Genomic DNA, 117,400 nt, shown 5'->3' with positions numbered 1-117,400 from the left:
TATTGTTTTTAAAATAATAATTTTGAAATATTTATTAGGAAGAAATAAATATTCATTAAAAAGAGAAACTTTTATTAAATAGACATAAATCTTTATTGAAAGGACAACAATCTTTATTTAAATGAAATATATCTACATTGACAATTTTTTTTAATAAATACATATGTATTTTAATAAAGAATCAAGTTTTATTTTCATTCTTCTGGATTCCATAAGTAGATCCTGAAAATTGACTATGACAATGAGGATTTAAGAAGAAAAATTAAATATTAGAATCAATAATTTGATGTTAGAGTACTACGAGTAAATACAAAGTACCTTACTTTCTAACTCCTAACCTCTAACTTGACTTTGTCTCTGACTGACAATATTAGAGATTGAATGTTAGATTTGTAGTGATCCGACTCAAAACCAATTGACAATAAGTAGAAATGGCCAAGAGAATAGTATTGGTCTTCTCAATAATTGATGAATAAAAATGAGTAGTAGTTCGAGACTTTGGAGAAAAATTTACATTTTTCACACAAAAACGTATTTCGTAACTGTGATTTTTGAGAAAAATTACATTTTAAAACAAAAGAGAAAGAATCCTTTGACGCTGAAGACTAAAGTCTAAAGAGATAGAGTAGCTAAAGACTGAAGTCTCTCCAGTCTGTCGATATAAGAGCAACTCTAATCTTGGAGGGGCTTACGCCAATAACCATTTTTTCTTTAATATAATTAAATCAAATGGCTCTATTTCAAAAATTAACTCCAACTTTCAAAGCGCTTAGCTAGGTTTAAAAATTGTGCATGTGCCAAACACGTGTGAGGTACTTTGTGCTGTGCGAAAAACGTGTGTGATCTTGTGCATGTGCGAAAGACGTATCTAAACTATTTTCGAAATAATTTTTTTTTTCAAACTTTGAATTTCCCAGTTTTTCTACCCAAAAGATTTTCATATATTACATTTAACAAATTTTCTCTGTTTTTCCCTCTTTGCTGCCTCGACTAGTAGAAAGCATCTAAATTCTGTATCGTTTTTACGCCTTTATGCTCTAATTAAAGAATATTAATAATTGAATACTTTTGATAAAGTAATTACAACTACTTGATTGAAAATTTTAATTTATTTAAGTACGATTAAACAACAATGATTACAACTGACTAAAGATAACTATAAGGATTTTTTAGGTCTCGTGGAAGATCAATCATATAAGCATTTCTAGCTGCTTTTAGCATCGGTGCACCTTATTTACCGAGAGTTCTAGAATCAATCATCATTAAGCTCACTCCATATTGATCTCTAGTATAATGCATTTTGTGGTTCTGGTATTCTTGTAATGGTTGTAGGTTTTCTTGTTGAACCCGTAGAGATTCCTGTTGTAAGCGTGCATTTGCCTATTATAAACCCACAACTTCATCCATCGCAATTGCTCCCTGATGCACCCGAAAGGTTGCAAACCCCAAGCGAATGTGTCAAGTAATACCCGGTAAAACCTTTTACGGGGATCAAAAGGTAACTCGGATAGCGCAAGGTCTTCTCCACCTATTCAGATGACACTATCTAACTTAGAGTACTAAAACGGAAACAAACGAAGTAAAGAATGAATTTTTATAATCGGAAGAAATTAATGAAAACAAACACAAGAGAATAAATGAAATCGGGAGAGTTCGAGAGGAGTCGGGTGAGAGTCAAAGAACGAGAGTCGGGAGACAAATAAGTGAGAGAAGTGTCGAAATCCGGGAATCCGTTATGATAAACCTGCGCCTATATGCGGTCTAATCTAATGTTTCGAAGTACAATCGAAGTTTGACTCTTAAGATAGATGTCTCTAAGCTCTACGTATATCCGGAGATCATACGTAGTCAAACAAAGGTCCTAATTGGTTAAACCCGAGTCGTCGAGGGAGTTGTCTAATCGCCTAACTATGTGAAGTGCATGACAAGAAAAATGAAATTTTGACTTAGACTACGACCGATATCGAATAGTTCGCTTCATCTATTAATTATGGGAGGTGCATGACCTAACACATGAAAATACGATTGAAATGATAATCGAAATAAATGAACAACGATTCATAATCAAAACATTAAACATAACACACATAATCACAAAATTTCATCCCATAATAGACACGCTAGAGTTAGCTAAACATACCGAACAAGTAATTAATGACAAGAAAATGATTTGAGAATCCCCCTTTTTCAATGAGGTGAAGCCTAAGATCGTTGGAAACTGTGAGTCTTTAAGGTGCAGCTGCTTTCCCCTTAACGAAATTCTGAATTCCCTTTAGAAGTACATAATAGGTATCCCCGAGTAAAAATCAAAGTTCCCCATCGCAATCAGCATCATCTTCTCCATTTATCACCAACCAACATTAAAGCTTACTCAAGCTTTCTCTCTCTAGAAGTTTTTAGCTCAAACCAAAATCAAACAACATGGATAGCAAGGTCTTGATGTGGGGAATAAAAACCCTAATGGTTCTGGCCAAGAAAGTGGGCGGAAACTCTTGAAAAGTCCGACCAAGATAGGAAGAAGTTCGGCCAGAATCTTGACACTTTCGAGTCGGCGCGTCCTGTCCAGTTCATGTTCCCAACCGTCCTGAGCCTCCCTTGTAATTTGAGATCCGTCTAGTGCCATGAAACAACCTACCCGAGTTGTTTAAGAAGCTTGGAGATGTTGTCCATGGTCGTCCCGAGTTGTTGCTTCTTCAACCCGAGTTGGCCAAGCTTTCGCCGACCTTAGTGTTGGCCGACCTTAATGTTGGCCGACTTTAATGTTGGCCGACCTAGCTTGGTCGGCACCTCCTCTCTCTTTCTCTCTCTTCAAGCTCATCCTCTCTATTCCTCCAAGCTTTTAAAACCCTAGATCTTGATGAAGAAGATAACTCTCTCCAACTTCATATCTCTTTTTTCTCTTGTTTTTTTCTTTTAATCAAACCTTAGACATAAAGGTGGGTACCCATAAAATCTCTACTTGTCATTCTTATTTGGGCTCTTGGGTTTGGGCTTTGCTTCTCATCTAGAAACCAAGAGGGTGTCTTCATGTGTTTCTCTACATCTCTAATTCAAGAAAAGACCAAGATGCCCCTGGGTTTGGGCTTTGCTTCTCGTCCGAACTCTGTTTCGACTTCCTTTTTCATCGTCGGACTCATCATTGATTCCACTTGTCGTTTGATCCCTTTGATATATTTTTCTCTCGTTTTAGTCGCATGAAATGAAAGTGATAATTTGTTCTTTTTATTCCGACTGACGTGTCTAGCTCCATGTAAGCCACCTAACAAGAAAAACACATAAAGTATTATAAGTAATCCCCGAAACAGATTAATTAGTCTAAGTTAGGCGCTTCAAATGTGATATTTTCATGTCACATCACTCGCCGACGTGCTTCTTCGTCTCTCGCTTCCCAATATACATTAATTGGAGCTTTTGTAGAACCACTGACTTCTTTATCTTTAACAGTAGAGTTTGTAGAATGTTCTCTAACTCTTTCATTTGCTTTGCTTGTTTACGACCAATTGGTCTTCCCTCCGATGGATCTAAAGAGAGTAATTCTGTGTTCAGACTTGAACTAATATCTCTTTTCATGGATGTTGTCTCACGTGACATTTCAGACATCCACTTGTTGTCTGTCATCAAAATTTTGTAAACATGTTCGAATCTAAGGTTTTTCCTTTGTTGTGTTTTTTAAAAGCCTCAAGTGAAGGAAAGAAACAAAACTTATAAGTCTATATTATAAAGTAAAAAAAACGAGAAATAAAGGGATTAAAAGTTTGAATATTTACCCGATGGTAATCGTTTTCCCCACTTTTCTGTACTTTATTTAGTAGTCTCAAAATAAAAATAAAGCTTTGACATTCCGAGTTTATATCGCTGAAACGAGATTTACAACTTCTTAACGTATGCTCTCAGACCGCCTTTGCATTATATTCATCAGATATTTTTTTTCCAAATTTTTTTATTTTTTATTTATTCCGGTCACGCATCTTATGTGAATTTTCAAATAACAATGAACAAGTAAAACATCTTCTTCTTGTGAATAAGGCACCCATGAAGCTTTTTTGGTTGTAGTCGGGCCATAAGCATCATAAAAAGTTTCATCAAATGTTGAGGGAATGTGTGGTGATGTTTCCTCTGTATCAACATTCCCTAATTCAACAGTCGGATAATTAGGAGGCATCAATTTCATAAACCTTTCGTCAGACATTTGTTGTACATCTTGGGGATCCATTATATGAAGAAATAGATAGAATGAGAGTAAGAAAATTATATAAGAGATAGAAAGAAAATGAGAGAAAATAAGAGAGAAAATAAGAGAGAAAGTCGGAGTGTGAAAGTTAAGTATGGGTTGGTTTCGCTATTTATAGGGAACCAACCCATTTTGCACTGTTGGATGAGCCCCACCGGCGATCTAGATGATTTGGTCGTTGGGGCTCATCCAGCAGCCAGGAGTCATCCCCCACATAATCGTTGGGAGACCGACGATCTTGTGGGGACTCGGGCCCGACTCTAAAAAGGGCTTAGTTGTCAACGAGTAGAATCGACTAAGCTCCTCTTTGGGGCTCAGCCACTGCTCAGCCTCAAGAGGCCCGGTTGGAGTAAGGGGTTGAGGCCCAAAATTCGAATTTTGGCCCTCGACCCCTTAGGATCAGAGTTGCTCTAAGGTTGGGCAAAGTAACAGTTGATAATAACAAGTCCAACCATTGAGGGGCTTAGGCCCAAAATCCACATTTTCTATTTGGCTCTACCTCAAAATCAACTTCAACTTTGAAGGACTTAGGCTTAAAAATTGTGCATGTGTGAAACACGTGTATGGTATTTTGTGGTGTACAAATAACGTGTTTGATCTTGTGCATGTGCGAAACACGTGTGTGAACAAAATGAGAGAAATTGACAGAAAATAAGAGAGAAAATGAGTGTGGAGATAGGGAACCAACCCAAATTTGGACCGTTGGATGAACCCGTACAATCCAAATCTGGTAAATCTCCTCAAATCTTTCATCAAAATGCAACACTGAAAAAAATCCAAACAACAAATCAATCACACGAAAGGGAGTCCAAACAACAAATGTCCCATGTTAATAATGAACACTAAGAATGCCAATAATTCTTATGTTTGGATAATCTTAATATCCATCCATAGTTTTTTCAGAAGTGGTACGTGTAAAAATTCTTGACAAAATTTGTGACTTAATGACTCTTTTCATTAAAAGACAAAAATAGATCAAAGCTTTTCAAAATTTGACTTTGATCGTGATCGTTCAAATGGCATTTTGTCAAGAATTTTTTTCGTACATTTAGCATTTCCCTAGTTTTTTTTGTACCTGTGTGCTACTAGTTTCTTTAGCACATTCATCAATACCAATCCACCGACTTCCCACTTCCCTACTCCAATTATACCACCATTCTCGAAGAAATAATCCAATAATCCATACTCATAATCTCCTCAAATCCTTCATCAAAATAGTCAATAGTCTACTTGCACAAATCTCTACAAATCTCAAAATTTGTGTCATTTCCATCAACTCTATATCATCCCATCTAATAAGTTTGAGCAACCATACAACCCCTTGCTGATCACAAAATACTAACCCCTTGCTGATCACAAAATACTAACAGAGAAGTAGAAAGCCAAAACTTTAACCTGCTCGGAAGTCCGGAACCGACAGTTGAAACATCAGACGTTGACCTCTTGACCTTGATTTTGACCTTCAACTGCTCTCTGCCTTCTTCTCACTTGCTCAGGAGTTTCTCTCTGTTGACTCTTTATTAGAGTCCTCTTGACGTACAAAAATGATGAATAAAATCTCATTTCCTGACCCACACTCAACGGAAACTGACCCACAACCAAAACCACCGCCACCACCACCACCTCCACCACCGTCATCTAGTTTAATGTCACAGAACAGCGGTTTTCCGGTGGAGTCCATCCACCATTGTTTATTAGAAATTAATAGTATACCTGAAGAAAACTACTGTTGGGAAAACCCTAGGAGATTTTCCGGGTACGCTAAGAGACTAGAAGTAGTTATAAACCAAATATTAGTATCATCATCATCTCCTGAGAAATTCTCAGCTTCTGTGAAAACAGCATTGAAAGGGATTTCTGGTGATCTTATCAAATCTCTTGAGACATTGGCTGTTTATCGAAATAGGAGTAAAATTTATGTTTTGATTAATAGTGAAGCTTTGCGTTATTCGCTACAGCAACGAACCGTAGCGATTGGTGGTTGGCTTGCTTTGCTTGATTCTGGTATTAGTGATAATCTTGAACTTCATAAGAAAACTATTGATCTTTCTTTTGATATGAAGCAAGCTCAATTCTCTGTAAGTTCCTTCTCTCTCTCTTATGTTTTAATTTTCTAGGGTTTAATCTAACATGAAGTCCTTGTCTTGTAGGTGACAGAGTATGAAGAGAGAGTTTACTGCACTTTACAAAAAGAAGCAGATGGTAGACAAATCAGTAAAGCAGTTCAAAGTGCAATAATGATGGATTTAGCAAGAGCTTTAGGTATTGATCCTGAAAATCTTTGTGAATTACAAGAACAAATCAAATTATTGAGAAATGATATAGCTGGATCAAATTCAATAGCAGAGAGAAGGATTTTAGTATCTTTAGAAAGAATTTTTAATAGTTGGTCTGTTGATCCAATAATTGCTGCTCTTGATTTCGAAGATGATACACAAATTCAACCATTTAAGAACTTTCTATGTCCATTGACTAAAGAAGTAATGAAAGATCCTGTTGTTCTTGAATCTTCTCAGACGTATGAACGATCTGCAATTGAGTACTGGTTTGAACGATGTATTGAAGATGGTCGTGATCCTACTTGTCCTGTTACTGGACAAGTACTTCAATCATTAGAACAAAAGCCAAATATTGGTCTTGCTGGAGCAATTGAGGAATGGGTTGATAGAAATGTTGATATTCAGATCAAATCAGCTGTGGAATGCCTTAGTTTCGATAACCCTAGTAGGAATTTTCCGCTTCCGGTTGAAAATATTGAGAAGGTGTTTGATAGAATTTACAAGATCTCAGAGGAACATCCATCGAGCAGATACAAAATAAGGAACGAGGGTGTTGATGGGCTTGTTGTAAAGGTGCTGAAAAACTATTCGAAGAACATTAGGTCACAGTTACGAAGCAAAGCTCTTATGGTGTTGCTAAGCATATCCAAGAACGAAGAATGCAAGGTATGCATTTACATATGTCTTTCTACAAATGTTATCGCTTTTGATAATATAGCTATCGTGCATGTTAGAATTGCAAAAAGTCCCAAGTACTCGACCAGTCGGAGTGTAACGTTCGACTAGAGTCTGAAAACCAACTTCCATCCACCTACCCGTATTCAAAACAATGATAATACGTACATATGTAGTAACTTGGTGTTTTGATCTAGTCTATAAGTTGTCCTTTCTATGGGTTGAACCCCTAAACCTGGGTAGCTCGGATATCAAACTTTAAGAACCCAATCAGATTAGGAAGTGGAAGTATGCTCTTGGTGTTGATTGAGTTTAGTTATTTTTTGTAGGAAGGAATGCTTCAAGGCGGAATGACTAGATTAGCTATACATAGTCTTATTGGAAGTTCAGAAAAAGAGAGAGAATATGCTGTTAAGCTGCTGCTTGAGTTTTCTAGAGATGAAGCTCACTGCACAAGCATTGCTTCCGAAAAAGGAGCATTAGTTCTTCTCTCAAGCATGGCAGGAGATTTGGAACATCCTAATTTATCCAATCTTGCCGAAGAGGTCTTAAAGAAACTGGAAAAGGTTGATGCTAATGTTCATCATTTGGCTGCTGCAGGCAGATTTGAACCCCTACTTACTCGACTTCGTGAAGGTGCGTTTTAGTTATTGCTCATCATAATTCAAGTCTCATTTTATGCTAGCCACCAACTTTTTTATGAACTCTCTTCCCATTTGAACTTTGAAGCTATAAGTTTTAAAGCATTGTATACACAAGCTTCATCAGTGTTCCCCTAGGGTAAATTTTTGTTTTTCTTTGAGCAATATTTGGAGCAATCTACATGTGTGCCTGTATATTAAATGTCGGTCTTGCTTAATCAAGTTCCGAAATGATCATTAATTATTGATCCTATTACTCTGTCTGAAGTGCAGGTAGTGATGCTACCAGAATAGAGATGGCATCAATTGTTGGAAACATGACACTAACAAATAGCAGTAAAGAACAGATAGCTAGACAAGGCGCTAAAATACTAGTCGACATGTTAGCCAAGCCTGACGGAAGGACTCCAAGCTTAAAAGCATTGCATAACCTTTCTGCTTTAGATGATAATGCTACTATTCTTGTTGAGTCAGGCGTGCTACTTGCCCTAGCAGATCTTTTTTTTCAAGACGAAGACTGCCAACAATATTTGAAGGAGTTATCTGCATCAACAATAGCAAACATAGTTTCCAATCCTGGTCATTGGGAATTAGCCTGTGTTAACGAGGAAGGAGATACTATGCAGTCGGAATCTATTGTCAGTAGTCTTCTATATATTCTTTCTCACTCATCACCTACAGGTGAAATTGCAGTTCTACGGATCCTTCATGGAATTGCATCTTCTCCACAAGCAACAGGTTCGGCTCTTACCTAGTTTGTCATCTTCCCTTAGATAAATAAGAAACCTTGAATATGAAGTCTCAGTTTAATAGATATTTATACTAAATTGTTGAATTTGAGATGAACTTAGATTTTGAGTGCGAGCATTTTCTTTTGCAGAGTCAGTATCAACCCATATAGAGTCTAAATGTGGGGTAGTGATCATTCTACAATTTCTCAATCACTCGGAACTTGAACATAGAATTTATGCTTTTAGACTCGTGAGAATCCTTTCTGAAAGGTTGGGGCAAGTTCTAGCGGATGACCTTAGAGCCTCAAACGGCATTAGCTTACTAAAAGAGAAGCTATCTGATACCCAATTTACTGATGGAGAGAAATCTGATGCTGCCTGCATACTTTCGAATCTCCCACTAACTGAAGATGAGGTAAAAACGATCCTTGGAACCAATCTTATCAGATGGATCACTACCTTTTTAAAATCAAACGAGAGAACATCTCGACTAAGTTCAGCCATGGCAGAAGGTCTTCTTGGTCTACTACTGCATTTTCTTAAATTCCCTGATCCAACTATCCTTGCTGAAGTTCGAGAGCTTCATCTAATGAATGTTTTCAGGGATCAGCTATGTTTTTCCTCACAACCAAGATTGAAGCAAAGAGCAGCACTTGGATTGAAGTATTTATCCGAACTCGGGGGAATTCTAGTTGAATCTACAAAACCAGAACCTCAAACTCAGATTGGTTTCTTTTCTTCAATATTCTCTTGTGGGAAGTCTCCGAAAGTTCCATTAACTTGCCCAATTCACAGTTTTCAGTGTGAAGATGAAAGTCAATTCTGCTTATTACGAGGAAATTGCATCAAACCCTTACTCGATCTTCTCACAAATGAAGAAACCAGTGTTCAAATCGCTGCAGTTGAAGCACTAAAGACCCTTATTTATGATACTCCTACTTGTTCAAAGCGAGCTGCTGACGAACTTGAACTTCTAGGTGTAGTCGATGCAGTGTTTGACTTGTTTATACAAGTTCGAACAGGAGAACTTCAAGAAAAAACCATTTGGATAGTTGACAGAATACTAAGAGTGGAAAGCCATGCACAAAGAAACTCGTTAAATCAGACGTTGGTAAGAGCTTTAGTCGAAGCTTTTAAACATGGAAGTCCCAATACTAAGCGACATGCTCAAGATGCTCTTACCTGCTTAAAACAGATATCGGGTGTCAGTGGGAAGAACTCGAACCAATCTTTATTGCGAAGATAGGTTATTTATCTACCATTGATTCGCAGGTATGTCAATTTTGTATATTAATTCTAAGGTACTGTTTATATGTTCCTGTTATGTGAAAAATCCTTGTATTCGATTAACTTCCTCGTGTTATAGTTATTTGTATATAATGTACTATTAATACGATACATTCACTCTTATTCCTCTATGTAGTTGGTTTCTAATAAATATTTTAGGGTTAACTTGCTTCTCTTCTCAATTTCATATTATATTTCATTAACATTTCATACACATACTTTCATCTGCTACTATCTGTCGTTTAAATGGCATAAAAGTTTACTTGTTAAAAGTGAAAACAATTTAGGGTTAATTTCCATTTGGCCTCTACTTTGTGACCAACTTCTAGCGTGACCCCCTACTTTGTAGTTTCCAACGACTTTTCCTAAGCATGTCAGATTATATCTTTTCTAAATTACCCTTTTATATCTCTTCACATTTTATTTCTATCTTCTTATTTCTTCCTTCGGTTGTTTTCATGAGTATGTTGCAGCTACATTTGGGATTTAGTAGGTTGTAGTGGCTAAAATTTGTTCGACCCACTCCACCTAAACACCTACTGGTTGGTTACTCTCCAACGTAGAATCTGACCCGCTCGAAGTCTAACGGTTATGTAGTCCATGTGAATGTCCATCTAGACAAACAATAATCCATCGGAAGTAATAATGCTCCAACCACCTCTTGGTCGCCCTCAACCGAGCCTGCGAGTTATTGAGTCAACCTCAACTCTGAATATCTCGTCCCGTATCCCTTGACTAGGTCACTCGAAGACCCCACGTCGCATCAGATACCTTTAGGTCATCTCAGACTACGAGAAGTCTAAAGTCGAGGCGGCGCAATCGTAAGGTCAAGTTATATAGGCGACAGATCAAGGACTCAAATGAGTCTTATGGTTCGTGGTCACCTCGACCCCAAGTATTTCGGATCTTATGGACTCCACGAGTCTATCAATCGCCTATAAATAGAAGGGGACTCAGACTCAAAAGGGGGCATGGAATGTCAGCTAGAACTTGACGACACAAATATCTTCCCAACCACTCCACTGATCTTATCTCATCTCTCACACTTAGGGGTGTACTCAAGGTCGAGCATGTTACGGCTGCTCGAGTTTGGCTCGACTATTGCTTATGTTTGACTCGAAGATTAACGAGTATGAGCTTAACACAAAACCCAAAACCCAAAACCATGCTCGTTTATAGAAATGAGTCGAGCTTGATCATTCTTTAGTGTATTCCGAACTATTCGTGAACAACTCCTTTAACATACTATCTATAATAATGTAGTGCATAATTATGTATCTGTATTGAAACTTGTACATGAAATACCAACCATCGAAAGATTGTTAGAATACGAATCATCATGAATACCAACTACTATCAGTGATTAATAATTTTGTTAACAATTAATGATGCATATAAGGAAAAGGGTTGAAAGTAACGAGCTTAAAACAATGTGACCTCAAACTCTTTGAAACATATACAAGTCGAATTCAAGAAAGTGGATATTTACTCGACCGAGCTTGAGCTTAAGGAAACAATCAAAGACATTAGCCGAGCTTGAACATCTTACTATTTGCATCGGCTCCGTTCGAGTATACCCCTACTCGCACTTATTATCTTCTAGTCGATCATTCCAGACGACGATACTCTACCTTCAAGCTCCAACACTCTTGAAGCTCTGTTAGAATTTCTGATTGGGTCGGCCTCTCGACCTGCTCCAGGAAACTAACCTGACAAACTATCCCGTAGAGTCGAAGTTCCGACCACTCTACGAGTCGAGTGACCCTCTGGTAATACAACATGGTGATACCCTCAACATTCCATTTACTTGCTTTCTCTTTCTATTTTGTTGACTTGACTGTCTGAGCTTCCTTTGCCCGTACCATTCCGGTGTCTCCAAGAATTCATCGTTCAACTTGTTTTGTGTTTGTATACATGTCCAACCAGAAATTGGTCAGTCTAGAGGCCTTAAGCCCAAAATGTTAATAGCCTAATTGTGTAATTTTTGTGGTCCACATAAATCAACTACAATCCTATTATTTCAACAGAAAAACTACAATCCTATTAATAGAGGCTACTGGTTAGGATGATAGACTATAGGTAATTTTTTTTTTTTGTTGAAAGTATCAGTATATTAATTCGAAATCAGAATTCTATTACAATATAATTTACAAAGAAAATATGGAACCTGTTTCCAAACCTTCGATCTGTTTTTCTTTCTTGCCCATTTTGCGACTTTGTCCGCTGCCTGATTGAACTTTCTACATGTGTGTGAGAATTTCACTGTTTCTAATCTCTTTCGTATATCCTGGATTCTTTTGATGTGTATGAGCGATTGCCATTGAATGTCGTTTTTTCCTTTCTGCAAGTACTTGATGATATTTATGTTGTCACTTTCAATAATAATTTTTTTGTATTCATGAGATTCTGCCCATTGTATTCCTTTCAAGATGGCGATAGCTTCCCCTTCTTCTGCATTCCTACTCCTGGTGGTAGAAGCTATCGCTACAATCATCTTAGATTCATTATCATGTACTAGCATACTGATACCAGTGATGTTTTGGGTATTTGTAAAAGATGCATCTACATTTATTTTTATAAAATTAGTTTCAGGAGGATTCCATTTTCCGCTTTCCGTTTTGAGCTTTGTGTCGTTCTCAGCTGGGATTTGTGGGAATGAAGATATAATGTTGATCATTTTGTCAATGCCATTGATCTCGTGTTGAAAACAATGGTCACATCTAAATTTCCATATGTTCCACATAATAGTAGCGTAGTGAATATTGTTTGTTGTGTATGCATTCTGGTCGTTTGACTCCCAAGAGAAAACCCAATCTCTTGTTGAAGTAATATTTTCAGAGATAATATTGAAGTAGAACCAGATATTTTTTGCCAAAGGGCAGTGAAGTATGGCATGTTCTATTGTTTCTATCTCGTTGCAGTTAGGGCAAATGATAAATAAATAAAGTCAGTTATATTTATTTATTTTCCTTTTCCTCCAAGTAGTAAAAAGAAGTTCCTATTGGACTTGAATTTTTATCCAATTTTGAATGACAAAATAAGTAATAGTTAATAAACAGAATGGTAGAAAATGAAAATGACATATGTCTTCCTCCACCAAGAAAAGTACGTAAATGTTGTTCTATTAATGAGTAAAGCGTACGACCTGAAAAGATACAATGAATCGAGAATCATTTTTTAGTGTCAATGGCAATTACTAACGGTTTACGTGTTAAACACTGATAACTTAATTTTAAATGGGCACGACATATAATTGAAATTAAATTTGCCAAGGTACAGATGTATCGGAGGCTCCTATTAAGATGTAGTTTTTTGAAGTCGTGGTCAGTTCTTTTAGCATGATGGCTTATTGTTTGTTTTATCCTACTTTAAACTGTTGTCGAGGACTAACCTTGTAGCTTCAGCTTCTTTGTCACATGAAAAATCCATTTGTTTCGATATGAATGGCATAGTGTAAGTAAGGTGTAACAGTGAAGGACTCTAGCTTTTGAACAAAAGGAAACTTGGAGCACAGTTCAAGCAATAATAAATTCCTGGACTGACAATAAATCACTAGCTCCACTCTTGATATTGTCACCAGGTTGCTTGAGGAGAAATTTTTTGGTCTTTGTGATTGCTCTTCACTTTATTTTATTCAAATTGAGTTCACATTTTACGTGAGAGATTAAACTGAGTTATAATAAAATTAGTCCATTTTTATTGGGCACCGAAGAAAACGATTTAATCTCTATTAATAGTATTATATCAGATATAAATTTTTAAAATGGTGTGTCTAGATCTCAAGAACCACAAAGACAACCAACTCGATAACCAATCAAACTAATTAAATTAACAAAAACTGATGTGATACCATTCCAATGATCTAAACCCAAAGGATATTCTTCTCTGAGAAAAGTCCATGTTCTCTAACATGTAAAGATGTACACTCTTCCTTTATTTGTAGAGTTTTTGGAAAAAAAAGAAATCCATGATTAGTTTAGTTTGTTAGATCTCACAATATAATCTGAAATCTATGTAATATAGGGTCACCATCACCATCATTTTCTGTGGAGTACCTCCTCTTTGGACTATCAATTTCGGCCACCACTTTCGATCACTATTACCATCATTTTTTTCCCCTCTCTTAGATCTCTTTCTCTCTTTAACGCGATTGATAAGGGGAGATGAAGATTGTTGTTGGGGAGCTATCATGGTTGGGGAAGGTCTTTGGTAAAGGGACCTGTCTCTAGTGTATAGGACACGATTAGTAAAGGGACATTAGTCTTTTTAGTAAGTAGACATTTTTCTCAGAAAAACTAAAAAATCATCATATATTTACTTTCAAATGACTATATTGATAATACTTTAATATTTAAAATTAAAAAGATAAAATACTTTAATAGTCAAAATCTGTTTCTCTATCTAAAAACACGGAATAAATGATGAAATAAAATTTGACAGAAAAATTTCGGACAAAGGCCTTCCATAGCTAAAGTGAAGAGAAACGAGGAAAGCGGGTCACCTTGCCGAACACCTCTAGAAGGATAAAAAGTTTTACCTGGTCGACCATTGATGAGCACTGACATTGAAGAAGTAAAGATGCAAGTATAGATCATCTTAATCCAGTGTTCGTTGTAGCCTAGTTTTCTCATGATATCTGTAAGAAATTTTCATTCTATTCTATCGAATGCTTTGGACATGTCTAACTTAAGGCGAAAGTAACCAGCGGAACCTTTCATCTTCTTAAAAGAGTGGATAATTTCCTGTCCCATAATGTTGTTGTCTGTTATCTGTCTATCGGGAACGTAAGCTGCTTGAAAGGGAGAGATAATAGGGTTTAAGGTGTGTTTGAAAAGTTCAGCCAACAACTTGGTAATGATCTTGTAAGTGGTGTTCAGGACACTGACGGGCCGATAATCTGTCGGGGTTTAGGGGATAGGTGTTTTGTGGATCAGACAGATATGAGTATGGTTAATATCAAGAGCCAGGTAGGTTGTTTTGAAAAAATTTTGAACCAGATCATAAATGTCTGTGTTGACAGTCTCCCAGTTAGATTGGAAGAAAAAAGGAGGGTAGCCATCTGGGCCCGGGGCAACTTCTTTCTTGAGACTCTGAATAGCCCAATTGATTTCTTCCTTGTCTGGAATAGCTAGAAGGTCTCTATTCTGATTCTGCGTAATGATGGGAGTGAAAAGGTTGAGAGTATTCTGATCATCTCCAGGATTGATCGTAATACTGATATCAAGGAGATGTGAAGTGAAAGTATCTTGAATGTCTTTAATATCTTCGTGCCAAACACCATCTTTATCTTTGATAACACTGATTTTGTTGGTCCTGTTGCGTTGAATAGCCTGAGAGTGAAAGTATTTGGTATTTTTGTCGTCTAAGGTGATAAAGTTGTTTCTTGATTTCTCCTTCTATAAACTCTCTTGTTGGTTGTAGAGCTCTTCCAGGGCACGTGTGAGTTTATGTTCTTCCTCTTTAGATTTGCTATTTTGAAGGCTTTTTGTAATCTGATTGATGTTATTTTCTATGTTACCAAAGACATTTTTATTCCATTTAGATAGCTTCTTGCTAAGCTTTTTAAGGTCCTGTTGAATATTGTTAGGGTTCTAACATTGTTTTATGTGTTCTCAATTTTCAGCAATGAAGTTATAGCAGTCAGGGTGAGTCATCCACGTTCTGATAAACTTGGAAGGTTTAGGGGTAGTTTGACTAGGATCTTTGTTGTCAAGTAGAATAGGCAAATGGTCTGATCCGACTGCTTCTAGTTGAGTGACTCCATAAGATTGAAATTGGTGAAGCCATTGAAGGTTGGCCAATGCCCTATCCAGTCGTTCTTGTATCAGATTTTCTCCAAGTTGTTTATTACTCCAAGTGTAGGGATTACCTTGATAGCCTAAATCTAATAAACCTAATTTATTGATAATCTCCAAGATTTTAGGAATATTAGAGTTGGATCCGTTAGAGCCGCCACTCTTCTCTATGGGGTCGAGAATAGAGTTGAGATTCCCAATCATCACCCAAGGGTTCTCTCGGTCTTGATTCAGCTGACTGAGAGTCTTCCACGGCTTGAACTTGTTTTTGTGGTAGAGGAATCCATAGAAACTCGTAATCGTGATGGGAGAGAGCCAGCTGGCATTCTTCAATTCAGCTTGAATAATGTTGTTGTCCGAGTAAATAACTTGGAGGTTGAGGTGGTGCTTCCCGTAAATAGCGAGGCCTCCTACTTTGTTAAGAGGGTCTACAAAGTAACTAGAGTAGTTTTTGGAGATGGGAATGTATTTGTTCATATTGTAAGATTTATTTTTGGTTTCCGAAAGTGAAGATTTTTCTTTAAGCTCCAAAGAATCCACCCATTGGTATTATTGGGTAAATGGAGGAAATTATTATATGAATTATGTGAGATGGTTGGTAACATCACAACCCAACACCCATTTTATCGGGTCAGTCCAGTCGAGCCGTCTTCGGGTTTGGTAATTTATATACTTAAACACAATTGGGTGTCCATGAAAAGTTTCGGATTCTCCAATCACTCCTGCAGTCCTGCTGCCACTCCATAGAGAATGAGAATAACCGGACATCCGCTCAGAATCTTCCTTCTAAAAGAGCCTAACATCCATCAACCTTTTCCAAAAAAAAAACATCAATCAACCTGCTGCCCCTAGATACCAGATGGCATTATTCAATCTTCCTAAAAAGATTAAAAATGCCATTACATCTCTGCAGAGAGACTTCTGGTGGGGAACTAAGACAAATACTAGAACTCTTTATTTGAAAAATTGGAATTCCATATGTAAACCAAAAACTCTAGGAGGTCTGGGTTTCAGAAATATTAATCTAGATAACCAATCTCTAAGGAGCAAGCTTAATTGGGATATTAGGAACAACTCTGATTCTATATGGGTTACATTCATGGCTGACAAGTACCAGTTTCATCCGAATTCAGCTTTACATTCTCCTGCAAATGCTTCTCGGTTATGGAAAAACATTACCAAAAATCAGCTATTAGTGGATCAGCACATCTCCTGGGAAGTTGGAAATGGTCAACATATCAACATATGGGACAGTTCTTGGATTCCAGGAATTCCACCTTTAGGCAACTCAAACTCCAACAGAGAATTTATCTGGGTCTCCCAACTTATCACCTCCTCTTCAACTTGGAATCTTCCACTACTTCAACTTCTTTTCCAACCTGATATCATTGAAAGAATTTTATCTATTCCTATTTCTTCCAATCAGGATACTCTTAAATGGAATATCACTCAAGATGGTAAATTCTCAGTTTCTTCAATGTATAAGCACTTAGTTCACACCTACCCAACTCAGATACCTGCTAACATTTCAAATTGGAAGCAAATATGGGCACTTAGAGTTCATCCAAGAATCTTATTGTTTCTGTGGAAATTGGCTCATAATATACTTCCTGTTAATTTGATTCTTAATAGGTATATTAATAGCATCTCCACTTTATGTCCTCTTTGTAAGGAAGCTGAGGAATCAATTATACATCTTCTTCAAGATTGCAAAGTCACCAAAGAAGTTGTAAACCATTTCATGTCTTATCAACAACCTCAAACTATACCAACATCTTTTTAGGAATGGTTTAATCTCCACTCTGATAAGGATCCCAACATCAATTACAATAATTCTCTTACCCCTGTAGAAACCTTATCAACCATTATGTGGCACTTATGGAAACAAAGATGTGAGATAGTCTTTAAGGATAAGAGCCTTGATCTTCCAATCGTTTACTCCTTAATAGATAGTTTTATTTCTATCCAAACAATGAATCTTAAGACCTTCCTACCAAATCTACCTTCGGTTATCACAAAATGGTCACCTCCACCCCAAGGATACTTCAAAATCAATTATGATGCAGCCTGGGACAGGGCATCTTTACTTACTTATATTGCCATTTGTATTTCAGACTGCACAGGTAGACAGCTTGCCAAAGGAACAACCAAGCTCCTTAGCAGAACGGTAGATGAAGGGGAGAGTAAAGCATGCTATTTTGGAATAGACTGGGCAAGGCAGCACAACATAAATCGAGTCATTTTGGAAGGAGATTCGATGAACGTCTCCAACTTTTTGAATGGTCGCCAAAGCTCGATTCACTGGACTGCTAAGCATGTTTTGAAAAAAGTCAAGAGCATTGCTTCCTCTCTAGATCAAGTTTCTTTTCTGTTTGTTAATAGGCAGTTCAACAGCTTAGCTCATAACTTAGCTGTAAACTCTAGGAAGACAAAAAATTGTATCTTTAATTGTCTTTCTTCTTGTACTCTTTCTCACTGTAATATCTTAACCTTTGATCAATAGATATTACTTTGTCTCAAAAAAAAAAAACCTTAGAAGGCCCACAAGCATTCAGCAAAGGGGTTCATGTGTAGTGATGGGAATATTTATACAATTATAGTGCATCTAGTCATTTTCAAATATATACTAATATGAGTTCGAATTAAATAAGGAAGAAACATACAATCGATCGTGGGTCAAGGTGTATAAAATAATTAATTAAGCTTGCAGGCTCTTCTAAGAAATCTTTGTACCTTTGATATTTCCGTTTGCAAGTCTAAAATTCGGGATCACGTGAGACAAAATATTTATAAGTGTTTCTCAAATCATAAGTAGTTAAATGTGTAAATATATTGCTGTTATATATCACTCCCAACTATTTTCTTACTTTGGCCGAGAAAAAACTGGGTATTGGTGGAAAGTAACTGTTTTTAATCTATATGGTGAAGGAAGTGATTTCTTTATGGGAATCTCCTTTTCTTTAAAGGATGATCCTAATTATTTTTTCTTTGTTTTCGTACTTTGATCTTGTTGGAAGATTAGTTTGATTTGAGTTTTCTTTGATCACCTTTCGTCTCCTTCTTCATGTTCAGATTTTCTATTGCTTTCATGTTTCTTTTTCTAGGGGTATCAAATCTAAAGAAAAGTTTAAATCAGATTTGGGATTAAATCTCAAATATGAGTTTATTAAGAAAAAAAAAATTAGTAGTCGCTTTAATTAGTTACAATAAGTAGTTTTCTTCAAGTACTTTATTTGAAGACTTCGACAAGTTTGTCGATCAAACAATGTAATTTAGAAATTTCTTTTATGATGTGAAATGAATCTCCTTTATCACATATTATTTGATTATGTTGTCTTGGCTGGTTCATCTACAACTTCCAATTCAGAATTGGCTAGAACAATGATAAAGATAAAGAAAAAAGAGTTAATTCCTATTTGGCCCCCTACTTTGTGATCAGCTTCCTATTTGGCCCCTCTTTTTTCTGTAAATTCAAATATGGCCCCCTTTTGTTAACACCGTCAGTTAAGGTTAGTGGTTAACTCTTTTGTTTCCATTATTGCCCTTGTAATAAAAGAGATTTTGGAAATTCAGATTTTGCCCCCTTTTGATAAAGGGGCCAAAATAGAATTCAATCTAAAAACACTTAAGATACCTCATCCTTCCCTCTCTCTCATCCACATCATCGAAACCAGACACATCATCATCTTCTCCGATGAAGGTCGCCGGCCGGCCAATATTTCCGGCGACCTTCAAACTCAAAAAATAAAAAAAATTCTCTCTCTCTACTCTCTTCTTCTCTCCTTTCTTTTCTCTCTCTTCTTTCTTTTCTCTCTATCTATATTCTATTTCTATCTATCTCCGGCGAAGGGGGGTTCCCCTTCGCCGGAGGGTCTGGTTTTCCAGGGCTTCTCGGTCTGGTTTCCAGACCCCTCCGGCGAAGGGGAACTCCCCTTCGCCGGAGAAGATAGAAATAGAGAGAGAATATAGATAGAGAGAGAAGAAAGAGAGAGAGAGAGAGAAGAAAGAAGAGAGAGAAAATAAAGGAGAGAAGAAGAAGAGAATATAGAGAGAGAAATTTTTTTTTTTTTGAGTTTGAAGGTCGCCGGAAATATTGACCGGCCGGCGACCTTCATCGGAGAAGATGATAAGGTGTTTGGTTTTGATGATGTGGATGAGAGAGAGGGAAGGATGAGGTATCTTAAGTGTTTTTAGATTGAATTCTATTTTGGCCCCTTAATTTTGTCCAAAATGATTGATTTTTTTTTAGAATTGACCCATATCAAAAGGGGGCCAAATCTGAATTTCCAAATCTCTTTTATTACAAGGGCAATAATGGAAACAAAAGAGTTAACCACTAAAATTAACTGACGGTGTTAACAAAAGGGGGTCATATTTGAATTTACAGAAAAAAAGGGGGCTAAATAGGAAGCTGGTCACAAAGTAGGGGGCCAAATAGGAATTAACTCAAGAAAAAAACACCAAAAAGAAGATCGGACGACATTTTATTAAATCAAGAGGACAGCAACTTATTAGATCAAGAAGACAACACCTTATTTCAACAACCTCTGTTTGTTTTTTGTTTTTTTTGTTGAACTTTCAACAACCTCTGTTTGGTTCATTGTTCTTACATATATTTAAGTATAATGAAGTTTAAGATTTTTAAGGTCTTCTCATTTGTTATCTACAGGGTTTTCTCATTTTTTCTGTTGTAATGTTTTACTCATTTAAGCTTGATGTTGTAATTTATTTTTGCAAGTCTCGTATTGTAACTTACTTTTTGAGTCTCATGTTGTATTCAAAAGAGTCAAAACTCTCAAAATCATGTAAAATTTATTGGAATTAAATTCTACACATCAATGAAAGTTCTGGTTTAATTCAAAAAAAAGTTATATATCACGATTATTATGAATTCTCATCATATGGTTTTGTGACCTTTTAGATTTGTCTTAATAATGTAAAAAGCCAATAAGGGGTGGCATATTATGAAACAATAAACTTCTTTCTCTTTCAAGATTTATTTGCTAGATTTGTTACTTACTTTGCCAAGTATCTCTTTGTACTCATCAATTAGTATTGAATAATATGAATGTAAAAATATTCGTTTTTGGCTAAATTATTACTTCCTACATTTGTGTTATTACCGCACTAAAAAGTTCAAAAATTGTTTTGATATTAAAGAGGGGATAATTTAAAAACTCAAAATTTGGGATATAATAGGAAACAAGGCTCAATCTGAAATAATATTTGGAAAAATCCATTTCGTAAAAGTATTACTTTACTTTCGAGACGAAATTCGCGGTCGAATTCATCCCCGCTACAGTTCCCTCCTAAATTAATGTGAAAAACATTTTTGAAAATTTCTGAACAAATCTTCGTTTGCTATCAACAATTTTGTAATTAAATTTCAAAACAAGTTCGTTTTTGCTCAAAAGATGTTTTACAGTTTTTCTTTCGCATTTGACAACACGACTGCCACTATAATTTTTGGTAATTTTTTTATTTGTATTGCAAATAAATAAATGGTTTTCGCATTTTTTGTTTTGGTTTGGACAAAAAATTTAGACTAATACATTTTTTTTAATTGTTTTTTGCGAAAATTAAATTGCTATGCATATTATCCTTTGTATTTGAGAAATTCATAAATGGACCGATAATATTTTAGCTAATGCGTTATATATGTTGTGAACGAAATTATATATAATGTCAAGGCTTTATAACAAGTCAGGGCATATATATAATTCATAAATGGACCGATAATATTTTAGCTAATGCGTTATATATGTTGTGAACGAAATTATATATAATGTCAAGGCTTTATAACAAGTCAGGGCATATATATATATATATATATATATATATATATATATATATATATGTTGTCAACAGATTATAATGACAACACGTTGTCAACTGTTTCTAACAAGTCAGACCAATAGTTTGACAAACCCATTAAAAACAATTAGTAATATAATTATATATGTTGTCAACATTTTATAACAAATCAAGTAAAATAGAAGGATAAAATAAGAATTATGAAATAATATGACTGTTTTGTTAACAGCAGTTCAAAAAGTAGTTTTGTCGACAAAAAAATGGCATGGTGAGTTTTTTTTCGTATTTGGGTCCATTTGTTGTGTTTTTCATTGAAAGACTTTGATATGGTGAGTTTTTTTTCGTATTTGGGTCCATTTGTTGTGTTTTTCATTGAAAGACTTTGATATAAGCAATTCTCTTCGACAATAATCACAAACGTGTCTTCAACATATGGACTATCTCTTGCTCTCCAACCTGAATTTGTTTTATTAGCTAAAAAAAATCCAATTTTGAGTTGAACCTCTCTAACATACAAATTTCATCCTTACTTTATTTACATGTAAATGAAAATATATCCCTAACAATCTACTCCAACTCTTATTGAGAAAGTAATTTTCTTAAAGTTAACATAGAACGATTTTTTATTTGGATTCATTAATCCTCACCCATGACCCACTTAAGTACCTAACTACCTAAGAGCAACTCAAATGTTGGGGGGCTGGGGCTACCCAGCTCCCAAATTCAAATTTAGGAGCCCCAGCCCACGGAGTCCAACCCATGAGTCCTGGAGCTGGGCTCCCGGTGGGGCTGGGAACCCCATGCTCCCTGGCTCCCAAAATGGAAGCCCGGGCTGGGGGTCTCCCAACGGCCATATTTGGGGTGGATCCCCTAAAAAGGGGATCCACCCCACTTCTTTTTATTTTTTTAAAATTTTTTTTTAATTTTTCTTTTAAACTAATTTTTTTTTTCAAAAAATATAAATTGTTTTAAATTTGTTTTTCCAATCATTTCTCTAATTTTTATTTTTTTTCATCTTTCAAAATTCCTTCTGTCTCTCTAACATAATATTAAATTTCAATTTTATATTTGAAATTAATAATTTATAGTTGAAAATTGAAATTAAAAGTCCGCACACGTACATTACACATGTACATAATTTAGATTTGGGAGCCCCTGTTAGGAACCTGACGTTGGAATTGAAAAAAACCTCGGGGATCCTAAAAATCAAGGGCTCCCAAAATTGGACTTGCCCTAAGGTTAACTTGGTATTAGAGCAAGTCCAATAGGGAGCGGTCCCGGGCCCTTAACTCAAATTAAGGGCTCGGGACACCCCATCTTCCCCATTGGAGTGGAAATGGTCCCGGACGGAGTGCTGAGGAAAATAAGGGTCGGCCCCTAGCTCCCCAAGGGACAGTTAGGGCTCCCCAACGGTCACATTGGGGAGCAAATCCCACCGTTGGATCACATCCAACGGTGATCCAACAGTGGGATTATTTTTTTTTTGTATAAACAAAATAAAAATAACTCATCAATTTAAAAACTTAAAAATTCATTAAAAAACTTAAAAAAAACTTAAACTTAAAATAATCCAACACATTATTCAAAAACTTAAAAATTCATTAAAATTTAAGGGCCCGAGACCGCTTTCCTATTGGAGTTGATTTTGAGGGTCTGAACCCGGGCCCTTAAATTTGAATGAAAAGGTAAATTAAGGGCCATGGGACCGCTCTCCATTGGACTTGCTCTTATATTACATGAACTTTATATAGTATAAGTTGACAATAACTTGAACTGACGTCAATTCCCAAATAACAGGTGGACAAATGATAGATGGGTAGTAAGTTAAGCAACAAAATCAAGGAAGTACTATATCAAACGTAACAAGGAGATCTTCCCGATGTTGATTGGCCAATGAAAGAGCAGACGTTATTTGCCACGTAATCTTACGCCGTTAAAACTAACGAACTTGAAACGGCTATATAAACCTAGTGAGAAAAACAATGACAAACCCCAAAACCAATCTATATGTAATAGCTCAAACCTCTTTCTCTCTCTACCTCATTTCTTGTTCCTCCTCTCTCTCTCTCTCTCTTTTCTTGGATCTCATCACCAATGGCGAGTTGGTTATCACCACAATGTGGTCTCAGATCCATTCTCCGCCTTTTTCGTAGACCAAGAACCAGTTCCACCACCACCACCACCGCTGCCTCCGCCATTAACAAATCTAGATTTTTTACCAATAATGGTGAAGATTTGAAGGTTGTGGGGAAACATGAAGGAGAGAAAAATGAAGGGTTTGATGAGAAAGATGATGATGGGTTTAATCCAGGAGCACCTCCTCCATTTAGAATCGCTGAGATTCGAGCTGCCATTCCTAAACACTGTTGGATTAAGAATCCATGGAGGTCTCTGAGTTATGTTCTTAGAGATATTGTTATTGTTTTGGCCTTGGCTGCTTCTGCTGCTTATATTAACAACTGGGGTTTCTGGATTTTGTATTGGGCTGCTCAAGGAACCATGTTTTGGGCTCTCTTTGTTCTTGGTCATGACTGGTATATCTCTCTCTCTATATATATATTTTTTTGATTTTATGATTGAATTTTGGATACCCATTTTGTGGTTTTGCATGGAATTTTGAATACCCATTTTGTTGTTTTCATTTATTTTTTGTTGAAGTGGGCATGGAAGCTTTTCAGATAGCCAGATGCTAAACAGTGTTGTTGGGCATTTCCTTCATTCCTTCATTCTTGTTCCTTATAATGGATGGTATGAATCTGATAGATCTGAATCTGTTTAATCAAGAAATAAACTTTTAGAATAAGAGATAGTTACAATGAGATTTTTCAATAACAATATCAGATATATTATGTAGTTTGAGCTTTATGAAACACTCTGATTTGTGAAAATGTTGAATGTATAATGTTATAGGAGAATCAGCCACAGGACTCATCATCAGAATCATGGTCACGTCGAAAATGACGAATCGTGGCATCCGGTAAACTTTGATTTGTTTCATGGCTTCCTCTGTTTCAATTACATGACACAATGTTTTCATTTCTTAGTTATGTTCTTGAATTTTGGTTGGAACTCCTATTTTTGCAGTTAACTGAGAAGGTTTACAAGAACATGGATGATACCAGTCGAAGTCTCCGATTCACCGTGCCTTTCCCCTTGTTTGCCTATCCGATTTATCTGGTTAGATTTTGCTATAAGCTCATGATTGATTTCATCAAATTCTTCTTTCATATTCAATAATATATTGTTTGAGGTTGTTGTTGTACTAAGGTAATCTATGTTTTCCTTTTATAGTGGCGTAGAAGTCCCGGGAAGAAGGGTTCTCACTTCGACCCAAATAGCGACTTGTTTACACCTAATGAGAGGAACTCTGTGGTAATCTCCACACTTTGTTGGGTAACAATGGTTGCTTTGCTTATCGGATTCTCCATTATAATAGGTCCCATTCCAGTTCTCAAGCTATATGTTGCTCCATATTGGGTGGGTTCTTTAGTTCTTCATCCTTCATATTTTCGTCATCCCGTTTTATTATAATATCTGCGTCATGTAATATTTTTTTTCCTTGACTGCACTTCGAAATGCAGATCTTTGTGATGTGGTTAGATTGTGTTACTTACTTGCATCACCATGGCCATGAGCAAAAGCTTCCCTGGTACAGAGGAGAGGTAAGAGAGTCTCTTCCGAGTTTAGATGGTTTTGTGAAATATCATGAAACTACTGTCTTAGCTCTTTAGCTGCTATTTGTGATCTTAAATCAAGAAACTAATGATCCAAATTGTTGGTTTATAACAGGAATGGAGTTACTTAAGAGGAGGACTTACCACCGTTGATCGTGACTATGGATGGATTAACAACATTCATCATGATATCGGAACTCATGTGATCCATCATCTCTTCCCTCAGATCCCTCATTATCATTTAGTAGAAGCGGTAAGTGTCGAAATTTACTTTTAAAAGTAACGAATATCCGAAAATCTGAATGAATCGAGTGAATTTGTCGACACATTGTCATTGATTTCTTGTTACTCCAACAATGCAGACAAATGCAGCGAAGTCGGTGTTAGGAAAGTATTACAGGGAACCAAAGAAATCTGGCCCGTTCCCTGTTCATTTAGTTGGAAATCTAGTAAAGAGCATGAAGCAAGATCATTATGTCAGTGATACCGGGGAAGTTGTGTATTATCAGACCGATGATCAGATGAATGCTCTCCCCAAGAACAAGTCCGAGTGAAGCTCTGCGCGAGGTTGCCGATCTTGATATTTTGATTCTTATCATCACCACCACCACCTAAAAACATTCTTAAATAATTCAAACTTGTAATGGCCATGGAAATGGGGATCTCATTCTTACTCCATGACTTTACTAATTTCAGAAGTTTAAATTAAGAGAACAAAAAAAAGAAGGGTTCATAAAATAGTTAGAGCTATTATGTATTAATCAATGGTGGTAATGTGATTTTCAGCAGATAGTTTATTATTGGCATATTTCATCTTTCATACTAATATATACATATATCCTGAATCACTAACATCTCTATAACAAATGAAACACCATTCAGAAAGTCATGGCTATCCATCATCGTCACGTACGACGAAGAATTATATATGTATATGAAATAGAAAGATTTGACAAAGACAAGAAGAACAATGTGGGGTATGCACTTTTTTAGCCCCATCAAGCCTGTTTGATTTTTATTCCAATCATAGATCTACAAACCGAAAACAAGTCCTGGCCAAGGTAGTTTAAATGATTGTAAGGTTAGAAATAAGCAGTACTGAAACTGTTAAAGGTCTAGTAATGGTGGTCCAACCATGGTGGTCCAACAATGGTGGCCCAAATTGGCAGGAGGACAACCAAATGCTAATAATTGGGGTTGGGAGATGGACTATTCAATAACCTACATAGATCCGTATGATATTCGAGGATGATATCTATCTTAAATTACCATAGAAGGAACTCCTGTCTTTGTTTTTTTATTCATATTCAGATCCTGAGTTAAAAGTAGTCGGAAAAGAACCACACCTTCCACTCGTTTCAACATCAACAAGAACTTTATTCTGTCGCGTTATCGATTGTGAACCTGCAAAAGAAGCACCATAGCCATTTTTACTAAGCCCTACAACCATTAATTCCCAAAAGCATCCCAAGACCACATGATTTCTAGACCACATTATCATCTCGAAATACTACACAGACGTTGGTCTCTTCAACCTGCTAAATTACAATAGTTACAACAATATAATAATCTGGGTCGAAAAATTACTATGACCCAAATAACCGTACGGGTAAATTAGGTCGACTTGGGATTTTATGTGAACCACATAACCGACCTAATTATTACGTGCGTTATTTGGTGTGGTATTATGATTTCGTTTACTTGTTTCATTAGGTAATTTGCTTAAGCATTTATCTAATCATTAGGTAACAATGCACTTCCAGTTGGTTTCAAGATACTAAGTTTAGATGTTTCTTGTGATGAATGACCAAACTCTTGGTAATCTTTCGAGGACCATACCGATAAAATTCTTTGCTTAATCGTCTCGCTTAGTCTAAACTACATCACAAGTAACTCCTATAGAAACATCCATAACTCGCGTAATTCCAAACCTAAATCATTCTATGGGTTTTTTTTACTTTCTAGTGTCATTTGAGCTTAAAATTCATGAATAATAATTTCATTCAGAACTTTTATCAAACAGGTAGAGTATTACCTAAACCCAACTAACTTTGGTAGTAACTTTACAAGTTACAATGAATAAAACTGATTTTAAGACAAAGAGACTAGAGTTGTATAATTCAAGAAACTAGAGTTGTATAATCCAAGTAATCAAAACTAGCACAGAATACCAAAATCATAGAGTTTCAAGACAAAGAGAGTACTATTTTTAAATTGATTCATTAAAGTCTTAATCTACTAACACACAAGAATGAATTAATGACGAATTTAACAGATACCCAAATGTTAGACGATTGATGTGATACTGAAACTAACTCTGAAAAAAATTAAATTTAAGTAGGGAACAGGAATAAATGAACTTCTCCAAAAAAACTAGAAGACAATACTCCTAAAAGAGAAGTAATTTTATCAAAATAAAATAAAAATAGTACTCCCTCCGTCCCATTTTGTTTGGTTGTTATTCTTTTTATTGATGTCCCAAAATGTTTGATCACTTTCCTTTTATAACATTCATTCAAATATTAAAATGACGACACTTCCAAAACTACCCTTTAATTTCAATACCAATAAAAAGTTCTAATTGGTTCTCCACTTCTACCAATGTTATATTTAATGAAATACTCTAAATTAAATGAGGTTAGTTTAGGAAAGTGTTTCTTTTTTGTCAACAATAAATAAGGTCTCCTTAATAAGTTGGATTCCCCAAAATTACAAATAAATTGGGACTGAGGGAGTAGTACAGAAGGAATTTTATCAAAAAAAAATAGTAGTAGAGAAGGAATCTTGATTTAAATGAGTACGGAAGTAAATTTGGGATATTTCAAAAAATTCTTAATGACATTATTCGGTTAGTCCTACAGTTTTTGGGAAGAAAAAATGGGTTAAAGGTTAAAAAACAAGACCGTCGTAGTGCTAGTAGTCTAACCATCCTCCAAAATGTATCAAAATTCAAAAATGAATTTTTTTTTGAAAGAAAAAATAAATTATAAACCCACATCTAGTCCAAATGAAGATCCTAATGTACCAAATCCAAATCTCATCTCTAGTCAAAAACTTTTTTCTCTCATTCCAACTTTAACCCTCTATATATATAAAAGTCATTTATGCATTCAACATTTCTAACTGTTCATAACCTAATTTAGGTCGTACTGCCAACCATTCTTGGTTGAAGTGGTAAGAGGTAAGTCTTCCACCTTAATGTTTGGCGCGTGGGAATAGATTCCAGATCATTATTTGACTTGCGGGAATGGTGTGGGCCCGGGAATGTGATTCCCTCAAAAAGAAGTAATAGCAAACCCAGGGAGAGGTGGGTTTGTGATTCTCATTCCCCGAATCACATATATTAATATTTATTGACAAATATGTTCTTAACAAAACATTGAATTACCAATTTTACTTTTTTTGTAGGATTTGGTATTAATGAGTACTATTTATGTTTATAACAAAAGTTAATTTTAGATAAATTTATATTTAGGTTTACGAACAAAATTTAATTTAGATAAATTTTGTTAAGATATTTATTTATTATCTTTAAATTCTAACCCTTTGATGTATCGTGTTATTATTTCATATCTACGAATTTGAAAAAATAACACTGATTTTAATATATTACAAAGTTGATGTGTATATTTTATGCTAAAACAAAGTTGATGTGTAAGGGTAAAAGTGAACTTTTACAAATATTTACATTCTTATTCCTATACGAATCAAACACCTAATTAGGAATATGTCAGGAATCAAATTTTCATTCCTGGTCAAACCAAACATCAAACTACAGTTATCTGATTCTTAGGAATCACATTCCATTCCCGCGCGCCAAACATGACCTAATGGTCAAGAGTTAGAAGCGCGCTGATAATTCAAAAAAAAAAAGGCCAGCGCTTTGGGGAAAGCTAAATAGTTTCCGGGGTGTGAAATTTTAAAGGGAATATGTAGAATTTTAGAAATTTTCCGGGAAAATAAATTTTAAGGGGAAATAAAAAAAAACACTCCACCTCACCTCACTCTATCTCCACCTCACCTCATTCTCTCCACCTCACCTCTAATCGGAGAAGATAGAGGTGAGGTGGAGAGAGAGTGGGGTGAGGTGGAGAGAGAGTGAGGTGAGGTGGAGAGAGAGAGAGCTGAGGTGGAGAAGTATTTTGCTTTCCCCTAAACAAAATTGACCAATTTTTGACAAAGTCTTCACACCCCGGAAACTATTTAGCTTTCCCCAAAGCGCTGGCCAAAAAAAATTAGGTAGTACTTAAAATTACTATTTTTTACTGGGTGAATAAGCTTTCGAGTATATTTTGGTTACAAGTTCATCTGTCATTTTAGGTGACTTAAATCTATAAATTTAGTTTATTTTATATCCGACTCAAACGAATTAAAAATCAATCTTTATTATCCATTTAATAAAATAAACATTTTAAAATTATTACAGGTGAATTTGTTGTGCAAGTCAAATTTGAACTAAAAAAGATAAAGACCCAATTAATGAGAAATAATATACCCCATTCTAGGGGTGGGAAAAAGATCTGGAATACCGCTATCCGACCCGTTCGACCGAATAAAAAGTGTCCATGGATACCCGATGGTCATAACGGTCAGTGTCCGACCGGCCCGAAAGAATTGACGGACGGTCACGGTCAAAATTCTATGTCGAACGACCGCTAACCGACCGACCAATATAGACCGTCCAAATAACCTACATGTACGAGTGACCGAATAGGTTGACCGACTAAATTGTCCTCATTTTTAGAAGTTGACCGTTGAATTTTATAGACATATGAATATATGATGGTTGTTTGCTATAGTCAAATAATCCTCTAGAAGACCAAACATTAGTGCATGGCTTTATTATATCTTGTCAAATGATGATCAACTGTGTTTTTTTTTTTATATTTACTTTTGATTTCTTGGTTAAACATCTTTATTTGTAAGTAATTTTGTTTGTATTAATAAAAATAAAGTTCTGAATTTAAGTAAATTTTATTGGAAAGTCCGGACCGAGACCGTCCAGTGTCCGACTAGTGAAGATAGGGCATAAATAATTCTATTTTACATGTTGCAGTAATAAATATTCATAGATGCCAAACAAATTTTACCTTAGATGTGTATCTCCCTTCAGTAAAATATAGCGTACAACTGTTACGTCAGTCACATAATGCTCACTCAAATAAGATATTTATCATCAATAACCATGTATATAAAGGCACCGGGTCATCCGAAAATTTTATTGACTCGGGTTAATAGCCTTTGACTTGAGTTCTCTATAAGCACCGATTTTTAATGTGGCTTAGTTTTACACACAAATACTTTTGGGTGCTTCTAAAGGCACCGGGTCAAAAGGCTGTTAGCATCCGAAAATTTTATTGACTCGGGTTAATAGCCTTTGACTTGAGTTCTCTATAAGCACCGGTTTTTAATGTGGGTGACGTTCACCTTCGTCTGCTTCTTCCATCTTCCATCTTCCAAAACAAAAGGAATCCTAATTCATTTTTCTTCCAAAATAAAACCCTAGAAAAGCGTGCAAAAGGGAGTTAAATCTGTTGTGACATTTAATGCTAGACCATGATACGTTATCCTGCGTGAGACCTGTATCCCGATTGCAGCAAGCTTCCGATTCCCTGAAGATGGAATCAAGAAGACAAGTCAGAACCTTATCGATATTGGAAATAGTATTTAACAGAAGAGAATAAGGTGGTGGTGGTGGAAACAGTCAGCTTAAAATTTCAGTGCAACATTAGACATAGAGGCCTCTGCTGAATAATTATAGAGAGTGCTCTTTCCTGATGGCTACTTAGGTCTCTCATCACCTAACTAGCTTTTCGGTGGTTGTATATAAATCTCACCACCTGATGGTTACTTAGGTCTCTACTGAATAATTCATGGTGGAGAGTAACTAGATATATGGATCATCTTCGGGAATCGAGAGTATGATAATTGGACTGAATTAAATCTCATGATTATGTTATCGAAATTATGCAGCCCTTGAGAAGTTCTTAATAAGAAACGTCCAAGCATATGATAGTGAGGTACTTATCACCTTGAGAAAAGTTCAAGCATTGAGAATGAAAAACGATAAAGAAGCAAAGTGATATATAAGATCCCTTAGTAAATTCAAATACTCCTCTGAACTACCAGTACTCAATGTATAAACAGGATTATGGTGAAGTACAATTAAAGTATCCGAAGAATCGTTATTGACATGAATCAAGTATCCGAAGATTTGTGAGATTGTTCAAAGCTTAGAGAGAGAAAGTGTTGAATTCCCAATTCGGTTCAAATTTTGTGAGAGATGGACGGAGGAGTTAGAGTTAACTCCACTTTGACCGGTGCCTACATAGTTGGACGGTGCTAACAGAGAAAGGAGCAGTTGGGTCTGGTGCTAATAGAGATGGATGCTAACAGCCTTTCAACCTAGTGCCTTTAGAAGCACCCAATACTTTTTCCATCAAATTCCTAAATTTTAAACTAAAATTTGTACGAACATGACCATAATAGACAGGTCAAATTTACATTTTAACCTTTGTGCACACATTCACTTTTGTATTCTATTTGAAGTAAGTTTATATTTTTGTTATATAAACTCAGAGTCAGTACATCCTTATATGTCATGGGCACAATTTAATAAGTTCGATAACTATCATTTTTCAAAAATATCTTGTACTCTAAAATTACATAAAGACTTTTTTTTTTTTTTTGTTGAAAAGTTATATAGAGACTCTTAAAATCATTATATGGCACATGAAAACTTATTTATTTTAAAATCTACAAATTTAACAAACAGATTTGGCTACCATTGAAGAAATCGAACTCAACGTCTGAGCGAAATGGTGATGGACAAAACAATACACTTTAGAAAGGAATGCTCAAGTATACTCTATTGGAAACCTAGGGAAAATAAAACCTAAAAGAAGATTTGTTATGGGGGAGCGGCCCAATTATGTCACTAGTAGGTTAATAACTTTGGTGGGTCCCCCAATCAAAAAGCTCTTTCTTCTCTGGCTTGTGGGTCCATAGCTTTGTCGTGGTGCAGCAGATTAGATTAGATATAATGGGCGTATGGCGTAGCTGTGCCTGTACAGGATAAGGGGTTGATAAAATATCTTTAAGGTGCTAATAACAAAGTCCAAATACAAACAGACTTCTCTACTCATCTTTGTATAACCGTTTCTCTCCATCTTCTCAAACTGTAACCTGCCTCTTTTGTTTTTTTCCTTGCTAAAGATTTTTAATTTTGTTGAAATTCCTTTCTATTTGGAGGAAAAAGTTTTTTTTTTAATAAATTTCCTGAAAGATTTTTTGTTAGTATTTTTGCATCATCAAATGATTATCTTATACATTACAATGTAACTATGAATTTTAGAAGTTCTGAGTATGTATGTAATTGTCACAACTACTTGTAACTCAATTGTTTTAGTACTCATTTGAATATCCTAAAATGTGATATCACATGTACAAGAAGAAGTAAAAAACCAAAGCTTCTTTTAAATTTGTAGTAGAAAAATATTGACCCTATCGTGTTCTAACATTGTCGAAGACAAGCCAACCAAGTGGCTCATAATCTTGCAGATTTTGGTTTCAATATTAAATTATAAGAGGTGGATAAGGAATTTCCCAAATCCGTTTATTGTAATGATTTTTAGTTAGTCAAACTCAAACTTATAACTTTTGAAATTAATCACTATATTTAGGCAAAAACTTACTTTATCAAAGGTGGCCTTTAGTAGGATTGTAACCCAAATTTGAGTCATATATCTAAACCATTACAAGAGGTTTTTGTTTTTTTTGAGATATCATCATATTTGGGGAATGACTTTGTGTCTCGAACTCTTTAGCTAGAGAGTGAAAACCAACTTGGTTACTACTGAAATCAAAAGTTATTGACAGAGTGAAAGGTTGTTGACAGTACGAAAGGTTCGGTTGTTGGATAATTCAATCTGAGCAAATTCGTTCATGGTTTGGTTTGATTACCACACCAAACTATACGTCAACGGTTTGGTTTGGTTGGATAACTGAACCACAGAGTTACACTTCAACAAGAAATTTTGACTTTAAAACTTACTAAAATTTTACTTAGTAATCTGTTGAAAATTAAAGTGTTTTCCAACTTAATTCAAAATAACACAATGACTCATTCTTTCAATAAAAAAAATTACTCAATGACATAAACCATTAGGTCTATGTGTACCAAGTTAATCCGACAATTTATCAAAATTCTACTTTTGACAAATAATAAGAAGATAAACATAGAGTCAAATAAACAAAAAGAAATTCAAAACAAAGCTTCTTCACTCATCCACCCCTTTACTTCCTCGTACTAGCTCATAGCAACATCTTTTCACTTCTCCAAGCCATTTACTTCCTCCTACATGCATTAAGCTACAATATCACAAACATACAATGCGTTACATTGCAATTCAAATATGACAGAGTACAAACCAAAATAGAAATTCGAAAAATAAGGGAGAAGATTGCAATCCAGACACGACAAAGTAAAACCCAAAAAACAAATTCGGAAAACAAAGAGAAGATTGTGAAGTTGGCTCATTGAATCTCACATTAATTTCCTTCACTCGTCATCAAATCAAGATCAGCAATATTAAGTACATGCAACTTAATGTATGATTTCAACAATTCAGAGAATAATATAGCTTAAAGAAATACAAACACAAAAGAAAAATATAATCAACTTTCAAATGACACATTACCAGACTCAAAATCCTCAATTGCATCCATGAGAGCACCAATATAACAAGTCTGGTTAATAACGATAAGACTTTAACTACATAAATGGAGTAAAGATGAGTCTGATTTGAAGGTCTGATTTGAAGACTTATAACACTCAAAGATCGGCCAGACTTGGACGGGCTATTTACAAAATTTGAGTGTCCTTTGCCCGTCTGTGCTCGGCAAAACAACATGCATTTCGGTTCCGGACATACAGGCGTTGGGCAAACATAACCAAAACCCTAATAAGAGTGCCCATAACTAAACAAGAGCTATACCATTGTGAACACGCCTGATGTGGGACTAATTTGGCGTCATCCACCAACACTTCCCAAGGATGAAGCTCTCCACATGACTGCTGATACTCAAATTTATTGGCCATGCACATGGAGCGCTAGGACATAACCTATTGGTTTATATTGTCCCTCATACCTTATGATGAGGTTTGACTCCCACACATATATAATAATCACTCACAACATATGTATATACATTCATGCACATGTATACATACATACATAAACACGTAGTCATATATTTGTATAGTGGGGTGGTCAGGTGGACAATTAAACGGCCGGACACAGATGGTATGCCGGACAAAGCCTTATGTCCGTCCACTAATTTTAGCATGATCGGTCATATAGTGTATGTTTGGGGCATCGGCCATTCGGGCGCCCACCGCTTCAATCAGCCTGGGACAGTTGTGGGCAGATTCGGACTCACAATCTTTCTTCCCTCCCCTAACTGTGGTGGACTTGAGGAAGAGTCTTGGAGAAGAAAGAGAGATTTAAGAATTCAAGAACTATTGTTGAAGAAGAAAAAGAAGAAGAAGAAGAAGAAGAGTGGCATAGGGCAAGTGAGAGAAAGAACAAAGGGATGAAAGTGAGAAAGAAAGTTAGGGTTTGTTTTTTCTTTTTTCTTTATGATTTTGTGATATTTTTTTAATATGTGAAAATTCTGATGTGTTTTGATGTACTAACTTAAACATCGAATCTCTGTTATTCTTCGTGACCATCATATATATTTTTTTATATACAATATAAAACACTAGTTCGGTTATTGACAAAATAGATCCATAAACCGAATTAAGTTTTCCTTTTCTTACGTTTTCTTTTTTGATTTTGTGATATTTTTTTAATATGCAAAAATTCTGATGTGTTTTGAGAATGATGTAATAATTCTTGTAATACACGATGCTTGTAATTATGATGTAATAATTCTCATAATACATTATGCTTGTAATTATGATGTAATAATTCTTGAACTCTTTGTAAAAGACAAATTTATATAATGCTTACCTCATGCCCCATGGTCATGTTTCTGATTTACTCTTATAATCTCAAATTTTCAAGATTGTCATACTAAAAAGTACATTTCTTTATGCAATCATAGAATGTGACCGTCGGTATACTAAGAATGAGATAGGAAACAAATTATTGATAGCTTGAAACCCTAAATTTCCGTTCTCTTTTATGAGAGTTGATTCCTAACTGGTACAATAGGACTCTAAAATATAATTTTTGAGCTTTATAGCTCAAAAAACGGGGCCTAATATGACATTTAGTCCACTCTAATTCCATTAAGGGTTTGAAACCAAAATAATATTGTAAATAGATATCTAGTCCATTGGTATACATCTAGAGAGAAAACACAAATCCCTAGAATATATATTAATTCATAAAACCTAATATAACCTTCCTCATATATTATAACTGATTTACCAACAAAATCCTTGAATATCTTTTTTCATTTTTATCTCCCACATTTTCACTCCAATCACGTGTCTATTCAAAGTAATGTTGGCTTCATTATCTTCAGTAGCGGAAACAAATTTTTTTTCTCTCACTAAAACCGATTCAATTAATAAATCTCCATTAAACTCAGAAATCTTGTTTCATCTGAAATCTTGTTTCATCTTTCATTAGATTGTTGTGCAAACATTCATCCTTTATCAGGTTTGAAACTGTGAAATTCATTATAATCACCATTGTTAAGATCTAATATTGTTTCTCATGTTAAATTACCAAATTATGTTGCTCTATTATGGATCATATCAGATTTATGATCCAATTCTATAAGATCTGTTTACTAATGCATTAACTTCTAATGTATGGTGTTTATTTTCTCTCTCTAAAATTATCATGACTATTTAGATCTTGATGTTTATTCCTTATTCAACGATCCCTTCAAAATTGATATTTTATGTTTGCATTCAATGATAATATCATATTTCTTTATATTTATGTTTAATCTTCTGTGGTTTATGATATTTCTTCAGATCAGATTTATCCAACCGTACAACCTTGGAACCTGGTGATTATCCGTACAGTTTCTTATAACAGAATATACAATATAGGTAATGTACGTTACATTCTCATACTTTACAGTACATTACGCAAAATTTCTAGTAAGTTGTTATTATTACTGAAAGATATATATGTTTATTTATGATACAAATTATACGTACTTTATCAATGATATCAAAAACATTTTACCAAAAGTTCATACAATATGAAAAATTTATCCAACATTTCTCGTCATTTTTTTCCCCAGAACAGTTACCAAAAGTGCACATAAATTATGTATTATTTATTTACCATTACGCGTATTTTTCACACAAAACAGTGGCCTTGTTAAGCTTACCAAACTACTCAAAACCTTCAAATATTGTCAAAATTTGACAAACATTATACATAATTTACGGAACTGTACATGTAGTTTATAATACAATATATGATTTTTTTAATGTATGTGTATTTATGTGTACTTTTCACAAAACAATGGCCTTGTTAAGCTTACCAAACTACTCAAAACCTTCAAATATTGTCAAAATTTGACAAACATTATACATAATTTACGGACCTGTACATGTAGTTTATAATACAATACATGATTTTTTTTAATGTATGTGTATTTATGTGTTTAGATTTGATATAACAGATGAAATTTTAAACAGAATCATCAAATCAAAGTAAGTCAACGAAACTAAAACCTGATAGCTCGGATAAAATATGGTCGCGGCTTTGGGGAATAAAAAAATTTCTCAGGGGAATAAAGATTTAGTAAATAAATATTAACTTAACGACATATTTTTTCTTTAACCCAAAAATTGACTTGATCAAACATTGCTCCCTAATCTTCATCTTCTCCCTCTGTCTCACTCCTAAAGAAGATTTCCCAAATTCCTAGTATTTTTCTAGATACAACCCCAATCTCTGTCTCTCTTCTATTGCTCTCAACATCTTCCTAGTATTTTTCTAGATACAATCACAATCTTCAACAATTAAACAAACCAACTAATCAGGATTAAAACCTAAGATCTTCATTTTGTTAGGATCATCATTTTCCCAAATTCTCAATCATTTTCGGAAAGATGATAGGGCACTTACTAACTCAACATTATATAATCTAAAAACCCTAAAAGAACAAAATCAGAATAAGATGGGTTATTAGAATGCACCGTAATTTCAACTGGAACTTTGATATCAACCAGGTGCTGATAATAAAGATCAATAGAATCAATTTGAAGTCTCTTCAAACTAGCTTCACAAAAAGATCTAAGTACTTTGGGTCTCCATGGACATCTTTGCCTTGCCATCATGAAATCAAACACCAAAGGCTTTACCAATTAGGGTTTCATTAGTGAAAGGATCGTAAATGTTTGAGGTACCAAGGAAAGTGATGCCATTGTTAATAGCATAATGAATGAGGTTGATTTCTGGTTTGGGAGGATCATAGGAAGCTGACATACCCATACATCCAAGTCCTTGTGGTGATACTTCAAATCTTTGTGAACCAATTTCATTCTTCCTCCTACTGAACTTTCCATTGCTAACTTAAATTTGATTCCCTCTCTAATTTCTCTAGTTTGTGCTGTGAACCCTTCTGACTCTGTTCTTATATCATAAGTGATGGAAAAGATTAGGTGAAGTGAAAATTTTTCTTCAAACTGGCACTCAGGCGTATCCATAATTTTTGTAGAGAGATGGAGAGAGAGGGTAATAGTGAGTTAGAGAGAAAAGATAAGAGGTGACAATGGTGGTGGTGAAAAGTTGTGTTTGTGAACATGATAAAGAAGATGGAGATTATGAGCCAATGTTTGAACAAGTGAGATTTTAGACTAAAATAAAATATTCCCCCAAGAATGTGCAAAAAGACACGAATTCCCTAGAGAATTTATTCCCCGGAAATTATTCTTTATTCCCCAAAGCCGCGGCCTAAAATATTTACTGAAGTTGGTCAGTTGTTTCCTGGTGGTGCAAAAGCATTTGGATATGCTCTTCGACAATATAGTGTAATTGTTGTTTGTCCTGCTCAAGACTACAAATGGAGAGTACATGGATGAGCACCATTTTTGAACCAGAGAAGATTTCGTATGTTTTTTTTGTAACATAATGTAAACGATGTGTAATGTAAAAGAAATTATGTGTAATTTATTAAACAAGACCCACATACATTTGATAAAATACGGTGTATACATGACAAATGATGGTTTCCTCGTCTTAAATAACACATAATTTACGTATTTGTTTCATAATTTGTATTTGTTGTGTATTTATGTATGAATAAAAACGAAAACAAATGTTGCTTTAATGTTCCCAGAAAAATATACTATTTCCAAATGTGAAAGTTAAGTGAGAGAAAGTGATATATATATGTTTTGTATATTAACCCCCAAATCACGCTAAATTGATCCCAGAAAATATACTCTTTCCAAATCTGAAAGTTAAGTGAGAGAAAATTGATTTTAATCGGAAAAAAAATTTACATAGTAAGATAGAGAAAATTGATTTGGTTTCCAAATCTGTAAAGAAAAGAGAGAAAATTGATTTGGAAATATCCGTGGTGATGGCGTTTTGTTTTGGTTAGGATTTTGGTTTCTGATTGATTCGGATAATAGGAAAGAGAAAATATGATTTCCAAATCTGTTTAGAGGAGAGAGAAATTATGATTTGTTTCAATCCATTTTTTACTAATAAATTCCCCAAATCACGTCCAAATCTATCTTTCCAAAAAGCGCGAAATTTGAGCATGGGACATTGGCAGTACTGTGTTTAGAAAGTGAGGGTTTTTATGTCTATAATGTAAAAGGACTAAATATCAGTATTTTGGGAAGATTGGATCATAAACCTTTTTTTAACATTATTTTGGTCTACATACCCATGGACTCTCTAGAATATGCAGGAAGCCGAGAATAAGGAATGACGATACCTTCCTATTAAAATATTTATTCACTTAGAAACCATGGATAATAGATATAGTAGAGCCTCGGTGAATGCATTAGTGGCTCAAATTGTACCGTTATTTTAAATCATGAAGTTAAACAAAATACAACTCAGGGGCGTGTTTGGGGGTGTGCGGGCAGGGCGCCCGCACAGGGCCCCCCAAACACAAAGGGCCCACTTCTTATTTTTCATTGAAGCCTATTGTTATAATACCATAGATATCAGTTTTAAGCAAAGCAAGCAGCTAGCTTAGATGGTAAGTGAAGGGGCATTTCAAGCTGTTGATGTGGGTTGGACTCCCATAGCTCTCACTTTTATTTGTTTTCTTGGTTGGGATCTATAGACGCCCTTAGCTACTGTTTTTGGCACCGCTTCGGGTACAAAATTTCATGTATAATTGGGCGCCTTAAGCAACTATAAGGGAAATTCTATAATTTCTATTTTTCTTTTTTTGAGAAATCTACGTTAGTCATTACAAGCATTGATACATAATCAAGATAGAATAAATAAATTTTTTTGTTAACCGGTGATTGTGAATTCTTATACTAGATTTCCAATAAAAATTGAAATTTTAAAATGACTTTTTTTCTTACGACTACTTTCTTCAAAATACTATTGCATTCAGTTATGGTTTCATATACCGACTGACAAATTATCTTGTATTTGGTTATTTTTTTTATAATTTTTCTATTCCACGAAAGGGTCCAAATCCAAATTTTGCACAGGGCCCCTGATTCTCAGGCACGGATTACAACTAATGAAAGTATGTGGTCTAGAAGATGACACATCTTCTAAAGTGATTCTAAGTTCATTTCAGTGAACTTGACCAATTTGTTCATGGTTCACTTCATCGTTTCTTAGATCCTCTAAAAGAAGTGTCATAAGAGCATCTCTCTTCTCCTCTCTCTCTTCTTCACGAATAAATCTTTGTTCCTCTCTCTTTTTCAACCTAATCTCCATTACCAACCTCTTTCTCTCTAAAGCCTCCATTTCTCTTTGCCATTCCATCTCCTTCAATCTTCTCTCTTCTGTTCTTGCAATCATTACATCTTGCCAGTGTTTAACTCTGTCCATTTGTTGCTTCATGAAATCCTTCAAGATCTCCACCAACTTATTACCACCACTATTTTTACTAATACTATTTCTGTAGTACTTTTTATTACTCCTTTTCCTTTTACTACTCTTTTCATAGCCATTATAATTTTCTTTAAATTCTTCTTCCTCTTCTTCCAAGAAAAACAACTTCAATCTTTTGTTTTCAGATCCTTTATTATCAACTGCTTCATCTTTGGCTTCAAACACCCAAGATATTAACTTCATTCTTGTAGTCAAGATCAAATGGAGTTCTTCAAAGTACGGGAATTGTTGTTGTTGCAGCATGTTGATGTCCATAATCTCCATTGTCTTTGATTCCTAATCATTCAAGATGTCAAGAATCAAATCATGAAAATGAAACGACTCACAAGTACTAGGTAGTTTAGCTAGTGAGTAAAAGACATCAGTTGGAAAACAAATACACAAGGGCGTAATTGGAAAATAAAAATTAAGCTGACGGAAGTGTTAGATAGGGGGCCAAAATTGTAAGTTGGTCAAAATTGGGGGTGATTAGTACTATAGTATGTTAATGATTTGAAGGAAATGGATCTTGAGGACCTGTTTATATAGCATAATTAGGTTATTCCATTTGCATTTGCATTGATCTGTGGTAAGATTAAACCCTTTCTCTCTCATCTTGGCAGAGATGATTTCCCATAAGAGCTTGTAATTTTTGGTTTGCAAGAATGTTTGATCCAAGTCCCCTCTAATTCTTAATAACTCCTTTGTTTCTTCATGACTCCAATTATTACTTCTTGATGTACTTCTATTTGATGTTTCAATGATATCACTAAGGTAGTATTCTTGACTACTTTTGATACTCTCCATCCATTACTATTTTGGGAAGAAGAAAGAGGGATCTAGTTAGAGAAAGTGAGAGATCTATAGAGAAAGGAGAAGATAGGTTTATATAGTAATATGAATTTATTCATCAAAAAAAATATAGTGTTATGAATTAATAAATGAGTATAGGTGTGAAAAGTGAGTGGTCTATTCACACCAAGAAAAGATAGTACAATTGGAACTCACAATTGTATGATTGTGTAAACTTTCATTAAAGAAAAAATAATATTTAATCTGATTTTTGTGATCGATAAACATATTCGGGCCATATATAGGGCATCAACATCAAGCCAAGTATCATCGATGTACATGAATCTACCAGTCAAATGCGGGAATACACAAATGTTACTATTTAGTGTACTAATTTTGTAAGAATGATCTAATGAAACTTCCAAGGGCGACAACAATTCTGCATTCATCCCCCCTCTCTTTCCCTTTTTTTTTCTTTTCATTGAAAAGACCCCAATTCCCATCCCGATCGGAGTGATATTACATTAAAACTACGAGAGTGAAGACGCCTGTAAAGTCAATTTAATAAGGTTACGAATGACACAAAAATCATAGGTGCCTCACAAGAGAGGTTCTTGACGGTTGCCCACAAGTTCAACCCATAGAATTATGTCTCATGTGAGAGTTCTGTATATACATATCTCATCCAACTATTCAAAGTGTACGAAAGATTATTCGATGGTTATGTTATGATACAAGAAAAGATTGAATGGCCGAAGTCAAACTACCTCAGGAGTCAAATCACATCGATCGTCACCCTTTCTTGCAAGTATGGATGAAGTACTACACTAATAAAAATCCCCCAAGGATATACCTTCCTCTGACCTTTTTTTTTTTGTTTTGAAATTGTCAGTGTGCCACTAGGTAGGGTGGAAGATAAAACCTCTTACAACTCCAATCAAAGGTTATTGGTGCCTTCCTCTGACATTTGTTCCAAGGGACTTCAGAAGAAGTCTTCCCACAAAAATGTCTAGCCAATAACCCTGGCAATGTCTGAGCCCGATATACATTTTTGTGGGAAGACTATCGGGCTCCTTCTCGAGTCTTCAGAAGAAGTCTTCCCACAAAAGCTTAGGAAGTGATGTAGAACGCAGCGGAATTTAAGAATAAAATAAACTAATACGAAGAACGATAAAATAACGATTAAATAACTCTAAATAACTGTAAACTCGATTAAACTTGATTGGGTTTTCTCTTCAACATGAGAATAATGGACAAACTAGATATCCTTTTATAGGATTCTGGACTTTCCTAGATAGACTTGAATTAGACTTTCCTAAATAATTAAAATACTGCAACTTCCTAAATAACTAGACTCAAATCTGGACCTTTCCAATTATTGGAAATACTAAAATAACATAATTTCCTAAACCTAAATTCTCTAATAATCATACTAAAATTGGGACTTCCTAAAACTATTCTCCATGGCCGGTTGGCCCATGGCCCGGTTTGGTCATGGAAAAAGCCTCCACGCCGGGTGCCCCTGCATCAGCTTCCCCTTCTCCCACGAGGTTCGTCCCGAACCGTTTCGACGAAGAAAATAATGTGAGCCGCCCGTATACGCTGAATTCTGCCATGGCGATTCGTAATTCCCACTTCGAACGATTTTTACATTGAATCTGAAGGAGACAAATTTGGCAAAAAGCGCCAACTTCAATTCCAATCTCATATGCCACTGAATCAATTATAGTTTGAAGAGCTACACGTCGGTCTACTTCCAATAAATCAACATACGGAAAAGGGGGACGTTGGCGTTCATGTGCAGCTACATCCTTACCATATTCTCTAGGCTGAAGTATGAAATTAGGGATTGAAATAGTTCTGAACTTCTCACTTCCAACATCAAATGCAATTATACATGCACGTCGATCATTTGCACCCAAAAGAAGTGCTCTAGTGCTCCAATATATAGAACCACTAACATAAACCGAAGGACAGCCAGCAGCCACAAAATAAGGTGCCACTTCATTGATCCTTCTCCATCTATTGTCTTCTCTCCCGACTCTAGCGACTAAAACTGTCAACACCTCACAAACACTATATGATATACTCTTATCTAAAGTATAAAATTGATATAAACCAACCAACTTGTATTCACTGCAAGCAGGATCGTATCCAAATTGATCGTTTGATTGTGAGATGAGTAAATTGTTACTATATGTTTCTTTGTTTACTACCATTGGTTTAACCAGTGGTGATTCTTCTCGATTACTGATATCGTACAAACGAGGAGTACAGCCAAACCTTGACTCAATAAAACAAATCAGGCCATTAATGGAGTTTGTTATTATTTGAGGATAGAATGACATTGCTTTCCTTATGTTGTAAAATTGAATGGAGGCCGCTGTTGCTGCTCTTGTTTTTCCTTCTTTATAAAAATCTTCAAATAAGTCACATGTCAAGAAGATGTCCCCATCATATTCTGGTTTATAATTTTGATTTGGTAGTGTAGCGATTAAATAGGGATTAGGTTTACGTGATTTTGATCTGGAAAGGTGTAAATCAATGAAGTTTTCATCTTTTTGAATAATAGAGTTCCAACTTTTCCGGACAGATTTGAAACGAAGAAGGGATTTGACTGGTAATCTGGTTAGTATCTCATATACTATTGTATCTTCATGAACAATAACATCACTGCCACTACTGTTAATAGGAGAAAGATATGGAATAATAACAATACCTTCACTGTTCTTCTTCTTCTTGAATTTGTTGTTGTCGTCTTTGTTGTTGATAGTGGAAGAAACTGCATTCATCATCGTGTTGGGAGGTGCCATTCGTAAAGATGGAGCAGAATGATGGAAGAAAATTAGGGTTTCCTTCTTTATTGATGGAAAACGAGAAAGATTCACCATTGTTAATGGGATGGAAGATGAGGGTTCAATGTCGGACTGAAATTGTTTAACAGTTTGACGACCATCTTCTAGGTTTTGTGTTGGAGCTGACGTATTGGTTGTCGGTTGAAAAGTAGACAACGATGAGGTTTGTTCAGATATGGTTATATGAGGAAGTGTTTGGTCTCTAGTATCCTCGAGTTCAACGTGTGGACCTTCTTCATCTAGATAGTCATCTTCTGTTTCTTCATGTTCTTCTTCTTCTTCTTTAACTTCAACTTCTTCTTGAGCATCTTCTTTAACTTCTTCATACTTTTCTTTTTCTTTTTCCTGAGGAAAAGATATAATCGACGAGGAAGATGGTTGACGTATTGTTTTGACGTCGTTACAATTATGTAGTATCTTATCCAAATCGGACTTTAGGGATAGAACCTTCTCTGAAAAACACGGTTGTGGTGGAGGTGGTGAGTAGTAAAGAAAAGATGATTGTGTTGGTGTTGGCGGTGCCGAAGATGGTAGAGGCGGTGAACACGGTTGTGAATAATAAGAGTACGGAGTTGGTGTATAAGAAGAATATGGATGTGAAGTTCTATAAGACAATGGTGAGGGTGTTGACGGTGATGATGAATACGGTGGTGAATTCGGCGGTGGTGAATGATTAGAGTACGGAGGTGGTGTAGAAGAAGAATATGGATGTGAAGCTGTATAAGACAATGGTGGGGGTGGTGACGGTGATGATGAATACGGTTGTGGAGGAGTTTCTCGTTCGATTTCTCCCGGATTCCAATGATAATTGTATGAGTCGTTATTCGCATATAAACATGAAGAACATGAGCATTGATTCGTTATCTCTTGATGAGTATAATTTGATTGAATATAATCATCTTGACGAATATAATACGATTGATACTGACGTAACTGGTCTGGAAAAAAATTTCCAGAATCATTAGCCAAAAACTTTGGTGGCTCTGAATACCACATGATGTAGAACACAGCGGAATTTAAGAATAAAATAAACTAATACGAAGAACGATAAAATAACGATTAAATAACTCTAAATAACTGTAAACTCGATTAAACTTGATTGGGTTTTCTCTTCAACATGAGAATAATGGACAAACTAGATATCCTTTTATAGGATTCTGGACTTTCCTAGATAGACTTGAATTAGACTTTCCTAAATAATTAAAATACTGCAACTTCCTAAATAACTAGACTCAAATCTGGACCTTTCCAATTATTGGAAATACTAAAATAACATAATTTCCTAAACCTAAATTCTCTAATAATCATACTAAAATTGGGACTTCCTAAAACTATTCTCCATGGCCGGTTGGCCCATGGCCCGGTTTGGTCATGGAAAAAGCCTCCACGCCGGGTGCCCCTGCATCAGGAAGGGTCCCTTCTGAATAAGACCAACAAGCTCTTTCCTAGTAAAATGATGAATAATAGAATTCGTTGACGATACGTGTGGACCAAAATATTGGTCTTTGAAAGATCAGCAGAAAAGGTAAAGAGATCTATATGTATATACTACTATCAAATTCTTCAATTGGATGCTCTCAATCAAATCTGAATTAAAAAGCATATCAGTCTAAATTCTTTTCCTAAAAAATCCAGAAAAAAAAAAAGAAAAAATAAACAGATAACTTACATAGGGACGGGAATGGAGCTATAACAAACATTGTTCACATCAACAACCGCTTAATACCCGTCTTCTGCTCTGGTGTAAGTCTAGCAGGAAATTTAATGTTGAATTTGATCCTTAAGTTTCCTCGCTTTGTGGGGTCCTTTGGGATCGGCATTCCTTCCCCTTTAACGATTTCTTCATGACTCGGATTAACAACAGAATTGATTGGGATAGTCAGAGTTCGTCCATCCAAGGTCGTCAAGCTTACCGTGCAACCAGTCAGTGCTTCCACAAGAGATATCTTCTGGGTGGCAACGAGATCATTTCCGTCCCTTTTGAAGACACTGTGTGGTTTTTCGTCTATGATGAAGACTAGGTCTGACGGAATAACTCCTCGTTGTTCATTGCCCTTCTCTGGGAATGTGATCTTCGTTCCTTTCTTCCAGCCTGGTTTTATCTCTATTGTCAGTATTTCCTCGACTGTTGTGGGTCTCCTGTTAAAAAAAGAAAGAAACAAAGAAACAAGTAGTTCTTCCTGGTGAGACAATTTAGACGTATTAGTAATTGTGACGTAGACGATTCTAGAGCAACAAGCATAGACTTCCAAAAAATTGACCTCATTATTTATCTACAAACATTTGAATTTTTTGTTCTTCTGCCATCGATAATTAAGAAAATAAGCATAAAACAGCCTTCTATAAAACAATTAGTTGAGAATATTACTCTGAATTGAACAATACAACCTTTGAAATTCATAGAATCGTCACATATACCTATAAAAAGATTGAAGCATCCTCAAGTACCAGAGTGCCACAAGGCTCTCAATCTATGTTTCAACAAATTCATGTAATCTAGAGCTCGTTTAAAAAAATTTCCAAGTCATATATACCTATAGAAAGATTGAAGGATATACTCAATTACCTGACTGCCACAAGGCTCTCAGTCTATGTTTCAACAAAATCATGTAATCTAGAGCTCATTCACACAAAAAAAAAATGGAAGCACATAAATTGGTTACCGCAGCCAAAAATTATGCAGGAAGATTATGCCAAAAATTATGCAGGAAGAATACGATCTTATGCAAGGTGAGCGTCTCGTGCAGAAATATCAACCCAAGAAACATTATGATGGAACATAATTCAGACTACAAATTGAGTGAGATAAAAGGATGGAGGAACAAGAGAGCAATGACTGGAGCCTTCTTGAGAGCCTACCGTTACGTGACAGAAGGAGCTGTACGGGCTCATTAGCAAACATGTCAATCCATGCAAAATAGTTAGTAAATTAAAAGGGTAACACAATAGTTTTTGGAGAGGGGAGTTTCAATTTTAGTAGATCTCATTGGTTTCCTAGGTTAATTAAGTTTCAACTTTTTCTAACTATAATCTAAGTTCCTTCTATATACCCAAGGGACATGCTAGGCAGACCCACATGACAAGCAACAAATCATGCTATGCAAGATTCACGGGTCGCGAGTCATCATTAAGATGAAGTCCTTGATTTCAAATTAGAGAAGTGAGCTGTGAAGAAAGATACATAAAATCAGCTCTGGCATAAATTTGATTAACCAAAAATGTTCTATTCAAGATTCGCGGGTTCGCGAGTCATCATTAAGATGAAGTCATTGATTTCATATTGGAGGAGTGAGCTGTGAAGAAAGATACATAAAATCAGCTCTGACATAAATTTGATCTACCAAAAAGGTTCTACTCCTACAAGAACCAGGAACAAAGTTCAATGAGGTTCCATTCCTCGTATCTCCCACAAAAGGGTACAAATGTACCTAAGAGGAACACTTCTCCAAATGGGACTAATTAGCTGCAATTCATTACCTTCTGTAGCTATTATCCCTGACATTCTCGACTTCACACATGTACCAAAGTTGTAATCCATCATTCTTATTTGTAATTGAAAGCATTACTTTATTTTAGAAAAGCAACACATAATCACATGTCTGTGCATAGATACACATACAAATCTGCCATAACAAGTTAATAACAACACCACTTGACTCGATTTCTTGATTAATTTTCTCTGTTCTCATTGCATCATCATAAGAATCAACAACACACAAATATTATTTCCTCTATGGTTTCTTTCTTTTTCTTTTTAATCCTTTCTCGATTAATGTTTCTTTTTCCTCGAATAGCACAAATCTGTGACATGATCAGCTTCTAAGTAGTTTATAATATCTCCAATTTTGACATATAGGATATATAGTAATGTAGTACCATTTCAGTGATTCGACATAGAGCACTAAGCCATGTCTCAATACCTAGCTATAAGAACCATGCCACCAATTTCAACTTAAAGCTGTATCAGGCATTAAATTTTAGCTTTTCTAGAAGCTAGGCCAAGTAAAAAAAGCATAACAGTTAAAGCACAGATCAGGCTAGACAGCTTGACCAAAAGATGTACCTCATAAGTAGCATCCCATACTAACAAAAATGCAGATAACGAAATTGATCTACAAGATAGGACACATCAAGCACAACTTTTACCTTCTTGAGTTATAAATTAAATCCTAACCAATACCATATCCGTCTCCACAAACAGCAAACATGCAAAGATTATTCTCCTTTATAATCAAAGATCCCTTTATTAAGACGAGTGTCCAGGAAAAGCGTGTCTATTCAATACCTTAGCACAACAAGTGTCGTTATAATACACCATTTTAAGAAACGCTTTTTTTTTATTTCCTCTTTTCTTCCACATTTTTAGTAAATCACAAAAAAGTTAATTTGCATTTTCCATGAAGTCCTCTTTCTTTCTGTTCACGTTACACTTTTTTCCTAGAGTAGCAAGATTGTCAATGATGAGGTAGAAATGGTTTTATTTGTAACCTATCTTGATAGGTAGATTTTTATAGAATTTCTGGATATGGGATTGAGGATTGTTGACCTAGCCCTATTATCTACTCCCATAAACAGAGATTCGAAACAGTAACGTGGCTTGACTGCTTGAGTCTTATGATTATGTTCTAAAACTTAAAGTAGATTGGATATCGGGTTGAGGATCGTTGATCTAGCCAATGATGCTCGATCCAATATCTAGCTATGCTAAGAAACAAAACCACTTCTACTACATCGAAATCGGTTCTAGAAGTACACATGCAACAATTATCTACAAACAAACATCTGTAAAACTAAGAAACTAGATTAATCGGGAAGTTGAAACGTCGGAAAACCATAACTAACTGAACCTACAGCTGAATCAACATACTGAGACATTCTAGGTATTCAACAAATGGATACTAAGCAATATCTTGAAGAAAACAATCAATACCCAGATGAAAAAAACATAACTTGCAAATATGCAATCAAGAAAACAATAAGGTTCAAAAGCAAAACCTAGAATCAGACACAGTTAGTTTAGTTCATCATGGATCAAAAAATAAAAGCTGAATACCCAGATATAGAATGGATCAGGAAAGGAGGAAACATACCCAGTATAATCTCCAACTTCTCTTGAAATCTTCATCTTCCTCGTCGAACCAGTATATAAATCCTCCAAACTACAAGTCAATGTACGTTCAATTGGTGGTGCTTTCCTTGGAACATTTGCAGAACTTTCACCAGCTCCACCTCTAAGAGAATTCAAAATCTCTTCTGAAAATATACCCCTAGGGAAGTTTGATCCACCAGCACGAGAACTACCCATATCTCCCATTCCACTACCAAAAGGACTTGAAAACCCAAAAAACTCAGAGAAGATATCATCGGCACTTCTAGGGTTAAACCGAAAAGATGTTGCTCCACCACCACCACCACCACTAGAACCACCAGCACCGGGTTGAGGAAATTGTCCTTGAAGACCTTCTTCACCATACTGATCATAGATCGCTCGTTTTTGTGGATCACTCAGTACCTGAAAGAAACAAATCATCAAAGTGGGATTGATAAAAGTGAAAAATGAAGAATTGGGTTAAGATTGAAATTGAATTTGGGAGATTAAAGAGAGAGAGAGAGAAGTAGATACATCGTAAGCTTCAGAGATTTGTTTGAATTTAGCTTCAGCTTCTTTCTTGTTGTTAGGGTTTTTATCTGGATGCCATTTCATGGCGAGTTTTCGATAAGCTTTTTTCAAGTCATCTTCTTTAGCGTTTCTATCTACCAGTAAAACCTTGTAGTAGTCTACCATCTCCTTCTTTTCTCTCTCTCTCTCTCTCTCTCTCTCTCTCTAAAATTTTCTCTAATCCGAGAAGGAAGAAGTTTTAACGAGAGAGCTATAAACCCAGATGAACTGCGGTAGAAGAGTTGTTCGTTTCTATCTCGTTCGTCTGACATATGTTTTATGGGCACTTATATTCTCATTCAAGCCCAACTCACTGTTCCCCAAGGGAAGTTCTATTGTTCAACCTTCATTTATTGTAGGGAAATGTTATATACACTCACAATTTTTACCCTATACACTCACCGTTATCTACACTCACACCTTATACCCATTTTTACCCAAATACACCCACTTATCACTTATACTCACGTTTGTCAAAACCCTTGACCAACTTGCTCACTGCTTGCTTCCCTCTCTTCTTCTCCGCCCTAATTCGGGTGAGGATCATCGGTGAGTTCAGAGAGAATTTAAAATCAGATCATAGGTAACTAAACTAAGAAACTCTCTTACATTAAGCTTGATTTTACGATTTTTTTTCTCCTCATCGAAGTACCTTCTTCAACTTCTCTCAATTTGAATAAGTTTTACAATCTTATTAATTTTACCATTTTTAATGCTTATATCTTTTATGGGTATCTCCATTTTGTTCTAATTAGGTTCATAAAGGTTTGAATTTTGTAACTTTCTTTTGATTTTCATTATTTCCCTCTCTAAATATTGGTGAATCATGACCTAGGTTTTGTTGGAGGTACAACATAACTTAGTTGTACTTCTCAATGTTGTAATATAGTATTGTGGCTCCTAGAAAGCGAATAGTTCAAACTGCGAGTGTGCGTTGAGGGGATCATGATGAACCCCGATCTGAGGTTGTACCCCGCCGCAACAACCAGAGGTAGGGTTGTTATCTCAACAACCAGAGATTGTTTCCCAACCCGAGACCAATTCCGCTCCTCCTTCCTGGGGGCCTCTATGTGTTTGAGACCTGAGAGGCCAACCCTTTTAACAAATTTTTCAAATCACATAGCTAAAGCTATTTGGGAAGGGAAGGTATTCACTATAAATCTTTTACAAGATTTTTTAAGTCATATTTGTACTTCAATGTTATTAATTATGATTTTTATGCAAGATATATGAGCCCTTGGGTTACATAATCATTCTCAAATGGTTGAGGTCGGGTTGAAACATTCTGAAAAGAGTGTGTGGGACATCAAGGGGGGTGCCCTTATGACCAAGATTTGGTTGAAAAGTCAAGGATTTGGCAGATAGCTCATTACTCGTACATGAAACTCGACAAGGTGTTGCCAATCGAAGGTAAGCCCGTGAAGGGTGAAGTTCCTTATGAGTGACAACTACTGATGCAAGCCTTGCATATGTGATAAAGATGCAAAAAAAGTAATATCGACAAGTGGACGTAGTTTGCACCTTAAATGGTTGTAGACTTTTCGAGGTTCTAAGGAAGACGACCCACAAGATATAAGAGATGTCTGTGCACGTGCATATCTATTACACTTGGTTGGGTACACATTGTTCACTGATCGGACTAGATCTAAGATCCACATCACCTACCTTCAGTTTTTTCTCGACTTTAATGAAATCAAGAATTTCTCTTGGGGCACTACAAACCTTGCCTATCTATATCGTATGATCGGTCAGTGTTCCACCAACCATGACCAGATAGCAGGATACCGTACCCTGCTCCAGGTATGTGAACTACTTCTTTCTTGTGGTTCTTATATATTTTAAGTTGGTAATTTTAGTTTTCCTTTTATTTATTTTAAGGCATGGATATATGACCATTTCTCTCTCGGGAGTGTCATTCTGAACAAAGATTACGAACCCTAGTTAGGTCGTCCAAGGATGAACAAATGGGTGGATCACATTCAGAAGGGTAATGGGGAGGACCAGTTGGTGCAATTAAGAGAGATCATCGACGATTTTGAAGAAACCGAAGTAAGTTCAAATCTTTTTTCTTGCTTAGGCTCTTCCTCATTATACTTTCATTACTTATTTAGGACTTTTATGTGTTCATAGGTTGTGTGGGACCCCTACCGTGCACATAGTGAGACTCCCAGTGTAGTTGTCCTTGAATACGCATTCTATAGCGGATGCGTAGTCGTGTATGATGTTGCTGAACCCTATCACCCTGATAGGATCCTACGTCAGTTCGAGCGAGTGCAAACTATTCCCAGAGATCCCTTTAGGCCACATGAAATTAAGAAAAATGGTGAAAAAGATTTTGGGCCACAAGTCTGGTATTGGGACGGTTGGAGAGATCATTTTTTGGTAATTGATAGGAGATCGTCCATGGTTGAAATCTTCCGATGGCAAGCAATCCGGGGTTATATTAATGGGTACAATGTAGTTTCGTGGCAAAAAGTTCAGAATCCAAGATTTAGAAATATTCCTGTTACGCATGGAAAGCCTTGAAGCCTGATGTGAGTCTTTGTTTCTTAGACATTTCATTATACTTATTTTTTTTCGTTTTATTTATTTCTTTAGCATTGTAGCAAGACAGGGTAGATGAAGCAATTGCCGCACTCGAAAGCAAACATTACGATGGTACCATGGCAGTGCTACTACGTATGAGACGAGGGCCATTTTGTCCATCTACAGTAGTCCGACCTCCTCCTCCACATCCACCATCGAATTTTGTCCCTCCAATGCCCGCAAATCTTTCAACTCTGACACCAACTCCACCTTTAGCATCTAATGCCGCATCTTCGACTTCTCAACCTCCATACAAGAAAGTGCTTAGGTAGAGGAAGGTCCATTAGAAATGTTGGAAAATATAATGCGGACGCAAATCTTTCAACTTCGGCACTACCTCCACCTTTAACATCTACTGCCGCACCTTTGACTTCTCAACCTCCATACAAGAAAGTGTTTAAGCGGGGGAAGGTGCATTAAAAAGGTTTGAAAATATAATGCGGAGAAAGCGTAGGTTTTTTATGTTTAACAATTGGGAACATTTTGGTATTTATATACTTGAACGGTTGTTGATAATGTCGATACTTTTGAGGGTTATATGAAATGGTTATTTGAGGTTTTGGTTATGTCATTTCATGTTTAAGGCTTTTGGTGTTCATATTTTTCATCAGTAAAAAGGTACAGATGCCATACTCAAACATTTAGAAAGATGAAACCGATATGTAACATAATGCGTCGGTAAGGTACTACTGACAGATAACAGAGAGCTAGAGCCTAGATATGAAGAAGAACTTTGATAAATTTCCCTTCGGTAAGATGAAACTGATATGTAAAATTATGTGTCGGTAAGGTACTGCCGACAGATAACAGAGAGCAAGATAAGAAGAAAAACTTTGATAAATTTCACTCCGGTTGATGAAACCGACGCCTAACTCAAACGTTCGAAGAGATAGAACCGATATTTAACATAACTTGTTGCTACCATCCTACCGACAGATAACAGAAAGCAACATTCGAAGATCTTTGATAAATTTTCCATCAATAAGAAGATAAATAAAATATTTTATTGATCATAAATTGATAAAATAAACTTTTCATTATTTTATTATGTCAATTGCAGAATTACTCAACTAACATTGTGTCACATTGTTCATAAACATGAACATTTGGGTCAAAGAGTAAATCTCCATTGTCAATCCGCCTTTCATATAAATCTCAATTGCATAATGATTCCATTACATATAGGTGTCTTCGTGTCGAATTGTAGTGCAATATTTCGATCTGATACCTCCGATAGGTTACCATCATTGTTTTTTGCTCTTTAAGAATAACACCATGTTCACTTAAAGAAAAACTTAAAACGAAGATTCATGGATGTTTACATACTTTTTTAGTGGGTGATTCTCTAGTCTTTATAATTTTATTTGGATCAAAATAAGGATATGAAGTTTCTTCATTTTCTACTAATTTCACCATTGAAACACCAATAAAAACCTTCAATAATTTGAATATGACTATAAAGGAAGATAATTGTTTGATTTTTGGATGTTTCCACTGACAAAAAGTTTAAAGTGGTGGTGTACAGATGTGGTTAATGAAAGAATTAATGGAGGAATTCTTAGGTTTTGGAAGTTAGTGAAGATTTTAGGTTTTTTAATGAGCTTGGCCAATATTGTCTGACTTGGTGAGTGTGAGTGAAATGTTGCTCCTAATGTGAGCGTGGCGGGTAAAAACACTGAGTGTATATAAAATTGTGTTAACACTTGATAAGTGTAATGTCGTTTGTTTTTCATCACGTGCAGACACTAGAGAAAATATTAATTTTTTAGAAATTGACTACGGAAGTCATTACAAGGCATTGATAACTTGGGACCTCCAAAACTTAAGAGTACATGTTTTACCATCTGAGTTATCAATTGTTGGTAGAGAAAATGTTAATTATTTAGTTTGTCTTACCATAAGTATCTTAACTTTTGTACTTTTGTTAACATGAATTTACTCATGAAGTCAATCATATTTAATCAAATTTCACATCATAGAGTGACGAGGTAAATAGGTTTTAGGGGTGTACATTTAGTATCCGACCCAATCAAATCAATTCGATCCAAAAATAATTGGGTGGTTTGGAAACCGACCCAATGGTTATCCGAATTTGTTCGGATACTAAAAGGTCAAAACCGAGGGCTTTGGTTCGGTTCATGGATTTGTTTGACGGATAACCGAAAAACCGAACCAAACTATTTATTATTATTTTTATATGTTATATATGGGAGATTTAATTGTTTATCGTTTTTTTATTTTCCTCGAATGTTGATAAACTATGTCGAATTAATCACGTACTTGTAAACTTAATGGTTTGTGAGATAATACTAATTTTTAGCACGTTCTAAGAATAATTTTAGCAGGTTTTAAAGTCGAGATCTCGAAATTTTGTTCTTCGCAAAATTTTGACCTATCCAACCGAACCAAACCATGAATGGATTGGTTCGGATGAGATTTATAATAACTGAACCCTTTGGATCGGACTATGGATAGGCTAAAAAAGTAAGGCAACCGATGTTCACCCCTAACAGATTTCATGTCAGAGAACATAATGTATGATAATGTGCAGTAAGCAACAATATTTTCACTATTGACTAGTTCATTAGCAATTTTATTTCAAAAGTGGATAATTGCAACTTGATCTTGAAGTCGAAATGTGTGAAATTGTGACATTGGATCACCACAATTTATAGAAACGTTATTGTTTATCTCTGCGTAAACATCTTCGTATCGTTGAGACAATAAAGATGCTCATATCTAAGAATGTGTAACTTATTTCTTGACATCATTTTAGATAATTTGTGACAATTGTTGTTTAATTTGGACTTATTTATGTATGTTTAAATCAACTTAAAACCAACTAGACTTAGCCATCCAAACAGGTACACGTAAAATCTTAAAAATAAAAACAGACATACTAAAATCATCAAAAAGAGGAAAAAATCTTGACTACTTCTCATTAGAGAATGAGTTAGCGAAAGGGTCGGAAAGAGAGGCAGGAAGAGAGAAAGAATGAGTGGGAGCACTAGGGTTGAAGAAGTCGATCGACTAGAGTGAGTGAGAGATATAAGCAGAGAGTGACAAGACTCCCCTACCAGACTTACCTATCTGGTATATTTAGTCTAACTTCGATTTGATGAAAATGTTGGCACAAGTACTGCGATATTAGTATCATCGAACCAGTGTTTGGCCTAATTTGAAATCTTATTGTTCTGAATTGAACATATATTAATGTGTTATAGACTTTGAGAAATGGATTGATTGAGGAAGAAGGTGGTTCGACCATTGTTGGATAAAGAGAATTAGAGAGGTGGGTTTAGATAGTTTTGCTCAAAAGAGATAGTTAAGGGGACCGGGGGAAGTAGATGGATCGCGAGAGAGAAAAGTAGCGAAAGAAAACGTGGAGATTTGTTTTGATAGTTTGAACACATAAATATTTTAGGGAGATTGTACCCGATTTTGGGTTTTAGATTAATTGTTGATACTAATACCCCTCTATTTTGACTCTATTTACACGAAAATGATTTTATATCATCTGTTGGATGTAATCTTTATCAAACTCCCAACAAAAACAGACGGTCAGATTTGTCCTTTATGTAATCGATTGAGTTATTTTATTATAATAGATTTAATTTTCTGAGTTGTGTCCTATGTGCCAATTGTAAAAGGGTCCGTGGGTATATGGCCCAAAATATTGTTCAAAAAGGGTTTAGGGTCCAATCTTCCCCAAAAATAGATTTTTAGTCCTTTTGCTCTTGGGTCTAAAAACCCTTAATATATATTACATAATTCCTTCCATGTCCCAGTCGTTTTTCACGGGATTTTAATGTGTGGGGCCGCACAAAAATTTCAAACGGTTTAATGTACCTTGATTTTAGGATAAATTTAGGAAAAAACGGTTAGATTCTCACGAAAATTTCTCTCTCTTCTATAATCTGTTTAGAATCAAAATCTAAACTTTCCCAAATCAATTTTCTCTCTCTTCTTTACAGATTTAATATGGAGATTTATTAGCCAAAAATATGAAGATTTATTAGAAAAAAAAAGATAGAAACAAATCATAATTTCTCTCTCCTCTAAACAGATTTGGAAATCAAATTTTCTCTTTCCTATTATCTGAATCAATCTAGGATCAATTTTGCGTGATTTGGGGGTTAATATACAAAACATATACTCCCTCTGTCCCAATTTAAAAGTCCCGTATTCCTTTTTCGTCTATCCCAAATTAAGAGTCCCATTCCTCTTTTATCATATAAAATCCATAGATTTTCCAATTATACCCGTGTTGACAATATATAATGTATTTATTACTTAATTAAAACAATTCGTATTTTGGTAATGTTTTAGAAAGAGATGAGAATAATTTGTGTTTATGGAAACTAATCATATATATAGTACTAATTTTTTTGAATTCCAAAAAACATGTTAAAAATTAATGTGGGTAAAAATGGAAAAGTAAAAGTTGTGAAAAAAAAGTTACGTTTTTAAAATGGGACTCTTAATTTGGGACGGAGGGAATATATCACTTTCTCTCACTTAACTTTCAGTTTTGGAAATAGTATATTTTTCTGGGAACATTAAAGCAGCATTTGTTTTCGTTTTTACTCATACATAAATACAAATCGAATACAAATTATGAAACAAATACGTAAATTATGTATTATTTATGACGAATAAACCATCATTAGTCAAGTATACAACGTAATTTATCAAATGTATTTGGGTCTTGTTCAGTAAATTACACATAATTTCTATTACATAACACATAATTTCTTTTACATTACACATCGTTTACATTCTGTTACCAAAAAATCGTTTACACTATATTGTCGAAGAGCATATGTAGTCTTGAGCAGGACAAACAACATTTACACTATATTGTCGAAGAGCATATCCAAATGATTTTGCACCACCAGGAAACAAATGACCAACTTCAGTAGCAAATTCCATAAGTAACAACAAAACTGCAAAAAGAAAACATATACATTTGTTAACAAAACAAACAATTTACTAGAAACGACATGTTTAATGGAATAAATTATGCATACTGTTTGTTAAACTTCATAATGTGTTAGGAGACAAACATAACGTTAGTTCGAATCACAAGGTCACTGTTATGTGAAAAAATATGTATAATGTGCAATAAATTACATATAATTTTTGGAACATTTATTGTACTATAAACGGCAACTGTTTTGTGAAAAAAGTACGCGTAATGTTGAATAAATTATATTTAATTTATGCAGATTTATAAGATGTTTTTGATATTATTTATAAAGTATGTATAATTTGTAACAAAATACATATATTTTACATTCTGTTATAAAAACATCGTACAAAAGACGTCTGCGTTAAGTATGTGTTATGTTCAGTAAACATCATGTAATGTCGTGTAAATTATATATCGTTTACATTCTGTTACAACCAAATCGTACTAGATCTACTCTGGATAAAAAATGATATGTAATTTATTGTAAACGATCCGTAATTTATGTTAAATTATATATCGTTTGCATTCAGTTATAACAAATCTTACGAGATCTTCTCTGCATCAAAAATTGTACGGAAACCTTGATGAAGATTTGAAGAAATGATCTAAAAATCTGTAACCTAAAACTACTAAAAAGTAACAAAATACATAGATACAAACACTTCTTAATCGCATTATCTTCAGTAAAGACGAATTTAACATTAACATAATAAAATCGGTTATGAATCTTAGAGAGAGAAAATCCTGAATAATGATGAAGATTTGATTAGATGATACAGAGAGAAATTCGATACTGAATTTGTAAGAATCAGTCATGAAGGATTGTCTCATCAAAATATATATCATTCAATAAATTTTTAGAGAGAGAAAGACAAGAATTTCATATTCATTTGAAACAGAATCATTTAAGAAGATGATTGTTAACCTGTTTAACAATATTAAGAAACTGTTTTTGAATATCTCTAATGAATATTAAACACAAATTTCTTTGCTTTAATGGAAGATTTTCAGTAGATTAAGGTGTAGAGAGATAATCAATTATCATAAAATAAAACAAAATCACAAAAACTAATAACTTGATTAATGTTTTACCTGATTAACAATGGTGATTTGATTTCAGCAAATCAAAAGAATATGAATCAAGGTGTCTGATTTAACGGAGGATTTACTTTCGAATCAGATGAAGAGAGAGAGAGAGAGTGCAGAGACAATAAGGTTTCGGTTAGAAAACTTACTGATTATGAGAAGATCACGGTTTCTTAATATAAAAACGTGATTGGAGAGAGAAACAGGGAGATAAAAATGGAAAATATATTTGGTGATTTTGATCTTATAACTGTTTTTATATTTAAGAAAGGTTAGTATAGGTATTAATATTTAATAGTTATTCTCGGGATTTGTGTTTTCTCTCTAGATTGAACCAAATGGACCAGATATCTATTTGTAATATTATTTTGGTTTTTATACCCTTTATGGGATTAGAAGGACTAAAAGTCCTATTAGGGCCTATTTTTTGGGCCATACACCCAAAAATTCATTGTAAAACTAGTTGCCTCTATAACAATTCCTAATTTGCATCTTAAACAATCAAAGTGGACACACACATCACACATGTTACTATCCAATTAAAATTTAAAACTAGAAGAGAATATAGATAAATGAATATGGCCAATGGGTGGTGATATTTTGGATAAGAAAGAGAGAGAAATAAAAAGAGAGTTTGGATAGAGAGAGAGAAAGTGGGAATGGCGATTCATGTAGACTACCAATTCTATGCTTTAAACTCCAAATTGAATTACAGGCAAGAATCTTTACGAAATCGTTCTCTGTGTATCAATGCAATAAGTGGCAAGAAACTTGTACAATCAGGAAAGGTCAGACCAATACCAGCAAAGGAAGCAATCACAACCATCAGCAATGAAGGCTTTCAAATGCTAGATATTAGACCTATTTGGGAGAGAGAAAAAGCACATATACCAGGATCTCTTCATGTTCCATTATTTATAAAAGATGAAGATAACACTCTTCTTACACTCCTCAAGAAATGGGTTCATTTTGGATACATTGGTCTATGGACTGGCCAAAAGTTCACCACAATAAACCCTCAATTCTTAGGTCAAGTCGAATCCTCGGTTCCCGATAAAGAGGCTAAACTACTCGTCGCCTGTGGCGAAGGACTAAGGTCAGAACATTAAAACTATATGTCTATATTTGATTACGAAAAACTTATCAAAATGTGTCATAGACAAAAACAAGCTTTACTGATTATTATGTTTTTTTAGGTCTTTAATGGCTCTCTCGAATTTACATGAAGCTGGTTACCAAAATTTAGGGTGGTTAGTGGGCGGATTCAATCAAGCGAGGGATACTGATTTCCCGAATGTTGAAGGGACCGATAATAAATTACAATATGCAACTATTGGAGGTGTATCTTATTACTTCCTTCAACTTATTATACTTTTAGAAAGTGTGGGTAAGAAGAGTTCATAATTATCCTTAATTCCTTGTGGACATTACTTCAAGAATGTTCATTAATCATTCATGTCTTCCTATATTATACTACTATATACATTCTAATATTTAAGAGAGAATGATTGTTTTTTTTCCTTTGGAAATAGTTGTCTAACTGATTTAGTGTTTGATTTTGAGTAATCTTAAACATTTGTGGTTGTAAAGAAGATTATTTATTAGTGTTAACATATTTTAAATCATTAAATGATTTAAATTAAAGCTTTTGCATGTGCTAATAGATGATTTCACACCCTAAGCACACCAACAAAGAATAATTTATGGTCTGATTTTCATTTCGCCTTCCAGATATGACTAACATGGTCGTTCAGACCCTTACATATATATATATATGTATATTAAGCTTCTAATTTTTGCTCATTTCTAACCGTTCAGTTTCAACGTTAGGATTTAAACCGTTTTTTTCTAGTTATCGTAGTTTTTGTCAGTTTTCTCTTTATAATGTTGTCAATTCACCTATGTTAGTCGGAAATATCACGTCAGATGGGATCTCAGAATACTACTTTTATTCAAATTTGAATAGACTCGAAAATTCTCATTTTAGATCATCTCTATCTCTCCCTCTCCCTAGTCTTTGCTACACTTTCTCACTCTAAATTAATAAGACAGTTGATCTTCCCGTTAGGTATGGGGTATAAGTCGATTTTTTTTTTTTAGCTTTTCCTATTATTTTTGTTTTTTTGTTCAATATTGAATAATAAGAGCTTCTTTGATAGAGTCAACAAAATGGTGAACTCCTTTCTCCCGCCACCACTCTGGTAGTCTTTCTTCTTTTCACCCACTTTTGTTGACCATTTGAATCTTCTGCGTTGGAAAAAAACCCAGTCTCTCTCTCTCTCCATTCTTGCACTTTCTCTCTCTCTACTATGGTAGGAAGTCCTGAAAAGCAAAAAAGTACTCTGTTTTCTTCATCTACTTCATTTCTACCTTTTTGTCTTCTCCGATGAAGAATAAACCAGAACTATTCATCTTCTCTTTTAAATCCCACAATTCTTTCAGTCTCAGATGATGAAAACTTCTAATCCTTTTTTTACTCTTACCCATTTACCAGTAATCATCATTACTATCATCTTTCCATTGATACTACTTGTTAATGGATTTGGGTCTTCTTCTACCATCGCCATTAGTTCTAGCTCAGGAACTGTTTGTGGAATTGTTGCTGAAGAATCTACCCAGAGAATTGAATGTTACAGAGGAAATCAGAGCATTTCGATCCAACCCAGTATTTCTTATGAGGGAATTTCAGGTGGGAAAGATTTCTTTTGTGGGTTAAGTTCAGGAGGATTTAGTTTCTTTTGTTGGGATTCTAGGGTTTCTAACTTTCAATCTAGACGGGTTTACTTCAATTCTAGTGTTAGTTTGAGAGATTTAACAGTTGGGGAAGATCATGTTTGTGCAATTAGGAGAGATAATGGGGTTGTTAATTGTTGGAGAGGTGAGAATGGAAGATTTCCTTCTCCACCTAGATTACAGTTTCTCTCTCTAACTTCAGGTAGAGGTTTTTCATGTGGGATTTCGAGGACAAATCGAACAGTTCATTGTTGGGGTAGTAGTAGAAATTTTACAGCTTTTGATATTCAGAACCAATTTGGGGATACTTCTATGTTAAGTTTAAATGCTGGAGATTCTCATGTTTGTGGGTTTAGTATTAATGGAAGTTTGATATGTAAAGGAAAAAATGATTTTGGGCAACTAGATTTTCCCTCTTTGTTGAATTCAACTAGGGTTTTGGAAATTTCTAGTCTTTCATTAGGTGAGAATCATAGCTGTGGAATTCGAAAATTGAATAGAACTGTTGTTTGTTGGGGAGGAAAAGGAAGGTTTTCTGTAGAATCAGTAAAAGAAATATCATTTGAATCTGTTGTTGCTGGTTCAAATTTCACTTGTGGATTGACATCTTCAAATTTTTCATTGATTTGTTGGGGACCAAAGTTTTCTATAAACCCTAATTCTTCAAGGATTGATCTTCCATTGCCCAAACTTATTCCAGGACCTTGTACTCAAGATTCTTGTAGCAGTTGTGGTGTTTATCCTGATTCAAATTCACTTTGTTCTGGTTCTGGCAATATTTGCAGACAATGTGAGGACGAAACTAGAGTTCTAACACCACCACTACAACCGCCACCATTATCACCACCACCACCACCTCAGATTCCTTCAAGAAAATCATCATTTTGGACTGCAAGAAACAAGGGTTTTCTTGCATTTGCAATTGTTGGATCGATTGGAGTTGTTTCAGGTATCTTCACTGTAATTTATTGTCTTTGGCCTGGACTTTGTTGTTTCAGGCAACAAAAGATTCATAATTCTGTTCAACCCACAATCACTAGAGGTAATTCTAATCATACCCATAGTGGAAGTAGTTCATTAACTCCTCCATTTTCAAGATCCGCAACCATTAGAAGACAGATATCCGGAATAATGAGACGACAAAGAAGTGGAACTTCTTCGTCAAAACATATAGATAGAGGTCAACAATTCACATTATCCGAACTTGCTATAGCTACAAATCAGTTCTCTTTAGAGAACAAAATCGGCGGAGGAAGTTTCGGATCAGTTTACAGAGGAAAACTCTTTGATGGCCGAGAAGTTGCCATTAAAAGAGGTGAGAATGGATCAAAAACGAAGAAATTTGAGGATAAAGAAACTGCATTTCAATCCGAACTAGAATTCTTATCTCGTCTTCACCATAAACATCTAGTCGGGTTAGTAGGATTTTGTGAAGATAACGACGAGAGACTTTTAGTTTATGAGTATATGAAACATGGGTCACTCTATGATCATTTACATTCGAAGAACAATATCGAAAAAAGTAGTAGCATTTTGAATTCATGGAAAATGAGAATCAAAATTCTATTAGATTCTGCAAGAGGAATCGAATACCTTCATGTTTATGCAGTACCACCGATAATTCATAGAGATATAAAGTCTTCGAATATCTTATTGGATTCAAATTGGATGGCAAAAGTATCTGATTTTGGGTTATCAATAATGGGACCAGAATCAGAAGGAGAAACAATGGCAGTAAAAGCAGCTGGAACAGTTGGATATATGGATCCTGAGTATTATGGATTGAATGTTTTGACATCAAAAACGGATATCTATTGTTTTGGTGTCGTTTTACTTGAGATATTAACTGGTAAGAGAGCAATTTTAAAAGATGAAGAAGATGGTGGAAGTTTGATTAGAATGGTGGAATTTGTTGTGCCAAAGATAATGGGTGGAGGGTTATGGGAAATTTTGGATATAAGAGTAGGGAAACCAGAGGGAAGTGAAGCCGAGGCGGTGGAACTAGTAGCTTATATGGGTTTGGAGTGTGTCAAAGTCGAGGGTAAAGATCGCCCGATGATTACAGATATTGTCGCTAACCTTGAGAGAGCTCTAGCACTCTGTGACGATACCCACGAAGAAATCACCATTGTTTCTCGGTGAATATTCAAATTCAAGAAGAAAGAAGTAAGATTCTTTTACATTGTAATTTATTTGTGTACAAATCTTTAAAGTTTTATATTCGATTTTTGTATGCGAGTCCATGCAAATTTTTCGCTATAAATAACACATTTAGTATTTAGAAACTCGCTAGAATTCGTTCGACTAATCCTAAGTCCTAACTTACTCAAAAAAGAATCACGTTACGAAAGTAGAACTTTGAAACATCATAATAATAATCCATATAAGTAAATGTTAGTACAAGACTAATTTCAGATAAACTCGAACCGAATAAGAAGCTTAACAGATCTGTATTTCTCTCCCTTGTGGTTGTAAAGGGGAACTGCTCGAATCCCTGTTCTTATCTCTGAGACGGGTAAACATGTTTGTCCTCCAAAATCATCGTTTCCTGTCGGATCAAACTCGTTAACTTCGATTTGAAGCAAAGCAAGTTCAGGAACAGTCAATGGGAATAGAAATTCTTCATCCCAATCAGGTGTCCAGTCATCTTCAATCATCTTAGTTTGCTTCATGACTGAATCTTTTCTTACTCCAGCAATCCCAATCTATCATCGAAAATCTTTCAACCATCAGTAACTAGAAATAGATTTTTGCAACTGTTTAGCGAACTCATCTTAGGATTTGAAATTTTATCATCTTACCCGTGTATAGAAATCCGGTGGAGAGCATAAATCGAAGTGAGTATGATGGAAATCTAAGTGCCATCCTTCCCCCATATAAACTTTCACCTATGAAAGTAAAAGCGAATCTCGAGTTACAGTTTAAACAAAAATAGAGAAGTACAGAGTTAGATCCAGTTGTACTTATACCTTCAAAGTTTTCTTCACTGGTAAATTTTCTCTGAAATGGAAGATCCTATCATATGGACCTCCATGTTTGAGAAGAAAATCAGGTTTTTTAACATACCCACACCCTCCATTTGCTTTAAACATTCCATGCATCAACCATAGCGATCTACCATATCCCTAAATAGAAAGAAATCAAATGTCTGAGCAAAGAAATCTGATATCCGACTCAAGATATTAAACTGTTTTTTTCTTATCTGAGTCGTGTGTCTGACTCGGGCTGACATTAGTTCTGTTTGAGTTAAACATAAAATAAGTCTCGATTAAGAGTTGATTATTTGAAATAATTTTAATGACTGTTGTTCCCATGACCAAAACTAGTAAGACTCAGACCTCGTAGATTTAGACAAGTGAGATTCATTCAGACAGTCATAAAAAAAAAATAAACACCTGCATATTAAGTGCAACCATTTGAGCTCCATGTAACCATCCCATTAATGGATTGTAATTTGATGAGTTGATTCTTGAACCCTTTGGATAAACCCTTAGAAAATTCTTCTGGGTAAACCTAATTCATATTTGAATACAGTTATCAAATAAAAAAACTTCAATAAAGATAGCTGAAAACGGCGAAATCAGGATAAGCTCTTCAGTGAATATTTTAGTTCTTTTATGTACCTGACCATATGGGTACTATGAGTTTGTGCAGTTTTCTGTAGCTTTTCTTCACTTATACTAAGACGACAGACTTTATCTGGATGTACTCTTAAGATGTCATTCATTTCACCCTTTGCTTTCTCACCATGAATGGCAATTAGAGATTTATACTCAAGTGCTTCTGTATTCTGAATCTTGTCGTTTCGATCGATCTATTAACATATGAAAAACTCGAAAATCAGTAGGAAAATTCGATGGTGATAGTCTAATTTTTAGTGAACAAGCCTTAGTTACCTTCATGTCACCTTCAAAACCAAGGACTTCTTCTTCCCAAGAATATTCGATCTTTATATTGCGTGCAGTACCCGTCTCTTTTTTCTTATTCTCATTAGATTCCTCGTGTTCCTTTGGTGGTTTTGTTGATATAAGGATTCGATTCTTTAACGATTCGGGTGAATGAAATTCTGTTGATTTTTCTTTACCAGGGATAAATAGCATTTTTCCAAATGTTTGAGTTATCATCTAAAAGTGAATTGAATTTGATTTCAGTGACGAAATGTATAAAGTTTTAGAAAAAAGACCAGAGAGCTAATTTATTACCTCAGCTACTTTAGTTTGAAGATTAGGAGTAAGATGATCTTCTAACGTTATTATAACAGGATATGGAGATTTAGCAAAAGCATGATCCTTTATTGCTCTCAAACATTTAATGAGTTCTACTTGACGCGTTAGTGTCCTAAAAAGATAATCTTACAGAATGTTAACAGTCTGCTTGCTCTAAAAGCTCGAGAGAATATCATACTATATAAAGAGAGAAAGAGAGTACCATCCGTGAAGAACATCGATGTTATCTTTAGAGGCATTTGGCCATAAATCTAGCTCAATAACTCTAACACTATTGTGTAGAGCTTCAATGATGGGGACTTCGCTGGAATCACTGCTGAATTGATTCCCGGTTAAGTAGGAATTGTGTCCTGTATATATGAAATAATGCGACATTGGGGCATTCATATCATGATGTACCTGTCAACAAAACGTTTGTATGTAAGATTTGACTTCTGGTTTTCACATTGGAGAGACACGCTTAGTTAAATTAATAGTAACCTAAATTTTAAGAAATATATATTTATAAGAGTCTCATTTTACTTAAGTATTTGAATAAGAGGTGATGACCGATAACTATGGGTGCATTCACACAGCACGATACACGCAGATGGGTGTTTAGAACACATAGCTCTTCAATGGTGTATTAATGAACATGTTCTAACCTTTTATTGCGCACATCCTCTCTCTATTAATCAACTTAATGAGTTACAAATGTATTTTTACCGCTTTTCTATGTCTTCTAAACATCATCGATCAAAGTTTGGCACCAGACCTCTAAATTCTCAGTCAGGCCAAAAGTATAGCTTGAAAATCTCCAACAAGAACTAATGAAAATCTTATGAAAGATCAAGAACCTCTCCATTAATATCCAAAAACTAGAAAGTAATGAGAGAGAAGGAAAGAAGGGGATGGTTGAGATTACCTTGTTTAAAAGAGGAGGATTGGAATCACTTAGGAGATATCTAAAGAAAGCTTCAATATGGAGTTCACCTTTTCTTAGTTGTTTATATTTGTGTGGATGTTTGAATAAGTCTTTCAAATCTTCCATTATCTTATGTGCATCTTCTTTACTTGCATTTTTTTCTCCTTGGTACTCAATCAAGAAACTCTGGAGCTGATCAACTGTCATAATTCCGTTTTCGGAGTATCGACTGAATATCATTTTTACATCTTCCGGTGGTTCTGATATTTCTAGCCTGAATATTCGTCTGAAACAACAACATACTTTGTATGTTAATTTTGATGTCATGAAAAAATTTAGACTGTTTTTTTTAGGAAGAGGGGACAGAGTAAATGGCAATGGAGCTTAGGTTGGGACCAAAAGACTAACATAGAACTTGGAGTTTATAGGAGGTCTGGCTTAAAGAGAATATCTTGTAAAGTTTTGTGGATTTGTGCATGCCAGCTTTATAGGACGCTAATGATATTATCTGCTTTGTCACTTTAAAGTTTAACGGCTTTAAAACGTGTAAGTAGAAAATGATGTTCTTTCCTTAGAAAGGGCGCACTCTTTCCTCTCATTTGATGTTGGGTTGATTTACAATGCACTACCCTCCAAAGTTTTGAGTAGAGATTACTAAGTTAATAACGTGTTACAGGATCGTTCAAGTCGACCTCCTATGGTGTTAGTGGAGCAAACCCAATGTAAGAGGTCAACCTCTCAATTTTTGGAGTCACACTTTTTCAACTCCAATGTCGGACTTTTTTTCAACTCCAATGTCGGACTTCAACAGGGACTCTAATATTGTTTGCTTTCAAAGCTCGTCACGCCACCCAATAAAGTGCTTATTCCCTTACAAAGTAACACCACATTTCCATCCCATCCTATGTGGTATTGATTTACAAAATAACATAAAGAAAGAATTTTATGATTGAAGTCTGAAGAGGTGCTTGTTTTGTCAAAATATGATAGGTATCAAGTTCTATTCTGTCTATCTTTTTGGTATGAAAGTTGTTTCCAACTATACATATATCAACTTTAATGTAAATGGAGAGATTGAAGTGGGGTCTTTACCTCTCTCTAACTTCCTTCATAATTCATGTTCTTTCTTTGATGGCCATTAATTGTTCTCCAAACGAGTTTACACTAATTTAATGCTAGTTGAGAGAGGAAAATTATAAGGCCTAAAATTCGGGTCAAAATATCAAATGAAGTCCGATCCGGAATAATAATGCAAAAAAAAATCCAAAATTTGAAATTACAAAACATTTAAATTTCTGAACTAAACACAATGTGCTCTCAACAATTTTGTATTTGCTCTCAACAATTCTTTAAATGTATGAACAAATTTGTTTTTGTTCACACATGATTAAAAACATAATTATATATGTTGTCACAGTTTCAAAAGTGTTGCAACAGTTTCAAAAGTGTTTCAAAATTGGATTATTTTTTTACATTATTATTCCCGAGTGATTTTTTTTCGTATTTGGACCCAAATCTTGGACTTTTCTTACATAGACCCATCAACAACACATGTTTCACATATCTTAAGGAAAAGAAAAAAAAATTATAAATTTTTTTGTTGAGAATAGCCTCTTTAGTTTTCTTCTTTTTATTGTCTGAAAAAGAATATGCCAATAGGTACCCCCACTAAAATAGAATATTGGTTGAGTGGGTCTCTAGAAATTCTTTCTTATATTATCATCTCATTTTTCATTTCTTAAATCATTGCCACACAGATTTATACCTATACAAATCTTGAAAGATCAGAAGTATTTGTCCTAATGAAGACAATGAATTACAGTATATATTTTCACCAAGCGGATCAACTTCACTAAAAAAACATTTTATTTTGAAAATTTTCGAAGGTGTTTATCTTTTCGTTTCGGAATGATGTAAATCACTCTATGCTAGCATGCAATGTAAGAGTATCACCATTTAGATTGAAGAAGAAGGAAAGTTTTCTATGATGAGCATAGCCATATAAACGGCCATGAACTTTGATTTGAAGCAAAGCCAGCTCCAGAATCCTTTTCCTTTGTTATCTTTTTCGTTTGATCGGTTAATATTCCTCTTTCTCACTCACTCTATGATTCTCTTCCACTTTTAAGTTCTTTCCTTTCTTTGTTCTCTCACTCATTTAATTTTCTCTATCTTATTCTTCCTTCTCCACGTTTTTAGGTTACCCACACAGTTCACTCGAGGGGTATTCTATCTTCACAGGTTCCAGCCTGTTGTGAGGAGGTGCTTATAAAATATTGCTCCTCAATTACTAGGGTCTGGATTCCATAAAAGTTCCAAACTGGGTCGAGGCCTATGAAGCAGGCCCTGTTTAATCTTATCCAGAAGTGTTACTGGCACTACAACTTTAATAAGCCCCAACCATTGTTGAAGGCAAACCACCTAAGACACGTTAGGGATGCAGAGTTTTTGTTGGGAAGTTCTAAGGCGCCTCCTGTAAGTGTTAAAGGTGCCTCACTGAAGGCAAATTTGAGGATTCTTTGGAGGTGTCTTTAACACTTCCGCATGCCGCCTTATAAAAATTTCGATCTTTTTTTTGGGTAGTAATAACATACCCCTTCGTTATCCGGCCAGCAAAACCACCTACATTTCTCAGATTTTCCGAACCCTAAGTGTGATATAGTAACAAAGAAAGAAGAAATGGAAGAGGTGAACGGTTAAAGTCTTGAAGTGAATCAATATAATGTAGATGGAGATTATTGAATCGCAACAGAGGAGAGAAACGATGAACACCATGATGACTACGGTGAAAGAAGATGAAGATGGAACTGAAAATTTTCTTTTCTTACATTTCCTTGATATGGGCTTAACCATTGACTTCATCCGAGTTCGTAGACCAAGTCAAGAATGCCGGTCAAAACTAGCGGAGCCTATAACTTCCACTCTGAATATTGAGTGTGGCGAGAGAGTATAGACTCAACATAGAAAATCGATTTTGGATTGTACAATGTTCTAAACGAGATCGCGAAGTATATCACCTTCTCACATATATTTCAGATTTTGTAAGAAGTGGAGATGGAAAACATTACAGGATAGATCAACATTTCATGTTACTTCATGACATTTCACCTGCTTATGATATTCTTCTGATGTATCAATCACATAAACCCTAAACACAAGGATCACATGATGTCATTTGATCAAGGAGATTCCAACTGATCAGGGTAGTCCCAACACCACTACCACTTGGTTTCTGTCTATGTTCTAAATTTTTCTGAATCCATTCAAATCCTTGTGGAGTTCTCTTATCGATCAATTTTTAGGTAAAAAGATGTAGCAGGAGAAAAGAAAGAGGCTGAAACTAATTGAAGAGAAAACAAGTTCAATACAAAGCAGAAAGGAATATAATAGTGTGAAACCGAAAAAGAAATCTGGTTTGTCATAGATAAGATGGCGAAGAACCAGAAACTGAACATAGCAAGGAACAAGCTGACTCGACTCAGGAATTTGATCAAAGCTTTTTTGTAAACAAGTTACTTCAACGAGGCCCAATATTCTCACCCTAGAAAGTTTTAATCGAGATGTAATAACCAACCTGCAAAGAGGAAAAGAAGCGGTCTTGAAACGATCTACTACTCCAAAAATGGCCCCAATTCGAGAGATGTTTACAGTTCTATCTCATTCCTCATCTAGGGTTTTCAAGGACCCCATCTATTCTTTTTAGGATACTTTCTATTGAATGGCTATCAAAAGCTAAAGAGGATAAGAAGAATTCCAACCCTAGCTAACCAGACCTTATCCATACCACTTCATCAAGTAGAAACATTCACTAAACAAGGAAGAAACAGAAAAAACCTAAGAATATGAACCAATCAAACAAATAATGGTCTTTTAGTTTCAATCTACAACAATCCAATAAAGGGCATTCGAATTTCTAACAATCATTGACCTAGAGAACTCCGAAAACTACTAATCATTCAAGCAAAATATAGATCGCTTACACTTTTAAACCGAAACTCAATGAAGAAATCATACTAAACTAAGCACAACCCACATTATGAATTCATTCAAATACCCATTTAGCATATAATTTAGGATTTTCCCAAACCAACATTTCAAGTTTTTCAACATTTGAATCAAAACATAACAAACAAAACTCTTTAGGTATATGTGATGATAGAAACTAAACACAATAACAAGAAATTATATTATAGATCACCACATCTATCTATGTAACCCAAGATAACAGATACTATTTTTACCTAATTGATCAAACAGATACCTAGGTTTTCATTGATGATTTGATAGATAGATAGATTGTTACCTTTCGAATAAGCAGCTTATTCCGATCGATTCGCAAACCTTTCAACGTTCTTCTCATTAAGATTCAATCCAACCATAGCTTCTCCCAATCCACAGCTCACATCAGCAAGAATATCAGGATCACTATAATGAGTAACAGCTTGAACAATTGCCCTGGCACGTTTAGCAGGATCACCACTTTTGAAAACACCAGAACCAACAAAAACACCATCACAACCCAATTGCATCATCAAAGCAGCATCAGCAGGTGTTGCAACACCACCGGCGGCAAACTGAACCACCGGAAGTCTACCTAATTGTTTAGTTTGCATAACCAAATCGTACGGTGCTGATATCTTCTTAGCGAAAGAGAAAACTTCATCATCATCCATATTACGAAGAACCCTAATATCTCCCATTACTGATCTAACATGACGAACTGCTTCAACCACATTACCAGTTCCAGCCTCACCTTTAGTTCTAATCATGGCAGCACCTTCTCTAATCCGACGAAGAGCTTCACCTAGATTACGACAACCACAAACAAACGGAATCCTGAAATTATGTTTGTTAATGTGGTGTTCTTCATCAGCTAGGGTTAGAACTTCACTTTCATCAATATAATCAACACCGATAGCTTCAAGGATTTGAGCTTCAACGAAATGACCGATTCGAGCTTTAGCCATAACAGGAATTGTTACAGCTTGTTTGATTTCTTTGATTAAACCAGGATCGGACATACGAGCAACACCACCTTGAGCACGAATATCAGCAGGAACACGTTCAAGTGCCATTACAGCACAAGCACCAGCTTCTTCAGCAATTCTAGCTTGTTCAGCATTAACGACATCCATGATAACACCTCCACGAAGCATCTGAGCTAAACCTACTTTTACAGAAAATGGTGAGGTTTTTGCTTCTGTTATTGTTCCATTACCGTATACTGTAACAACACCGCTTCCAGCCATTTAGTGAGAGAAACTGATGAAAATCTCCAGAAACCTGCAAAATTGGAAAGAGATACAAACAAAACGAAGGTTATAGTGAGATGAAGAATTGTAGAAATAAACTTAATGAAAACCCTAGAAATCAGGTTTAAGAGAGAGAAAGTTGAAATGATTTGAGAGAGAGAGAGAGAGAGGCGTTACTGATGGAGAGGGGGCTGAGGGGAGAGAGAGAGCGGCTAGAGATGAGGAAAGGAGATAAATAGAGAAAAAAGGTCTTGAACGATTCTAGTGGTAAGATAAAGAAAATGTTTCTTTTGATGTTTTATGACATTATACAAAACTTACCCGTAAATAAAAGGGTAAATAAAATCAATTAAAGATAGCTCATCCGGGACAAATATGGTAATTGACTGGAAAATCTACGTGAGTGTTTCCGTGTTGGTAGAAATGTAAGATCACCAGTTAGATTTCACTGTTTATTTCTCTCTTTCGATCTATTGTTTGGATAAAATAGATGTCCAAATTTTAAGTTGGATGGTGTGAACCAGCCTTCTAAGTTGCTAGTGATACTGTCCGTTTAGCACACCTAGACCTCACGGTTTTAAAAGGCCTCACTATAGAAGGGTGTTTAACTCTTAAGAGGAGCACCAGACTCCACCTCACCAATAATGTGGGATTGCTTTACAACAGATTTTAGGTTTTTTGCGTCAATTCGGGGATATTTGAATAAAAAAAATTTAAAAAACTCAACATAATTGTTTTGTTATGGGATATGAGAGGTCTTGATTGGAGGTAGAGAGAGCTCCCCTTTTTCCAATCTAAATGAGAGGTCAAGGTGTTTCAAAGTTTTCTCACTTATTCCTTGTGTTCTCATGGAAGTTCTTTTGGTTTTCATTTATAATTGGAGTATTTCATCAAAGGTATGACTTACTATGACTCATCAAGTGCGATTTTGTGGTGAATGTGTTTAAGAAAGGGTTAATTCCGTTTTGGCATTTAAATTGTGACCAACTCGCCGTTTTGGCTCACATATGTGTGTGGCAGTTTGATTTGGTTTCTAAAAAGTTAAAAAGATTTCAATTTTTTCCGGAACTATCTTTGGAGGCTAAAATAGAATTATTTCTAAAAAATTAAACACATAAAAGTCACCTCATTTCTCCCTCTTTCCGTGAGAATAGCCTCACATGGGAGAAAGGATAACTAGCAACCAAGAATATGATGTATAAGACCTCTCTACTCATTGTCAATTGGTTTTGAGTTGGATGACCACAAACTTAACATGGTATTAGAGCTAGGCCCACACGTGATAGACTTAAAAGCAACATGTGCTCCACGTCATTCGAAACAAAAAAATCAAGTGTTAGGATAACCACGCCACACGTGAGGGGGCGTGTGAGAATAGTCTCACATGAGAGAAGGATAACTAGCAACCAAGAATATAATGTATAAGTCCTCTCCACTCATTGCCAATTGGTTTTGAGTTGGATGACCACAAACTTAACACTCTCCTCGACTTCATCCCTCATGCTGCCTCATCTTCTTTTTCTTCTTCTCCGGTGAAAGTCGTCGACCAAACAATTTTTTGGCCGACGACCTCTAAAAAAAACTCTCTGTCTCTCTTCCCCCTCTCTTTTTATTTTCTCGTGCGGAGAGCCCTTTGTCGTCCAAATCTGGGAAACCCAGACTTTCCAGGTCTAGAAAAACCAGATCTTGAAGGTCTGGTTCTTTTTTCGTTTAGAGGTCGTCGGCCGACGACCTTCACCAGAGAAGAAGAAGAAGAAGATGAAGTGGCATGAGGGATGAAGTGGAGGAGAGAGGTGATGAAATTGAGGAAAGAGATGGAGATATGAGGTTGCTTTTATGTGTTAAATTTTTTTAGAAATATTTCATTTTGACCCCCAAGGGTAATTTCAGAAAAAGTTGAAATGTTTTTGGTCTTTGGTGGATAAATCAATCTGTCGGACACTTATGGAGCTCAAAACGGTGAGTCGGCCGCAAATTTGAGACCAAAACGAAAATAACCTCTTACAAAACTAGTTGTTTTATGTTTTTTATTTAAATTTGTATATTTTGTGTCACTTTATATTAAAAAATATATCGAAACCTTGCTTTTTCGAGTAATAACTACTTTTACAATAACATATGTTATTGTTAAGTACAATGAATAATACAACACTATAACAAATATCATTTTGTATCAACGTGGTTGAACTTTTGTGATATTGAGATTCTCACATTTTCACTTTCCTTTCCTTTTTTCTAGAAGGTAGAAGAGTAAATCTCCTTTATCACTCATTCACTCCAACATGGTTGTTGGTAAAGAGTAAATTTTTTTACCCATAATACTGCCTCTAGTTTAGCCTTTTTCTCATATTGAAGTTTGAGTTTCCTCATAATTGCAAATCCTAATACTAATGCCTTATGGACTTACCTAACATGTTTTGTAAGTAAATACTATCTTTGACCCAAAATGAATGTCCATAGACAGTTATGGATATTATTTATATTGACCTAGTATGTATCTTTTTCTAAATGAGATATGAAATCCGACTCACAAGTTGAATTAGCTTTTCTCAACAAAAAAAAAGTTGAATTAGCTTGAGACGTGTTCTAAAATATTTCTATTTTCTTATGAGATCCTGATAGTTGATTCGAGCGGATTTTGTATTTCCATTCAAACCATGAGATAAAAACAAGAATAACATCTTAGGTTGTATTGTTCAACTTTCAACAAAAAAAGAAAAAAAGTTGTGTTGTTCATAAAACCTAAAGGCCTGACATATTTGGCGTGCTTTGAGGGGTGGCAAGAGTGCTCTCACACTTGCTCCATTTTTCATACACAATATATTTATTTGGTACCATTTATTGATTTTAAGACTCTAAACACAATGAAAACCGATTCAACTAATGAGCCATCGAGCCTGATAACCATTGTTAAAATATTCTGATTAAAATATAGTATGGGATCTTTGTATTCTCTCAACTAGGATTGTAGAGTAACCATAAAGAAAAACTAATAAGCTTCGTATAGTTTAACAACTTCAACACATTTTGGACAAACTTAATAGTTTGTAAGAACCATATGGTCCTAGTAAAGAGTTGGCAAAGAAATTCCTTCGTCTCAGTAACATTAGAGAGAATGTGCGAAGTGATATTTTCTTTACTACGATTATCTACCTACTAAAAATGAGCATGAAACCTCAATAAAATTGTGTTTTCATTCTCGCAATCGTAGTTTTTTAGGCGCCTCACATTATGGTTAGATGTATTTTCCACAACCAAAACTTTTTAGTTAGGGCACATATAGTAAGAACATGGTGGCCTTTAGAACTTCCTTCTCACAAATATGAAGCCAATAAGTAAAACTTTACAGTAATGTGTCCTAATGTCCAAGTCTAGTGAAGTTAGGTCTGTAATTGGAGTTCATATTTGGATTTTATCCAACATTTTCCTATCCCCTAACAAGATAATAATACATATAGATGAACAATATAAGAAGATACATAACGCAAACCGCATCTCTTAATTTTATATAAAGTTTCCACATACAACACTGACATACATTTGTCCTAGATTATATAACAGTGATTCCGAACTAAAGCGAACCGAGAAAGATATTATTACAAGGTGAAAGGCCAGGAAACGTATTCTGGCTTAACTATCGAAACTATAGTAATCTAAAGCTACCATATAGTACTGATTATATTACATTTTGCAACAGCAAAATCAGAGATGGTGAAGCTAAGGAATAAATAACCTTCTGCTAGATAACTAGTAACAGACTTAAGCTTATAAGTGGACACTCTTAAATGAGGCACATTATTACTTATTCCTTTTAGCTTCATACAACTGATTTTAGTAGGAGCAACTAGCTAGTATGTACTTCGACAATATGAGATATATTTTCTATACAACTAATTAATAGATACAGATAGCTATCTTACCGAAATGGGTTTGCTGTTTACTGCTCAAACCGCGAAAATCTTCCTCAGTTTCTTCATTTTTCTGAGACAGATTGGACAAACACCATCATCTTCTATAATCCTGCAAAATTAGCAATTTGATTTCACATTATCAATCTTGAAATTTTCTTTTCCTTGCACATTTGGGGCAGTTTACTAGTTAAGTAGTGAAATTTTTTAGTACCTTTCTCCGCACGTAAAACATGTTGCAGAATGTCCGCACGGAAGGAAAAAACAGTCCCTTGGAGAATCAAAGCAAATTGTACATATATGGGGAGGATTTTTGCGTTCTATTTCGTTTTCGTGTTTTGCTTCAGTTGAATGAGCTATAAGCGAGTTTTTAAGATCTTCCTCATCATGTGATAGAGAACCGTAAGAAGAACCTAAACTCAAAATCTCATCATCTTTATGTGTAAGTAATGGGGTTCTCTCATCTCCACTAGTTGAATGCATCATTGTACATACTATGTAGATGAGAAAGAATAAGAATGCCATTGCACCTGAAAATAAGCACATGAAGAGATCAGGAGAGAGAGAGAGAGATCAAGAGAGAAAGAGATCAGGAGAGAGAGAGAGAGAGAGAGAGAGATGACCTGAAGCAACAAAATACACTATCCATCTTGGCTGATATGAAATTTTAAATAACCAATCATCTGGGGTAGTACCCTGAAAGAACCAAAACAAGTTTGTTTCTTTATGAAATATAAGCACGATTGTTTGAAAAATATTGAACATAGGGTAGATGGAGGGAAAAACTTTCCCATTCCCAACTCCATGGGATTCATAGCTGATGTATTCAAGATCTAGAAGCTCTACAAAAATCCATCGCTGATCTATTTGAAGTAATTGAACTAGCGAAGAGCTCTATTACGATTTACGAAGGGCCCGAGAAACTTGATAGTCCTCTTATCAATGTCTGGCAGGATCGAGTGACTGAAGTTTCTTGAATCCCATGTAGTGACTTAAAAGTTTTGTTGAAAGTTTGGGCTAAACCAGCTAAACTAGTTTTAAGGAGGGAAATGATGGAACTTGTAATTATAGAGCAGGAGGCACTAAGAAAGATGCAACTTCAAACAGGAAAGAAGGCAAAAAAAAAACTTAAATAAGACCTACTGGTTCTGGACCAGGAAAAGATAGAACCGCAACATTTGAACGAAGAATATGAAGCTTTAAACTGCATTGACCGTTGCTTAAGGAACATTTGTAATATGCGTTTGTTGTATTATACGAAGAAGCTCGTATACTTAGGTTCAGTTGCACCTGTTAAAAATACACAAAAACGATGAAGATCATATATGAGTACATGACAAGTTTAACTTGAAATATTTTCTTTTCATTCAATCAACAAAAGTAACACAGGGAGAGAGAGAGAGATACGTGGTGTTAAATATGATAAGATAAGGTTATTGAGATGCCACCAGATTATCAATTTTATATATTTCATAATAGGTCCGCTGAAGAACATAAATAAACAGTTGAATCAAAACAACAAACATATTACGTATTTAGAAAGTTTACCTCTACCTCCTCTGGATTCATGTTACCCACAGCAATGTAGTACTCAGAAGCCTTGGAAATTTTCTGTTGAATTCGACCACTTCCTGAGATATAATGTGTACAATGGCTTCAGTGTTACTTGAGCATACTAGAGACCAGAAAAAGAGGAATCAGAATTACTTGACCCGTTTTAACTTACCATGAATAACATTCCAAGATGATGTGATATTAGGATGTGATGAATCTTCAACCCATTCCGCAATGTTTTCTTTATCTGCATATTCACACTAAAGTTAAGTCTGAAAACCTAGAGACATGCAACAACAAGAAAACGACCACAAGGATGAATAGGCACACTGTCAAGTGTCAACATCTATGTTAAGTGTGCCAATCTCGGGTACTCGTATTGGGCACTTAGATATTCTTTTGGGTACTTCTATCACTTCAGTAGGTATAACTTAGGATTTTTGTATATATCTTGTGTGACCTTGCACACATTGTGTTAGCCAAGACAACCAGGGAAAATATTATCCTTCATCAGAAACAAAAGACAGAACAATCCTAATAAGAATATAAGTTCTGGGAAGGATAAAAAAACATATCTACGAGCCTACGACACCCAAAATATACAAAATGGATGAGTTCATAAGCCTCGAGATATGTTACACAAAGTGTTGTTCTTGAAGATATATTAACTAGTATCATAAAGTAAAGCAAAAAAATGAAGGAAGAAATCGACCAGCAATCTCAACCAAGGTACAGCAAGTGGCAAGGCTCAATATGAAAAAGCACTGTATTGGCTATTATTACGTCGCAACTATTTCACTACGGCTTAGAAATACAGAAATATAAGCTGCATAGAAAAAGAGTTAGAGAAAGTTCCAAGAATAAATTTCAGCTTAGTGTTGTGAACTTACCTTCGGAAACTATAAGGTATAGTGCAGAAGAGTATGGATTTTTGACACGGTACATAATATCAAGTTCAGACCCTTGATTCAGATAATAGTCCCATTCCTACAAAAGGCATTGAAAAGATAAACTTAGTTTCAGAAAATTTGGCTAAGTATCAAAAAGGGAAAATTGACCAAAACTTCCTACGCCAAAATTATTTGAGTAAGAAAGGATCCATCAATTTTTTTAGGCTTCCGCTCTCCATGTAAGTTGGCATGGTTTGTGCAGGTTCGCACAAGAAGCTTAAGCCTAAAAGACATTGGCATGTGCACGCCTTTTTAACCACGACCAACAGGTAGTTTTGGGTCTTCAAATTTTGTATCAAAAACTAGATGATGAAGTCAAATGCATAGTCAACTTGAAAGCAGAATGTGGCCTTCGAGAAAACTGGAAAAGGAAATGATTACAAGAAATGGGATAAGTTTTGCCTTATGTGAATTTGCTGGAACGGATGCTTCATAACTATCAGACCAATTTGTCTGAACATCAAGTGGAGGAGGACTATAAAACCCATATAGCACTGGACCGTGTTTCGGATTGCTCACTTCTTTCACCTACTTAAATCAACCAAACATTATATTGCTTTAGTTTCTAAAATAACCAAGATCAAGTAAAACTTGGGGAAAAGAAATATCACCTGAATTTTATTCACAAAGAAGGGGTTTGCTTTCAACAAGAGAGAGCAATGTTTTCCAACTCGCAAATCCTCCGACGGGTAGAACCCAATGAGCATAGTCATGGATAGCGCTATATAAAATTATCGCATAAAGAACCCAAATCAAACATTATAACAAAACCAAAGTAAGAAGTTTCACAACTTAAGGTGGTGGTTGTTTATTCGTCTGAATATGACTCGTCTGAATCTGATTCGTCTGTTTTGGTCAAGGGTGCAATAGCCATTCATGACATATCAAACAACAGAATCTTACTTCCACACTTATTTTATATCCAACGTGCTCAAAATCACCACCACCCAGCCATTCAGACAATTCAGACACACGACTCAGTGATAAAATAAACACTCTAAAATCAACCCAAGTCAGACCAATCAGACTAATAGATCTGAATTTTTTTTTCAAAAAAACACCTGAAGTCCAAAATAATCAATTATTCAGAATTAACGTGTGGAAACATGAAATTCATCAACGGGGAAAAAAAGAAAAAGGATCGTACAAAAGAACCAGAAGAGAACGAGCAAGATGAGGTAGGACCAAGCTTCATCCATCTTCTGAGAAGATGACCAATCCGAAATTGTAAAGCTTACTCGATATGAATCACTTCTCCTCTCTCCATTATGCTCTTCTCCCTCATCTACTTGGACCTGCAACGATGGTGAGATGGAAGAAGTAACCGAACTAAAAGAACCGCCATTAACGAAATCATGTTCTTCCATTCTGCTAAAAATATACCTAGAATAAGGAATATCAAGAGGACAGATAATAACCGACATACGGATGGGTTTTAGAGAGAGAAAGTTCTAGAATGAAGTTCTAAACCCTAACTTACTGATGAGTATTTGAAGATTAAAGTTTGAAATAGAGATTTAGTGGTGGTTAATTCGCTTACCAAATCAACAACCAGTCTCGTGTTCTTCTTTTCTCCCTCTCTCTCTCTTTCTCTTTCTCTCTCTAAAAATCAAGAATGGTAGGTAACTGCTAATACTAGATCTCTCTGGTTCGCATTTCGCTTTCATATTTTAATTTTTCTTTTGTTTCTGTTTCCTTCCCGCTAAACAGAAATACCACAAATTTGAAATACCACCCTTTATATTTCTCTTTTTGTGATTTATTCTATTCGGGAATTTTGCTCAATTGCGAGGATTGGGGTGCAATTGAGCAATTTTGCCCCGGCCCAATGAAGATGATGGTTATGGTGGTGCTGGTTCTGGCGGCCGAAGAGATGGAAGGGGTGGAATTTGGTGGATCTAATTGGGCAGAAGAATCTTCATCATATTAGAGTCATGATCCCGCTGTTGATTTCGTCTATGAGTGGTGGTGGTGTCTGGAGTACTCTACGATGGCGGTGTTTTAGTGGTGTTTCAGTAGCAGTGGTGGGTGGTGCGAAGAACAGTGGAAGAGAGAGATAATTAGTATATCTATATTTTAGTACAATAAATTGGCGGTTCTCCGGCGACGGTTTTCCGGCGATAGCGGCGGTGGTTATTTTAGTTTTTTTCCAGTTTTTTTGTCAGACCTTTAGGATCTCCTTTCACGATCTATAGGATCTTTTTGTCGACCTTTAGGCAGGGGCGGCCCAGGCCCAAAGCGGCTGCTTTGGGCCTCAATTTTTGAAGGGCCCCAAAATACAAGTTTATTAGAGGCACCTCTAGAAAGAAAAAACAAAAAAAAGGGAAAGCCCAAAAACCCCAAGCAAAACCCGTGCACTTTGTTGCAAATCCGGTACCAGTTTATAAAGGACAATGAAAGCGCTGGTCCCACAAGGCCACAAAATATTAAAAACCCTAGTCAAACTTAGACAACCTAGTCACCTATCATACTTTTCACTTTTCTAATTCTACAGACCTGGGCTAAGAGCAGCTCCAACGTGGGTGGGGCTGGGGCTCCCAATTCAAATTTTGGGAGCCCCAGCCCTCCAACCCGGGAGCCCCGGGGCTGGGCTCCCGGTGGGGCTGGGGGGCTCCCAGCCCCAAATATAGCCGTTGGGGGTCTCCCAACGGCTATTTTGGGGTGGATCCCCTAAAAAGGGGATCCACCCCACCTTATTTTATTTTTTTTTAATTTTTTTAATTTTTTTTTTAAACTAATTTTTTTTTTAATATTCTTATTATTTTAAATACTATTTTTTTAAGTATTTTTCTCTAATTTTTATTTTTGTGTTTTTTTTTTGTGTTTATCTTTTTGAAATTATCTCTCTCGAATAATATCACATTTTAATTCATAGTCGAAATCTAATAATTTATAGTCGAAATTTAAAATCAAAATTTCGCACACATACTTCGCACACGTATAATATATTGATTTGGGAGCCCCGATTGGGAGCCCAACGTTGGAATTGAGGAAAGCCCCGGGGCTCCCAAAATTCAGGGGCTCCCAAAATTGGGAGCCCGAGCCCCACGTTGGAGTTGCTCTTAGATAAACTCTAATTACTTTTTGCCTACCTTTCTAAATACTCCTTTCTTTTCCTCTTTTAGCTATCTTTTCTCTTTCTTTTCTACTTTTTTATCTTGTGTAATTTGTTATTTTCTTTTTAACTTATTTATTTATTTATTATATTTAATGTTATTATTTCTATCACATAATTGAAGAATATTGATTTTTTTAGTTTTTACAATTAGGTCTCAACAAACAACAATACCAATATTTTGTTACATTGGTAATTCATAGAATTGTACTATCCAAATTATAGGGGTTTGATTTAAGTTTAATTTTTCTATTTTAGGCCAAAATTCAAGTATTGTTTTCAATTATTCAATTGAAAATAGTGTGAAAATGTCAGGACATGTTAAAAGAGAAAAGAAAAGGATATTAGAGGAATTAATGAAATTTCAAGAAGGTTCCATAAATAAATACTTTGCAAAAATTAGAGGGTTAGAGAATTCTACAACAGGTAATTCTAGTTCTGGTGTAAAACACACTGATGTAATTGAAGAATCGCTAACAAAAATGACGTTGAAGAAATAGTTAATGAAAATATTGAGGATGAACATAGTAATGGAGAGCATGAAAAAGAATTGTTGAAGAACATGAAAATAAAAATGTTAGTGAAGAACTTGTTAACAGAAACATTGATAAGAAGAGCAACAAAAGTATCAATGAAGATTTTAGTTATGTTTTTGTACTAACATAACTGTTATAGCAAAAAAAATAATTTATAGCTAGTTTATTAAGGGCCACAAAATTTTCTCCGCTTTAGGCCTCCCAACTGCTTGGGCCGCCCCTGCCTTTAGGGTCTTTTTATTTCGATCTTTAGGATCATTGTGTCTGTGTCTTGTCCAATTTGTTTCCCTTCATGAGGCACTTTGCATTTAAAGGTATGTAACTCTCATGAAGTTTTCAGAGGAGAGAAATAAGAATTATCATCCATGTATCATCGTGACTTTGTCACTTATTAATAGAATATGTTTCCCTTGGCTCAAAAAAAAAAAAAAAAAAGTTTTTCAATTTTTACTGGCCTCTTTAGTCTTGTATAAAAGGAAATCTAAAAATTGTAGATTTCAATGGTTTTACCCCCACAACCCTCTTCCTTACTCTGCTACTCTCAAGTGAATCGAGCATTTGCACCCTCCATTATGGCGAGAAGTTTCATGATCAGAGAAAGGGTTCCGGTTGCTGATAAATTTTCACTTCACTACATTAAGGTTTTTCCATGGCGAGCAGGTATTCCTCTTTGCTTATGTAGTTAGGCCATGTTTGGCGCGCGGGAATGGAATGTCATTCCCGGGAATCCCATTCCCGTAATGCGATTCCCGGGAATCAGATTATTTTGGTTTAATGTTTGGTTCAACCAGGAATAAGAATTCCATTCCCGATGAATTCCTAACGTGTTGTTTGGTTTGTGTAGGAAGAGGAATGTAAATTTTTACGAAAGTCCTGTTATATCCTTTACTTAAACTACATAAATTATAGGTCAACTTTGTTATATATATATTTTAATTAGTATTATATATTCAAATTTATAGATATGAAATAGTAACGTGATACACTAATTTAAGTTGTATATAGAGATTTATTTGAAATAAATAAGGTCTCGACTAATTTTTTTAAATGTTATGAGATCGATTTTTAATGAACAAAAAGCAAGAGAGAAGAAACAAACTAGAGATATGGAGAGAGAGAGAGAGGGAGAGAGTTATGTTCGAGCGAGAGGGTGGGAGAGAGAGAGTGTGTGTGTTGCTATGGTGGTGGTTGAAACCCTATGTTTTTAATTTTTTAGTAAAAATATTATGAGAATGACGATTTTAATATTAGTCATTCTAATATTTTATCAAGGATTATTTTGTTCAGAAATATTAAATCAAATCATTCCCGGGAATGGGAATCACAAACCCACCCCCCTCCCTGGGTTTGCTATTACCCCATTTGGAGGGAATCCCATTCCTTCAGAAATAGGAATACCCCTGTATTCCCGCGAGCCAAACAGTAGTCGGGAATGTGATTCCCAGGAATCGCATTCCATTCCCACATGATTCCCGCGTGCCAAACATGGCCTTAGGGTTTTCATTTTTTTTTTTGCTTAGAGTGGGTATTCCCCTTTGCTTTAGAGTTAAAGTGGTCAGATATGATAATTTCTGTCGGGACGAAGAGTTTTGCGTCAAAAAGTGGTCGGAGTCGGTCCAAACCCGACGGTAGCAGGCTCGAATTTCATGTGATCAGTCTGACTGGGACAAATCATGTTGGTAATCACGGTGGACTTCTAAGAACAAAAGGGAAGTTTTACAGAGCCTCCCCAATTTTGTTAAAAGGCCTCCCCATGAACCATTTCACTTGATAAATAATCGTTGAGGGAAGCCCTTTTAACAAAACTGAGGGGCCTATAAAATCTCCCAAAACAAAATTCAAATCAAACCACCCATTAGACCCACTTCCCATATATGATATTAGTTTACCAAGTTAAATTTGTTATCTCTATTTACCCGCAATTTAATTCGCCTTTACCTTCTATTCACACTTTATTGCTCCGGGAACCGATATAATGGTAGAAATATATTGGAAAAGGTGATAATCTTCCTCCTAGAAAGGCTTTTGTTGTTGCATTTTTGAATGATCAATCTAATCCCCGATATGTCAATCGAAGATCTTGCCTTAGCTCCTAGAATACCACTAAAAAAAATAAAGAATTCATCTGAATCATCGCATCTAGAGGCGTGAAATTGTCAAACTTGACTTGTTTTTCATCTATCAGCTGGTTGGTATGGGCCTGATAAAGAAGAGAAAAGGCTTATTAAAATCCAATGTCTTTCAAAACAAGGCACGACAAACTTTTATATGAGGCCCATTGAAGATTTAACCGTTACTGTCCATGTGAATAAGAAAGAAGTGGTTAAAATAAAAAACGGGTGAAAGTATCCCCGTTCCTAAAACAACAAACACCGACTATCGGTACTCTGGCTCAGAATAAGCCATTAAAAAAATGTGAAACCAATCAATCCATTATTCATGGAACAACCACTTTGGCCTAGTTTTAGTGCAGAAGATTGGAATATGGTTAAATGGGCTAATGTGGAGTTCCATCTAAAACCCGACCCACGAGCTGGTCTCACGGTTTCTCAAGCTAAGGTCCGTGACCCTGATACGGGTAAGCTTAAGAGTGTCATGTACATAGTTCCCTTTGGAGATTTATATTCCATATATAGAATGGACCTTTTCAACAAAAAAAGAAGTATATAGAATGGACCCGACTAATAGCTTGTATTTTAAGACATATTTGGATGTGGGTGAATACGATACGGGTTTAGCCGTTATGTCGTTAATTCCACTTAATGACTTTACTCGTAATGCATATTATATGGATGGTGTTTTGTTTCTTCTGATGGAAAACCCTATGTTCTGTCGAATATGATTTGTATATTTGAACGTTATGCTGGTGAGATTGCATAACTGCACTCAGAGAAGTTATTATCTCGGACAAATATTAACCGGGCATGTTCGGGCGGGATGTCGTAGGAGTTCAAAATCCTAATGGGATCCTTTTATTTTAGTGGGACGGTGGGGTTGAACCCGTCTTCGTGTTTCAGGTGCCCCTACTTACGTAAACTCGGATATCCTCGACCGGTTTGGGGTCGTTGGTTTTTTCCCCAGCCCTTTCAGGATGATGGGATATAAAACCCTACTTTAATAGCCGTGTTTTGGATCATATTGGATCTGAGAGATAGTAGAGAGAGAGAAAGTAATGGCTACAACAACTAAACTGATCTCAGTTTCACTACTATGGGTTCTTGTCTTGTTTGGAACCCTAGCTGTCATCCAGGTAAAACCAATCAATCAATTATCTTTGCAATTTTATTTCTGATCAAGTATTTGTTCTTTCTCAATCGTTAGTTCAGCTCGAATCATCACTATAAAACATTCATTTAGGTTATTATACTTTGAGTTACAGTGATCCATAAAAAAGATAGAAACTTCCCCAAAATTTCCTTTATTTCGATTCAATTTTGTTCCCAGAATCAATTTGGGGATGCTGGAAAACCAACTGATCTAAATGAGATCGATAACGAGCTCGATCAGGTGAGTTATGGCTAGAAACGAGCTTGATCAGGTGAGTTATGGCGAGAAACGAGCTCGATCAGGTGAGTTATGGTGAGAAACGAGCTCGCCTTTCTTCTTCCGTATCTACCGATTTGACTCATCACGTCCCAAAAATGTGTAGTTGATAGAGGTGCCAGAGAGAGTTTTCTTGATGATTTGATCAATGAGAGCCTTTTAGTGCTAGATTAGAGTTTTGATCCCAATCTGCCATCTTTGTATTGTTGTTTAATTTTTGTTCTTGTTGCCCTTTTTTCTAGGCAAAGAAGTCAAATGAGGATCTAAAGGAAATTACCCACAAAGTATTCTTCGATGTCGAGATCGATGGTAAATCAGCAGGTATGTATTTTTATCTAGAATTTCGTGTAAATGTGAGGGAATCTAAGTCATACCTTAACAAAAACATAACTTATTTCCTTAACAAATTCGAAGATTTTTTATCACGGATTCCTTTTTTTTATCTTGATAATTGATGCACGATTTTACTCGAGTGAGAAATGACTTTTTTTTTGTTGCATCTTGTAGAATTACAATAGGATGTTATTCTCTATATTGATTGTTTCGAAATGTGTGTTTACAGGTCGTATTGTCATGGGACTCTTCGGGAAAGCAGTTCCTAAAACCACTGGTGAACTTGCTTGCTACATATTATGTCATTCTTAATTTGTTTTATTCAAGTTACTGATTAGGATATTAACTGTTCTATTCTTTTTGCAGAGAATTTCCGTGCACTTTGCACAGGTATGCCAGTTTTATCTCTCTACCGCTTGTAAAAATCATTCTAAATCTTATCTTATTTTACCTGATAATGTTGAGGTCTTTCCTTGGGTATTGAATTTATCTCTAGATTCTCCATCTGAGGTTTGGAAGCTTTGTTGTCGATAATTTTTTTTTAAGAAGCGATGAATATATGTAGAACCAAAAAGAACAAAAAACACCAAAGAATCATCCTATATAGTAATTATTGATATTTCATAAGTGAAAAGCAGTTAACATCCATTGTCGAGGACACATTCTTTACTATGCATTAGTTTACATGTCAATGTGTTATCATACTTATTTACTTCTTGTGGGTGAAGGAAGAAGGGTGAATTTTAAAAAGGAGAACAAAAGGTGGATTTTGGGTTATGTTGGAGATAATAGAGGATTTGGGTTATGGGGATTGACTTTTTTTTTTTTTGTTTCGATTGTATCTTCTTGATGCAGGGGAGAAAGGTATTGGGAAGAGCGGAAAGCCTCTTCACTACAAGGGTAGCAAGTTCCACAGGATCATTCCAAGCTTTATGCTCCAGGGAGGTGATTTCACGCTTGGAGATGGAAGAGGTGGTGAATCAATCTACGGTGAGAAGTTCGCTGATGAGAATTTCAAGCTAAAGCACACTGGACCAGGTAAGTCGTAAGCCATTATTATGCTTGAGTAGCTCTATCATTCCAGTGTCCAACCTCATAGTGGCTTATCTTTAAGTGCACGAAAACGTGTGCATATTGAAATACAAATTGAGACCTGTATTAGAATTGAAGCCGAACCGTGTTTTGTTGTTTTGTAGGGCTTCTATCAATGGCAAATGCAGGTCAGGACACTAATGGTTCACAATTCTTCATCACAACTGTTACAACTAGCTGGTAAATAAACAGTCTATACAACCATCTTTTGGTATTCATTTCAGTTGCTACATATTGGGTTAATATCACTTGTTACTAAATCACTTATGATATAGTTACTCGTACATAATCGCGACACTAAAACTGTGCTTATATCCATCTTAACAGGTTAGATGGAAGACATGTTGTATTTGGAAAGGTTCTTTCTGGGATGGATGTTGTTTACAAGGTCGAAGCTGAAGGTCGACAGAGTGGGACACCCAAAAGCAGTGTTGTGATTGCAGACAGTGGCGAACTTCCATTATAATCATACTCATTTCTCTATCCAACCATATGGTCGATGTCGTTTATTTATACTTTTCGACACTTTTTCTGTCTTTTTCGACTTCTGTAGTTCATACTTAATCGTAGAACTTGTAACTTCGATGTCATTTGCTGAGAAGAATAGTTGGTTTGAGGGTAACCAGCCTGAACCGAGTTTTAACTTCAAATAAAACAGTCTTAGATTAGTTGTGTTCACTTCTCCTTAGACTAATCTTCTTTGTCAAACTGAACAACATCTAATAATCTTGAATTGGATATGGAATTTTAAGTAGGGGCTTCTTGTGCTAGTCCTAGAATCTGCCAGGGCTAGCAGTCGCCCACTGTCAGCATTTGAACTTCCAATGCCTATAGGCTTGTGGGAATAGACTTCTAGGTTAAATAATCTTTCTGGACATCTGAAATTCAGGCGTTATTAGACTTCTAGGTTAAATCTTTCGAGCTATTGTCGTCCATGTACCTCATACGAATTCGGGGTGCTGAATACCACCCTAGTCCTATTTGGGATAGCAAAGTACGTCTTCGACAAAAGCCATTAGAGTTCATACACGTTCGTTCCTAAAACGTTCTCAAACGAACAACTGACATAATCCATTAGAGTTCCTATTCGAACATTCCATAAAAGAACACAATATCTATCTAAATAATCACTCATACTGAGTTCTTAATCGTTCATTGTCTAATGTTAACTAATAAGTTCGAATACAAAATTCCACATCCCTTTATTATGGAGTATTTCTTATAACAAGAAAACATTGTTTCCTTACCTGGCTTCTATTAGACAGGTTGTCTACCCTCATGTTCTCACTGGGTGGGACCGCCTGCAAAATTACACAAGTGCCCTAACTAAACTACCCTTTTCAAACACAAATCCTAAAAAGACATGAGGGACAACTCAGTAATTTAACATTCACCTTGTCAACCTCACACGATTTTCCCCCAAATCAGACTTCCCTTCGAAAACAAAAGTTCCTCTTTTTTTCCTTTCTCTCTCTAAAACTGGATACCAAAATTCAAAATCCCTAATAAAATCGTTACCAGATTTGCCTCCGGTTCCTCTTTTTCTTCGATTTTGAAGATAAAAACATAAGATCTAGATACCTTGAGTACTCGTTTGCTCAATCTCGAATCGATTTGGTTCGATTCGAAGAGTAATCGAGAACAATGGGGGATTTTAATCTCGCCTTGGTTATCGTTGCTATTGTAGTTTGTGTTCTGGTTCTAATCTTCAATGTTTATCTTCTCGTCAACTATCAACATCCAGATGATGCTAATCAAGCTTATTTCCCTAAATTTGTTGTTGTTCTTGGTCTATCCGTTGCTGCTATCTCCATTTTAATGCTTCCTGCCGATGTAGCTAATCGGCAAGCTTGTAGAAATGCAATTTACAATGGAGCTTGTAATCTTACTTTGCCGATGAAGACTCTTTGGCTTGTTATTTACATTGTTGATGCTGTTTTAGTTTTCTTCATTATTCCTTTTGCTATGTTCTTCTATGAAGGCGACCAAGAGAAGTATATTTTCTAGGGTTTTGATTGATTTATTCTTTTTTTTGGTGATTTTAGGATTAAAGTTGAGGATTTATGATTTGTTTGTGGTGATTAATTTGTTCAGGACTGTTGGGAAACGGATAAAGAGTGCTTTATTGTGGGTTGGGACAACTGCCATTGTTTGTGGTCTTGTGCTTGGTATCTTATATGGTTAGTTTCTATGCCAAGTTTGATTCCTTCGTATAATTGTTTTAGTGTTGTTAAGACTGACTCTTTGTGGATGTATTAGAATGGGATTTAGGGTTATCAAGAATGTGATACTTTTCGTGCTTAATTTCTTGTTAACTGATTGACAGGAATTTGGTTGGAACATTTTGGTTCCTTTTCTCGTTTTCGAGTTTTGGTAGCATTTTCTATTTTTGTAATCATCGTTTAGTTCTCTGACATTTATTCCAATCTGTCTATATCTCAGGAATAATTGGGAAGGTGGACTTCACTGTCAGGCACCTTTCTTCAACCACAACGAACTTTCCCTCGAGTTGGTCGGAGTTCACAAGTGGTCAACCGTGTATTTCATCAAGTCATCAGGTTCGGACCTACTTAATTAATCCCAATATGTTGGTCTCTTAATATATATTTACTTGATGATTGGGTGTCTTTGTCTCTTGCCCAATTCTAGACTTTTTGTAAGTTGGATAGAAGAAATGGTTCACTTGTTTTGATCGATACTTAAAACTATTTCTGCACTAACAATGCTTTTATTATACAGTGCTCTGCATACCAAGCATCTGCTTCGTCGGAAACAACTTGGAGCATGCGCACTACGTTTCCTGAATATGTTGTTGCTCTCGCTACCATTGTTGGATCAGTGCTTTTCTCTGTATGTTTTCCTTCAGATACTTTTATGTTATATATTGCCTAATACTTTATTTATGTTTTGGAGTTAATGAACATATCTGTTCTAATATTTTCTTCCGCATATGTTTTGGGTTTGATATATTAAAAATTGATTCGGACACTTTGAAAGGTTTATTTCCTTCTATGTTCATGAAAATAAAGAATCTCTATTTCTAAGAAGTATCTTTCCTGTACAGATATTTGGGGGTGTTGGCATTGCTTCCTTGCCTTTGGGACTTATCTTTTCATTTATTCGGCGCCCGAAGGCTGTCATTACTCGCTCACAATACATCAAGGTGTTTTTCCCGTTATGAACTTTAGCAGAAAATGTACTTCATCGCACTTGTGTTTGAATGAACAGGCTAACATAAGGATCCTGGAAATGATTTTCTGCAGGAGGCAACTGAACTGGGAAAGAAAGCAAAGGAATTAAAGAAAGCAGCTGACGCACTTCGTCAGGAAGAGAAAAGTGGTTCTAAGGGGAGAAAATGGCGTAAAAATGTGAAGGCAGTTGAAAAGGTATGCTTGTACTCCACTTTTGATTTCTTAAAAAGATGATGATCTTTTTAAGCTAAGCTTTCATTTCTTTTTTGTATGTAAACGAATCTTGCTCACGCCTTTCCTGTATGACACTGAATGAACTGCAGTTCTCTTACCATAGTATTTGCAATATCGTTTCTGCTTGGTGGAAATTTGATGTATTGGAATGTTTTAGGCCTCATATACTTGTGTATGTGCTTATTAGAGTTATCAACTGAAAACTTTCAGGAGTTGCTTCATTTAGAAGAAGACGTCAAGGCTTTAGAGGAGATGTATCCTCAAGGAGAAAAGGTGAAGACTCGTAAAGCATATGCATCTTATGGTAGCGTTTTGAGTTTGGTTCTCATTTGTATGATTTATTTATCCAGGCGGAGACTTCGTGGGCTTTAACTGTTATTGGATACTTGGCTAAACTTGTATTGGGAGTTCTAGGGTAAGTACTTAACTACTCGCTACGGTATAATCATGTTTCGAGCACTTCAGTTCTCTATCTTAAAATCGTTCACTACCATAATAATTTTCAACAAGTTCATTATATGATATAAATAGTTTCTGGTGATAGTTACTCTGTAGTGGTTGGACGTAGATGAAGTGTAGAACAATTACCAAGTGCTTTAATTTACTTGTTGTTTTGCTAAATGCGTACTAATATTAATTGAACTCTACTTTTACATTCAGTCATTTGTCCTCTGTAAACACTGAGTTAGGCATATTTACATGGAAATGCATCCCATATATGATTAGGTACTGTAGAAAAGCCCTATTTCAAAGCATAATTCGTGAATGTTTGTGGCTGATATGTATGATGCCATAAAAGTATTCTGAACCTACTGTGGCCGTTTGTGGATATATTGCACATTTGTACCTGTTATTAGGAATGCTGGACGCTTGTGAAGTCACTTCACCTATTATTGGGAGGTGGTGGATGCTTGTGAATATATTGCATCTTATATTATGTGGATTAGTCTCCTCATGTATCTTAACTTCCACTTGCCTAATATTCTTTTCCATGCCATCTAAGCCCTTACATCTTTAGTATTTTAGATCCATAATGGCAGCTTTACCTTGTGATCAAAGTCACAACTGGGGTCATCTAAGATTCCCTCAAAGCGAATATCATGTAGGTATCTTCTGAACAATCATAGTATATCACAGGTGCTTGCTATATGCTTTAGCGGTTTGTATTTAGGCTACCCAAAGGGAATAGAAATGCTAGGTACTGAAAACATTCAGGCCTAAAAATAATCTCCCCTGTTAAAAATCTATATATAACTCTGTAAAAACCCAAAATAGCACATTGGTGTTTCACTTGCTCCTGTTGTTTTGGCATACACACTCCTGTCTCCATTAGGAACTCAGACTTTTAGAGTAAGCCATGTCAAGTGTCAACAAATCGGCATACACAACCATGGCCTCTGTTTCAATGTAGAGGCTGTTTAAGGGAGAGGCAACATAGGTAACCATGTTACCGCCAAGGCGCCATTGCGCCAACTTAGAGATCGGTTTGCAAAATGTATATTGATCTGCACTTCTGTTGTTTGGTCTTTTCCTGTGTGTTTAAGTTCTTTTCCTTCCATCTTTTCTGCTTCAAATATTCTATTGTATCACCAAAACAGGGGATAGCGATGAAACCTGATTATCCTTATTGTCTTCATTTTCCAGGCTGATCGTCTCAGTTGCTTGGATAGCACATATCATCATATACCTGTTAATCAACCCTCCTCTTTCTCCTTTCCTAAATGAAGTTTTTATCAAGCTGGATAGTGTTTGGGGTACGTAAGCAAGAACTTTGTGCTTCACCTGTCTCCCATCCTTTTTAGGTTAACTTATAGAATTTGTTCTTTTGTAGGTCTTTTGGGTACAGCAGCATTTGCCTTCTTCTGTTTCTATCTTCTCATTGCAGTAATAGCCGGGGCCATGATGCTTGGTTTAAGATTAGTTTTTATAACAATCCACCCCATGAAGTAATAAACTTTTCATTACTATCTGATATCTAAATTTACCATATCATTTTACTGGTTGATTTATGGATTCCGTTTTACCAATTTGATTTCAGGTGGGGAGCAACTCTTATGAACTCCTTTTTATTCAATGTGGGACTCATCCTCCTTTGCTCCATTAGGTCTGTAAAATCTATCTTCTAGCATCTTATTTTGCAATCGGTTGAGCTCTTAAATCGCGAACTTTTTCTGAATATTCCTGTAAAATAGATGATGCTACTGGTTGAGGTTCATTTCATCATAAAACATGTTTTAGTTATCCTTGCTGATAAGTGATTGCTAACGAGATTATGCACTTATACGACGTATATGTGCTGTCAACTCCTCTTAGTGAGTAGTAATAATGAAGTGAAAATCGTCGGTGTCTTTTGCAGTGTGATTCAGTTCTGTGCTACAGCCTTTGGTTACTATGCTCAAGCAACTGCTGCACAGGAAATATTTGGCCATACTTTACAATCTCTTCGTGGAATAAAATATCTATACAAGTGAGCTATAACTCATAACTAGCCCGAAAGATTTATTTATCAAGCCTTATTGATTTTAATGCTCAAGCTTTCTACTAATTGAGTGTCTTTCTCTGATTTGTTAGGTATAACGTGTTTCAAATCGCGTTTGTTGTTCTAGCAGGACTGACTTTTGTATACTATGCAGCCTTCGTAAGTTTGAATACTTTATAGTAATAAACGTCTTAAATTTACATACTCTTACGACAAGTGAATAATTTTTGTCCAGGGGTGGAGAAAGAGAAAACCTAGTGGCAGGTTCCAGCTCTCAAGTTGATTCGTGGTCATCTGTTTGGAAAAGCTTATTTATCATATCGATGTCGTTTTCTGATTGTGACTTTTGTTTCCATATTGTGGTGTCTCGGGAAGCCCTTTCTTATATGAGTTGTGATTGCTGCAGTTAAATACTTGGGAGTATTTTCTGCTGCGGTAGTCACTGATTTTTTTGGGTGTTCTACTTTCTTCTTCCTCCCTCTCTCTCTACTTTCGGGTTCTAGTCGTTTTCTTTGTATTCATTCGTGGTTTGATTTACGACGATATATAGTGTTCTACCCTATGGACGTGAGACACGCCTACTACTACTGTTGTAAGTTAGACAAAAACGGGAACCATTTCTTGTTTTTTTTCTTTGGCATGTGCAGTTTAACAAAGTTTTTTTTAGTTTATGTGGAACTTGAAAATTTTATGTACTTTAATATTTGATGATGAAACATGAAGTAGAAAGACCATATTTCATCTTCTTTTTTCAGTGTTTTTTACAGTTTCAAATCCCTATAATCTATAATTGCTTTGTGCGTTCAGTAGTATAATTGTGATCTGAGTAGATATAAAAGCACAAAGAACCATTGTTGTTGAGACTCAGGTGCTGTTTGTTTTTTAATTTTTTCAGATCTGAAATCTGAATTGGAATCCAATTCAGATTTCAGATGTTTGTTTCTGAATTTAAAGAAATCTGAAAATTTAGCTGAATTGGGCCTAGGTCTGAATTGGCTGAAAAAAAAGGCCCAATATTTCAGACTTCAAAACAAGTCTGAAAAGTAGGTCAAATGGCTGAAATGCGATAAATGACATTTCTGCCCTTGCATATTAGACACTTTTGTCCGGTCCTAACTATGAACAACACCGGCAACACCACCACCGACATCACCCATCAACACCACGACCGGCAACACCCATCAACACCACCACCGGCAAACCAATCAACACTACCACCGACAAAACCATCAACACCACCACCGGCAAAACCACCTTCAAAACCACCCCTGTAACAACCACAAACCACCGGTAAAACCACCTATACAACCACCTATATAACCACCACAAACCACCGGTAAAACAACCACAAACTACCTGTAAAACCACCACAAACCACCAGCAAGACCACCACAAACCAGACCACACCTTAAATACAACACCGAAACCACCACAAACCCACCATCGCATGTACTACGGCCACAACCGTAGAGCACACAACCAATTCGCTAGTAGATCTGTGAACCTTCTTTTAGAGAGAGATAGTCGGCCAGAGAAAGAGAGAGGAAGATGCAAGACCTACTAGCGAATTGGTTGAGAGTATGTTTGAGAGAGATAGTTCCGGCAAGAGTAAAGAGAGTTCCGGCTAGAGCTCGACATCTTTATGAGAGAGATAGTCCCGGCTAGAGCTCCATCTGAGAGAGAGAGGGAGTGGGAGGCTGATCTGTTTGAGAGTATAAATGAGGGTATACGGGTTTAGGGTTTCTAGGATTTTATTAGGGCAAATAAAGTTAGGGTATGTTTGGTGAAAAATATATAAATGAGGGTATAATTGTCAAAATCATAATTCAGACTCAATAATTCAGATTTGAAAAACAAACATCTAACTAACAAAATAATTCATCCAATTCAGATTCAGCCATTTCAGTTCAGCCAATTCAGATTCAGCTAATTCAGATTCAGACATAAACAAAAAAACAAACAGCACCTCAGTCAAGTTTGGGGTGGAAGGGATCAATGGTGCAGACAATGCCTGTTGATGAAAGAGGAGCTGAAAGCTGTTGCAGATGGTAGACTCTCACTCGAATGTAATTCAAATCGATCCTGAGTTTGATGTTCAGACGAGCTACACCAATAAACCAACCGAAAACAATAAAATAAAATCAATCATTTGAATGAGAAAACACCATCAAAGAGAGTATAATTGTATAGTGAAACCTATGGTTTCATTCAAGAGCTAACATGTGAAACCAGTTTAAGATTTTTTGGGTTTTGGACTGCTAAACTTTCTAAAGGAAAAAATTCTCTTGCCCAATCAAAGCATTTACAACATATTTACAAATTACAACCTTCTTTAATGGCTTACTATTCCAATAACTATTTTATCCTTCACAATCTTACACATTAAAGCGGTTGCAAACTAAATAGTTATACTTGGTTTCAGCAATAGAATGTTGGCATTGGCCGGGCTCACAATCAGCCATTACAGTCTAAAAACTGTCCGCCACGATCACTTTAACTTGCAATGGGAAACGCCCACTTCATCTTTATGTATAAATAAAAAGTATACTCAACCCGCTTCCAGGGACTTCCCACTTGAACCGCATGTGAGAGAAACAAGGGTTTCTCTCTCCACGTGACTCAACATGTGAGAGGAGAGAGGAACCATTGTTTCTCCCACACGCGGTACAAGTGGGAGTCCTTGGAGGTGGGTCAACTATCCTCACTCAACATGTGAGAAGAGAGAAATCCTTGTTTCTCTCACACGCGATTCAAGTGAGAATCCTTGGAGGTGGGTCAACTATCCTCACTGAGTGACTCCAATGTAAAGCAAAACAAATTGTTATGATGTTATCAATTAACCTAGGCACCCCTTCATCAAAACAAAATTAACCTAGGCACCTAAACAACTCAACTTGAAACCAAACAAAACACAACTCTAAAAAGTTGAGGGGTTTTTTCGTGTTCAGTTTCTTCCGGGAGCAGTAGTAGTACTCACTGTTCAGTAGAAAGCAAGAAGATGGACATCGCTCTCTTCTCTCCTTCTTCACTTTTTGCCGATGAAGATGGCACATCTTCTTGTAATCTCTCTCTCTCTCTCTCTCTCTCTCTCTCTCTCTCTCTCTCTCTCTCTCTCTCTCTCTCTCTCTCTTTATATATATATATATATAATCTGTTTCTCTATCTAGACCATCTTCTGAATTTAATGTATAATACATTTTTCAGGTGAAGAGGCGAACGAAGATGCGAAAGAGACTCAACAGAGCTACGAGGAGAGAACCCACAAATTTCCTGGAATTGTAAGTTGTATTTTATCATTTTTCAGAGATACCCATAACCAGAATTCTTAAAAAGATGAAACCTTTAATGGCATAATTTTGTGATAATGATTCCTTGGGTATTCACATTTTTCCTTATTTTCTAACTCCAATGCAGAGCTCATGATAACTATGATAAAACCTTTATATCTTGATTTAATTTCTGAAAATCAATGGGTTTCTTGCTTTGATTTGTCTACGTATCTGGTTTTTTAGGGTAGCTACTAAGTTTGTTCTTTTCTAGTTCAATCTGGTATACGAGTATGTGTTCGGGTTAGATTGAGTTATATTTAGGGCATAAGCGAATTTGCTAAGATTAAAGCTGGATCATGGGAGGTTTGGTCATAGTAGACTTCCTGTAAACTCTTATCCTGGAATAGTGTATCAATCCTCTAGCAAGTCATATGATATTTCATCTAGTACTAGTAGGAGTTCTACCTCCTTGTGAACAAATAAGACATGGATGTCGGTCGTTGGAGAAGGAAGAATGGGTTGGGCTATATAAGAAATCGGTCAGGTTTGTTTTGAATGAACATTCATGTCAAGTCTGGTAAGCGGATGCATCAAAACAGAGGTCATGAATAGTTATTGTCTTGCTTGAACGTACTCTAATGGGTTTCTCTTTTCATGCTACCTTTATGGTGGATTGGGTTTTGCGGACCGATGTTGTTGTATTATATGACCATCAACCATGTCTTTCTAATTAGCTTTATGAATTTTGGCAATTTGATGTTGAATTAGACCGTACAATCATTTCGCTATTTTTCTACAAACCATCTGTTTTAGTCCTTGATCTCACGTACGATACCTGTTAAGAAATCATATTTTTTTTCATACATCTCTAAGAATGAGTGACATTTTGTAGGAATTGCTGATTCGAGAATTTACATTTCATGAGCTGAACGCTAACTTGCTTTGGCCTGGTACATTTTCATTTGCTGAATGGTTAGTTCAAAACCAATCTATCTTGGAAGGGCGCCGCATTCTTGAGTTGGGAAGGCAAGTGTATATTGAATCAAAATACAGTATTTCCGTTTAATGCTTGTTCTCTTATTGAATGTATTTATATTTAATCAAAATACCAGACAAACCAGATAACTGTAACACGATCTCGTGGTGAAAACTTACTGTTTCGTTTTCTTGACTGTGTTCATTCAATATTTCCATGACAGTGGCACTGGAGCTTTGGCTGTCTTTCTGCAGAAAATGTTTGAGGTTGATATCACCACTTCAGATTATAATGACGAGGAAGTTGAAGAAAATATAGCTCATAACTGTCGGCTTAATGGCATACTCCCAGCTTTACCTCATATTCGACGTGTGTATTCATTCTTTTAATGGAAATCTCGAAATCTTTAGTCTTTCAGTTTTACACTGCTAAGATAGAGGATGTCATCATGAGAGCAGTATCATTTCTTTGTTAAATGATAGGAAGAGTGAAAGATCGATCTAAAATTCAATTTGCGTTTATCTTCTAACTTCTAAGGGTTCGCAACTCATATCTTCATCTTTTGCAGATTCATGGGGAGAGAAGTTTCCTAGAACAGATCCAGATTGGGACTTGGTCATTGCTAGTGATATCCTACTATGTAAGGTTTGCTGCTTCCCATTTCGACATTGACTGTTCCACTAGGACCATACAAATAATACTAGGTCAAGCTCCATTTGAAATTTTACATGGACACTGGTACCTGTATTGATATTCGACAGCTATGGGTGCCGGTGTCCGTGAAAACCGATGTGGGTTGTGGACTACAACTTCAAAAGAATTCCTGGGCAATCCTGCACACAGACACATATGTACACATATGTACAGTTGTACACAAACATACACGTTAAATTAGTTATCATCTCATTTGGTTTTGCTCTTTTACCTTTTTATTAACTTTTGGGTCGACCTAAAATTTATGCACAGTAACACAGATGAAATTGATACTCAGTAATTGTCTTTTACGGACTTAATAAGATTTTGTACAAATACGTAATTTACGTACGTAGGGAAACTCAGATTACCAATTGAAGTGAGTATTATCTGAAGTATTTGAATATTGGATACGAGAACTTGCATTCGACATGGGAATTAAAACTGAGTATCTATTGACACAAATTCTGTCTACAATGATTTTAAATTCGATATTGTTATTACAATATTTGAATTCAATACTCAACTCCTTTTCTAATTCTTGTAGATGTTAAACAATACCCGAACTTAATCAAGACATTGTCTTTCCTCCTCAAGTCATACAAGGTGAAAGATACCAAAACCTCTCATGCAACCTCACTGGACAATCAGAGCGACGGTAAACTCGCTGAATTAAGGTCACATAAGCACAAAACTTGATCTTTTGACTGAGCCAGTGTTCTTCGGTATTTTCTGCAGGAGACGTGAAATTACCATGGCCAACCTTCTTGATGAGTTGGAGACGAAGAATTGGAAAGGAAGAGGAAGCTTTGTTCTTCACAGGGTGTGTGGATGCTGGTCTAGTTGTTGAGCATCTTGGTTCTCGGGTTTATAGTATCAGCCCTAGAAAGACAACTACGGCCGAAACCAAGGAGAATAAAACAGTGTAGCTAATGATAGGGTGTAGTTGATCTTGGGAATTGTTTCTGAATTGGCTCAAAGCTGGTTGAGTTCCTGACATTTTGATCTATATGGGATTTAAAGTCTTATCATTTGTTTGTGAAAGTTGGTCCGGGAAATTGCTTTTGAACTCATTTCAATATCAAATTGTAAGTGCAAAACTGAACCTTTAATTACTTCTTCGACATTTTCGTTGATGCTTTTTTGTAGTTAAGAAAAGGCACAACTTGTTTTGTTATAAGCCACATTAATTTAAAAATTTGTTCATTAAGCAACCAGTACATAGAAAAACAATTTATTCAGATAATCTTTTCAAAATTTTCCTTATCTCCCCACTAATTCCACATTTCCCCTTGTTGGGTTATACAAACTTGGCTATAAATATGTTTCGGCTTTTAAAACAATATATCGTAAGATAAAAGAATGAATGATGATGATTCTGGTCCGACCTCGTAGAAGTAACAGGCAGATCTAAAATTGAGGAGCTCGAACACAAAGAATAGAAGAGCTAAACAAAGAACAAAAACTGGAAGATTTAGCCGGACAAAGCTTTCCTGAACTGAAGCAGCCACACTGCTAGCTGCATAGTTAGAAGCCGGGCTTCGAGTAAAATCTCCTCCAACCATATACTAAAGCCTGCCAAAAATGACTTTTTCTGGGACATCTTTATTTCAAGAACTGCTTCAGATGAAACTCTTCCAATGATCAAGAAAGTTTCGAGAGACGATCCTTGCAACTATTAAACGAATCAATGTCAGAACTCAGAAGCTCCATTAATATACCGATTAAGTTGAATTAGGGAACTTCGAATAGTATCACATATACCCCGGCAAAACTTCATAAGACTGTAAAAGAATATTGCATTAACTGAATGGAAATAAGGCAAGATAAATTTGAATTACCAGAGCACTATTAACTGCTCGTAAGCAGTCATTTGTTTTCAGCATTAGAAGAATTACGCGAGGAAGTCTTCCCAAGAGATCTGAGATTTGAGGGAAGTACTCGGAAGCATACATCTGCCAAAGAAATTATTGTCAATAAACAAGTAACATAAGAGTACTAATTTCTATTTCTATAAGCAGCCACTAGAGCTCATCATGAGTTACGACATAGACGGTAACTTTTTTGGAACTTTTTGGTGTTCAATAGGAAGGGTAATTTGGTTTTGAAGTATGAATCCGCTCTACTTGTATTTGGATAGATATTGTTGAGTACGTCTTTGACTCAAATCCACATCAATGAACCAAAAGGAAGAGACCTCAAGTAAACATTCTAAATGAAGGATCTTAGAATTGATAAGGAAGTCTTAACAAAGAAAATTCCGATGAAGTGAGAAATGAACCTGAAGTTCTGAACGATCATCATCATTGCCTTGTACCACCAGATGATCAATAGCTGGGTCAGTGACCTTATTCCAGGGTCTCATTGTGAGAATTCCAGCAAATAGTGCATATAGATCCTCTCCTGCACCCAATTTTACACTATTTTCTTTTATTCCTTTAGCATCTGCAAATACCAATGCCTACAAAAACATCAAAAGATAGAAAAACTCTTAACTGAATGGGAAGCAGTTGAATTGGGCACCGAAAGCAGCAGTTCTTTTTGAGGAAAGAGATGTTTTACCTTCCAAAGTGCAGCATAGTTGGTTCTAGTGGGAAGATCAAGCTCCTTGTACAAACCATGGTCGAGCAATATCAGTTGTGGTTTTCTTGTGCCTTTGCATGAAAAGGAACACAAATACCCATTCAGAAAAAAAGGAACCAGTACTAAGAGAGACTAAATTTGTAAATGAACATGAGAAATTTGAATAATGAACATAAACCAGAAGATGCCAACACTGATGTGAGCAAGTAAGGTAGAGTTACTCATAATAGAAAAGTAAAAAAGTGATACTTTATTCCTAAACAGGAACTAATAGACATCAAATTCTAAATTTCTAGACATGACCTCCCTCCATCGACCTATTACCTTGGAGTTCGAAAGATGATGTGTATTGCCATAACCCAAAACTAATAACGAGGTCTCGCTTTGAATTCACAAAACCAGTATTTCTGCATAGTTTCTGCTATTATTTATTACTAGGAGCTAACTTTTATACACTCATTAATGTTCTTAACAGACTGAGATCTTTAATTGTTTCGCTGACACGAAAGAAAAATGACAAATGCATATTTTACCTAAAATGGTCCTTCTTCCAGAAGGCAAAGGTCGAACAAGTAGGTTTGCAGCATGTGGATCACAATGCACAAACCCATGCCTATATATCATTTCAGCAAAAGTTTGACTAACCTGTACAGATTAAAAATACAACTTCAGAATAATGTGACACTCATATAATTAAATTTACTCAATCAAGTACAACTATAAAAAAATGTGTCATCCCATCAAAGGGTTCTGAAGAAGGCACATATAAGTAACTAAATATTGAGGTTCCTGATATATTTAATTAATAATTTACCATCATTCATAAGGTAATAAGTAACAACTTACTAATTTTGCTACATCACTAGGTTGAATTCCAAGTTTCTGAATTGTTTTTAGATCGTTTATTTGAGCTCCCTCCATAAACTCCATAGTTAATAGCTTAGAGGTAGTCAAATTCCAGTAAACCCTTGGGGCATATACATAATCTGAGAGACGAGGAGATAACCGCCTGAAGTTAGCTAAACACTTCTCGTTGTTCTTGGCCTCAACCAAGAAATCTAGTTCCTGATATCCACGATCACATGATTAGTATAAGGTCCTTAGTACATCATATCAACTACAAAAGAAGAACGAAATGAGAAGCAAAATGTAAAAGCGCATAATATATAAAGCAGAAATGAGATTTTCAGCTTGCGAGCTCCCCATTTTACAGCGACACATAGAGCATACCCAATTTAAAAGAATGGAACACGAACAACATACATAACCACAAAGAGAAAACTTAGTTTACTTTCAAACGACTATTCAGAAAATTGTAGAATAGTTCAATTGATTATAGGTGTTTCACAGATGGTGGTGGTTGTGTGGTCGTTGGCAAGTGGTGGTGTAGAAGATGGAGATGGGAGAGAAGATGAGATGTTTTTGAGAAGGGGTGATTTTGGAGATAGACACGCCTAATTCAAAATACAACAAAAATTAACTTGGTCTCACTATCGCCAAACTAGAGTCTCTTTCAACAACCACCTTTTCTTTCCTCCGGTTAATTCCGTTTTGAACCCCAACTTGCTGAAGAGGGTTTTATTTGGCCCTTTATGTGTTGTAAACAAGAACTTGGCTTACAACACTAATATATGGTTAACTATGAAAACCCAACCAAGAGTAATTATATTTTCCGATTACAAATTAGAAAGTTCATAATTTAATGTGACAAGGTTTTCAATTTCTACTCAAATTCTCAAATCTAATCACCCTTTATAAACCTACCCATACCCTTTCTTCCATTCAGACAACTTTTTGTCTAAAACTTTGTTACCTTTCTTTCTCTCCGCAATTTTAGTATACCCAATGGCGTCATCTTCATCATTAACATCACCATCTGGTGCAAAAACTATTATATATTACTATTTTTTCTAGATGAAAAACAATCAATTAAGCATGAAAAGAACATGGCGATGGAATATAACCCAAACAAGCGAGGAAAACTCTTACTACGAGTGATGTTAATACTTCTAGTCGACTTCTACTGTCAATTAAGAATGAGAAAAAATTCATATTTCCTGATTGGGATTCTGAGGTGGTAAATGATATTGAAAACAATGGTAGACTGTGGTTGGTGAAAGATTTTGATACAAAAGCTAATCATGAATTGGTTTTTAAGAAGTGGGAAATCACTAAATTTGGAATGGAAGCTGGTTACGAGATTAGAATGTATGGGAATTAATTCTTCGTGTTCTGTTTTCAACCTAAGAAAAAGAGGTGGTTGCTAAAAGATAGTGTAGTTTGCCATCTTCATCTTTTACACCACCACATGACGACGACCACCTATTTGCATGATCAGTTTTTGTATCAAAATCCTTCACCAAATCCACCAAAAACCCACCATTGTTTCCCATATCATCGACCACTAAGAATCCCAATTAGGAAATAAGAATTCTTTCACAATCTTAATTGATAGAAGAAGTTGACTAGAAGTATTAACATCACTCATAGTAAGCGTTTGTTTTTTTTATCACCCGTTCTTCTTGATTATTACTATTGTTGTCATCAACATGAATTGGAAAGAGTTGAAGAAATTTAGTTGGTGAGTTGGTGATGGGTATTCTATAATTTCATCATTGTGAAGCCTGCCTTGTTTGGGTTATATTTCATCACCATATTCTTTCATGTTCAATTGATTGATTTTCATCTGGGAAAAAATAGTAGTACATGATAGTTTCTGAACCAAATGATAACGTTGATGATGAAGATAAGGTCATTGGGTTTACTAAAATTATAGGGAGAAATAAAGAGAAATTTTTTTTAGAGAAAGAGTTATGTGAGTGAAGGGGATGTATGAGAAGGTTTATAAAGGGTGGTTCTACTTCGGAATTTGAGTAGGATGTGGGAACCCAATCACATTAGATTATGAACTTCCTAATTTGTAATTGGAAAATATGATTAATCTAGTCTATGTTTTCCGAGTTAACCACAATTAGTGTCGAAATCATTATTTAATAGAAAGAATGAGGTCGAGGTCTAATTTACAACACATATGCCGAAGAGAAACCCTAACCAACAAGTGGGGGTTCAAAACGGAAATAACTCGAAAGAAAAAATGTGGTTTTTAAAAGAGACTCTAGTTTGCCATAATGAGACCCAAAAATCTGTTTTGTATTTTGAAATAGGTGTCAATACAAATTGCTAAAATGACATCTCCAAAATCACCCCTTCTTAAACCCTCTTTTTGGAAACATCTCATCTTCTCCCCCATCTTCATCTTTTACACCAGCACCACTTGCCGATGACCATCAAATTATATTTAAAAGCAGGAAAAAAACTCACTTACCTTGGGTAAACTTTCACGCATTTCATGAACCAACCACCTGCATAAGAATTGTAAAATAGTTCAATTGAGTATAGGTGTTCAAGAAACATAATTCTACAAAAGTACAATCACATGCATAAGACACATAGACAATGACATATATCTATCCCTTACTAGCATGCTCAAACCCTATGTGAAAAAAACCAAGATAACGTATGAACAAGACCTGTAATCAAATGAAGGGAAAAGCCAATTAACAGTGTCCATAATAAATTCCACAGTGGCATAATCTGCAGCTGCAGTATCTGTCATGTGTGCATGTTGAACCTGCAATTTGAGGTGGTAATCAAATAGGTCAGAGAATACAAATACTTTTAGTTCAATGGAAATGCAAATACATAATGTTTGTAGTATTATAACAAGATCTATACAAAAAAACTTACTTTCACAGCTACTCTTTGGCCATCACGAGTGAGAGCAGCATGAACCTGTGCAAGAGATGCACTTGCTAATGGAACGGGATCAAATTCATCAAAAATCTGCACCAAAGATAGGCGATGTATTAAATATTCAAACAAGATGATTGCTAGAAAAAGTGCAAGGGATATTTGTTCTAATGAGGTAGGATTGATTTATCAAAATGCTGCATAAACGTATTAACAAGAATAAGTATACAACAATTGCATCTCAAGACCAAAAGAGACTGTTATCCCATTTAAACACATTTACGGACAGATCAGCGAAAAGTCCTACAGGAGCTAACAGCCACAAATTCATGTAATATAGAGAATTGAGGTGGGTCTGAATCTTTGCCAAAACAAACAAGATGAAGAATGAAGAGTACTTACTTCATCAGGCATTCCTCCAAGCTCTTTCTTGACGACTGCACAGACTTGATCATAGGAAGAAACTGGACATCTATTCAACATTGAAGCTCTCATTGTTCGTACGTACTCTTCAGGAACTACATATTCCTGCAAAGAATGATCGAGTATCAAAAGAGTCGAAAAGGGTAACCTTGACATTAATTAGATATTAACCAAGAACATAGTATATACTTATCAATACCTATCCACTCCGCCAATTCTTTTTTGTTCATTCCACAAATATAATAATATTAAACTTTAGTGTTGAAACTACTAAGACATTCAAGAATTCACGAAATTCGTATGAACAAATGTGTTGAAACTACTAAGACATTCAAGAATTCACGAAATTCGTATGACCAAATTAAACGAAGAGCTAATATAGAAAAATAATTCTTAGATGATGACTAATGAAACAGAGTAAAAAATTACCAGCTGACTAATATGTTGACCAAGTTTAATATATATCCCTCCATTTCTAAAACATAATTCTTGAAGCTTGACCGCCGACCTAGCATGAACTTCATGTTTAATTCTTTCTCTCTCAACACTTCCTTCCGGAAGTCCCCATAGAGAATACTCGTAATCTGATTCCATACAAAAATCAACAAAATAAACATGAAGATAACCAAAAAAACAACCTAGAGAGAGAAATTCAAGTTACTGCGTTTCTAATCCAATTCAATTTCAGCAATTAGAACCATAAGAAACCAAATGAGATAGATAATTCGAATTGGCAAATCGTAACCCTAAAATTGAATAAAAATGGTGAAGAAAGATGAAACAAACCGAAGGCGATGGAAGCAGCAGTAACGGAATCTCGGATGAGACGAAGAGGAACGGTGGTGTAGATCTTAAGAGTGGTTGAAGGATCATCGGAGGTAGCGATCTTTGCCGCCGCAACTCCACCACCAACAGTGGTGGTGACCGCCGCTAGCTTGGCTCCAGCGCGGAGCAGAGATCGCGTGGCCATGTTGTGACGACAAAGACCGAGTGAGACTCGGGGTCGGTTGATTGATTGGTTGGGCCTTTTCTATTGGAAGTGTCTCTCGATTGATTGGACTTCTATTTCGCGCGTCCACCTATTTATTCCCTAAAATTTGGGGGCAACTTTTAAATTAAGGAGGTTTTGGTTTGTAGACATTGTTTTGTTCCTCCATTCCTCTAGCTGATGTGGCGACGTCTCACTTCAACGTGAAATAAATGGAGAGTGTATTGTAAAGTGAGACGTCGTCACATCAGCTGTAGGTCTAAGAGATGGAGCAAATGGAGGGAGAAACCGAACTTTTGGTTTCGAACCATCTCTTCATTCTATGGGTCGGTCTGAGTTTGACTTTTTTAAAGTTGGATGGTGTGTCTAAATTTTTTTTACCTAGGTGACTTTAGAGAAAGAAACGATTGAAAATACTACAAAAGTAGACTTATTTTAGACCTAAACAAGAATCATTTGTTCGTTGAGAGAAAAAATTCATCAAGAAAGAGAAAGAGAGTTCACTCGAAAACAGGGACAACTGATTTCGTGTAAGTTTGGGATAGGTATTGACTTTTAGTATCTTCTAACATTGTTCAGATAGATAATGAACTTTCCAAGTACGTAGCTATTGATAATCTATTTTCGTATAAACTACAAAGAGATATTCGATTTTAAGGAGAACAATATTTTTTTTTTTTGATGAATAGGCTTTTGCCTAATTTATTAATTAATTTCAGAGGTTACAAGGTTGAGTTTAACTAACTCAAAATCAGTTACATTACTAGAATCAGGGAAATTTCCTATCCACCTCTTATTTAATCTATTATCGAAAGCAAAATCTGCAAGATTATGAGCCACTTGATTGGCTTGTCTTGGACAATGTTGGAATCTGATATTCTGAATATTTGTTGCTTCTTCTTGTACATGTGATATCACATTTCTGATCTTCCACGGTACTTGGTCTAAATCTGATGTACAAGCTTGTATCACTGTGATTGAATCACTCTCAATAATCAAACTATCTGTACGAGTAGTAACCGCCAATCGAACCCCAAGGAGAATTGCTTCTGCCTCAACTTCAAGAGGTCCATTCGAATTAATAGTTCTTGTGTCCGCGGCCTGATATACTCCCATATAATTTCTTTGGACTGCAGCAATTGATCCCGATCCATTTTTATATGACCCATCTACATTTATTTTCATTGTCTCACCATTCGGAGGTTTCCAGGAGATTTGTAGATTAATGTCTGCACCGTCTCGGATAATTTCTTGTTTCTCAAAAGCGTCATACAGTGATTATTATACTTTGCACTAATACAATTTCAATTTTCCGTTTTTACTAGTAAAACTGGGAAAAGAAAAGAATAAAATAAAAAATCAAAGAAAAGGTAAAAAAGGAAGCTTAAGAAAACTAGATGAACCAGGATCAGGTGCTCCATATCCAAGACAAAGACAGGGTGTTGGGTTACCTACAAGGACACCACTCTTTTTTTGCCAGCAACTTCTTCATGATCTCACCATTATTTTAGAGAGAGAGAGAGAGAAAGAGAGACTAGTCATTGATTGGCTTGCTGTGAGAATAATATGTCTTTAGTCAAACTATTAAAATATCAACCCTCCAATTCTATTACTACTCCCATATCATCAATCAATTGATCTCTTCTAGTTCCCTCTTTCAATTCTTTGTTGTAGAGAGAGAGAGAGAGAGAAAGAAGATATGGGTTTATGTAAAGATGAGAAATCAAAGTTCTTAAGAGGAGTTAAAACAATTTTCTTCTTGATTACTATGTTAGCTTCTCTTCTAATATTTTCAGCTCCTGTTTTACTTGTTATAACAGATACACTTTTACCATCTGCCCTTCTTTCAGCAGCTACTTCTTTCTCTCCTTATTCTTCATCTCTTTCATTACTACAAACCCTTTCTTCTCATCTTAATAACTACGATTTTCGATATTCTCTCGTCGATATACCTTTAATTTCTATCATTAGATCGGCTGTTATCTTCTGTAAGTACTTAGACTATCATTCTCTCTCAAAAAGCTATTACGGGTAGCTAAATTTGATCTTCTAATTGATGTTTTTGTTGATTCTTTTTTAGGTGTATATTGTGTTTGTGATGGATTAACGATTTCAAGAGGGCGTTATTTGATTGTTACGATGTTATGTTCGATATCGTCTTTGATGTTTGTGTCGATAAAGGCTCCGTATGTTTTCGCGGAAGAAGGTTCGAGGGAAGGGAGAAGCAATGGATGGGTTAGAGTCATGGAAGTAGCTTTGTTTATGTGTTCTATGGTTTTAGCAATTGGTCATATCATTGCAGCTTATAGGACTAATTGGAGGGAAAAGAGAAAGGTTCTTATTTACAACATTGATATTGAAGCGGTAAGAAAAATCCGTCACCTAATAGCATCTTTAATACGTATCTATAGTTCCTCTTGTGGAGGTAAATCTTGCTAGTTTTAAGATCGAAAAGAAATGTTTTTAGAATGTTACCTAAAACGACAGAGAAACACCCAACTTTTTGGTCAATCTCAAAACTTTGCAAATAACGTTCCAGTAAACTTTGTATTAGCCTAGAACTCCAGATGAGACGTAGATTTAATGGCATTTTTGTCTAACTCTGTTCATAAGTTCTACCGAGCTAGATTGCTTCTGCTAATATAATATCGTTCTTTCGGATAAGTAAACCTCTGAAAAGGAGAAAATCGGAAAATATGGGGAATGAGTTTATTCGTGGATCCCATCGAGTAGCTTTCATTTGTTTCTTTCTTTTATGCTTTAGACTTTTATGCTTTAGACTTTTCTAGGGTTTATGGGATCCATATATGATAGTTATGCTTACTCGTTATGAACACGGAGAACAATAATTAATTTGAATTTATTTTTACAATTTTAGGTAAAATCAGTTTTTATAATTTAAAATAATATATGGAGTTGGAATTGACCTAAAATTTTACACCATGAGTACAGGTTTCAACTTGTAAGCAAAGATTTTTCCAAGCTCAGAAAAGCTTCTAGAAAGGATTAACTAACATACAGGGAGGACAAAAGAATCATCTGGCAAGTGCTTTTTGTAAAGAAAATCAAATCTCCCAACTGTTTTTACAGGTAATTCTTGTTCATCCCTTATTCTTTCATGACCTGTTTTATATTCTTAATTAAGATTAGGCTGTTTGATTAATTAACTAAAAAAAAATCACCAGGTTCATCGAATCTTAGAATCGATGTTTAGAATGCCTGTATAATGGATACGATTATAAATTTTTTTTTCTATTGAAAAATGGCTTATGCTAAATTAAAGAAAACTAATATAATAATTGGTTTTAGTACTTTATTGAATAATGAAAAGAAAATGTTATAACAAAAAAAAAATATTGAATTCGGCTCAACCATCACATTCTGATCCTAAGTTCAAACCCAACTCATCACCATGACATTTAAGATTTTCAGTAGATCTCCCTGCATCAATACATCACGGTCTGATCCGGAGTTTAAACTCAATTCGGACATCACACTATCACAGTCTCGTCATGAGATCGAGTTGGAGTTAGTCGTAGGTTTTCACATAATAATCAAACCAAAATAATTTTCATTGGTGCTCCAATTTTACATTAAAATGAAATTGCTTTCATCATGTCTAATCACATTTGTTTGTTTTTTTATGTAGGTTTTGAATTCCAAGGAGATAACAAACTGGAAAGACAAATCAAATGCAACAAGAAACATGTCACCCTGGAAAGAAAAATATAACTCTTTTTGTATATAATATTACATGTTCATCTGTAAAGAGTTTTGCTTCATCATCTTTTCTTGAGTGACATATATATATATATATATATATATATATATATATATATATATATAGATGAATTTAGACAACCTGATCCACAACACCAGAAAGAAATACTAGCTCCAATAAAGATGACGACATCCACAGAACTAAATAAACTTATTTGCTAAAATAAGGTTTATGCAATCCTTATCTATTCGAGGGTTTAACCATCAAACCACTTAAAATAAGAAATCCGACACTCTATTTAACTTCCCTTTAAGGAACTTTTGTTCTTTTTCTGACGACTCACATTTTTCTCTTTAATCATCGTCTCTACTTCTTTACTTTCTCTCTCTAATGAATCCATCAGTTAAGTGGATGTGAGGGTTTTGCACTCTCTATGTCCTAACATGTTCATATCTATCATAGCGATCAAGGACTGATGATAAGCTATCAAGCATTTTGAAAAAGAAAAAACACGAAGAACATATCATCATATAGGAAAATAATAAACGGGTTTTCGCAATCAATACCAAACAACGACAACAACAGAAAGAAACTAATCTATTATGTTAGTAATATGTGTTTCATGCCTTTTCGGTGTGAAGGAATCCTTACATTTTGGGTTCACCGTTGCTCCTAACCCAAATCATGTTTAGTGAGCAAAATGTTTCCTAACCGAGTAAAGAAGAAAAAAAAAATGAAAACGAAAAAAAGGACAACTGAAGCCAAGAAGCAAGAAGATAGGTCGTCCAAATAGAAATGACCTAGTTAGGTTTTAGTACAATGTCAATTTTACAGTAACTGCAAACAGGAATGCTAAACAAGTTTATTTATTACAGATAGATGCAAGTAATTACATAATTTAGTTATTGTAAGTTGTAACCACAGGAATATGTGTAGACATACCGAACTACTCTCAATCTGAACGAATACCTCCCATGAATGTCCGAGGATCAGGACAATTTCCAGTAAACTGAGCCTGTGAGAAGTCAAAACCAGGATTCTGTAAACAAAAAGAAGTTTGGTTAGTCAAAGCATCGGGTACTCATAAGCATATAATACCAAATTGTCTTCCAACTTTTATACCAACCAGTAAAAGAAAAAGAAATGGAGAAGTGATTCCATAAGATGGTCCAACAAATTAAAGAACCACAATTATAGAACTTTAATCTTTAATCAAGATGAAGATAACAGACTTTTCATCTTCTTCTTTTATGAGTTGTCGAGTATCGAATGTACCACTAAAAGAAGTATAAAATTGTGGTATAAACTATTGTTTGTCCCAAATGAAAAGGATCTAAAAGAACATTTTCTTTTCACACTTCTAGGGTCAGGACTTTAGGAGATGCTCATCCAAATCTTAAAGTCACCACAAACTTGCATGTTTACTAATCACTTGTCGCTGTCGAATCAGAACAGGTCAGAATTGTAACCGACTTATTAGTATATTTTTACTTTTCTCTTACAGTCCCCAGAAGAAGAATTCAATAAATTGAGGAGGAGCCTCTTAGAAGTAAGACATCTAACAGAAAACGAGACCGATATCGACCGCAATCACAAACTTTATTTGTTCTAAATTCTACTGAGACTAGTAGTGTCGTGCTGATTGTGCCCTTACGTAGGAAGAGTACCAGCTAATCCCTTTATGAAGAAAAGCAAAATCCTGTGAGTCTAAGACGAGAAAGAACTTGACTGAACAAGTCTATCATATATTCATTATCCCTCTTTCTGAATCGTGTTAGTCACCTACTTATTTCATTATTTACTCAACCAACAAAATTAATACCCAGGTACTAAGTAACAATGCAAGGAGAAAGAAGTCTCGGGAAAACAACCAAAAGGAACCGGACTGTCGCAACTAAAGGGGATAATAATAAGCGAGTTTTGTACAAAGATATTTGTCGCATGGGACAATTCACAGTTTATAATATTCACATAATAAAAATGCACGTCCATTGAACATCCCTATTGTAGCTGGCATGCACACGAAGATGCAAAATCTTAATTCACTTAAAACATATGAGCAAACAAGGTAGCCAACCCAAGTCCGCAGCTAAAGTTTTCAAATAATAATAGTGTCTTAAGCTACTTTAATAATCATTCTTGACCCACTCTCAACTTGTACATGTCCTGCCCACCTTCCCAAGAGACCAAAAAGAACAACGAATCCTACTCAAATCTCATTCAGCCGTAGGCTCTAACATGTCCTAAAACTTTTTATTTTTTATGGAACACGAAACGATGAATTATTACTAAGTGAAAAGGTTAGCATTATAGTTTATGACAAACAAGTTAGCGGTCAGTAGTCACTCAGTTTAAAACAATGAACAATAACTAGACTGACCTCTTCTTGAAATCTCTGTAGCATAAGGCGCTTCTGTTCCAAATCAGTCGTTAAAGGATCAAGCTGTCCCTGACCCAGAATTGGAGAAGGCCATGTCTGTCCTTTTTCTCTTTTCTGCAACGTTACGTGTAGTATATCATCCTCTGCAAATCCAAAAAGCACTACTATCGTAAATACAACCCAAATATCTAACATGTTTTTAACAAACCCCAGATTCTTAAGTTGGATAAATTAATCTGAATAAGAACTACAAGCTCAAAGTTCATTGTAATTATAAATTAGGTCTTCCAACAAGTAGAGACAGAGAGAGTGAGAGAAATATACCTATAGTCCAAAATGAAGAATCTGTCTTAACAGGACATGTAAGATCATGCTGAAAAGTTAAACCCACATAAAATTCGTAAGAGCGAAGAAGTAAAAAAAAAAAAAACCCTAAAATTGAACAGATAAAGGGTTGTTGAACACCTACATTAAGATAAGGAGGGTTTCCTTTAATTCCAACTTCTAAATGCTTAGACTGAATTTTGCAGTGAAATAGTTTCGTAGGAACATTTGGAGGAAGTGTTATATAAATATTCACCTCCTCTAGTGTTTGATCCCATTCAAATACCTTCTGGCCTGATAATCAATTGACAAATAAATTCATGGAGATTCGTATATATTGCAGTAAAGAAGTAATTGATGAGAAATATATAAAGAGATCTCGAAAACCCTAGAACGAATCAGATATATCACAATACACAAAACCTTATAAAATTCCAATAGGGGTGTCATAAAGGAGAGAATTAAACTAACTTACCACCATGAATGAAGTTGTGACGCTTCTCTGGTCCCAATTTCTCCGCCATCTCTAGGGTTTCTCAGTCTCTTTCGCGCTCTTTTTTTTGTGTTTATTTGGAGCTTCTGTGTTTCTTGATTTGGAAGGAAAATGACGATAGTCATTACAATGACATTTAATTATGTCCACCACCTTTTGGTGCAACAGTTCAACACCCCATGAGGTCTTGGGATGGAATCTTGGTATAAGCAGTTTGTTATCAAGATTTATCTCACGTAATTTAGGCAATATATAATTAATTATATAATAATTATATAATAAATTTATCGCACTTTAGGTTTTTTTCATTTAGTTTAAATTAGACAGTTATCGTGCTCACCACATCTTCATGATGTATCAATACTTGGGACTTCTTGGATTTTGGAGTGTATGTCAACATTATCCACCACTTGGTCTACCAAGTTAACTGCTTATGTTGTTAAAGGGCCCGAGTTTTTGGTGGTGGCCATGGCCTGAAAACTGACATGGCATGCTCATTTTCAAATCTCTACTTATATTATCGTGTTATATCAAAATATTACAGAGTCATTTCCTTTTTAGACCTACTTGGTGACCAACTTCTTTTATGGCTCCTATTTTTTGTATATTCAAATATGGTCCCTTACAGGTAACACTGTCAGTTAACTTTTATGGTTAATTTTTTGTTTTCATATTTGCCCTTCTTATAGAAATGATTCAAATTTTAAATTTGGGTCAATTCCCAAAAAATTATAACTACTTTTGAACAAACTAGGGGGCAAACTGGAATACTATACAAAAAACTTTTTAAAAAACACCTCATCTCTCCCACTCTCACCTCCACATCATCATCTTCTCCGAAGAGGTCGTCGGACAGCCAAATTTCCGACAACCTTCAAACATAATTTTTTTTTAAGTCTCTTATTTTCCCTCTTGTTGCTTCCTCTCTCTCTCTCTCTAACCTCTTTCTCTATACAACTCCGGGGAAGGAGATGAGCCCCTTCGTCGAAATTGTATAGAGAGGGAAAGGGGTTAGATAGAGAGATGAGAGAGAGAGAGTGAGAGAGAGGTTAGCGAGACAGATAGGTTATGAGAGAGGAGTTGTGGGGGGGGGGGGGGGGGGGGTTAGAAAGATGAAGCAAAAAATAAGAGGCAGAAGAAGAGATTTGAAAAAAAAATTATGTTTGAAGGTCGCCGAAAAATTTGGTCGGCCGATGATGGGCCTAGAAAGGTTACCCTAAATAGGTCTACACCCGCAAGTGCACGGGTGTCAAGTTGTAATAATTTCCGGTAAGACCGGTTCGTTCCTCAGAGACTAAGTGAAATCTATTCTAAAACTAGGAAGTAATAACATTTTTCAATGATTTGGTTTTGGTTTTGGTTTTGAAATGAATAAAATGTTAAAATAAAATGACGGAAATAAAATACAAATGATACAAGGAACTCAAATGGGGGGAGACGACCTAGGGTTTTTGGAATCCACCGAATAACTCACTTTTAAACACACGAAATCAACTGACTAACTCTCTCGTTTTATAACTCAGAATTTCGGATAATGAACTATCCTAATTCCGGGAGATTTTTTCGATAAAATCGGTTTTTAACTCATGAAATTGTAATTGTCTTATTTAAAAGATGAATTTCTAAACTACTATCTATCAATCAATAAGTATGTATCGTCAAAGGATTTAACCTAAGCACGATACATCAAACCTAAAAGCATAGATAGTGAAAAGATAATCTACTTGATAAATTAAAACAATTTAAACATTAAATCACATTAAAAGAATTAACCAAATAACTTATGTTCTAAAGATCGAATATTTGGTTTCATCATCAACCCTAGATAGAGAATTAGTTAATCATAATACGATATAGACATAAAGAATAAAAGAGAATGGAAGAAAACTAAACTTTTTCTCGCTGATTTTCCACTGGAAGCCAAACGCACCCTTAAGGAAATTGAATTTCTCGTCTTCTCGGAAATAATTTCCCTGTGGGAAAATTATTTCCCTACTGTTTTTCTCTCTTGCTTTCTACTGTTTTCTCCTTCTTTCTCACTCTAAAGCTTCTCTTTCTCTCTCTATAAACCAGAAATATACTCTCTCTTTCTCTCTATAACCGAACAGTAAAGAAAGGAGACAAAGAAGATATGAAATTTTAATTGAATTTGATAAACTTGATTCAATCTCTCTCTCTACAGTATCTCTCTCACAAAGATACAAAAGATTAAATGTTGATTCTCTGTTTCTCTACTAATCTCTCTCTTTCTCTCTCTCTTTTCTTTCTCTCACTAAAAGAAATTACAGGAGAAAATGATAATAGATGATAAAAATCAAAACTGATCTCTGTTCTCTCTAAACACTACTGTTAAAATCTTGTTCTTCCCTTCTCTCTCTAAAATAATTTCATTAATGCCCAGAGAATAAGAAGAACGACCCCCAAAACCGAGATGATTATGCCCCTGTCTGACCTCTGTTTTTATAGAGAAGAAGCAGTCGAGCAGACCCTATGATTCCAGCCGAGAAAATCAAGAAGAAATATACTCTTCTCTCTCTAAAATATATCCGGCTCCTCTTTTAAGATCACGATCAATCTCCCATTCAATCCTTCCTACTTCATTCTCCATTATCTTTATTTCTAAGAATCTGTCTTCTCTCTCTCTCGGTTTTAATCTCTTCTTTCTATCTTTATATATATATCTCTTTTGAGAAGATTTAAAAATCTTTCCATCCTCTCCCATATCTTTATTTCAGTTGCTCTTCATGATTCTTCTTCTCTCTATAGATATCAATGGAGAATCTCTTTGTATCTCTTTCCATCTTCAACAGCCCTCTTTCCTTCTTTCTTTCTTTTCCTTTCTCTGTTTTAATTTTGAAAAATCTCGGTTAGAACAGCTCTCGGTTCTAATAAAAGAAAGAAGAAGATGATGACGTCAGCTGACGTCATCGAGTCGGTTTGAGTCGGGTCGGGTCGGGTCGAGTCGGATCACACATATAGCCACGTGTCCCTCTTGACTTCTAGCATACCAAATTTGACCCGAACTTTGACTTGCTCTAATTTATTCATCCGGACTCCGATTTGACTTCTGTTTTCGCCTACGGGTTCACCTTGGACTCTACTTTCCATCCGAGCACTAATACTGGTCATGAAATCAGAATCACAAAATGACCAAAATACCCCTGACATCAATTTCTCCCGATTTCATCTGTTTTTCATCCTGAACTCCGTAAAAGACACCTGAGAAAGAAAACCAAGCAAATCATCAGAGTAACAGCTCGAACTGGACTAACTAACCGGAGTTAAGAGAGTCAAATGAGACATTTTCACGTCTCATCAGCCGACGACCTTCGCCGGAGAAGATGATGATGTGGGCAGAGATGATGTGGAGAAGAAAGGAGAGATGAGGTGTTTTTAAAATTTTTTTTTATATGTATTCCAGTTTGGCCCCTTAGTTTGTTCTTAAGTAGTTATAATTTTTTGGGAATTGACCCAAAAGGGGTCAATTTGAATTTAAAAAAATCATCTATTATATAAAACAGAAGGGAAAAATGATGACTGGGACAAACATCCTTTTGTAATAAAGGATATTGTCTAGAAGCTCTTCTTTTATATTACAAACTGTAGTCCTTCTTAGAAATAAAATAATATATTTGAAAAAAGAAGTCATATAAAGAAAAAAAATATTCTCAAGTTTAGAAATAAAATAACCCGTATGAAATAATAATTTATTGCACAACAACGGGTTCAGAAACAAAATAACCTATTTCTTTTTTCTTATTTCTTGCGCAACAGAGGTTTAGAAAAAAAATAACCTATCAAACTGAAAAATAACAGATTCTAGGGTTTAGTACTCATATCGTTCAGTTTGGTTTCTTTATTATTACTTTAATTTCTTGGTAATGTATGTTTATGACAACTTTGATGTTTAGTTTGATTTCTTCAATAATTTCGTTAAATATGATTGATATAACTATCCGTGCCTTCGGGCACGGGTTATACCCTAGAAGCCCTTGAAAATTTAAAATACAGTCCTTCTTAGAAATAAAATAACCTATTTAAAGAAAAAAAACAATTGTGTCTTTAGAAAAAAATAAGAGTTAATTCCTATATGGCCCCCTACTTTGTGACCAGCTTTCTTTATGGCCCCCTTTTTTTCGTAAATTCAAATATGGCCCCTTATTTTCAAGTAAATGTCTTTACTACCCTTCTTCATTCTAAATTTAAAACATTAAAAAAAGTTATTTCCACCTCACCCCTCTCCCTCTCTCTCTCTCTCTACCCCATCTCTCTATACAACTCACCACTCTATCTCCCTCTAATTCACCTCTCTCTCCAACTCACATCTCTCTTCTCCAGCAAGGTCGCTGGCCGGAAAATTTTCCGGCCGGCGACCTTCAAACCTAAAAAAAATCTCTCCACCTCTCTCTAAATTTTTTTTTAAATCTCTCCACTATCTCTCTCTAAAAACTCCGGTGAAGGGAAACCCCTTCGCCGGAGTTTTTAGAGAGAGAGAGAGGAGAGAGATTTTTTTTTTTTAGGTTTGAAGGTTGCCGGTCGGAAAATTTTCCGACCGGCGACCTTGTCGGAGAAGAGAGAGGTGAATTGGAGAGAGAGAGAGTGGTGAGGTGGAAATAACTTTTTTTTTAATGTTTTAAATTTAGAATTAAGAAGTGTAGTAATGACATTTACTTGAAAAATAGGGAGCCATATTTGAATTTACGATAAAAAGTGGGCCATAAAGGAAGCTGGTCACAAAGTAGGGGGCCAATAGGAATTAACTCAAATAAGTTAACTAATTTAAGAAAGAAGGAAATAAAAGATATTTCAAGGGTTCAAAAAGAAATTAAAATCTCTCTCAATAAAATAATAATTAATTTAAGAAAAAGGAAACAAAAGAAAATAATACCAGAAAATTAGAGTATCCAGAATATAGCAATAATAAATATGGAAAGTCGGATTAAAAATTTGTCAGATTTGATTGATACAATTGTCCGTGCCCGGGGGCACAGGATATACCCTAGTTTTTATAAGGACAAATATGGAAACAAAAAAATTAACCATAAAAGTTGACGGTGTTAACAATAGGGGTCACATTTGAATTTACGAAAAATAGGGGGTCAGAAAGAAAGTTGGTCACAAAGTAGGGGCCAAAAAGATGAGATATTTTCATAAATTCAAATGTAGCCCCCTATTTTAATGTAAATGCCATAAATACCCCTCCTATAAATATTCTTGCAAAATAAAACTACCCGACTAATTTTTTTTAGGTTTCCCTTTTTGGCCTCTCTCTCTCCACCTCATTTTCTATAAATGCCATAAATACCCTCCTATAAACTAATTTTTTTATGAGATATTTTCTAATATTTTTATTTTGAAAAAATATTTACATGAAAGGTATTTATGGCATTTACATTAAAATAGGGGGCAATAAATAGGGGGCAATTTGAATTTATGAAAAATAGGGGACCAAAATGGAAGTTGGTCACAAAATAAGGGGCCAAAATGGAAATAATTCTTTAAATATAGTCCTTCGTAGAAATAAAGTTACCTATTTAAAAAACAAAAATCCTTTCTTTCTTAGAAATAAAAATTCTAATTTAAGAAAAAAATAAACAAATTAAATTTCAAAGGT

At 35.4% G+C, this 117,400-nt stretch overlaps 14 protein-coding genes, 2 long non-coding RNA genes and 1 pseudogene across 25 annotated transcripts; 10 read left to right on the top strand and 7 right to left on the bottom strand.

Annotated features, from left to right (window-relative positions):
• Positions 1 to 5,327: 5,327 nt before the first annotated feature.
• Positions 5,328 to 10,009, top strand: LOC147568460 (U-box domain-containing protein 43-like). Its single transcript, XM_086654908.1, has 5 exons — positions 5,328 to 6,309; positions 6,382 to 7,176; positions 7,515 to 7,821; positions 8,100 to 8,564; positions 8,707 to 10,009. The coding sequence occupies exons 1-5, from the start codon at positions 5,776 to 5,778 to the stop codon at positions 9,801 to 9,803; spliced, it is 3,198 nt and encodes a 1,065-aa protein (XP_086511034.1). The 5' UTR covers positions 5,328 to 5,775; the 3' UTR covers positions 9,804 to 10,009.
• A 13,436-nt stretch (positions 10,010 to 23,445) lies between these two features.
• On the top strand, positions 23,446 to 25,933 carry LOC147568459 (omega-3 fatty acid desaturase, endoplasmic reticulum-like). Its single transcript, XM_086654907.1, has 8 exons — positions 23,446 to 23,987; positions 24,112 to 24,201; positions 24,364 to 24,430; positions 24,538 to 24,630; positions 24,745 to 24,930; positions 25,035 to 25,115; positions 25,243 to 25,380; positions 25,490 to 25,933. Exons 1-8 carry the CDS (start codon positions 23,548 to 23,550, stop codon positions 25,679 to 25,681), a joined length of 1,287 nt encoding a protein of 428 aa, XP_086511033.1. The 5' UTR covers positions 23,446 to 23,547; the 3' UTR covers positions 25,682 to 25,933.
• Positions 25,934 to 39,883: 13,950 nt separating this feature from the next.
• On the bottom strand, positions 39,884 to 40,471 carry LOC147568458 (uncharacterized). The gene has a single exon (XM_086659830.1). It carries the CDS (start codon positions 40,469 to 40,471, stop codon positions 39,884 to 39,886), a length of 588 nt encoding a protein of 195 aa, XP_086515956.1.
• LOC147568456 (uncharacterized) lies at positions 40,105 to 49,755 on the bottom strand. Of its 3 annotated transcripts, XR_015231045.1 has the most exons (5): positions 49,457 to 49,755; positions 48,924 to 49,345; positions 45,503 to 45,972; positions 45,237 to 45,278; positions 41,530 to 42,087 (listed from the first exon to the last, which is right to left on the bottom strand). XR_015231045.1 is itself a non-coding variant. In XM_086654906.1 (4 exons), the coding sequence occupies exons 1-3, from the start codon at positions 49,616 to 49,618 to the stop codon at positions 45,537 to 45,539; spliced, it is 1,020 nt and encodes a 339-aa protein (XP_086511032.1). In that variant the 5' UTR covers positions 49,619 to 49,755; the 3' UTR covers positions 40,105 to 40,483; positions 45,503 to 45,536. The 3 variants fall into 3 exon arrangements, 2 of the variants coding, with proteins under 2 accessions (XP_086511032.1, XP_086511031.1); XM_086654906.1 differs by lacking the exons at positions 41,530 to 42,087; positions 45,237 to 45,278 and adding an exon at positions 40,105 to 40,483; XM_086654905.1 differs by lacking the exons at positions 41,530 to 42,087; positions 45,237 to 45,278 and adding an exon at positions 45,353 to 45,420.
• LOC147568457 (uncharacterized) lies at positions 41,444 to 47,164 on the top strand. Its single transcript, XR_015231046.1, has 2 exons — positions 41,444 to 42,095; positions 45,242 to 47,164. It is a non-coding gene; the product is annotated as an uncharacterized LOC147568457 (long non-coding RNA).
• Positions 49,756 to 49,984: 229 nt separating the features above from the next.
• LOC147568455 (uncharacterized) lies at positions 49,985 to 52,644 on the top strand. The gene is made up of 5 exons (XR_015231043.1): positions 49,985 to 50,075; positions 50,718 to 51,292; positions 51,371 to 51,541; positions 51,623 to 52,026; positions 52,099 to 52,644. It is a non-coding gene; the product is annotated as an uncharacterized LOC147568455 (long non-coding RNA).
• A 6,033-nt stretch (positions 52,645 to 58,677) lies between these two features.
• On the top strand, positions 58,678 to 63,154 carry LOC147568454 (Rhodanese/Cell cycle control phosphatase superfamily protein). Of its 2 annotated transcripts, XR_015231042.1 has the most exons (3): positions 58,678 to 59,232; positions 59,333 to 59,842; positions 60,296 to 63,154. XR_015231042.1 is itself a non-coding variant. In XM_086654896.1 (2 exons), the coding sequence occupies exons 1-2, from the start codon at positions 58,796 to 58,798 to the stop codon at positions 59,538 to 59,540; spliced, it is 645 nt and encodes a 214-aa protein (XP_086511022.1). In that variant the 5' UTR covers positions 58,678 to 58,795; the 3' UTR covers positions 59,541 to 63,154. The 2 variants fall into 2 exon arrangements, 1 of the variants encoding a protein (XP_086511022.1); XM_086654896.1 differs by having other exon boundaries at positions 59,333 to 63,154.
• LOC147568453 (putative serine/threonine-protein kinase-like protein CCR3 pseudogene) lies at positions 60,585 to 63,154 on the top strand (annotated as a pseudogene). Its single transcript, XR_015231041.1, has one exon. The product of XR_015231041.1 is annotated as a putative serine/threonine-protein kinase-like protein CCR3 pseudogene (transcript).
• A 72-nt stretch (positions 63,155 to 63,226) lies between these two features.
• Positions 63,227 to 66,716, bottom strand: LOC147568452 (phosphoinositide phospholipase C 2-like). The gene is made up of 9 exons (XM_086654895.1): positions 66,000 to 66,716; positions 65,298 to 65,494; positions 65,072 to 65,207; positions 64,766 to 64,993; positions 64,493 to 64,683; positions 64,265 to 64,382; positions 63,839 to 63,994; positions 63,671 to 63,757; positions 63,227 to 63,574 (listed from the first exon to the last, which is right to left on the bottom strand). The coding sequence occupies exons 1-9, from the start codon at positions 66,324 to 66,326 to the stop codon at positions 63,281 to 63,283; spliced, it is 1,734 nt and encodes a 577-aa protein (XP_086511021.1). The 5' UTR covers positions 66,327 to 66,716; the 3' UTR covers positions 63,227 to 63,280.
• A 3,317-nt stretch (positions 66,717 to 70,033) lies between these two features.
• RSR4 (Aldolase-type TIM barrel family protein) lies at positions 70,034 to 71,648 on the bottom strand. Its single transcript, XM_086654894.1, has 2 exons — positions 71,429 to 71,648; positions 70,034 to 71,282 (listed from the first exon to the last, which is right to left on the bottom strand). The coding sequence occupies exon 2, from the start codon at positions 71,246 to 71,248 to the stop codon at positions 70,319 to 70,321; it is 930 nt and encodes a 309-aa protein (XP_086511020.1). The 5' UTR covers positions 71,249 to 71,282; positions 71,429 to 71,648; the 3' UTR covers positions 70,034 to 70,318.
• Positions 71,649 to 74,731: 3,083 nt separating this feature from the next.
• LOC147568450 (E3 ubiquitin-protein ligase APD2-like) lies at positions 74,732 to 79,400 on the bottom strand. Of its 4 annotated transcripts, none has more exons than XM_086654893.1 (11): positions 79,204 to 79,400; positions 78,811 to 78,958; positions 78,275 to 78,384; positions 78,066 to 78,191; positions 77,604 to 77,700; positions 76,886 to 76,960; positions 76,708 to 76,790; positions 76,303 to 76,449; positions 75,783 to 75,855; positions 75,374 to 75,689; positions 74,732 to 75,271 (listed from the first exon to the last, which is right to left on the bottom strand). In XM_086654893.1, exons 2-11 carry the CDS (start codon positions 78,860 to 78,862, stop codon positions 75,196 to 75,198), a joined length of 1,155 nt encoding a protein of 384 aa, XP_086511019.1. In that variant the 5' UTR covers positions 78,863 to 78,958; positions 79,204 to 79,400; the 3' UTR covers positions 74,732 to 75,195. The 4 variants fall into 4 exon arrangements, with proteins under 4 accessions (XP_086511019.1, XP_086511016.1, XP_086511017.1 ...); XM_086654890.1 differs by having other exon boundaries at positions 78,811 to 79,031; positions 79,204 to 79,315; XM_086654891.1 differs by having other exon boundaries at positions 78,811 to 79,046; positions 79,204 to 79,274.
• A 4,896-nt stretch (positions 79,401 to 84,296) lies between these two features.
• On the top strand, positions 84,297 to 86,960 carry ROC7 (rotamase CYP 7). Of its 2 annotated transcripts, XM_086654900.1 has the most exons (8): positions 84,368 to 84,564; positions 84,759 to 84,821; positions 85,100 to 85,178; positions 85,420 to 85,467; positions 85,557 to 85,580; positions 86,046 to 86,228; positions 86,387 to 86,462; positions 86,610 to 86,960. In XM_086654900.1, exons 1-8 carry the CDS (start codon positions 84,487 to 84,489, stop codon positions 86,746 to 86,748), a joined length of 690 nt encoding a protein of 229 aa, XP_086511026.1. In that variant the 5' UTR covers positions 84,368 to 84,486; the 3' UTR covers positions 86,749 to 86,960. The 2 variants fall into 2 exon arrangements, with proteins under 2 accessions (XP_086511028.1, XP_086511026.1); XM_086654902.1 differs by lacking the exon at positions 84,759 to 84,821 and having other exon boundaries at positions 84,297 to 84,564.
• Positions 86,961 to 87,422: 462 nt separating this feature from the next.
• Positions 87,423 to 92,932, top strand: LOC147568448 (LMBR1-like membrane protein). The gene is made up of 14 exons (XM_086654898.1): positions 87,423 to 88,276; positions 88,377 to 88,462; positions 88,725 to 88,840; positions 89,022 to 89,132; positions 89,347 to 89,445; positions 89,546 to 89,668; positions 89,918 to 89,980; positions 90,058 to 90,122; positions 91,352 to 91,461; positions 91,539 to 91,653; positions 91,746 to 91,811; positions 92,064 to 92,174; positions 92,279 to 92,345; positions 92,422 to 92,932. The coding sequence occupies exons 1-14, from the start codon at positions 87,927 to 87,929 to the stop codon at positions 92,467 to 92,469; spliced, it is 1,530 nt and encodes a 509-aa protein (XP_086511024.1). The 5' UTR covers positions 87,423 to 87,926; the 3' UTR covers positions 92,470 to 92,932.
• A 1,830-nt stretch (positions 92,933 to 94,762) lies between these two features.
• On the top strand, positions 94,763 to 98,334 carry LOC147568447 (S-adenosyl-L-methionine-dependent methyltransferases superfamily protein). 2 transcript variants are annotated; one of them, XM_086654899.1, is made up of 7 exons: positions 94,763 to 95,245; positions 95,391 to 95,464; positions 96,348 to 96,481; positions 96,655 to 96,800; positions 97,000 to 97,071; positions 97,672 to 97,782; positions 97,863 to 98,334. In XM_086654899.1, exons 1-7 carry the CDS (start codon positions 95,185 to 95,187, stop codon positions 98,051 to 98,053), a joined length of 789 nt encoding a protein of 262 aa, XP_086511025.1. In that variant the 5' UTR covers positions 94,763 to 95,184; the 3' UTR covers positions 98,054 to 98,334. The 2 variants fall into 2 exon arrangements, 1 of the variants encoding a protein (XP_086511025.1); XR_015231044.1 differs by having other exon boundaries at positions 94,960 to 95,245; positions 97,000 to 97,076.
• An 8-nt stretch (positions 98,335 to 98,342) lies between these two features.
• ATH9 (ABC2 homolog 9) lies at positions 98,343 to 106,247 on the bottom strand. The gene is made up of 13 exons (XM_086654897.1): positions 106,142 to 106,247; positions 104,667 to 105,608; positions 104,310 to 104,464; positions 103,860 to 103,985; positions 103,455 to 103,550; positions 103,238 to 103,338; positions 103,033 to 103,069; positions 100,554 to 100,772; positions 100,241 to 100,352; positions 99,687 to 99,778; positions 99,406 to 99,585; positions 98,966 to 99,079; positions 98,343 to 98,799 (listed from the first exon to the last, which is right to left on the bottom strand). The coding sequence occupies exons 2-13, from the start codon at positions 104,848 to 104,850 to the stop codon at positions 98,599 to 98,601; spliced, it is 1,617 nt and encodes a 538-aa protein (XP_086511023.1). The 5' UTR covers positions 104,851 to 105,608; positions 106,142 to 106,247; the 3' UTR covers positions 98,343 to 98,598.
• Positions 106,247 to 108,729, top strand: LOC147568445 (uncharacterized). Its single transcript, XM_086654903.1, has 4 exons — positions 106,247 to 106,856; positions 106,949 to 107,232; positions 107,821 to 107,958; positions 108,518 to 108,729. Exons 1-3 carry the CDS (start codon positions 106,568 to 106,570, stop codon positions 107,866 to 107,868), a joined length of 621 nt encoding a protein of 206 aa, XP_086511029.1. The 5' UTR covers positions 106,247 to 106,567; the 3' UTR covers positions 107,869 to 107,958; positions 108,518 to 108,729.
• A 637-nt stretch (positions 108,730 to 109,366) lies between these two features.
• LOC147568444 (HSP20-like chaperones superfamily protein) lies at positions 109,367 to 112,021 on the bottom strand. Its single transcript, XM_086654904.1, has 5 exons — positions 111,769 to 112,021; positions 111,439 to 111,587; positions 111,294 to 111,342; positions 110,970 to 111,112; positions 109,367 to 109,628 (listed from the first exon to the last, which is right to left on the bottom strand). Exons 1-5 carry the CDS (start codon positions 111,815 to 111,817, stop codon positions 109,542 to 109,544), a joined length of 477 nt encoding a protein of 158 aa, XP_086511030.1. The 5' UTR covers positions 111,818 to 112,021; the 3' UTR covers positions 109,367 to 109,541.
• Between the last annotated feature and the right edge of the window lie 5,379 nt (positions 112,022 to 117,400).

The sequence above is a fragment of the Eschscholzia californica genome, unplaced genomic scaffold (assembly GCF_041429995.1).
Source record: "Eschscholzia californica isolate CP2 unplaced genomic scaffold, dmEscCali1.0.p SCAF_1, whole genome shotgun sequence".
NCBI lineage: Eukaryota > Viridiplantae > Streptophyta > Magnoliopsida > Ranunculales > Papaveraceae > Eschscholzia > Eschscholzia californica.
Note: the sequence above shows the minus strand (reverse complement) of the source record. Positions and strands in the feature narration are given on the sequence as shown.

Bases quoted from the DNA above. Each gene is read 5' to 3' on its own strand.
- LOC147568460 (XM_086654908.1), top strand. From the start codon at position 5,776: ATGATGAATAAAATCTCATTTCCTGACCCACACTCAACGGAAACTGAC. The intron at 7,822-8,099 runs GTGCGTTTTAGT...TCTGAAGTGCAG, and splicing joins ACTTACTCGACTTCGTGAAG to GTAGTGATGCTACCAGAATA. The intron at 8,565-8,706 runs GTTCGGCTCTTA...TTTCTTTTGCAG, and splicing joins ATCTTCTCCACAAGCAACAG to AGTCAGTATCAACCCATATA.
- LOC147568459 (XM_086654907.1), top strand. From the start codon at position 23,548: ATGGCGAGTTGGTTATCACCACAATGTGGTCTCAGATCCATTCTCCGC. The intron at 24,931-25,034 runs GTGGGTTCTTTA...TTCGAAATGCAG, and splicing joins TATATGTTGCTCCATATTGG to ATCTTTGTGATGTGGTTAGA. The intron at 25,116-25,242 runs GTAAGAGAGTCT...GGTTTATAACAG, and splicing joins TTCCCTGGTACAGAGGAGAG to GAATGGAGTTACTTAAGAGG.
- LOC147568458 (XM_086659830.1), bottom strand. From the start codon at position 40,471: ATGGAGATTATGGACATCAACATGCTGCAACAACAACAATTCCCGTAC.
- LOC147568456 (XM_086654906.1), bottom strand. From the start codon at position 49,618: ATGGTAGACTACTACAAGGTTTTACTGGTAGATAGAAACGCTAAAGAA. The intron at 49,346-49,456 runs GTATCTACTTCT...TGTTTCTTTCAG, and splicing joins AAATCTCTGAAGCTTACGAT to GTACTGAGTGATCCACAAAA. The intron at 45,973-48,923 runs GTATGTTTCCTC...TTTTTTTAACAG, and splicing joins GAAGTTGGAGATTATACTGG to GAGACCCACAACAGTCGAGG.
- LOC147568454 (XM_086654896.1), top strand. From the start codon at position 58,796: ATGGCGATTCATGTAGACTACCAATTCTATGCTTTAAACTCCAAATTG. The intron at 59,233-59,332 runs GTCAGAACATTA...ATGTTTTTTTAG, and splicing joins GCCTGTGGCGAAGGACTAAG to GTCTTTAATGGCTCTCTCGA.
- LOC147568452 (XM_086654895.1), bottom strand. From the start codon at position 66,326: ATGACATCAAAATTAACATACAAAGTATGTTGTTGTTTCAGACGAATA. The intron at 64,994-65,071 runs GTAATAAATTAG...ATTCACTTTTAG, and splicing joins TTCAAACTAAAGTAGCTGAG to ATGATAACTCAAACATTTGG. The intron at 64,684-64,765 runs GTAACTAAGGCT...ATATGTTAATAG, and splicing joins GTTTTGAAGGTGACATGAAG to ATCGATCGAAACGACAAGAT.
- RSR4 (XM_086654894.1), bottom strand. From the start codon at position 71,248: ATGGCTGGAAGCGGTGTTGTTACAGTATACGGTAATGGAACAATAACA.
- LOC147568450 (XM_086654889.1), bottom strand. From the start codon at position 79,087: ATGTCGGTTATTATCTGTCCTCTTGATATTCCTTATTCTAGGTATATT. The intron at 77,701-78,065 runs GCAAAACTTATC...TGCCTTTTGTAG, and splicing joins TTCCAGCAAATTCACATAAG to GAATGGGACTATTATCTGAA. The intron at 75,856-76,302 runs GTAGGTCTTATT...TGGTTCTTTCAG, and splicing joins CTTTTCCTGGTCCAGAACCA to GGTACTACCCCAGATGATTG.
- ROC7 (XM_086654900.1), top strand. From the start codon at position 84,487: ATGGCTACAACAACTAAACTGATCTCAGTTTCACTACTATGGGTTCTT. The intron at 86,229-86,386 runs GTAAGTCGTAAG...GTTGTTTTGTAG, and splicing joins GCTAAAGCACACTGGACCAG to GGCTTCTATCAATGGCAAAT. The intron at 86,463-86,609 runs GTAAATAAACAG...CCATCTTAACAG, and splicing joins ACAACTGTTACAACTAGCTG to GTTAGATGGAAGACATGTTG.
- LOC147568448 (XM_086654898.1), top strand. From the start codon at position 87,927: ATGGGGGATTTTAATCTCGCCTTGGTTATCGTTGCTATTGTAGTTTGT. The intron at 88,463-88,724 runs GTTAGTTTCTAT...TCTATATCTCAG, and splicing joins TGTGCTTGGTATCTTATATG to GAATAATTGGGAAGGTGGAC. The intron at 89,981-90,057 runs GTGAAGACTCGT...TTATTTATCCAG, and splicing joins TGTATCCTCAAGGAGAAAAG to GCGGAGACTTCGTGGGCTTT.
- LOC147568447 (XM_086654899.1), top strand. From the start codon at position 95,185: ATGGACATCGCTCTCTTCTCTCCTTCTTCACTTTTTGCCGATGAAGAT. The intron at 96,801-96,999 runs GTGTGTATTCAT...CATCTTTTGCAG, and splicing joins AGCTTTACCTCATATTCGAC to ATTCATGGGGAGAGAAGTTT. The intron at 97,072-97,671 runs GTAAGGTTTGCT...TAATTCTTGTAG, and splicing joins TGCTAGTGATATCCTACTAT to ATGTTAAACAATACCCGAAC.
- ATH9 (XM_086654897.1), bottom strand. From the start codon at position 104,850: ATGGCCACGCGATCTCTGCTCCGCGCTGGAGCCAAGCTAGCGGCGGTC. The intron at 103,986-104,309 runs GTAATTTTTTAC...CATTCTTTGCAG, and splicing joins GTCAACATATTAGTCAGCTG to GAATATGTAGTTCCTGAAGA. The intron at 100,773-103,032 runs GTAAGTGAGTTT...CGTGGATATCAG, and splicing joins TGCGTGAAAGTTTACCCAAG to GAACTAGATTTCTTGGTTGA.
- LOC147568445 (XM_086654903.1), top strand. From the start codon at position 106,568: ATGGGTTTATGTAAAGATGAGAAATCAAAGTTCTTAAGAGGAGTTAAA. The intron at 106,857-106,948 runs GTAAGTACTTAG...ATTCTTTTTTAG, and splicing joins TAGATCGGCTGTTATCTTCT to GTGTATATTGTGTTTGTGAT. The intron at 107,233-107,820 runs GTAAGAAAAATC...CCATGAGTACAG, and splicing joins ACAACATTGATATTGAAGCG to GTTTCAACTTGTAAGCAAAG.
- LOC147568444 (XM_086654904.1), bottom strand. From the start codon at position 111,817: ATGGCGGAGAAATTGGGACCAGAGAAGCGTCACAACTTCATTCATGGT. The intron at 111,343-111,438 runs GTAGGTGTTCAA...TTAACTTTTCAG, and splicing joins GAAACCCTCCTTATCTTAAT to CATGATCTTACATGTCCTGT. The intron at 109,629-110,969 runs GTCAGTCTAGTT...TTTTGTTTACAG, and splicing joins TACAGAGATTTCAAGAAGAG to AATCCTGGTTTTGACTTCTC.